This window comes from Microcaecilia unicolor, chromosome 11, assembly GCF_901765095.1.
Source record: "Microcaecilia unicolor chromosome 11, aMicUni1.1, whole genome shotgun sequence".
Taxonomy (NCBI): Eukaryota; Metazoa; Chordata; class Amphibia; order Gymnophiona; family Siphonopidae; genus Microcaecilia; species Microcaecilia unicolor.
In genome coordinates this window covers 128,471,168-128,615,346 of record NC_044041.1, presented here as the reverse complement: position 1 = coordinate 128,615,346, position 144,179 = coordinate 128,471,168, and the positions used below count along the sequence as shown (strand labels likewise).

The 144,179-nt window shown below is 46.0% G+C and overlaps 1 protein-coding gene across 4 annotated transcripts; it reads left to right on the top strand.

Annotated features, from left to right (window-relative positions):
* The first annotated feature begins 26,436 nt into the window (after positions 1–26,436).
* SLC29A2 (solute carrier family 29 member 2) lies at positions 26,437–141,581 on the top strand. 4 transcript variants are annotated; one of them, XM_030218410.1, is made up of 13 exons: positions 26,437–26,492; positions 39,758–39,827; positions 56,154–56,235; positions 79,299–79,462; positions 83,304–83,443; positions 84,341–84,475; positions 85,459–85,556; positions 122,854–122,932; positions 130,601–130,701; positions 138,579–138,684; positions 138,917–139,002; positions 139,212–139,414; positions 139,840–141,581. In XM_030218410.1, the coding sequence occupies exons 2-13, from the start codon at positions 39,799–39,801 to the stop codon at positions 139,949–139,951; spliced, it is 1,335 nt and encodes a 444-aa protein (XP_030074270.1). In that variant the 5' UTR covers positions 26,437–26,492; positions 39,758–39,798; the 3' UTR covers positions 139,952–141,581. The 4 variants fall into 4 exon arrangements, with proteins under 4 accessions (XP_030074270.1, XP_030074268.1, XP_030074269.1 ...); XM_030218408.1 differs by lacking the exon at positions 26,437–26,492 and adding an exon at positions 27,052–27,174; XM_030218409.1 differs by lacking the exon at positions 26,437–26,492 and adding an exon at positions 28,979–29,302.
* Positions 141,582–144,179: the final 2,598 nt, after the last annotated feature.

The window sequence follows — 144,179 nt, the reverse complement described above, 5'->3', positions numbered from 1 at the left end:
CGGGGGGGGGGGGGGGGGGCTGGAGGTCCGGTGGACCTCTGGTCCCCCCGACGATCCCACCCCTTCCATGTTCAAGGAGAGCTGGAGATCAGGAGGGTCTCCAGCGCCCCCCCCCCCCCAAAATGTTGTGGCCGCCAGCCAAACCAAGCCCTCTCTCACCCTCCCACCCAGTGACGGGGAGGGGGGGGGGGTGCTGGAGGTCCGGTGGACCTCCAGCCCACCCCAACTCCTGCCCCCAGCGTTCTTTCAATCCCTGGTGGTCCGTGGTGGGTGACAACCCCCCTCCCGGCCCCCCTACCTTTCGTTGGAGGAGGGACGCAGCATGCCTGCCTCCCTCCTCTTCCAGTCGACGCCGCTTCAAAATGGCGGCACCCAGCCCCGCCCATTGCATCCTGGGATACTTTGGGCGGGGCTACAGACCATGTAAGGGTGGCAGGGTGGGAAAGGGTTTGGTTTGGCCAGCGGCCACGACATTTTGTGGGGGTTTGGGGGGGGGGCTGGAGACCATGGAAAGGGTGGAATCGTCGGGGGGACCGGAGGTCCACCGGACCTCTAGCCCCCCTCCCCGTCGCTGGGTGGGAGACCATTTGGCCAGCGATGGCCACGACATTTTCTGGGGGTTTGGGGGGGGGGCTGGAGACCCACCGGACCTCCAGTCCCCGTTGTTCGGGCCTTGGCAGGCTGTTTGACAGGTTTGGGCTTTTGACAGCCCAGACCTGTCAAACAAGTGCGGGAGGATTGTGCTGAGCACATGCTCAGGCGCAATTCTCCCGCACTTCAACATGATAATCAAAGATAATAGTGCTGCTTAGATTTGCATGCATTATCTTTGATCATCGATGCAGAAAAGCCCTGTGCTGTCCCGGCGCTATTTTTAGGGCGCTGTTTGGAACAGCGCGGGGCTTTTGATCATCTGGGCCTATTTGTGCTCCAATTGCATGCTTTACAATTTAAAAAAAAAACATTTTGAGGCTAAACATGCATGCAGTGATCTTGAGAAATGGTGCTCTGTATATGCAGTTGAAAAACATGGTTTCCCTTGCTCAGTTCTGTGCAGCAAGCAATATGAACAAATACTGTACAAGCACAGAACTGAGCAAGGGAAACCATATTTATCAACTGCATATACAGAAAGAGAACCAAGCACTCGAGTTGTCTTCTCCAGTCAATAACAGTACCGTATGAAGCAGAAACCAAGTCAGCAGAACTGCAATTCTGGAAACCGTCCAGATCTAAGAATGAGAGTAAGAATAAAGAAAGTGCTGTAAATATAAATGAACAAACAGGAATATACTAGGTGTACATACGGTACTGCATAATACTGTGTACAAGAATCATACCATGGTTTCATTTCTGCAAAAGCATGGCCTTAGATCAAAAATGGATCCCTGGCAGGAAAAGCAGGCTCTCAGGTCACACCATAGGAGCCAACTTTTCAAAATGATTGGGGGTGCTGAATTTTTTTTTTTTTTTTTTTTTACAGGTGATGCATTTCCCCCCTCTCCTCATCTCCTCTCCTCCAAGTTCCACGCCCCCCTCCCTCTCCGCAGAGTTCCAGGCCCCCCCTCCCTCTCGTTAGAGTGCCAGTCCCAACCCCAGTCCGACCTCTTCTCCCACAACAGTCCTCCGTCCACTCCTCGCCTTCCTGCCACCCAGAATTTAAAACTCATATTTCTTACCTCGGGTCCCAGCAGCAGCAGTGAAAGGCGAGCAGTCTCGGCGCTTCAGCCTTCCCTTCTCTCTCAGCTCTGGTCCCGCCCTCATTTCCTGTTTCTGCAAGGGGAAGGATTATGGTCCAAGGAGGATTAACTTTTTGTGTGATCACTTAGAGCTCCTGGATATTTGGAGAGTTCACTGTGCTTTTGACAGTGACTTCACATTTTACTCTCAGATGCACACTGTTTATGCCTGGCTGGACTATTTTCTGCTGGCCAACTGTTTTTTTCTCCCCAGATGAGAGATGTTACCATCCTTAACCCTGTGATTTCAGGCATACCAGTAGCACAAGGTCATGGAGGATGGCACCCCATTTGTACCATGATCCTGATTTTCAGGGTACTCCTGAGAGCTAAATGGCTAGAGTACCAACAACATAATTATACCCCTGATGTTGGGGCAGTGCTCTTTTGGAATGCCTCCAAAGCAGTCCTGTGAGGCCAGATTGTGGCCTATACTTCTCACAAAAAAGTGAGAAAGAGCCTTGCTTACTCTGCCCCAGGAGCTTTGTGCATTGCAAAGAGGGCACATTTGGCGCCTGGACCCCGCTACTTGGCATAAAATGAGGGATCTTAGACGGCAGATTCTACACCAGCAGGCTGAACAGACACGATTTCCAGCATTATAGGCTCCACAAATTGAGGGGGGGGGGGGGGTGCAGAGAAGCTGCTAGGTAACTTACTTCGTCCTCCCAAAAAGAAGCAGGTGATTACAAAAATCAAAGAACCTGGGGGCCATGCATAGTCTCAAGCCCGAAAACCAAACAGCAGTAGCAATCCAAGAAAGGACAAACACAGCAAGTTTATTCAAATGTCAATGTTAATGGAAACAGAACCCACCAGATAGTCCAGCAGTTTGTTTGGTTTTACAAAATTTGGATGGTAGGCAGGACTTGGATGGGGAAGCTTTGTCCACTTTTTTTTTTTTTTAAGGATCTTATGCCCCAGCTGGGGGAAGACCAGCTCTGGGCTTTGAAAGAGTTTCTGGTGTCCATTAAGCAATTGCAACTTACGAAGGCCCCTGGCCCCAATGGGTTTGGTCCCTAATACTAGTGTATTCTTCAGGACCTGGTGGTAGGCCTATGTGTAATGTCTTGGCTCTTGATAGCAATCAGGTTTGGGATAATGTGGAAAATATCACAGAATTATATTGGTGGGTTTCAAGGCACCGGGACACCACAACAATTCACTACACACCTATACGAGGAGAAAAAAAACCTCAGTAAAGTGACCCCACCTACAGTGCTTCTAGAGTGTAGGCACAGCACACCATGATAGGAAAAAAACTCCACTTTCTTCTCAGTGTAGGAATGTTATCACTCTTGGTCCCATTGTAAATGAAGCCCACTACCATTCACAGGAAAGGCCAAAGGCGGTAAGGACTGGGCAGCGGAAGCAAACACTCCACGGTAATACTTCAAACCTTCGCGTTCTTCTCAGCTTCTCAATCTAGCCCTCCGTCAATTGTAGTAACATAGTAGATGACAGCAGAAAAAGACCTGCACGGTCCATCCAGTCTGACCAACAAGATAAATTCATATGTGCTACTTTACTCCCAGATGCCCAACAGGGAGCCCCTGTTTCGCTATGAGCTGCGTCAGGGGACTCACATTAGGAATCTCAATCCCAATCTCCTGTGTTCTGGCTGTTTGCAACCACCAGTGGGTAACCCTGAGGTTTTCTTCCTCCACGCATGTGTGTAGTGAATTGTTGTGGTATCCCGCTGCCTTGAAACCACCAATATAATTCTGTGAGATTTTCTTGTAATTAAACCCTTTAGCTTGAGTGTTATTTTTGGGATAATGTGGCCCACGTTGTGCTGCTCCCTACTGCCATGTAAAGACCTGGACCTGGTGGCCTCCTATAGACCTATTTCCCTCCTGAATCAAGATGTGAAGATCCTGGCCACCACTCTGGCACAGTGCCTAAACACCTACTTACCAACCTTAATTTATCCTGGCCAAGTGGGTTTTGTTCCTGGCCACTGTGCATCCATGAGCTTATTGAAAGTTTTGGCAGCGTTGCATAACAACCGGAGAAATAGAGGAACTTCTGTGCTAGTGGCACTTGATATTGAAAAGACTTTTAATAGCATATCCTGGGAGTACCTGTTCTGGACACTAGGCCTGAGTGGCAGGTTTGTGGGGTGGGTACAGACCCTCTACACCCAGCCATGTGCCTGCCTGATGGTGAATGAGGACCTTCCCCCCCCCCCCCATTTGATTTACAGCAGGGCACTGGTCAGGGGTGCCCCCTCTCCCCTCTCATTTCTTTTAGCTATAGTGCCTCTGGCCATTAAAATCCATTCTGCGGCGTTATGCTTGAGGGAAGGGAGTGTAAGCTCAATTTGTTTGCCGATGACATTTTGTACCTAGACACCTAGATCATGAATTGGCTATAGTTAGACTTTGGCTGCATATCCGGGCACTAAGTCAATTGTACCAAATCAGAAATATTGTTGCTGGCAGGGGGTCCCAAGTGCACCTTGGCAGAGGGCTCTTGCTATACTGCTTACATCAGCACCTATGTAAAATTTGGGCATTTACTTGTGCCAATCCAGTGATCTTATATAGAGCCAACGTCACACGCTATTTGGAAACAATAGAGAAACTCTGCCAGAAATGGCATGACCTCCCTCTTTCTTAACTGGGCAGGGTGGTGCTGGTGAAAATGGTTATGGTACCCAAGCTCTTGTACCTGTTGCAGACCATGCCCTCTGATTGACACGCAAGGATGATAAGTAGTAGTAGTAGTAGAATTGACATGTCCAAACTCATACAAGATAAAGCCTAAGGTGAGCATAATGTTTCTGATATTTGATCATATAATGTGGCTGTTCAGGTGAGTGCATGAGGCCATTACTAGGTCAGAGAAAGTTTTCTCCCTCAGTTGGGTTCTCGGGTGGGGTACACCCTTTGGATCAATTTGTTTCATGTGTAACATGGGGTTAGGGAAAGAAGAAAAAAACAAAGTGGTAAAATGGGGATTTACTTGTGCTGGTGAACATTCCGCCAGTCAGCAATGTAGCTTAGAATTTTGAGAAGGGTTTTGGAATGGGAAGCTAAGGAGGGGTTACCTGGGAGACGGGGCTGGCTGGCAGTTGCAGAGAGGTTCTGACAACTGAAGAGAGTGGATGTGCTGTTTGATGTGGGACAGGCAGTGTGGAATTGAGTTTGGCTGGTAGTGAAAGTATTGAGGTGAGAGTGATAGTAAAAGTGAGATTGAGAAAGTGAGATTTGGGAATCTTGTGTAAATGTGGAGTGAATGTTGGACAGTCTGAGAGAGAGGAGGTGTACTTGGTGATGTGGAGAACTGTATGGTGTTTGAGAGTTTTTAATTTGAGAGATTTTATAGTGAAATTGGTTAAGGCTTAGTGGGAAGGTTACAGGTTAAAAGAGAAGATTTTTAGGGTGTTTTAGTGGGAATTTGGGGGTTTTGGGGGTTAAGGGGCTAATTATAAGGGAAACAGGGGAAGGGTCTAGAAAGGATTGTTTAGGAAATAGTGTATTTAAGCAAGAGTTAAACATATAGGGATAGGGGTTAAGTAGGGGGTAAGTTGTGGGTTAATAGGGTCACAGCTTAGTTTTAAATTGAAGGGAATGTGGAAGGAGGATGTGTGTGTTGTAAATAAATGGTGAAAAGAAGAATACTGCCAAACACACCTGTGTTAGTGCTAGTTAGGGAATAAAAAAAGTTTAGGTAGAGAAGGAAAGGATCTGACAGAGAGGGAATCTGAAATTATTTTTTTTATTTCTTCAGCTAGAAGGCTACAGTGGAAAAAAAAACCATTTGCTTCCCTGAAGTGCAGAATCCTTATTGACTTAAACAGAGTAGATAGGGTCTTGCTTCCATTTACTTTAAATTTAAGGAAAGGTTTAGGAAGAAGAGTCATGTACACATTCTTCTGAAGACGACTGCAAGGGCCCCGACGCAAGAAAGATTTCACTGCACGTTTGGGTGAAAAGAAGTCTGAAGCATCAGCAGCTAAGTGACTGTGGGGGGAAAAACGGGACTGGGGTAAAGGATAAGGGAAAAGTGAGAGAGACTTACCTGGGAAGGGAAAAGGAAAAGAGAAAGAAAATAAATAAAGCACTTACCTGTTCCTGTAAAAGTGAGTGGAGACGTCTCCTGAAAAACATAAAAGTTGACACAAAGTATCAAATTCAGAAAGAAAGTTAACCAAAGGGGCATTAAGAAGAGTTTAAAAGGGAAACAGAACTAAGGAAAAAGAAATGTAATACTTATCTGACTTCTTTAATCTGATGCAGAGGTGTGAACTTCTGGAAAGAAAAGAAAGTATTTGTTTTAGTTAACTGTTGGGTTTGTTGTACAAATTTTAATTGCATTGAAATTACTTTGTCTATTTCACTGAAAAAGGGATACTAATAAATGTTACTTTGTTATTGATAAAAAAAACCTGTTGCTGTCTGGGTTTGTACGCTCAAGCAAGCAAGTATCCTGAAATTTAGTTTCATTTCCTCATTGAGTCCGAGTGGCTGAGTGACGTGGTTAGTTATTGTACCCACTCCTCATTCTTGGTGTCAGGTGTTCCGACCAGGCTGGCACGACTACAACCATCAGGCTGTTGGAACACCGTCATCTTATACATCACACTCAAGAGTGTGGGGGTGGGTAACACATGGACAGGCTGGCAGGGCTCCACTTTTACAGTCAAAGGTCCAGTTCCTTCTGCCACTGCATAGGGCATGGAGGTTCTATCAGGGAAAGAGCTCAGAAGCCTCCCTCCTTTCTCAATTTGGAGGGTAACACAAATTTCCCAGTGGGCTTGCGGCCCATTGGCAGTTCGAAGGTGGGTGTCTAGGGGTTGCAGTGTCTCTGTCCAGAAAGTTGAGGTTGGGAGATGGTTCTTTCCCATTTTTTCCCCAACTACGGGACCACTAGCATCTCCCTCACACTTATTTTTTCTCCTATTCCCAAATACGGCATTCTTGGGAGTCCGTCTCACCACTGTAAAGAGGAATGGGACTTCGGGCCCTTGGATAAAATCCTTAATCGGATGCCACCTAGTTCCTTTTGGATGGGTTACACAGGATGTGGGATCTTTGGGGGACAGATATAGGTCAATCCTACTCCGAGCAACATTTTCTGGAGCTTTTTTGTTATCCTGACTGACTTTACTAAATATGTCGCTTTATAGGAAATCCAATACAAAATCCTTCATAGAGCATATCTAACCAGGGGAGGGGGGTGGGGGGGCAGAGTCTTGGTCTCTGGGTGGATGGGATGTGTTGTAAGTGCAAGCATGCCCTGGGTACCCTGCTACATGTTTTTCCTGAGTGTGATTTGATGGCACCAGGCCTTGCCAGTGTTGGCACATGTTGTTCAGTGCACACCAGAGTAGGAATATGGATCTTTGCTTCTGCAGTCACAGGATGATTTGCTGGCACAGGGCTTGTCTGTTCCTCAGAGACACTTTTTATATTTATTATTACATTTGTGCCCCCCACTTTCCCACAGAAGCCGGTACAATGCGGCTTACATAGTTAACAGACTTACAATTATTAGATTCATTAAGAATATAATGCGCGTCTCCTAATTAAGAAGTTAATTCTCACTTATTGGGTGTCTGAAGAACCACAGCCATTACAGCACTGGCTAGCCAACCTGAAGAACTTAACTTTTTTTGAAATTCAGACATACCAACATGCCACCCCTATAGCTCTTGCAACTCCAAGGGCTTATACAATTTTTGCAATACCAACAATACTGTGTTGCGTATGTGAACAGTCCAGCACTTTTACTCTGGTCCAGTACAGCTTTACTTATCTCCTTCAATGAAACCAGAAAAAAAGTTGCAAGTTCTGTATGCTTGCAGTAAAGATAAGAAATAGGCATGAAATTTTCAGTGACTGCAGAAGAATGAGCTAAACTTTTACTCCTCCTCAGTCCTTGCGTTAAAGCCCCAGCTTTAGAAAACCCTGTGCTCAGCCTTCTGTTCTTCTATGTACTTTTCTGCATCTGCATTGAATACCTTCGGTACCATGGGATTACAATGGGCTGTGTGCTGATGTCTATTCCAGGGCCATAGCCAGTAATAGTACTAGGCACCTCTACTTTTCCCTCGGGCCCACCCAGCAACCAGATGCAGCATTCTGCAGCTGGCAGGGTATATCATCAAGCCCAAGGAGGTTAGATAAAAACAAGAGACAGGATGACGTCAAAAAGTTGAAGCCAATTAGGTTAGTCTCTGTTTCCCCTTCCCTGCACAGCTGTCATTTTGCGTACACTCAAAACAAAGCAAGCAAACCTATAAGCTGCTGCATACACGTTGTCATTCTTTATTGTTGGTAGCATTTTTATTTAATCTCACTTATATTTTCAAACATGCTGGCTTGTGCAGCATACAGATGTACACAGAAGTTGAAACTCAAAAGAGTAAAACCTTTCTTCCCAAGGGCCACCTTTCGAAACCTGGTACAATCCCTGCTACTAAGTCACCTGGACTATTGTAACTCACTCTACGCTGGCTGTAAAGAACAGACCATCAAGAAACTCCAGACGGCCCAGAATACCACAGCCAGACTCATATTTGGAAAAACAAAATATGAAAGTGCAAAATCCCTAAGAAAGAACTTACACTGGCTTGCACTGAAAGAACGAACCACATTCAAGATATGCACAATTGTTCATAAAATCATTCATGGAGATGCCCCGACCCACATGTTAGACCTAGTGGACCTTGCACCCAGAAATGCTAAACGATCTTCCCACACCTTTCCCAACCTACACTTCCCCAGCTGTAAAGGGATCAAGTACAAACTAACACATGCGCCCAGCTTTTCCTACATGAGTACAAAGATGTGGAATGCACTACCAACTCACCTGAAAACGATCAACGAATTAAATAGCTTCCACAAAGCTTTGAAAACCTCTCTCTTTAACAAAGCCTACCACGAGTACTCTAATTACTTGAACACAACCCTTACACTCCTTTATTCAGAATGTCTCAATGTACAGCTGCATAACCAGATCCTCTTGCCTTCTTTTATCTCTTTGCAACACCAATTGTATGTCTTCCCTGCTATGGCGATGCCATAACAGATCTTAAGCCACATTGAGCCTGCAAATAGGTGGGAAAATGTAGGATAGAAGTGCAATAAATAAATAATGGAATAACTTCTCATAAGTAGAGTAGTAATTTGCTATAAATTGTACTCACTCATTTGGAGGGGCTGGTTATAGGGACACTCTGGCACCTTCACACTACTAGTCCAAATGTTACTCCTACCTCACTTGGATTACTGTAACGTTCTATTTCTTTCCTACCTCACTTGGATTACTGTAACATTCTATTTCTTGGTATTAAATGTCAATATTAGAAAAAACTGCAAATCATACAGAACACAGCTGCTAGACTAATATACAGATTAAATAGATAATACTAATGTTTCAACTTACCTAAACAAATTGCATTGGCTTCCCCTAGCAGAAAGACTCAGGTTCAAAGCTGCTTGTTTAGTTTTTAAAATGCTACAGGGTTTCATCTCTGAAATGCTAAGACCGCTTCGCTAGGTCTGGTCCAGTCTAACAGATTGAAACAACAACCGCTGCTAGCATCACCATTCCAAAAGACAATTAGACAATGAGCTCCTTTTATTTATCGACCAGATAGAAGAGGTTTCAGTTTTGGCACAGTATAAGTCATCACAAGAACAAAATATAAGTAAATCAATTGACTGCAGCAGGGGCTTATAGTCCATTTATGTCAACTAAGAGATCTGAATGAACCAAATATTTATTTTTACTATTTTGACTTATAAAACCACTTGTTCCTGAAACACGCTCAAAACAGAATAATCCATTTGTGCATCTAAAATGTAAGTACAAATGAGATGAGGTGAAGATGCGATTCCCATGTGCTCCAATAAAAGGAGAGTTTAATTTTACTTCCATTTATTTTCAATATATGCCATCTTTGTAACATCAGGCTTCCCAAGGCAGATTACAACAACTGTTAAGATGAACTCACCAGGAAACAGGATATCCTCACTGAAATGTGGCCATATTACTGTAATGTATAGAACAGTTAAGAAAAATGAGCACAAAATAACTGCTGTTCCTACCAGCTACAATAATTTTTAAGCTGTTTTAGAGATATTCAATTTTTATTTCATGATATTTATATCTTGGTATGGGAAGCTGTCACAAATTAAAAACGTGTCAAATAAGTAAAATAAAATGTTAAAAAAACAAACAAACCTTTTTCTCCTCCACCTTTTAAGGCACTGCCTATCCAACTGGAACAGCTTTAGACTTTTTACAGATGGCCCATGCACAGGCAGTCCCTTATTTTTAATAATGTTTTTGGTACTTGTTTTGGATGAACCGGTGTGTCTGCAATCTCCGCCTACTGGCTTCAGCCCATATAATGAACTAGATAGGTACATCCCATCTCCTGTTTTTATCCAACCTCCTTGCTCAATACCCACCAGCTGAAGAAATCTGGAGCCTGCCCGATCAGCTAAAGCACAATTATCAGTGGCTCATTTGCATGCGATTTTCTTCATGCATGCCCATTCCTTTCCGAATTGCTAAGGGATCAGTAAGGGAAGGGCTTTTTCCGTTCAGTTAGTGCATCAGTTAGTCCACTGCAGTGCCCCCTAGGGTGCCTGGTTGGTATCCTGGCATGTCAGGGGGACCAGTGCACATCGAATGCTGGCTCCTCCGACGACCAAATGACTTGGATTTGGTCATTTTTGAGATGGACGTCCTTGGTTTCCATTATCGCCGAAAACCGGGGACGACCATCTCTAAGGTCGACTATCTTAACATTTATGTTGACCATCTCTAAAGGTCAACCAAAATGTTGAGATTTGGGCGTCCCCAACCGTATTATCGAAATGAAAGATGGCCGCCCATCTTGTTTCTATAATACGGGTTTCCCCGCCCCTTCACGGGGACGTCCTACTATTACTACTACACATTTCTAAAGCGCTACTAGGGTTACGCAGCGCTGTACAGTTTAACAGAGAAGGACAGTCCCTGCTCAAGGAGCTTACAATCTAAAGGACAAATGTACAGTCAGTCAAATAGGGCAGTCAAATTGGGGCAGTCTAGATTTCCTGAATAGAGGTATAAAGATTAGGTGCCAAAGGCTACATTGAAGAGGTGGGCTTTGAGCAAGGATTTGAAGATGGGCAGGGAGGGGGCTTGGGCGCCCCGTTCGATTATGCCCCTCCACATTACTTTGGCCCCTCAGTGTGTTTGGTTCAGATGCATATGGTCAACTTTCATGAGTAAGTGAAACACGTGCCTATCATTAGGTTTCTTAAGAGATGGCAAACTCTCAAATCTAAAAAGACCAGGATAAAGAAATTTATACCTTTAGCTCTACTATTTCTGTGGGTGAAATTATAGCTAAGTTTATTACTGCTATATTGATAAATTAAGGCCCTGTCCCTGGAGTGACCTGACCCCCTCAACATATGTAAATTTTGCAAGTATTATCAATTTTTTCCCAATCTGTAATTTATGCAGCTGTTTGGTTAGTAAGGCAATATAAAGGACATTACAGTGATCAATTAGGGAGAGAATAAGGCAGAAAATACCACCTTTTCAAAGGCTTCTCGGTCCAAGAACAAACACTGGACGGATCACTTCATTTCGCTCTGCATATAAACCTCTAAGAAAAGAGACTATCCTTCAAAATGATGATCCCTTACTGCCTTAGGCCTGATCCATGTTCCCTCACGGCAAAATAGTATCATCCCATGGGTTAATGGAAACAATCATCAGCTCTGTGTTTACATTAAGGTTCTTATTCCCTAATCACCCTAATACTAGCCATAAACAGAGCATCAACAGTTCCATCACCCTAGCCCTCTTTGGGGCCAATGCAGAAAGCTACTGTGAGCAGAAGTGCATGTTTGCTGCAAGGTGTATATGCATGGTACTGGGTGAAGAATGCAGAAAGGGATGCAAAGCAAGAGTTAACTTGTGAGGTAGCCACGAGCACACAGTATATTTTAAAAAATGCATTGTAATAAGATCATTAGGTATTCCACACAGTACACAGAATTAAAGATGAGATTTAATATGAACACAACATGAAAAATTAATCGTCAGGTTCAAGACAATGTAGAAGGGTTTAGGAAAGGATCTTATGCTTGTTGTATGAATTTACTGCCAGTTTTTGTTTCTCCCTGTAACTCTAGCAATGTTAAAAGGTAGAATGGAAGTAACAGCGATGTCACTGTGCACATGTCCAAAGAAAATCAAAATACCAGCACACATCTATGCATGTGGTTCTGTAGGAGTGGACGACTGTCATGTAGCAACTACTGGACTGCCAAGACAACCTACTGCCAAGACAACCTCAGCCCTTGTGCATAACACTTATGAACTTTTGCCTTACCTGTGGCATGCTCCACCTTTGAATAACTACTGGACTTTTGTGTACTTTTGCATTGTGGACTTTTGTACTAGCAGGATTTTCTATTTGTACCAGAACCCCAGCTTTTAGATAATGGGCCTACTAAAACATGTGTAGTTTGGATTTTTACTAGTAGTACTTATTCGTTAACCAGCAGCCAGATAACAAGTTGTAGTAGTCAGCAATTTAGGTTTGTAAGGGAAGGCAGCGGGCTCTGCCAATGCAGTCTCGTGATTTATGCATAGAGGCTGTATTGTGTGAATGTGCTGGAACACTACAATAAGTTACATTTTCTTGCAAAGTAACAATTTCTATGAAAGCTATGAAACTGACGTATCTTTTCTCTGTGAGAACTACAGAATTACTAATGTATTGCGCATGTGCATGTACTGCGCATGTGTATGTGTGACGTATGGTGTGTTTTATGCGCATGATCACTAATTTGTATAAGACCGAATGTCAGATGACGCTCAGGAGGCAGTATCCTGAGACTGAACTCAGTACTGTTCATTGCTAGCAATAAAGGTGTCCTGCTTTCGGAATCATTTGCCTCTTGTCTCCTGATTCACTTAGCCGAGGGCCTGTTTCAGTTCTAAGCATAAATGTCAGCCTCCCAAAAGTGTTATGTGCAAGAAATGTTGGCAAGGCTAATATTTATGTACAAGACATACTGGCACTTTTTTTGGTTACGTGTACAGTGAAGCCACCCTACCTCAAAACCTTTGTGCGCACGTGTCCGGCAGGCTTTCCCTGATTAGCACACAAGGCCTGTACACTTTGAGTTTATATTTCATTGGCTTACTGCATTGCTGTGGAATATTTGCTCGCTACCTTGCGGTAGAAACCAAGCGCTCAGCCATCAGCACGTGGCTCTTCTGCATTGCTTTCTGCATCAACCTCTCTATGAGGGAGGTAAAATGGCATGGGATGCAACACTAAAGACAACTGCATATACATAGGCTCATTGCCACCTTAAATACAGTGAAATATTAGGTTTTTTTCTATGCCAAACAGAGGGTTACAGATGAAAGGTTAAAAAAAAAAAAAGAAGAAACTTAGAGAAAAAGATTCAAATGATCGGTCTCAAATCACACGCATCTCTGGCATTTGAAGTTCAAAGTCAAGAGGGCTAGATGTGAAGTAGTCTGGAAAAGGCAGGCCTGACTTCTGCAAAGGTTGCCATGACAACCAGAAGTGCTCCATCTTCACCAACAGGCTGTTGCCTATGTGAGGAAAAAGATAGTGATAGGAGTACACTACCATCCACATGGCCAGGATGAACAGACTGATGAAGAATGTTATCAAATTATGGAGGCTAACAAACTGGGTAAGACAATAATAGTGGATGATTACAATTACCCTAGTAGTGACTAGGTAAATTAACATCAGGGCATGCTAGGGAGGTTAAATTCCTTGACAAAAATCAAGGACTGCTTTATGGAAGAAGAGAGGGAACAATTCTAGACCTAGTCCTTAATAGAGCACATGATCTAGTACAGGAGATAAAGGTGATGGGGCCACTTGATAACTGTGATCCATGATCAGATTTGAGATAATCTCTGGAGTAAGTAGACACAGGAAATCCAATATATTAGCATTTAACTTTCAAAAAGGAGACTATGATAAAATACCATCCTGGAAGCCCAGACCAGATATATTCCATGTATTAAAAAAGGATGGAAGGAAGGCAGGCCAAATAACAGCCGGCATGGTTAAAAAGTGAGATAATAGAGCTAAAAGAAAATCCTGCAGAAAATGGGAGAAGGATCCAACTAAAAATAATGGGAAACAGCGTAAGGAATGGCAAGTCAAATGTAAAAAGGGACTTTGAAAAGAAGATTGTACTGGAGGCAGAAACACATAGTAAAAACTTTTTTAGGTAGAGTAGAAGCAAGAAGCCAGTAAAAGAATCAAATGGACCACTAGCTGACCAAGGGGACGCTATAGCAGAGAGATAAATTAATTCTTTGCTTCGGTTTTCACGGACGATGATTTTAGGAGAGGTACCTGTGCCAGAAATGATATTCAATGCTGATAAGTCAGAGAAACTAAAACAAATCTTTGTAAACCTAGAAGATATAATGGGGCAATTTGATAAACTGAAGAGTAGCAAATTGCCTGGCGTGGATGGTATACATTCCAGAGTACTGAGAATTGAAAAATGAACTTGCAGAGCTATTGTTAGTAATATATAATTTATCTTTAAAATCAAGCATGGTATTAGAAGATTAGAGAGAGTGGCCAATGTAACACCAATTTTTAAAAAAGGTTCCAGAGGTGATCTAGGAAACTATAGACCAATAAAGCCTGATGGTGCCAGGCAAAAAGGTAGAGACTATTATAAAAAAGAACATACACATAAGTATGGATTAATGAGACAAAGCCAACATGAGAGTCTGATATGTACTGAGGGGGAGAGGGATCTTGGGGTGATAGTATCCGAGGATATGAAGGCAATGAAACAGTGTGACAAGGCGGTGGCCGTAGCGAGAAGGTTGCTAGGCTGTATAGAGAGAGGTGTGACCAGCAGAAGAAAGGAAGTGTTGATGCCCCTGTACAAGTCGTTGGTGAGGCCCCACCTGGAGTATTGTGTCCAGTTTTGGACGCCTTACCTTGCTAAGGATGTAAAAAAATTGAAGCAGTGCAAAGAAAAGCTATGAGATTGGTATGGGATTTGCGTTCCAAGACATATGAGGAGAGACTTGCTGACCTGAACATGTATACCCTGGAGGAAAGGAGGAACAGGGGTGATATGATACAGACGTTCAAATATTTGAAAGGTATTAATCCGCAAACAAATCTTTTCCAGAGATGGGAAGGCAGTAGAACGAGAGGACATGAAATGAGATTGAAGGGGGGCAGACTCAAAAAAGATGTCAGGAAGTATTTTTTCACAGAGAGAGTGGTGGATGCTTCGAATGCTCTCCCGCGGGAGGTGGTGGAGATGAAAACGGTAACGGAATTCAAACATGCGTGGGATATACATAAAGGAATCCTGTGCAGAAGGAATGGATCCTCAGGAGCTTAGCCGAAATTGTGTGGCGGAGCTGGTGGGGGGAAGAGGGGTTGGTGGTTGGGAGGCGAGGATAGTGGTAGGCAGACTTATACGGTCTGTGCTAGAGCCAGTGGTGGGAGGCGGGACTGGTGGTTGGGAGGCGGGGAATAGTACTGGGCAGACTTATACAGTCTGTACCAGAGCCAGGGAGGCGGGGCAGACTTATACGGTCTGTGCCCTGAAAAAGACAAGTACAAATCAAATCAAGGTAAGGTATACACATACGAGTTTATCTTGTTGGGCAGACTGGATGGACTGTGCGGGTCTTTTTCTGCCGTCATCTACTATGTTACTATGTTATGTATTTAGTAAAGGGAAATCTTGCCAATCTACTACATTTCTTTGAAGGGGTGAATGAACATGTGGATAAAGGTTAGCTGGCCAATACTGTGTATCTGGAATTTCAAGTACCTCATGAAAGACTCCTAAGGAAATTAGAAAGTCATGGGATGGGAGGTAGTGTCCTATTGTGGATTAAAAACTGGTTAAAGGAATAGGGTTAAATGGTCAGTACTCTCAATGGAGAAGGGTAGATAGTGGGATTCCCCAGGGGTCTGTGCTGGGACCATGCTTTTTAACAATATTTATAAATGATCTAGAGTGGGAATAACTATTGAGGTAATTAAATTTGCTGATACAGTTATTCAAAGTTGTTAAATCGCAAGAGGATTGTGAAAAATTGCAAGAGGACCTTATGAGACTGGGAGACAGGGCATCCAAATGGCAAATGACAATTAATGTGAGTAAGTGCAAAGCGATGCATGTGGGAAAGAGGAATCCAAATTATAGCTACATGCATTGGAGCAGACTCTGTGGGTGCTTGAACACCCCCAATATTGAGAAAATTCCTTGTATGTGTCCAGGGAGGGGTCATTTCCATTGGGCTTAGCACCCCCAATAATTTTGAAAAGTTGGCTCCTATGGCTACATGATGCAAGGTTCCACATGGAGTCACCGTCCAGGAAAAGGATCTAGGTGTCATCGTTGATGATATGTTGAAACCCTCTGGTCAGTTAGTAGCAGCAGCTAAGAAAGCAAACAGAATGTTAGGAAAGGAAGGGAAAACAAAATTGAGAATATTATAATGCCTTTATATCACTCCATGGTGCAACCGCACCTTGAACACTGTGTGCAGTGCTGGTCACCACATCTCAAAAACGATATAGTTGAATTAAAAAAAGGTACAGAGAAGGGTGATAAAAATGATAAAGAGGATGGGGGACTAAAGCTGCTAGGGCTTTTCAGCTTGGAGAAAAGATGGCCGAGGGGAGATATGATAGAGGCCTATAAAATATTGAGTGGATTGGAATGGATAGACATGAAACACTTGTTTACTGTTTTTAAAATCACAAGGATTAGAGGGCACATAATGAAACATAGAAACAGGATAGCAGATAAGGGCCAAAAGGCCCATCCAGTCTGCCCATCCTCAGTAACCACCAACTCTTTCTTTCCAAGGGATCTCACATGCCTGTCCCACACTTTCTTAAACTCTGACACAGTCCCCATCTCCACAACCTCCACCAGAAGGCCATTCCATGCATTCACCACCCTTTCTGTGAGAGTATTTTCTTAGATTCCTCCTAAGCCTACTTCCTCTTAACTTCTTCGTATGCCAGAGCTTTTCTTCATTTGAAAAAGGCTCACCTCCTGTGCATTAATGCCACTGAGGTATTTAAATGTCTCATATCCTCTCTCTCCCGTCTCTTTTCCAGCATATACATGTTGAAGTCCCTAAGCCTGCCCCCTATATGTTTTATGACCAGGACCATTTACCAATTTCGTAGCCGCCCTCTGGACCAACTCCTTCCAGTTTATATCCTTCTGTAGATGCAGTCTCCAACATTGCACACGGTACTCTAAATGGGGCCTCACCAGAGAATTATACAAGGGCACTATCACCTCTTTTTTCCTGCTGGTCATCCCTCTCCTTATGCAGCCAAGCATCCTTCTGGCTTTGACCATCGCTTTTTCTACCTGTTAAGAGATCTTAAGGTCAGCTAAACGCGCTGTGATTGGTGGAGAGAGACCTGGAGGGGGGCATAATCGAAAGGGACGTCCAAATAGTTTTTTTATTTGGACGTCCTCGCAGAAGAACATCCATCACAAAAAATTGCTCATCAGGGCCGTCCTTTTTTGTATCTTTCAGTGAAGGACGTCCATGTTAGACATCCTCGCACATCCCGATGCCGGCAGTGGTAATTTGCTGCAACTCTCACCCCCCATCGCCCCCAGAGCTGCGCATTCCCGGGGAGGAGGGTCTGCACGGTCAGCCGCAATCCACCCCCTTCTTCCGAGAGTGGGGCAGCAGGGAACACCGGCTGTACCGGCGGCTGCAGCTTGCACGCCGGCCCGCGGCTCTAACAAGTGCTCGTCAGGGCCATCCTTTTTTTTTTTTTTAATGTTTCAGTGAAGGACGTCCATGTTAGGCGCTTTAGAAGGACGGCCCTGACGAGCACTTGGCCTTTTTTTTCCCCGATTTTTTGTTGTTGTTACATTTATAGAAGTTTTTAGAGGCTGAACAGCCCCAACGAGAGGTACAGACCTCCCGTTAGATTTTCCATGGTCTGGCAATCGGAAAACGGTAGTGCATCTCATTACAATACGATTTCTACACATTATAATACTATTTTGCTCATCTGCATTCCGTTTTCGTTAGCTGCTACCGTGATCGGAAAATGGCTCGGAGAAGCATTTAGAGCATGCCATGGTTTACTACTTGCTCGTTAATGGCTCATTAAGTTTAGTGCATCTGGCCCTCAGAGTCCCCAGAAAATTCTTTGATCTACAAACAATTATCACCTCATAGAAAAGGCATAACAGGGTCTTTACATAGGTAACAGGGTGTGAACCAGACACAGGGTCACCCACCAGGTCCCAGGGAACCATGGGATGCTTAAAAAGACTGGAAGCGGTGCAAAGAAAAGCTACAAAAATGGTATGGGATTTGCGTTGCCAACCGTACGAGGAGAGACTTGCTGACCTGAACATGTATACCTTAGAAAAAAGGAGAAACAGAGGTGACATGATACAGACGTTCAAATATTTGAAAGGTATTAATCCGCAAATAAACCTTTTTCAGAGACGGGAAGGTGGTAGAACTAGAAGATATGAACTGAGGTTGAAGGGGGGGGGGGGGGGGGGGGAGACTCAGGACTAATATCAGGAAGTATTTTTTCACAGAGAGGGTGGTGGACATATGCCCTCCCTCAGGAGGTGGTGGAGAGGAAAACGGTAATGGAATTCAAACATGTGTGGGATATACACAAAGGAATCCTGTTTAGAAGGAATTGTTCCACGGAATCTTAGTGGAGGATTGGGTGGCGACACCGGAAATTGGGAAACAAAACGGGAGCTGGGCAGACTTCTGCGGACTATGCCATGATTGCGACTGAATAGATAGGGATGGGTTGGAGTGTAAATTTTAAGGGGCTTCGATGTTAGCTTCAGAACTTAGTACAAGAACAGTACTGGACAGACTTCTATGGTCTGTGCCCTGAGAAAGGCAAGGAAAAATCAAACTCGGGTATACATATAAAGTATCACATACCATGTAAAATGAGTTTATCTTGTTGAGCAGATTGGATGGACCGTACTGGTCTTTATCTGTCGTCATTTACTATGTTACACAGAGTTTAAAAAAAAAAAAAAACCCTCAGCAGTAGAAGAAAATAAAGCAGAGGGAGCAGGAATAATAAAGCTAGTACAGCAGCCAAACAAATTCAGCAGGACAAAAATACCTGCCTATAATATGTAGAGCACTGCACACATCCCGCAGCGCTATAGAAATGATTAGTAGTAAGGAATTCATCCCTCTGGATGGTGCTGCTGGAGAAGATAAGGGCTGAGAAGAACAACCCCTAACAATGCAACCGTGAAAGAAACCAGCCGCTCTAAAAATGGTGGCGTTTCCCTCCGAAACTGAAACTGCAGCTGTCAGAGCTCCTTCAGCGGCATTTCAAAGGGAACCACCAAATCGGCAGAGCGAGAAGTCAACTAAAAGCTGCCGAAATTAACCTTTTTTTGTTTTTTTTATAAACGACCCTGAAGTGCCCCAGACTCTCTGCCCTAGCAGAGACCGGTTCCCCCACCCCTAAACGCCAACACTCTTCCTGCAAGGAAAGACAGTCAGCCAGCAGCGAACCCAAGAAAAAGGGAAGGCTGCTGAAGGGAGCCAAAAAAGAGCTGCTTTGCTGGGTTTTTTCCCCCAATGCAGAATCAGTGTGGTTGTCTCTCCTGGCTCTCAGGACACCCTTCCCATGAAGGGGGCTGAGGCAGTGTAAATTAAACTTCAGTCACTCTGAGGTAGCAGCACTAAATCAAACATTTGGGAGGACTTTTTTTTTTCACTCCCAAACTAGAAAGGCGGCTGCCTCTCCCAAGCTCAGACTCTTCCCCTGAAGAGTCTGAGCCAATGCAGAACCCACAAAGTGAGCCAGCCAAAAGCAGGGAGGACTGGGGGGGGGGGGGGACCCTGCCGTCTGGGAGTAACACCCCCGAGGTAACCCCAGGCCCCCACGGACCACTACCTTATCTAGGTTCCCTATAGCAGGTGCACAGAGAAAGATGGAGTTTTCTCTTTTTTTGTTTTATTTTTACACAGAAAGAAAAGGGAAGAAAGAAGAGAGACTGACAGGGCTCACCACCTTCCACCTGCTGGAGAGTGAGAATACTGGAATCTTCTATCTGGCAAGGGCTCTTATTGGCTAGCTTAGATGAGTCAGAAGTCTCAGACTCCACCTGCTGGAAGGCGTTCACAATCCATCACTGGGCTGGTCTGGAGGGATGCTAAGGAATAATTATATTCTTACCTAATAATTTTCTTTCCTTTAATCATACCAGACCAGTCCAGACTAATGGGTTGTGTCCATCTACCAGCGGATGGAGACAGAGAAAATAGTTCCAAGTAAATTGCCCCTTTAAGAGTATCGTGCAGCCTGGATTGTTCAGTATTTCGAATAGCCAAGCAATGGTGCTCTGAAGTCTAGAAGAAAACACAGTTAATACCAAACACGCAAACTCTTGGAGCCAATATGCAGAACCTCACTGTTCTTGCTTGGCCAAAGGCAACTGCAACCTCCCCTCACAGTAAAGTAAGCAGGAGGGAATGGTCCATACTGAGCTTGATCAAGTACATAGAGATCTACCCCTGAATCCGGGGAAAGAACTCCGTGATGCCAAGTAACAGGAGTCATACAGAGCTGGCACAACAACAAGTGGCAGGAGATTGAATAGAGAAGATGAAGTAGGCAGTGCTGTAGGACATCCCAGCGTATTGAAGCGTCGTGGAACAGCCAGGGATACCTAAAGGAAACAACACTCTGACAGACATTAGCCAGGGAGGGCATCTAGACTGGTCTGGTATGATTAAAGGAAAGAAAATTCAGGTAAGAACATAATTTTTCCTTCCTTGTCATCTATACCAGACCAGTCCAGACTAATGGGATGTAGCAAAGTGGTTTCCCAAAAGGGGGGGGGGGGGGGGGGAGAAAGAAGAATGCAGAAGGTTGAAAAATCAACAAAGCTATAAACTGATCAGCAGAAAAGGATTCAAATATCCGAACCACCAGACTACCAAAATGGATCAGAGTTAAGACACTAGAAAAGGAACTGAAGCAGTAGATGCAAAACAAACATCCTGAGCAAAAGAAAAATTACATACCCCTGTCCCGAGAGTAGTAAAAGAAGCAGCAAAGGATACTCATGCCAAAGGACCCCCCTTGGAAGGAAGGCAATAGTCGTATCCGAGCAACAAGGAGAAGAACTGTCTCTCCTAGACCAGGATCCACTTCTCCGAACCCTGGCAGGATAAAGACTAACTCCCAAACCTGCCGGTCTGCCTTGAGTCCAAGATGGTCGGATGAAACGACCCTAACAAGTACTAGGAGTACGCAACCCCAAACAGTTTGCCACACTTCATAGAAGAAAGGAAGCAAGGCCCAGGAACCACCCAGACCCGCGCCTAGTGAGAGAATCAAACTCCACAGAACAAGAAGAGACTCCAGAGTCGAGAGAACCAACTAACTGGAACGCTAGTCTCTCCAGAACCATGAAGAAAAAGGGCAGCAGCATACCAGGGTACAACCATAGAAAGAGTACTTCTCAACCAGCTCACTTTGGACTTAGGGATGAAAGAAGAGCCAAGAGAACAAAAGGAGACAAAATGAAAGAGAGTCAAGAGCCACACTGTGGAGAAAATCAAAATACGAAAGCGCGAAACCCCTACAAGAAAAACTACATTGGCTCCCACTTAAAGAACGCATCACGTTTAAACTTTGTACCCTAGTTCATAAAATCATCCATGGTGACGCCCCAGCCTACATGTCAGACCTAATAGAACTACCACCCAGGAACGCAAAAAAAATCCTTAATCTTCAACCTCCCAAGTGTAAAGGTCTGAAATACAAATTAATGCACGCATCTACGTTTTCCTATATGAGCACGCAGCTCTGGAACGCGTTGCCATGCAACCTGAAAACGGTCTATGAATTGACCAATTTCCGTAAACTATTGAAAACCTCTCTCTTCGACAAGATATATCACAAAGATCAGCACGTGTAACTGTATAACCTTTATCCAGAAATGTCTTATAACGTCTTTTGCTTTAACACTCATGTATTTCACCACCATGTAACCCAAAACCCTCTGTAAAACCAAATGTATATTCTCTTCTATTTCCAGTATCCATGATGAATTGTAAGCCACATTGAGCCTGCAAAGAGGTGGGATAATGTGGGATACAAATGCAATAAATACATAAAAATAAATAAAAGACCCCCCAGGTGCCAAGAGGCCACAAAAGGAGCAGAGACGAATTCAAACTCCAGCAATGGAGAAGCTTATTGCCAGCCACCACGAGGCTACGGCAAGAAAAGGTGCCACGGGAATGGTAGCTAACAGGAGACAAGACAGCCTTGTCTAGCAGTCTAAACTGCGGTATGCCACAGCTGCTGAGAAGTTACTTTATCCAATCCGCAGAAAAAAGCTGGGGTTGACCGACAAGGCAAAGGTGAAAATATGCTCCACAGTCAGAGACTGAACTATGCTCAAGGGACAGAAAAGAAGCTGCGCTCATCAGGCAGAGTAGGATCCGTGCTCAACGAGAACAAACAGATTTGCACTCAAAGCACACAAACTGAGCCACGCACCACGGGCAGAGAAAGAGTTGCACACCTCTGGCAAAGACAGAAATGCACTGAACAAGCAGAATAACAGAGGATGAGCAGTGCCCCACTGAAAGAGCTGGATGTTAGAGGTACATGGGGAACTGAAGCTGCGGTATCGATGGAACTGTGTATAAAACGCAGACAAGGAGCTGCTTTCCACAAGCAAATAAGGAGCTGCGCTCTGGATGCCAGCAAGGAACTGCGCTTCAGACACCAGCAAGGAGCAGCGCTCCACACGCCAGCAAGGAGCTATGCTTCCTATGCAGACATGAAGCTGTGTAGCATCTGCAGTCACAGAGCTGTGCTCCACTTCACCCAATTTGCAGAGAAGAGTTGTGCTAAACATACAGAGATGGAGATACACTCAACAGGCAGTGGAGCTGCGCTCTGCACGCAGACAGGGAGTTGCATTCCATACGCAGACAAGGATCTGCATTCAACAGGCAGACACAGGACTGTGCCCCACACTGAGACTTGCAGAGAAAGAACTACACTCAACATGTGACAATAGAGCTGCGTTCAACATGCAGAGATGAACGGTTGCAGAATAAGCAGTGAAGGAACTTCACTCAACATGCCATGATAGAGCTGTCCTCAACATACAGCGATGGAGCTAAAGCCAACCTGGAACTGTGCCCAGAATGCAGTGATGGCGCCGTGCCCAACATGGAACAGTGGAACTGCATGGAAAAATGAAGCTGTGCTCAACATGCAGCGATGGAGCTGCGCTCAACATGCAGCGACGGAGCCGCGCTCAACGTGCAGCGATGGAGCCGCACGTTAGGAAGCCACACTCAACATGCAGTGACGGAGCCGCGCTCATCGTGCAGCGACGGAGCCGCGCTCAACAATCAAAATGTATAGATGGAGTCCAGGGGAACAGCCAGAGAAGAAGGTGCTACCAGGAGGCCAACAGGAAAGGAGAACAACTTGTGGAAATGCAGACCTGGCGCTGCACTCCCCTGGCCCAGAGGGACTAAAACTACAAGAAGAGAAAGACCCGTGCCCCCAAGAGACACTCTCGGCCCTCAAGTGGTCTGTGAGCCACAATGACCGCCCTCCTTGCAACCGATACGGAGCAGCAGTCAACATAGAGAAAGAACTCCCGCCAAGAGGGAGGTAAGCATCACGGAGCTGGAACCCTCAGACCATAGGGAGCAAAATGCAGCCATAAGGCAGTGAGGAAGAAACAACTCTCGCCAGGCCAGGAACAAAGAAGAAGCTGGCCACTAACACCAAAAGGCCAGCTGCCATCACTACCTTCTCCGGCAATGAGTTCCAGAGTCTAACTACGCACTGAGTAAAGAAAAACTTTCTCCGATTTGTTTTAAACCTACCACATTCTAATTTCATCACTTTCATTAACACTATTAAATATTTCATGACCATGTAACCCAAAATCCTTCTGTAAAACCAAATGTATATCCTCTTCTCATTTCCAGTATCCTTGATGTATTGTAAGCCACATTGAGCCTGCAAAGAGGTGGGAAAACGTGGGATACAAATGCAACAAATAAACTGAGGAAAAACCAGCTAAGGGACAGTCAAACTCCAGACTCAGAACAGATCCACTTTTCTGCAGGGAAGTGAATCTGTTCTGGGTCTGGAGTTTGACTCTCAATAGATCTGCTCAGCAGGAAAGAACTGCGTCCCTTACAGAAAAAGGAAGGAGTGCCAAATGTACTAGGAGAGAGGCGCCTGAAACTAGAAAATGCAAAATCTGCCTGTGCCAGGCTAAAACTCCTGCCTGAAAGCAAGGGAAGCAAGGAAGAGCTGTGGCAAACTAGTCCTAAAAAGGCACATTCCCGTAAAGAGACACTGAACTGAGTCCAAGCAAAAGACTGGCAAGAATGGCGCTCCCAAGGGTACTCAGAAGAGGGATTTGAGCTAGCAGTTGCACTCCAAGGGCAACTCAGACCCTGAAGACAAACCAGAACAGACAGGAGGGATCCACGGGGCCAAGAGAACCAGAACCTCCCTACAGAAGGGAGGAAAAACTGCTGTCAAAACAAGAATCAAATAGCAGGGGCGTCTCAAGCAAGATGCCAGAAGCAGCAGAGACCAGACGGTCTGAAAAAGAACTGACCAACAGCCGCATAAGGCTGACAGGAATGAAAAAATAGCCCTGGACTAAAAAGACTGAGCCTGCAGCCAAACAGAGCCAGCGAGAGACTTCCCCCACTTTGGAAATGGCAGACTAAGACCTCTGAACCGCAAAGGTACAAGTTCCAGCAACGGGGTCGCTCTCTGAACCAGCCGTCGTCTAGGACCGTGAAGAGGAGAAAAACAACTGAGTTTCGTGATCCAGAAATGAGCCGTGCCCCACAAAAAAAAATCAAAGCAATTGGCCACCAGCTCAGAAGGATCCAAGATTAGAATCGGACGCCAGCCAGTGAAACTCAAAGAAACTACACAAGCGGCCCCCTAGAATACATTGCCAAAGGCGGGAAAATAAATCAGGTAACAGGTTACTCCATGCCACAATCAACCATCACCCTGCTAGAAAGACAGTCCGGGGAGGTAGGGGAGGGAACCAGGGTCACTGGATATCACCCTAGCTGGCAGATGAGGAACTCAGGACCACTGAGTATCATCTAAAACTAGCCCCAACACGGCTACCAGCATACCCCTGGCTCCATTGTCACCAGAAGAATCTGGGACAGGAGCTACCAGCCAGCAATCCAGAGCAGCTGCACGATCTGTCCACCATCCGCTAGGAGACAGCGAAAATACTGAACATTCCAGGCTGCACGATACCCTTAAGGGCGGTTTACTTGGAACTATTTTCTCTGTCTCCTTCCGCTGGTAGATGGACACAACCCATTAGTCTGGACTGGTCTGGTATAGATGACAAGGAAGGAATGAGTTCTTGCAAAGCCTCATGCAGTGGAAAGGCCTTCAGAGGCCTGAGGGTACTGGCCATCTTGGGATTTGCTGCTGCTGTGAGCTGCACATCAGAGACTGAGATATTTAAAGCCTGTAGGGCCATAGTAATTAAGGGTGGGAGTTCCTCCTTATAGAATACTAGAACCACAGTGGGATCATCTGGCTCATCCACAATCAGCTCACCCTCCTCAAGGTCCTCTAACCTCCTTGAAGAGAGAGAAGCAGACAAATTGCCCTCCAATGGAGCTGGCGATAAAGAAGCCAGTGATCCCCCACCCAAAATGGACTCTAACCGAGGTCACTTGGGCTCCTCTACATCCTGAGGAGGCGAAGGGGCCCAGGAGCAGCCAGGGGGCTGCAAGCCACTCCAGATACAGACTGTACCCATTTTAAAAGAATGAGCTGCTGTTGCCTAAGTCAGAGGAAAAAAGGGGAATCTGGTTTGTCGCCCCCTGCAAGGGAAAGCCGACCTGAACCCAATTGGCTCCCTGTAATTCAGCTCTCATCACCATGGTGTCAGCTGCTGTGGGCACATCCAAAATGGCCGCAGAAACCGCAGCAGCACTGGGAGACGACGGGCACGCATCCTAGACGTGGGAAACACTCCCGCTCAAATCTGGCACCACACTAAAAGACTCTGAGGATGAATACCCGTTTCGGCAGCCCCCCCCCCGTTGCTGTTCACCGCTTACTGCAATGGGAACAGTGCTTAACAACTTCTAACACCAGTAGAGGGCCCGCAGGGATCAGGAAAATTCCCTCCCACCCACTCACCCAGCCAAAAGAAGAGAAGGGCACACTCATCCTGAGCAGTGTTGCCAGGTGGGCGGTTTTACCGCCCAATTGGGCGGTTTTCCGCGACCCGCCGCAGGAAATTTTTGCCCGCGGCGGGTTGCGGTTTTTTGGGCTTGTTTTGTGTCTTTTGGGCGTTTTTTTGAGCTTTTTTTTTTTTTTGGCCGCAGGGGCGGGGTTAGTGACGTTTTGGGCGGGGCCAATGACAGCGGGGGTGGGGTGATGACGGCGGGGGCAGGGGTGTCAGGGGCAGGGTTTGAGTTTGAGCGGGTTTTGGGCTGGATTTGGGCGGGAAAAAAATTTTCCACCTGGCAACCCTGAGGTGATGTCCCAGGAAGCAGTGCTGCAAAAAGAGCCTCACAGCTCACTCTCTTTAACAGCCCAAGAATAAGCAAAGGCACTTTATTAATTTTGAATTATTAATTTAGAAGAATACATACTTCATAAATGGGTCTCTGCCAGACCCTCTAATGTATTTTGTACATGTAAGGGTTCAATCTAATTTTCCTTGAAGAATAATGTTATATTACTTGGAACCACATTTAATTTGTGTTCACTTGACTGCATTTTTCACTACATCAAAATATAGAAAGCTTCATGCAAGCAAGGCAGAAGAAAAGTCCATTTTTCTCTTTTAAGTCACTCCATAGTACAACTGCTTTAAGAGAACACATCTGTATCAATAGAACTTCCTAAAACGAATTCCTTAATCCGAAACTGGAGGAACAGTAACTAACTGGCTTTAGATATGATGCCCCCCCCCCCCAGTCTGCCCTTAATCACACCTCCAACTCTATGAGTACATTTTATGCATAAAATTATTTGTAAAGTAGTAGTAGAACCGGTGCAAACTAAACATTGTAAAAAGGAAGACAATAACTCCCTGTGCATTATTTAACACTCACCGCTCTGGTGGCAAAAACCACAGTTAAACAGCACTACCCAACAAGTACTCGTTTCAGTAATTCAGTGTAACCACCACACTTCCAGTTCAGCACTCTACTGTTCTTTGAGAACAGAACGCCCGCCCCCGCCGCAAGTCGCCTCACTACAGAGCTCTCCTCTCTGACGTTATTTCCTTATTGTTTTAAGCATTTTAAGCGCGTACTTGGCGGGAAACTTCAAACTGAGACTCTGCAACAGAGGAGGAAAGCGGCTGGATTGTTGGTGGGTAATCTCAGATACATTTGAGTTTGGGGGTGGAGGGAGAGTTGCCGGCCAGATAGTGGACAGTCAGGGAGAGATGGCAGAGACCACGGGGGAGGTGAGACTGGTCCGCACCTTGGGGGACGGTGTAGAAAAAATGAAAATGTAAAAGTGTTTTGATGGAATCCGGGAAGATCCCGAGGATGCCGCTGTATCCGTTTTTTACCTCTTGCCCGCACCTTGGTCCCCGAATGCGTGTGAGGAGGTGCTTCGCCCGTGAGGGCAGCAAAATATGCGTGTGACTTGGTATTTTTGAGAGTAGGTAGTTACAGCAGCCAACGTTTCAAAATGATTGGGGTGCTAAGCATGATGGAAATTAGTTACCCCTCGCTAGACATAGTCAAGGAGTGTGTTCAAATCAATACGAAGGAGGTGGTGTGTGCTCAAGCACCCACAAAGCTGGCCCCTATCTAGGCGGTGTCTAAGTAGTTGGTTGGGGGGGAGGGACAGCAAAAACCAGCTGCAGTCTAAACCAGTCCTGACAGCCCCAACATTTATCTGCAAATACGCTTAAAAAATGGGGGGGGGGGGGCAAGTCACAACCCTCTATTGCCCCAGGTACCTGTATATACTATGTAAACAGCTTTAAATGTAGTTGCAAAACCCACAGAAAGGCGCCAAGACTATCAGTCCCCCATTTCCTTCCCGCCCAAACAAAGCCGCCCTTACCCTTGTAAGCCTAACGCTAGCTAAGAGCAGGCGTTGAGGTGTTTGAAGAGTCAATTTCCCACTAATTTCTTTTTCTTTAAAAGCTGCAGGTTTTTAATTTGAAAGGAGAAGGAAGCCTGTGCAAGCCTCTAAGCAGTGGTAGTGAGAGACGACTGTATGCTAGTCGAGTAGCGAAACTGAAACGAGACATTGGCGCCTGTTTTCTGGGCTTACATTATAAGCTTTTCAGGTGAAGCAAATTTTCACCCCTTAAATAATAGTGTATTGTATATCAATTATCTCAAAATTTATTTATTGCTATAGTGCATGCATCTGGCAAGTATTTTAACATATGTATCATTCTCCACAATGCTATATGTTATTAGGAGTATAATTACTAATAAATCTTATAGCCTCCTAATCCATTGTTGTTCACATCTTCTATTATACAAAAACATAATTCTTAATATCAATAGTCCATGTGGAGCAATGAAAGGAAAAATCCCCGTTGTGCTGTGTTATATTTGTCCACAACTCTCCTTCACAATCCAAACATGATAATGTTCAGTTCTGTAAGATCAAATATAACACAGCACAACGGGGATTTTTCCTTTTGTATAATAGAAGATGTGAACAACAATGGATTAGGAGGATATAAGATTTATTAGTAATTATACTCCTAATAACATAGTTTCTATAGCATTGTGGAGAATGATACATATGTTAAAATACTTGCCAGATGCATGCACTATAGCAATAAATAAATTTTGATAATAATTGATGAATAATACACTATTCTGTTTAAGGGGTATATATAGTCTGAAGAATAGTACCTAGTAATTATCCCTTAATACTTTTTCAATTTCAAATAGAAGCAAATTTTCAACGTGAAAAACTTATATTTAAATACGCGCAGAGAACAGTGCCTATATGTGCATTGTTTGGAGGGGGGGGGGGGTGGTAATTGCTGCCTGCCTGACGGCGACGCATGCCTACAAGAGCTGCTTGTGCTTACGCAGATCTATTGAGCGCTTGCACCACCGAGCTTGCTCCTCCTCCTGGCATTTATATCATTTTTCATCTCTTTACAGTTGTTGATCATTGGAGAGCAGTCTTTGTAGCTCCTGTGGTACTGATCGGGTGCTGTTCCAGATAGTGCCAAATTCAGAACATCGGCCGTGTTTATTTTATGAGAAAATACAGTACATGCAAAGTTAGAGTAGGTGTAAACTGGGGGAAGGAATTTCATGGGCTGGTGCAAAGCGACGAGAGAGTGGGAGACGGTTCAGTCTCCATCCCACTCAGCTTCACAGACTGAGCCATTAGCTGCACGGTGCGGTTTCATGGTGTTTTCTGCTTTCCCATACAAACGAGATCGGCTTGGAGATCCAGCGCATGGAAAGGGTCGAATTGGTATAGGGATCCAGAAGCCTAGACCAAGGTCAGTCTCTGTCCTTTCATCTCTCCGATTCTTACCCTTCAAGTCACATTGATCCAGCCGTCTTTATATCCCTGAGGTTGAGACGGGAGGGGAAGCAGTTACGTCTGATAACCCAGTCTAATGATCCCTGCCCCTTCAAAGGTTGGATCCTGAATCTTTTCTGCGCTGTTGTGAGCAGAAAGATAGATAATGCTTCTTTTTTCTTAAGGAAATCGACTGTCTCTGCATCCTTGCAATAAGGCTAAAATTAGATTGGATCAGTTTCTCCAGCTTGACCCTGGTAAGATAACAACCTTAACCCATGCCTTTTCCTCGTCCTTGAGGTTGGAGAGGATGTGAATTTTTTTTTAAGTTCAGGAATATGACACAAATAACTTTAATAAAGAGAGGAGGGGAAATACAGTTCTGTTTCTTGAAAAATGCTTGAATGTGCCTTCACCGCTCCCCTTTGCTTATTTGTAGAGCTGAGTTCCTGTGTGTTTCTTGCCACGTGTGTACCTCCTCACCATGTGGCAGATCCACAAGCGCTTCAGAGAGGGTGTAAGAATTCCCAACAGCTTGCCTTTGCTTTGTTGTACCCTGGAAGTACATTATGGGGCATATTTTCAAAGTACTTAGACTTACAAAGTTCCATAGGTTACTATATATGTATCTTTGTAAGTCTAAGTGCTTTGAAAAATGTCTCTATATGATTGTGTTCTGTGTGGGTTTTTTTCCAGTTCAAATCTTTTTATTGAATATTTATTGTAAAAAACCCCATATAAGATATAACAAAACAATCATGTAGCATAATAAGCAAGTAAAGCACTAACCTCCAGATATTCAGCTAGATGCTAACAACGCTGATCCCAGATAGTCAATGCTGAGCTGAATGGGGCAACCGCCATTGAATATTCGGTCTCAGATGTGGCCATGGGAACTTAACCGGTTAAATTGATATAAGTTCCTAGCAGTTCAGAGATAACCTGCTTATCTCATGCAGAATATTAGAGCTTAGCCAGTTAAGCGCTATTTAACCAGCCAGGAACCGTTCCTGTCCAGTTAAATAGCACTGAATATTGGGGCCCTTCCTTAGCGTCCCTCCAGACCGGCCCAGAATGTGACTGATGGGTTGTGCATGCTTTCCAGCAGGTGGAGACTGAGAAAAAAGTGTGATTCTAACGAGCCAATAAGAGCCCTTGCCAGCTAGAGAAAGATCCAATAATCTCTCTCCAGCAGGTGGAAGGTGGTGAGTCCTTCAGTCTCTGGCCCAGCTGCATCAACCATACGTAAAAAAATTACAAACGTTAAAGTCCGAACTGAATTTAAAACAACGAACAATGCACACAAAAAACAAGTCGCACAAGTTTGGTGCGGATTTAAAAAGTACAATGTATCAATGATTTGTAATTCTGGTCGGTAATCGGCCCTTAAATCATGCACAGAGCAGCCAAGCGTTATGCTGGCTGCTCTGCGCATGCCACGAACTGTCAGAACAACAACAACAAAACCCCCACAAACACGTGGCTCCCTGCTGCTTCACTGAAAAAATAAACATACCTTAAAAAAGGATCAGGAGGGGGCAAAGGCGCTCGTCAGAAGCGTCCTGTATGGACGGCCTTGCCCCCCCCCCCCACCCCCCAGATCGCCGCTGTTCCCCGCTTCCGCCCTTCACTAAATTAAAAGCTGAAAATAAAAAGCTAAACTTTAGCCGCGCCGGGCCCCCCTCCCTTCCTGTGTTGATCTTCTTCTTTTCCCAACAGTGCTCCGCCCCCCCCCCCCCCCCCCGAGTTCGTCGCCGCCGTTCCCCCCCTCCAAAGGACCCCCCTCCGCCTTACCGGCCGTGCAGCGCCTCTCACCTTTGTGTGAAGGCGCTGCACGAGATGAAACAACGGATCGTCGCTCCCTTCTGCCTCCACCGATGTCTCTCTCCTTCTTCCTGTGCCCGCCCTCCTCTGACGTAGTTGCTGGATGTTGTGGGGAGATGAAAAATGTCAGACATTGGAAAGAGTGTGGAGGGGGAGACAGATGCTGGATATAGGGAGAAGAGGAGGAGGAGAGAGAGGACAGATTTTGGATGGAAAGGAGGAGAGAGGTGGTAGACTTTGGATGTAAGGAGAAGATGAGGGCCAGATGCTGGATGAGGGGGAGAGAGGTGGCAGACACTGGATATAGGTGGGAGAGTAGGGATACACTGGATGAGGGAGAGAGAGGGGACAGATGCTGGATGGAATTGGGGAGAGAGAGGAGCCAGATGCTGGATGGAGGGGGAGAAAAAGAGGAGAGACTGGATGGAAGTGAGAGGTCAGATGGTGGGGGGGGGGGGGGGGGGGCGGGGACAAACGGATGGAAAGGGGGGGAGAGAGGGGGGCAGACAGTGGTGAGAGTTAAAAAGACAGTGAGGAAAGTAGAAACAAGAGGCTGGGGCCAACACATCTAGAAAAAGTAAATGGCCAGACAACAAAGGCAGAAAAAAAAATGAAGTTTATTTTTAGTTTAGGAGAAAGTAGTGTGATAGCTGTGTTAATAAATACAGAAAATGGAAATAAGGTGATATCTTGGACTAATTTTAATGTTTGGAGACCAAACCCTCTTTTCTCATGTTAGAACAGAATACCATAATAGCAGTATACTGTCCTGACCTGAAGAAAGAGGTTTGGGCCTCTGAAAGCTAATTGAAAAATGTATTTAGTCCAATAAAATATCATATTTTCCATTTTTTGTTTGTATTTGTTAACTTATACTATAGTGATTAGAATATGTCAAATATTGAAATTTGCATCTGCTATAATTATTTTATACTGTGTGAGGGTCTTTGCGTGAAGTACAGCTCCATCTCGGCGGATGGAGAGCATAGCTGGGTATCTTGCTGCATGATACGGACCCATCTCTAGATTCAGAAAACAGATCCATTTCAGGACGTAGGGCCCAGATCCAGATCATGTTATGATCCTTGGTTCCGAAACGGACTGCTAGATGCAATACCATCTCTGGATCTGCGGCGACAGTACTGTCGCCGCATGGTGAAGTCAATTCCAGCTCTGCAGGTAGAGTACAGATCTTTCCCTGAGGGTAGGGCTTAGCGCTTCCTCTGAATGTGAGGCTTGGCTTCCATTTCTGGTTATCGATTTGCCCACATCTCGATTTTCAGCACTCGTATCCATTTTTTTTCTCTGGAGACCCTGGTGTTTTCATTCCGGAAGAAGGACACTTATACGTTCTGCTTGGATGTTTATGAGGTTGTTATCTGTGCGCTTTTTGAGTTTGTGGCATTTGGTACTGTCATGATTGGTTCGCCACCAGTTCACCAGATCTACTCCATCGGGCGATAGCGTTTGCTTGTATCCAGCCTAAAACTCTGGGTTCCGGTACTCCACCTTTTGTGTTTTCCCCTGCATTATCATCTAGAGGTTCAACTGTGGATGATTTCTGGGGTTCTGTGTACAGTTTTTCCCTAATTGCTTCAGCTCTGGCTGTTCTCGTTTCCAGCAGTAGTGGCCTGATTTCTTTATTGCTGTTGCCACTCTCTTGGCCCAACAATCTTGTGGCTACTTTACCTTTGCTGTTGGTCATTCGTACTGGAGGTCACAGTAGTCTGCCTGTCTTTCTGTCCCTGCCGTTACCTTTTGTGGATGAGCTGGTCACCTCATGTATGTTTTGGCCTTCAGTGTTCGTGGGAGATATATAGTCTCGCCCTCATGGGGGTCCCTGTTTTGTTACATCCCATTTATCTGGACTGGTCTGGTATGGATGAAAAGGTAGGAAAGTTTGTCTTACTTGATGATTTTCTTTCCTTTAGACCTACTACTACTACTTATCATTTCTATAGCGCTACTAGACGTACGCAGTGCTGTACACTTGAACATGAAGAGACAGTCCCTGCTAGACAGACAAGTCCAGAGAACCTCCCTGTTTTGTGGTGGTTCTTAATATTCTTTACAGCTAATTTCACCACTTCTGTAGCAGGGATGTTATCTGACTCCTGATTCAGTCAACAGTCAGTTGGTCAGCAAGATATATGCCACCTCCTTTGAGCTGCCACCAGATTGACTCGGTGAATATTGAGATTTCTTCCTAATCTGACCTTTGGTTCATGAACACCACTGCTTGGCTATGCAACATGCTGAACATTCTATGCGGCACAATACCCTTTAGGGGTGAATTACTTTCTCTTTTCTTTCTCTCTATCCTTCTGCTAGTAGATGTACGTAACCCATTCGTTCTGGACTGGTCTGGTAGGACTAAAGGAAAGAAAATTATCAGGTAAGACATAATTTTTCCTTTTTCTTGATATGATGGCTATTTCCTTTAACATCAAACATATAAATGACAAGTGACCGACTCACCCGCAAATGCGCAGTAGAGACTTCCCTCTCTGTCCCGCCCTCACGTCAAGACGTGATGACATCAGAGGGCGGAACAGAGAGAGAAACAGACGCTGCTACTGGAGCCCGGAGACGAAGCAACATCACTGGTGCGCCCCCCCCCCCCCCTCCGTATCGGGCCCCCTGCACTGACATGACAGCGCCTCTCACCTCTGTGTGGAAGCGCTGCAGTTTGATCCCAACAGATGGGGAGTCGCAGTCGGGGAAACGCACCATTTCCAGTTGGCTAGCAGATTGCATTTCCTTCACTTATGCCCAAGCTGGGCTGAATCTTGAGGGTCATGTCACGGCTCATAGTGTTAGAGCCATGGCAGCGTCTGTGGCCCACTTGAAGTCAGCCACTATAGAACAGATTTGCAAGGCTGCGACGTGGTTATCAATCCACACATTCACATCTCACTACTGCCTTCAGCAGGATACCCGACGCGACAGTCGGTTCGGGCAGTCGGTGCTGCAGAATCTGTTCGGGGTTTAGAATCCAACTCCACCCCCCTAGGCCCATTTTTATTCTGTTCCAGGCTGCACTTCGTTAGATGTTTCTGCTTTAGGTCAATCTCAGTTATGTCCTTGCCGTTGCGAGGCCCAATTGACCTTCTTTGCTGTTTTGAGTGAGCCTGGGTGCTAGGGATACCCCATCAGTGAGAACAAACAGCCTGCTTGTCCTCTGTGAAAGCGAAGATACATACCTGTAGCAGGTATTCTCTGAGGACAGCAGGCTGATTGTTCTCACAAACCCGCCCACCTCCCCTTTGGAGTTGTTGTTTGTTCTTTATTTGCCTTTTGATGTAACTGAGTGGGGACTCTTGCGCGATAGGCGGAAAGACGGCCGCGCATGCGCGGTGTACGCACCCTGCACGCAGGAAGGCTGTGGAAGACTTTTGTCTATTTTTGCTGGGAAAAATTGCTGATCCTGGGCCGTCGTGGATGTCAACCCATCAGTGAGAACAATCAGCCTGCTGTCCTCTGAGAATACCTGCTACAGGTATGTATCTTCGCTTTTTTCCTTCTGGAAGAACATCTAGAACTATCATCTCAATTAACATAGAACCTTCATTTGACGTTATTTTTCTCGGATCTCTACATCCCACTTTAAATGTACTAAATTCCTGGATACTTTATTTGATATTTTATCAATTACCATTCAACAACTTAAAAGCAATTGGAAGGACATATCTTTAAATCCAGTGTTTTGGTGGAATACAGTATGCTTATGTACTGAGAGGTGCCCAGCTCTACCACTGGCTGCCTTTCAGGTGCTGTGGAGAACTTGCAGCTCATCTGCATATCCTTTATATCCTTCTCCGGGGTGACTCCCAGGTCCACTCCAACACACTCAGGGCCTCCGCTGTAGGTGCCCAGCGCTCCCACCAGGTGCTGTGGAGGACTTGCAGCCCTTCTGCATATCCTCACAGCTGTATCCAGGGTGACTCCCAGGTCCACCTCAATCTTCCCAGGGCCCTCGCTCCAGTGCCCCGAGTTTCCTGGTGCTTTTTGGCTAGGATCAGGCGACCCTCGGGAGGAATGCTGGCTTCAGCCTAACCCCTGGTAAGCCTTTCCTCGGCTGAGAAGTGCCCAGCTGTACCACCGGCTGCCTTTCAGGTGCTGTGGAGGACTTTCAGCTCATCTGCAAATCCTTTACAGCCTTCTCCAGGGTTACTCCCAGGTCCACTCTGACCCACTCAGGGCCTCTTTACATTTATTTTTCTCCCAGTTACTACTTATGGCTCCAGTACACTTTTTCTTCTTGGTACTGTCCCTTCCTAATCTGTTTCTCCATCTGCAACCACTGTACACTGCAGGAACACATTGTCTACCCTCTGTATTCATCATCTCACCATCTCTCTTTTTTTCCTCTTCCTTTTTCTTAGCTCTCAACCTTCAACATTTCCTTCCCTCCATTCATCCATCTCCTTTCTATCTGAGTACATTTCACCTTCGTCGCTGTCGTCATACCTCTCCTACTCTTCTCCGTACTCTCTTGCTCCTTAACTTCTTCGCTGGGAACATTAATCCCAATCCTGGTCCTCCACATCAGCTCTCATCCTATTTGTGCAGGTCACACCATGATATCTTCATTCTAATTTCTGTTCCTCTCCTCCCCTCTTCTTCCCTGCCTTTCTCTTGTGCTCTGTGGAATGCCCGCTCTGTCTGTAACAAACTTTCCTACATCCATGACCTCTTTATCTCTCGTACTCTCCATCTGCTTGCTCTAACTGAAACTTGGCTTTAACCTGAAGACTCTGCTTCAGTCACGGCCCTATGCCATGGAGGTTCTTTTCTCCCATACTCCTCACCCGGTTGGCCGCAGAGGTGGTGTTGGGCTACTACTTTCACCCTCTTGTAGATTTGAACCTCTTCTTCCACCTCAGTCTCACTGTTTTTCTTCCTTCGAAGTCCACTCCATCTGTCTATTTGCTCCTCTGCCTCTCCGAGTAACAGTCATTTATCGACCCCATGATAAGTCCCTTTCTTCCTTTCTCACTGACTTTGATGCTTGACTTTCCTTCTTTCTTCAACCTTCATTTCCTTCCCTCATTCTTGGGGATTTTAACATTCATGCTAATGATCCCTCTGACTCTTCTATGCTTCTCAGTTTCTTGCTTTTTAACATCCTCTTTCAATCTTCAACTGCGCTCCACTACCCCCACTCACCAGAATGGCCACTGTCTTGATCTTATCCTCTTCTCAAACTGCTCACTCTCCAGTTTCTGTGCCTCAGCTCTTCCCTTCTCTGACCATCATCTGATAACTTTCACACTTAAACACCCTCCTCCCCAGTCCCATCTAATCTTAACCAGTACATTTAGGAATCTTCAGGTTATTGACCCTTCTACTCTGGGAAAATGTGGGATACAAATAATTTATTTTATTTATTTATCACCCCATCTCCCTTCTCCCTTTCCTATCCAAAATACTTGAATGTGCTGTTCACCGCCGTTGCCTTGACTTTCTTTCATCTCAATCAATTCATGATCTGCTTCAATCTGGCTTTTGCCCCTTCGTTCGACTGAAACAGCGTTTGCTAAAGTCTACAATGATCTGTTCCTGGCCAGATCCAAAGGTCTCTATTCTGTCCTCATCCTTCTCGATCTATCTGCTTCTTTTGACACTGTTGATCACCGCCTACTCCTTGATACGCTGTCCTCACTTAGATTTCAGGGCTCTGTTCTTTCCTGGTTTTCTTCTTATCTCTCCAAGCGTACCTTTAGTTTACACTCTAGTGGATCCTCCTCTACTTCTATCCCACTGTCAGTTGGTGTACCTCAGGGGTCCTGGGACCTTTTCTTTTCTCCATCTATACTCCTTCCCTTGGTACTCTGATCTCATCCCATGGTTTTCAGTATCATCTTTACGCTGATGACTCCCAGATCTACCTCTCCACACCAGATATCTCAGCTGACATCCAGGCCAAAGTATCAGCCTGCCGGTCTGACATTGCTGCCTGGATGTCTCAGTGCCATCTGAAACTAAACATGACCAAGACTGAGCGTCTCATCTTTCCCCCTAAACCAGCCTCTCCTCCTGCCCCATTCTCTGTTTCTGTGGATAACACTCTCATCCTTCCTGTCTCATCAGTTCGTAACCTTGGGGTCGTCTTCGACTCCTCCCTCTCCTTCTCTGCACATATTCAGCAGACTGCTAAAATCTGTCGTTTCTTTCTCTGTAATATCACCAAAATTCGCCCTTTCCTTTCTGAGCACACTACCAGAACCCTCATCCACACTCTTATTGTAGCAACTTGCTTCTGACAGGTCTCCCACTTAGCCATCTCTCTCCTCTTCAATCTGTTCAAAACTCTGCTGCACGACTAATATTCTGCCAGTGTCGTTATGCTCATATTAGCCCTCTCCTCAAGTCACTTCACTGGCTTCCTATCCGTTTCCGCATACAGTTCAAACTCCTCTTATTGACCTATAAGTGCATTCACTCTGCAGCTCCTCAGTACCTCTCCACTCTCATCTCTCCCTACATTCCTCCCCGGGAACTCCGTTCACTGGGTAAATCTCTCTTATCTGCACCCTTCTCCTCCACTGCTAACTCCAGACTCCGTTCCTTTTATCTTGCTGCACCATATGCCTGGAACAGACTTCCTTAGCCGGTATGTCAAGCTCCGTCTCTGACCGTCTTCAAATCTAAGCTAAAAGCCCACCTTTTTTGATGCTGCTTTTAACTCCTAACCCTTATTCACTTGTTCAGAACACTTATTTTATCATCCTCACTTTAATATTCCCTTATCTCGTTTGTCCTGTTTGTCTGTCCTAATTAGATTTTAAGCTCTGTCGAGCAGGGACTGTCTCTTCATGTTCAAGTGTACAGCGCTGTGTACGTCTAGTAGCGCTATAGAAATAAGTAGTAGTAGTATGCTTAGCTTATAAATATGAAAGGAAAGCATCTGCAAAAACAAGAAAACATCTCACTGTAATGAAAATATGGAAACCTGTGGATGAATGTCTTAAATCCCTACATAAAATGACTGATCAATATTTCTCAACTGTTAAATATTCATAATTATTATTTAAATTCTTGTTGTCCAACACTCTTAATAGGTTACTCTTCTGTGAAGTACATTACATCAAAGTTAATATTAGAATATTCTTTCATATATTAAGGAGCAAAAATCTGGAACAATACTCAGATTAGACAAATATCAATTTATTTCACCTTTCAAAAAGCTTCAAGACTTATCTATTCCCAACCTTAGTTCATTATTTTAATATTAATATTTGGAGAAAAGTATTATCCATGTATAACTTTTGTATCGTAATCTGCTTTGAATCCCAGTAGACCAGTGGTTCCCAAACCTGGTCCTGGAGGCACCCTAGTCAGTTAGGTTTTCAGTATATCCACAGTGAGTACTCATGAGAGAGATTTGCATGCAGTGGATGCAAATCTTTCTCATGAATATTCATTGTATGTATCCTGACAACTTGGCTGGCTGGGGTGCCTCCAGGAACAGATATTGGAACCATTGCAGTCGATATAAGGTGCGTTATAAATAATAGAATAGCGTTAATAATAACTCTAGTCCTTGACATTCCATTTGTATATGATCTTTTCTTTTTGTTGGACTCACTTGGAGTCTGCTCATTTACTTTAGTTTCTTAAGTATTGATTTTGTTCTTAAATCTGTGAATAGTGTATTCATAATGTACAATATTAGATATACAATCATTTTTAAAAATTTGTCAATTATGTAAAATGTTTGAACTAAAAAAAAAAGGATACATATTACACACAAAGGACATACAGGGGCATAGCCAGCTCTATGATTTGAGGGGAGCCCAGAGGTGGACTGGGAGGCGGCATCACATTCTCTCCCTCCTGTGGTGTGCCAAAAGTAATACTTTTGCTGGCGGGAATGCTGAAGTCCTGCCAGCCAAATCTTGTCCTTGCACTGCTGCAGTACAAAAGTTTTGTGGTCTGACGCTGGGACTCCCCCGAGCATGCTTTAGTTCTTGCGCAGAATGAGTATGCATGAGAAGTTCAGTGTTGGCGGCAGCAGCATGAGAAGGAGAGCAGCTTGGCAACAAATTTCTTTGGCTGACGGGGCTCGGCATCCCCACCAGCTGTTTGGAGGGAGTTCAAAGTGGAAAGGGGGCAGGCAGGCCCCCAAAGCACCCTGTGGCTACGCCGCTGAAGGATAACTTCATCTAGGTTGTCTGAGTTGGAAAACAGACATTTAGGTCCATGCCTACGGTTTACTGTCCTTGCACAGCACCTATAGAGTAATTAACTGGCAGTGTCTGATGGAGCTTTCAGGCACTGAGAATTTGTTCTCACCTCTGTAGCATGTTTGTTACGACATTCCTTCCCTGATGCTGACAGACAGACCACCGATAGCCTATGCCATGGGCAGGCAGGTTGGCTTAGAGAAACAGAGAGGTGTGTGTGAAATAGGTGAGAGGGACCTGTGGTAAGGTTTGAAGGACAAGGACTGGTGATGGGTATAAATTCTTCTCTGGGATACAGAATCAGTAGGGAAAAATCGGACAAGTCCATTTGGAAACTAAGGGCACCTGGTCTGTCTCCAGTGGATTTCTAGCACTGTGGGGTTATTTGTAGTGACGCCTCGCTTTCTGTTTTTTTTCAGAAGAAAATTTGCAGGTGCTCCGAACAACATAAAGATACAGCATGGCCAACAAAGATGTGCCCAAAGACATGTAAGTCTTTTCCCTCAAGGGTGTCTAACTCCAGTTTTTGAGACGCACAAACTGTTTTATGTATGTATGTATTTATTTATTTTAGAACATTCCTAATGAATATGCATGAGGGAAATGCGCATGTGGACATGCCTTCTGTGTATTCATTAGAGATGCCCTGGAAACCAGGCCAGTTTGGGCTCACTGTGGTTTGAAGTTGAACACCTCTGTTGGCCTTTCACTGAACCTTATGTTCCTCCATTCCACCCCCATCATTGTTCCCTCTAAGCCAAGGGCATGAGCAATTGCTCATACATTTTAGGAGCGTTGTGCATTGCAAATACTGGTGCTCAAAAATTGTTGGTTTTTAAAACTTGTTGCTCAATATAAAAAAATATATATTTGCACATACCAGGCCACTCCTTTGGAGGAAACATTGCCCCTCACCCCCATTCTTGTATGCTATTCATCTCTGTAATTTTTGGTGTAGTTCTGTCTCACGCTAATTTTGTCTCCTAGAGCAGCAAGCATATGGGGGTGGCACCGCAATACTGGCAAAGGCATCCCTTTGAACTGCTATCTATAGCAGACTTTTCAGCATCCACACACGTGCATGCATAAGGCCTGCTGCATTCCAAGGAGACGGGACCGCAAAAGGTGTTGCACCTGTGTGCAGATGCTGAATGCTGCGGGCAAGGTTCTGATGCAGGGGCAGCAGAGAGGAGAAGAGGGGGGGGGGGATGGTGGACACTTGGGGGGGGGGAGAAAGGAGAGACACTGGATGTGAGGTGGGGAGAAGGAGTGAAATGCTGGACAGTGGAGGGGGGGATAATAAAGAGGAGGTGCTAGAGACCTGGTGAGGGGCCCTGTTTGGGAAGGAAATGGATGGGAGATGCTGGATTACTGGCCGTGTGGGTCAAGTCAAGGGTATGGCTGATAGTTTGCCTAGGGTGGCAGATATTCTTGGGCCAGGCCTGTCTCCATATGTTTGTCTGTCTCCCTCTCTCTTACCCTCTGTTTCTCTTTATTGATCTTCCTGTAAGTTGTATTCTATTTACTAGAAATGCTGTCTGTATGAAGTAATGTGCATGGAGTGAAAGGAGGAGAAAGATTCTAGAATAAGGCATAAAGGTAAAAGCTAAACTAGTAGCTAATTTATCTCTTAAACATAAACAAGAATTAAAAACAGGAAGCTTCCAGCTGCTGGTAGGTTTGGCTGCCCCAGTAAGAGCTCAGGAAAAGGTCCTCTTTACATATAAGGTGACCTAGAAGGGAAAGAGGCTACGTTCTGGCTGGGGGAAGGGGGTTTGGAACAGGCTGTGTGCCTTACAAGACCAGTCTTTCCAGCTTGGGTGTGACAGGAAAACATCAGTCAGTAGGATTTTCCAAAAATATCCCATAAAACTGAAGGAGCTTATGTGTGTATTATCACCAGTGCCCCAGTTAGTGTTTAATAACCACCTCATGAGTAGGACTTGGGTGGCAATAATGTCACACGTGTAGATATACAAGGCCCTACCACAGAACAGGACAGCCCAGGCTGTAATGAATCACTCTAGTTTCTCAGAAGTCACAACTCTTCAAATGTTAGTATGTATTCAGCAGGGTCTCTTATGTAAAATATACTGAACTGTGCTTCTTAAGAGATTCTCTGCTTCGTCTCTATGTGAGATGAGAGACTGAAGATGTGGACTTCTTCGTTACAAAGAATTCTCGTTTTCACAAATGCCTTCTGTAATCTCTATTGTTTAAAGCAGGCAGGGCTATGTCTTCCAGAATACAGAGAGAGCTGATCCCCTCACAGCTCTATTTAACTTATCACTTGAAATGGGAGAGGCTCCAAGAGGCTGGAACAGAGCAGATGCAACACAGAATGTTCCTTAGCATCCTTCCAGACTTGTCCAGATGCTTAGGTTATACACTCCTACCAGTCAGTAGTGGTAAAGATGGTAAGTTTTGTGCAGTCTGAAAGGCCTGGTGGGGGGGGGGGGCTACAGACCCATTATCTCACAAAGGAAAAAAAAAAACCTGCAAAGAAGCACCTTCTCTCCTTCATGGACTGTTGTGCTTTGGGCTGTTTGGAGATAGAGGTTGAGGTCTGTGAGGGCCTCTCTAACACCAGGGGTTTTACACCTGAGTGGCTGGATCCCTCCTCACCCCTTATCTGCTTACTTGCCTTCACAGGGCCAGGGTGGGTGTGAGGGTCGCAGTGTGCCTTGGCTTCCCTTCCTAAGATACAGGAAGGGGAACCTTGAGAGAGAGACCCAAGCAGAGTATTACTTGTTGCTACTGGTTGTCCTGGTGCACCAACAGGTGTTGGATTCTCTTTCGCTGCTGAAGTGCTCAGGCAGGGAGTGAGTATCTGTAGTATCCCACAGTGTGAAGCCATGAGCTCTGAAATAGCTCAGTGATGGTTGTGCAAGCAAATTCCATGGTCTAGATGAGCCCAGGGCTCAGTGCCAATTATGCAGGGCAATCAGGGCTGGGCCAGCAGAAGTGGATATAGCAGCGGTTCAAGAGAGTTGCGGGGAGACAAGAGAAGATGTATGCTGGGCAGTTGCTTAACATGTCAGCAGCCCTGGCTTTGGCAAGAACCACCACCATCTTGGCACTGGTCTCTCCTTTTGAACAGGTGCTGCTTTTGGAGGCCATGGCTCCTCTTCTGAGTCCAACAGAGGATGTAGGCAAGGGAGAACTCCCAAGAGTGCGGTTTCTGTCAGATTTTATTTTGTCTGTATATAAGGCATTTTGTTTAAAACAAGCAGGAGATTCATTGACTAGTGTAGGAGGAGGCCTGGGGAGGTCCCAGCACTTCCAAACACCAGAAACTAGACTGGACAGAGGATCTGGTAGAGGAAGGGTTGATCTCAGAGGATCTGTCCCTTGATGAGGAGCCTCAGGACAAAGAATGGTGAGAGGACCAGTTGAGGGATGACTAGCTGGAGGACCCAGTTGAGGAAGACTCCACTGTCATTCATATTTTTCACAGGGGTCAGCTTCAGGAGCTCATCTCACAGGTATCATCTGTGTTAAATTTTGATAAGGAATCCCAGGAAGGTGAACCTGTATGGTGGATCCACTACTGAAAGTTAATTTCTGCATTACTATAAAGCTCATTGCAGCTAGAATTAAAGCGGTAGTGCACTGTAAAAATATAAAAAAAAGTAATGAATGTGAGCACAGTGATGTCTAAAGACATTTGTATAAACAAAGCACAGTAAAAGATATTTACAACAAGCACGATTAGTGCACTATCGGAGGTTGGGGGCAGTCTATGATTATAAACAGTCACAATTGCAGAGGCTTGATAAAAGCATGACATTAAGTGCCTGCGTGACAAAATGAGACGTCCCCGCATTGAGCCTGCCATGAGTGGGAAAGCGCGGGGTACAAATGTAACAAAAAAAATAAAATACTGCTGACAGAGTAATTTTTGCTCCTCCTATATTTAGTTGTGCATCAGACATTAAGAGTAAGGTGGAGCACAGCCATTTTCTCTATTTTTTTGGATTGATATCCTAGAAATAAGCAGTGGAGTTTCCTCAAGTTCATCTTAATAATGGCTTATGGACTTTCCTTTTAGGAAGCTATCTAAACCTTTTTAAACCCCGCTAAGCTAACTGCTTTTACTACATTCTCTGGCAGTGAAGTCCAGAGTTTAATTACACGTTGAGTCAAGAAATATTTTTTCCAATTCATTTAAAATTTTTTAATTTGTAGCTTCATTATGTGCCCCCTAGTACTAGTATTTTTGGAAAGAGTAAACAAGTGATTTTTTTTTTGTTTTGTTACATTTGTATCCCGCGCTTTCCCACTCATGGCAGGCTCAATGCGGCTTACATGGGGCAATGGAGGGTTAAGTGACTTGCCCAGAGTCACAAGGAGCTGCCTGCACGTCTAACTGTTCTACTCCACTCATTATTTTATAGACCTCTATCATATCTCCCCTTAGCCTTTTCTTGAAGCTGAAGAGCCCTTGCCGCTTTAGCCTTTCCTCATAGGAAGGTCATCCCATCCCCGTTATCATTTTCATCAAACTTCTCTGCACCTTTTTCTAATTCCACTTTATCTTTTTTGAGATGCGGTGACTAGAATTGCATGTAGATGTGGTCGCACCAAGACAGTATAATGTCCTCATTTTTGTTTTCCATTCCTTCCCTAATAATACCTAACATTCTATTTGCTTTCTTAGTCGCTGCCACACACTGAGCAGAGGGTTTCAACATATCAACGATGATGCCTAGACTCCTAATGTGGAACCTTGCATTCCTCTTTCCCACATGCTCACTTTGCACTTGCTCACATTAAACGTCATTTGCCATTTGGATGCCCAGTCTTGTAAAGTCCTCTTGTAAATTTTTCTCAATCCACTTTTGATTTAACAACTTTGTGTCAGCAAATTTAATTACCTCACTAGTTCCTCTCATCTCTAGATAAGTTATAAATATGTTAGAAAGCAGCGGTCCCAGCACAGACCCCTGGGGAACCCCACTATCTATAAAATTGTCTTTCTTCTTTTTCATTCACTACTATGCAACTCTTATTTGTTTTACAAGTTGTAGTGTACCCTCAGAAACCAAGGCATCCGCCAAGGTCTGACCATCAAGGCATTGTTATCTATATAAGATTATTATGCCTGAGATCTTGTCTCTTTCATAGGGTACACAAACTCACAAATCTAGTTGTATCGTGACTAGTTATATTGTGACTGATTATTCAAACAACATTATTGAGACTAAGCAACTTCATCAATCTCAAGTGTAGCTTGAAAACTTAGCTTTTCTTAAGTTGACTCAATACCCCAAATTTACGATTGCATTTTGGTGACTTTCAATTTCATTCTCAACGGGGCCCAGATCGTTTCACTCACTTAAGGCTTCATCAGGAACCACTCATATTCAAAATTGGAATGGGGGTATACATCTGAAAGCAAACAAAACTTTAGTCCCAACCTGTTCAAAAACAACACAATATAAATATCCTACTAATAACACATGAAAAATACAGAGAATACAAACAAATGAAAAGAGAAAATAAAAGAGAGAAAGACCCACCCAACCTTGGCACAGTAATTACCAGCTAATTCAATTCCTTAGGGGGTTAGTGTACTCAACCTGCTTCAAAAATGACTGTCCATAATGCACATGAGGAATAGAAAATGAGAACTTACTCTCTTACAGAACCCCTCAAAATACTAAATGCTCAAAGGCAAAAGACAATTGAAACCACGCTCACATAATGCTCAACTGCTAAAAAAGCACAGAGGCACAATAAGCAAAAGTGCTCTTAAAGTGTCTATAACGCTAAACTTGTATTAATTAGAAAGCGATACCAAACTCATACATTAAAGGCACCCTTGTAGATAGCGTTCAAAGGTCTCCACACTTTAAAACCGAAGACAACTAACAGCAAATGCACCAAAAATCTTTCGAATTGAACACTGGAGTTGGAAAACTAAAGAATACTCACAGGGTTTCTTTGCTTCTGAACACCTATTGATTACGAATGCTCAAACGCTCAGACACACCCTCAATACATACACTCATGCTAGAGGCATCATCACGATGTTAACGTGACCACGCTGCAACACAAAGCATACGGAAAAAAATAAGGAAGAAGTCATTGTGAAAACCCCTTATCTCAGGAAGACAAAGAAACAGCTAGAAACACTTGCAAGTTATATTTGCTTCTAAACACCTTATAGTTATAGATACACGGATACTTGCTTCGTCCATCGCTCGTGCCGATGACGTCATCACGTTACGGACGTCATCGCACTACACCTCAACACGCAGTGGAGAAATTGGAAATGTTGCAACACAAAGCATACAGGAAACAATAAGGAAGAAGTCATTGTGGAAACCCCTTACCTTAAAGAAACAGCTAAAAACGCTTGCGAGTTAACTTTACTTCTAAGCACCTTATAGTTATAGATACAAGGACACTTGCTTCGTCCATCGCTCGCGCCGATGACATCATCACGTTACAGACGTCATCACGCTACACCTCAATACACAGTGGAGAAATTGGAAATGGACACAGATGAAAAATTGAGTTATAAAAATATCTTTGACAATAAATAGTATTGCTCAAAGCTTCCAAAATTGTAAAAAAATTGTAAGAAAATACAGTATCACAGACTGTACTGGGCAACATCAAAGTGCATCAATACCTAATCACATACATAATATAATGCCAAGATGGTGATCATACTTACAGCATATAGCTGAAAGAACCATGCAAGATAGTGCATGATGTAAAACCTGAAAACTGTAAGTATATGTCCAATGCAATTTTCTACATAGAATGCAGAGACAACAACATGCTGTAAAAATATTGCCAAAGTATAAAACACTCATGGAATATTAATATAGTGTCCATTTAGTAGAAGGCATTCCATTCAATTGAGCTGTTAAGGCCATGAGGCTCCATGGTGTTTAATACAAAAATCCATCTGCATTCCCTTCTTTGAAGCAAAAGCTTACGATTACCCCCACAGGGAAGTGGTTCCACTCTATCTATGGTACAGCAACGTAGTTCTTCAAATGTGTATGTGAAAGTTATACAATGTTCAACTGTTGGTTCTTTTAAGACTGATCTTCGAAGATTAGATTTATGTTCAGATAATCTAGTTCATTTTTCAATTCTGTCGGTACTCTGGATCATCAGGTCCTGGCGATTTGCTACTCTTCAATTTGTCAAATTGCACCATTACATCCTCCAGGATTATAGAGAATTCATAGTTTCTCTGACTCGTCAGCTTTTGAATACCATTTCTGGCACCGCTCCCAAATTTTCCTCGGTGAAAACCAAAGCAAAGAATTCATTTAATCTCTCCACTATGGCTTTGTCTTCCCTTTTATTCCTTGGTCATCTAACGGTCCAACTGATGCTTTTGCCGGCTTCTTGCTTATGTGCTTTTGCCTCAAAAGCAATCTTTTTTTTTTTTTTTTTTTCAAAGTCCCTCTTTGCCTTTCTTATCAGGGCTTTGCATTTGTCTTGCCATTCCTTATGCTGTTTCTTATTATTTTTAGTTGGATCCTTCTTCCATTTTCTGAAGGATTTTCTTTTACCTCTAATAGCTTCCTTCATCTCACTTTTTAACCATGCCAGCTGTCGTTTGGTCTTCCTTCCTCCGTTTTTAATACATGGAATATATTTGGCCTGAGCTTCCAGGGCAACATTTTTGAACAGCATCCACACCTGCTATAAATTTTTGGTTTTCACAGCTGCTCCTCTAAGTGTTTTTTTTTTCACTGTTCTTCTCATTTTATCATAGTCTTCTTTTTGAAAGTTGAATGCTAATGTATTGCATTTCCTGTGTGTACTTTAAAGTTGATATCAAATCTGATCATATTATGATCACTGTTATCAAGCGGCCCCAGCACCATTACCTCCTGCACCAGATCATGCGCTCCACTAAGGGCTAGGTCTAGAATTTTTTGCTCCTCTTGTTTGCTCCTATACAATCTGCTCCATAAAGCAGTCCTTGATTTCTTCAAGGAATTTTACCTCTCTAGCATGCTTTGATATTTACTCAGTCAATATTAGGGTGATTGAAATCGCCCATTATTATTGTGTTATCCAGTTTGTTAGCCTCCATAAATTCTTGATAACATTTCTACATCTGTCTTTTCATCCTGGCCAGATAGATGGTAGTACACTCCTATCGCTATCCTTTTCCCCTTTACACATGAAATTTCAATCCTTAGGGATTCCAAGATGTATTTTGTTTCCTGCAGAATTTTCATTCTATTTGATTCAAGGCCCTCCTTAACACACAATGCTACCCCTCCACCAATTCGATCTACCCTATCACTACGATATAATTTGTACCCTGGTATGACAGTGTCTCACTGGTTATCCTTTTTTCACCAGGTCTCAGAGATGCCTGTTATAACTAGTTTTTCATTTAGTTCAATATATTCTAACTCTCCCATCTTATTTGAGGCTTCTGGCAATTGCATGTCCATCTCAATAGCAGACTATGGACTTTTCCTCCAGGAATTTGTCCAAACCATGCTAACCGCTTTTACCACATCCTCCTGCAAAGAGTTCCAGAGCTTAACTATACGTTGAGTGAAAAAAATATTTTCTCCTATTTGTTTTAAAATTATTTCCATGTAACTTCCTTGAGTGTCCCTTAGTCTTTTTGTACTTTTGGAACGAGTAAAAAAATCGATTTACTTCTACTCGTTCTACACCACTCAGGATTTTCTAGACCTCAATCATATTTCCCCTCATCCATCTCTTTTTTTTTTTTTTTTCCAAGCTGTAGAGCCCTAATCTCTTTAGCCTTTCCTCATACGAGAGCAGTTCATCCCCTTTATCGTTTTGGTCGCTCTTCTTTGAACTTTTTCTAATTCTGCTCCATTATATGCAGATCTCTTTCATGCATATTCATTGTGGATATCCTGGAATCTGAGGGGTACTCCAGGACCGGACTTGGGAAACACTGGTATAGACAGTCCACCTAGCTTTTTGTTTCTTTTGATCCCAACAGGATGGGGGTTGCCATCGGGAAATCACAATTTCCAGCTGGCTGGCAGATTGCATATCTTTTACTTATGCCCAAGCTGGGCTGACTTTTGAGGGTCATGTCAAGGCTCACAATGTAAGAGACATGGCAGTGTCAGTAACCCACTTGAGATCAGACTGTACTGAAGAGGTTTACAAAGCTGCAACATGGTCTTCAGTCCACACATTCACACCCCATTATTGCCTTGAGCAAGATATCTGACACAGCAATCAGTTTGGACAAACAGTTCTGCAGAATTTGTTTGGGGTCTAGAATCCAACTCCACCCTCCTAGCCCTGTTTTATTCTGTTCCAGGCTGCACTCTCACAACCAGCATATGTTGACCTTTTTGACCTTGTTGTTGCAAGTTCCTATTGACTTAAAAGTTGTTGTCCATGAGCCTAGTAGCTAGAGATTCCCACATGTGAGAATTGATTGGCCTGCTTGTCTTTGGAAAAAGCGAAGATACTTCCAGTTCTCGAAGGACAGCAGGCCACTTATTCTCACGTACCTTCCCAACTCCCCTTGAAGTTGTCTTATATAGCTATGTGATTGTATTGCTGGTCCCCCACTCGTGAGTCAGGCATTAAGGCACCCATGTTGTGTGTGGTGGGAGTGCTTCCTCAAGCTCTTTAATTTACAGTATGCTAGGCAGCATTACCGCATTGGGCACTGTGGATGATGTTGCTCACCTGTGAGAATAAGTGGCCTGCTGTCCTCTGAGAATACTTGCTACAGGTAAGTATCGTTGTTTTTTTGTAAGATGGCCTAGACAGGGCATCCCTTAAGATGCAGGTGGTGGCATTGGTCTGTTTCTGGGTGATGGGTAGAGCATTGGCACTGCATCCATATGGTTAGATTCTTGAAAGGCATAAAGTTTTATTTGTCCTCCACACTGGCCCTTGGTTCCATCTTGGGATCTGAATCTGGTTCTCTTGGCCTTGGTGCAGTCTCCATTTGAGCCTTAAAGGTGCTGTTTCTAGTGGCTATCTCTTTCACAGGAGGATTTCTGAATTGCAGGTCTTGTCATGTAAAGAGCCCTTCCTTCTCTTTTCTAAAGAGAAGGTTGTTCTCCATACAGCTTCATTTCAGGGTGATTTCTGCCTTTCATGTAAACCAGAGCATTGAGTTGCTGGTCGGTGGAGGAAAGAGGAGACGGAGAACAACAGAGGTTGTGCTGGTTGGATGTTAGAAGTGTATTACATTCGTAGGACAGAGGAATTTCCCTGCCCAGATCATTTATTTGTATTGTTTTAGAGGTCAGATGTGTGGGGTAAGGCAACATTCAAAGTAACCATAACTAGAAGTATTAAAAAGACTATTGAGTCAGCCTATATTCTCAAAGAGTAACCAGTGTTGGAGTCCCTGAAAGTGCACTCAACCAGGAGGCAGGTGGCCTCTTGGGCATAGTAGCTTTATTCCTCCACAGGACATCTGTAGAGTGGTGCTCTGGTCATCTTCATATTTCTTTGTAAAACACTATTGAGTATATGTTCAGCCCAAGCAGTCTTTTTGGTGTTAGGATATTATCAGCAGGGCTGAGGAAGACCCACTTATAAGGTGCTCTGGTACTTCCCAAGAATCTGGAACAGTCTGGAGGGATGCCAAGGAAAGACAAATTAGATCTTAATTTTCTTTTCTTTGGTCTCTCCAGACTGGTCTAGAACCTGTCTGGTTAAGAAGTGGATATTGCATGGACTTTGATAGTGGTGGAACAGTGGAGTAGTGTATTTGGTGGTGAGAAGATTGTCTGTTTTTGTTTGTTTGTTTTTCCTTGGGTTTTGCTCTGTTGCCATTTGTATGCCCCATTAAAAAAAAAGTGACTGAAGTATATTTGCCTCTATTCAGTATATTTGGACGTTAAAGATGAGCACTATCGATGGGAGAAGGTGCAGGTTTGGTGGTTTAAGTTGTTATCCGTTTGCTTTAAGAGATACAGGGCCGGATTACATAGTAACATAGTAGATGAAGGCAGAAAAAGACCTGCACTGTCCATCCAGTCTGTCCAACAAGATAAACTCATATGTGCTACGTTTTGTGTATACCTTACCTTGATTTGTATCTGCCATTTTCAGGGCACAGACCGTAGAAATCTTGCCCAGCACTAGCCCTGCCTCCCCCACCGGCTCTATAAATGACGCTCAAAAATGGGTGCCAGAAAAGATCAGCGCTAAGTGCTATTCTATAAATGTCCAAATTTCGGCACCCAGTCTCGGGCGCCATATATAGAATCTGGAGGACACTAATTGATTTGAGATTGCACTAGTGCTATACGATTCAAATCAATTTGCCAATTCGTTTTGGATGAATCAATTTGGGGAAAAATAGGAAATTCCCCACCTCCCTCCCACTGTCACCCAAGCTGCTGCTTCCCTAGAGCAGCAGCAGTAGTGACAAAAGAAGGTAAACTTACCATGGGACCAGACTCCATATTGGTGCAGGCTGCTGGCTCTGCCGCAGAACAGGAAGTGACATCGGGGGGCAGGAGTCCAGCCCCGCGATGTTTAACTTCTTTTGCTGACGCTGCTGCTCTAGAGAAGCAACAGCAGCGGCAGGGTTGTCAGAGTGGGAGGCAGAACAGAGAGGCAGGCGCTGGATTGGGGAGAACAGAGATGGAACAGTGACTGGATAGAAGAGGTGAGGATAGATAGAGCAGAGGCTGGATGGAAGGAGGAGAGGAGGAGGGCAGACGATGGATGAAAGTTGGAGAGAGGAGGAGGACAGACGCTGGATGGAAGGAAGAGGAGAGTACAAGAAAAAATGGAGATGTTGGTCCTGGGGGACAGGAGAGAAGGAGGAAAAAGAGTAGACATTGAATATGAGGGGGGATGGGGCATACAGTTGCGATACTGGACTTAGGGAGGGGGGATAGGGACACAGATGATTGTTGCTGGACAGGGCAAGAATAAAGATACAAGGGCAGCTCAGAGCGGAAGCTCTGGACGAGTGGCACCGAAAGTGAAAAAAAAGAAAAAAAGAAATAGCATCTGTCCTCCCCAGGAGTGATCAGTAGCTCGGGGGAGGGGGGGTAGAGCTCATGTTCCTGCAGCTGCCGGAGCCTGTCGGCTAGGGCTGCATGAGGCACGAGGGAGCGGACTGACCCGAGTCGGGGAGCGAGGCTGCACACCGTTGGAGGAGAACACGTGGCTTGCTGGAAGGCCGCAGTGGCGGGTAAGGAGCCGCGCCTTCCACCTCGGAGGCTGTGTCTGGTGTGCAGAGGTGTTGGGACTGCCGCCGCTACGGCTGAAGTATCGGTGCTTGAACAGCCTTGCCCTGGCTTTGAATGTACGGCAGGCCCGCGGGGGGGGCGGCCTGATCTTCCCAGTGGTGTCAAGTGTGGGGAGAAGAAGAGGCAAAGAGTGGAGGAGGGAGTGCAGGCCTGGGTTGAGGAGTGGCAGAAAGAGCCGCCATGGGTGGCTAAGGAAGGTTTGCTCGAGATCCATCAGAATCACCAGGGAAGGAGCCCGGGGCGGCGACCAGCAGAAACTTAAGCCTGGACGGTGTGCTCAGACCAGATCTTCTCTGACTGTAAAGAATTTGGTATAGTGTGAAGGATAGAGCGTCACGGAGCTCCGTCGGGGCATGGTTTAGAGCGAGTGAATCCTATAGAATTAAGTGACATCCCAAAGTCTGCAGCGAAGGAGAAATATCCCTGAGGAATGCCACCAAAGAAGGGATTGGAGCGTTTCCGTTTTTTAGTTGAGCAAGGCAAGAAAGCGTCGGCGGAGTCAGCGAGGCCAGAGCAGAGTGGAGTAAAGATGGGGGTGAGTCCGGCGGTGGCCGTGGAGGATTATGCTGAGGAGGGCCCTGAGGCTGGTGCAATCGCGAAGGCGGAGGTAGTGGCATGGTTTCAGGACCTGAAGGCCGATCTGGCGGGGGGGGGGGGGGCGACGTTTGCGATTTGGGAACGCGTGTCAGTGAGATGGAGGAGGGGATAGAGTCTTTCAAGCAGGATATGGGGAAACTGCATAAAGTGGTGAATGCGGATTTACGGGAATTACAACTCCAGGAGCAGGTGGAGAACCTGGAGAATAGGTCGCGCTGCAATAACCTGCGATTTAAGGGAATTCCTGAATTGGACATCTTTAGCGATTGTGAAGCAGTGATTCAAAAATTATGTGGATTCATTTTGAATTCTGAGGATGGAGGACAATTGCCGGACCTTAACATTCAGAGAGCGCATAGAGTGGCTGATCCGCAGCGGGGAAACTCGTCAGAGGGATATTGTGGTGTACTTTGCTGATTTCCCCATGAAGAAGAAATTGACCAAAGCAAGGCAGAAAAAAGAAATTGTTTGGAAAAAGTGTAAGGTTGGAGTGTTTCAAGATTTGGCTTGGGACTACATTGCAAAAGCGTCTACCAGATTGTTGTGGTAAAGAAGGCAGATTAGGACATCCAAGCTCCCCCAGAGCCTTCTAGACCTCTGCCAATGTCTGCACTTTCTTTGATTTACCTGCCACTGTGATCAGCAAGCCGAACGGAAATGACCACTTGTAATGGAACCCTCCAGCTTACAAATATTTTGTCATGTCCCGCATCTCTCTTCACTTCTCCAGGGCAGATCGTGCCAAATCTTGAAATACCGCAATCTCTGAAATTCATTGTGTTGACATGCCCTGCAGGATTTTCTTGTTGGCCCCATAGTCATAAAAACAGGCTATGATGTCCTGTGGCGCAATCTCCTAAGTAATGCCTCACATCTGTATCACCACAGTTTTACAGTCCTGGTGACCTCTGGTACGCCATCAAACGCAGGTTGCTCCTACCTGACCTATTTTCAAGGTCCCCTAGCATATCCAACATCACTTGTTGTGCTCCTGAGTATGCTCCGACTGTGCAGCATGGAGATCCCCCTCCATACTCGCAACGTGGTGTTCAGTTGTTCCAGCCTGCCTCCGATCTCTTTGACATCCCCTATCAGCTCAGCCATTGCCGCCTGCATGCTGCTTCTAACTGCCTTCATCTTATTGCGCAGCTGTTTAAACCAGTGCACTATATCCTACTCGATCACCTTGCCGTCACTCCACACGTGCAGGATCTTCATTGTTGCAATCGGAGTGTGCCAACACCATCTTTAGCCAGCACCCCGCTCGATTGAGAAATGCCGAGTGTTCTCCCTGGAAGCTTGAAATTGGAACTTCTCCAGCCGTTTTCGGGCAGCCATGTACCCGAAAGTCCAGAGGAAGATAAATGACAAATCTTTCCAACTAAATGAGGGAGGTAAACTGTCAAAATTATTAGCAGCTCCAACAGAGCTAAGCCACTAAACGGCCATAACCATTCGAAGATCTCACGTCCTACTGAATTTTATTTTCTATTTATTGATAGTAGCCTTAAAGAACTGAATCAAACTGAATTGAATCGAAAAATCGATTCATATGAGTGGAGAGAATCGAATTGAGAACTTTTGGGCAAATCGGAGAGCAGTAGGCTGCACACCACAGTTATAAGTTTGCTCAGAAATCTGAAGTTCTTAGTCTCCATCTACTGGTAAAAGTGCATAACCCCAAGTGTTTGGACCAGTCTGGAGGGTTTAATGGAAAGAAAATCAGCAGGTAAGATCTAAAATCGCCTTAGGAATTATTAGGCAAGGAATAGAAAATGAAACAAAGAATGTTATAATGACACTATTGTGAGACCACACCCTGAGTATTTTGTGCAATTCTGGTTGTCACATTTCAAAAAAAAAGATATAGCAGAATTAGAAAAGGTACAAAGAAGGGTAATCAAAATGAGTAAGGGGATGGATCAACTCGTATGGGAAAGACTAAAGCGATAGAGCTCTTCAGCTTGGGGAAAAGACAGCTAAGGGGAGATTATCATAGAGGTCTACAAAATCCTGAGTGCAGCAGAACTGGCTAAACATGAATCAATTGTTTATTCTTTCAAAAAGTACAAAGGTTAGGGAATGCACTATGAAGTTACATAGTAGCACATTTAAAACAGGAGAACATTATTTTTTGACTCAAAGCATAGGTAAGCTCTGGAACGTGTTGCTGGAGGATGTGGTAAAAGCTGGTTTTCCTAAAAAAAAAAAAAAGGATTTGGACAAGTTCCTGGAGGAAAAGTCCATAAAACATTATTAAGGCAGAACTGGTGAAAGTCACTGATTTATCTCTGGGTTTAGGTAGCATAAAATCTTGCTACTTCTGGGACTCTGCCAGATACTTGAGACCTGGATTGGTCCCGAACCCATACGTCTAGCTCCTTCTCTTCCTGTTTTTAAATCTATGCTGGCTCCTAACCACTACTCATTTGCCCTCCTCCTCTTTACCCATTAATTCCCTTGCCCGTTCTATGTCTTGTCCATCTGTTCTACCTAGATTGTAAGCTTTTTGAGCAGGGACTGTCTCTCTATGTCAATTGTTTAGCGCTGCGTGCGTCTGGTAGCGCTATACAAATGCTAGTAGTAGTAGTAATCACTACTGGAAACAGGATATTAGACTTGATGGTCTGAACTAGTATGGGCAATAACATAATAAAGGGTCATCGGTTTGGTATACCGCCTTTCTGTGGTATAATCAAAGCGGTTTACATATATACAAGCAAAAACGCCCATTTCGGAACAAATGAAACTGGCCCTAGGAAGGCTATCGTCTAAGCGTTTTCTCGTCTCTCTCCTGCCCTCCACTCCATGTGCAGCGATCAATGGATCCTCCCTTCCATGTCTAGCAATTCTCCCCTGCCCTCCCATCTCATCCATGTCCAGCGATTCTCCTCTCACCTCCCATCCATACCTCGGGTCGCAGCAGTGGCAGGCTCGGCTCGCGTTGCTTCCCTTGCCTTCCCTCTGTGTCCCGCCCTCCTCTGACGTCATTTCATCTTTCCACGAGGGCAGGACACTGAGGGAAGGGAACGCTGGAGGCGAGCTGACATAAGCTCATTTGCATACGGTCACAAACCCAACCAGCCATCCAGGGACGCAGGTGAACAAATTATTATATAGAGAGATTATAGGCAGGCACTTTTTGTGTCCCTAGTGATCTCACAATCTAAGTTTTTGTACCTGGAGCAATGGAGGGTTCACAAGTAGAAAGAGGATATATGATTCAAACATTCTGTGCCTGTTATTCAAAGCCCTAGATAATAGCTACCTGTATCTAGAAAAATGTATTATTTGGGCATGTCTGCTGGATTTCATTCAACAGCACTAGCCATGCAGTGGCACTTTCATTGCCGTGGCCTCCATGCTATCCAGGAATGGAGCAAAGGTGGAACCAGAAGATATCCAGATAGCAGCAATAGTCAGTCAGTTAACGAGATAACCATCTGGATACATTTAGGACAGCAAAAAGGGTGTCCTAACTGTACCAAGTTAGCTCATAGCAGACTGAATATCACTGCTATCCGGAGAGTGGTGCTGATTACCATTGAATCCGGATATTCAGTGCCAGGTGCTATTTGGATACCAGAATAGAATATCCAGTTGTTTTTTGTTTTTTATAGCTATTGCAGTTGGCATTTAAAAAAAACAAAAAATACTGAGGTTTTGTTATCTAGCGGCCTTTAGTATAGTAGCAGAAGGAAGCATCTTCTGTAGGATAGGAAACCGAAGTACTGGGTGGGGGGGGGGGGGGGGCTAAATTGAAGTGCAGGATGTTAAAAAGGAAGGTGAGGGTGATGGACACCTGAAACAGAATTTCAGTAGAGCTTACCGGAACCAAAACAATAAAGAATTCAAGGATGAATTGGAGAAACACTGGGGTATTTCAGGCAGAAGAAAAGAAATGTGAAGGAAGACCTGTGACAGCATATTAGTTAGACTAGGTGAACCAAGTGGCATTTTTCAGCTGACCACCTCTCTTTTCTTCTTTCTCTTGCCTCCTTAGGTATTTCCTGGTCAAAATAATATTCTTCATCCTTGGCCTGGGAACATTATTGCCGTGGAATTTCTTCATCACTGCTTTTGAGGTAAGTGGTTAACATAATAACATAGTCAGTGTAGGCAGATAAAGACCTACACAGTCCATCCAGTCTACCCAACAAGGTAGGTTCCACTTCTTCATGATTACACACTGATATACTTAATTTCTGTCTCTCCTTGCACATTTTGGGGCACAGAATGTAGGAGTCTGCCCAGCACCAGTCCTACTTCTTAAACACTAGAGTTCCCGTCGAAGCCCACTCCAGCCTTGATCCTGATCTGTCTTTGCTGTTTACAGGACCCAGACCATAGAAGTCTGCCCAGCTTTGGTCTTGCTTCCTAAACTCTGAAGGTGCTGTAAAAGCTCACTTCAACTATGAGGTCATTTAAGTTTTGTTTTAATTGGATTTCATCCTTTTTCTATATAGTGATCCACTTTGTTTATCCCACACATTCTTGAATTCTGTCACTGTTTTTGTCTTCACAACCTCCCCAGGCCCTGACTTACTACTGCAACCTCGTAGCTCCAAGCTGAGTACCCCTTTCCCTGTGCTACAGCTTTATGGCTCCTTTGTACATAGGAATTTATGTGCTGTGAATATTTTTTCTATTAACTGCTGTTCCAGAAAAGGCCACTGGTTTCTGGTATTCGAACCTGTAGTAAACTTGTTTGGTGCAGCAGCTGCTTAGGTTCCTCCTCTTTCTACTTAGCTGACATTCTCGCCATCCCTCCAAGTGACAAAGCAGAAAATGTGCAGCATTTAAGCACTAGAAAGTATTAGTGAACTATTCCTGTTTCTTAATGTCTGTATCTACTGATAAACTGGACAGACTGGCAGCTTTTCCAGTACTTCTTGTGGGAAGTGCCATTCCCAGTCTCAGAAGTTCATAGAATTAACTGGAAGGAAATTTTGTTTCACTCCCACGTGAGTCTGTTCTGATGGGAAGTAGTGCAGCTGTACCTCACAGGGTAGGGGGGTCAAATTAGGGTTACCATACTTGTCCCGCCCCCACCACCCCACCCCACCCCCTGTCATCGCCTAACCCCTTTCCTGCCCCCCTCCCCCCAGGGGTGTCCTATCATCCCCTCCTCTTACCTTACTGTACTGCCCTGGTAATCTAGTGACCTCTTCGGGGCAGGAAAGAGCCCCTGCAGACATTTTTTTTGCTGACTCTGGTCCTGGTGCCGATTCAAAATGGCCGCCGAGAGTGACCTTGCAAGACTTCTGCAGAAGTCTCACGAGGCCCCTTCAACTCCTGGCGTCCATTTTGAATCTGTGCCAGGACTGGAGTCAGCAAGAAACAGTCTGCAGGTGCTTCGGGCAGGAAAGAGGGGGCTCTTTCCTGTCCTGAAGAGGTCACTAGACCACCAGGACAGTACAGTAAGGGGAGGGGAAGATAGGACACCACTAGGTCCACCCGTCAGCCTACCCATTTGTCCGCAAATCCGGACAAACCGGCAGGCTGGCAAAACCCACCCGGTTGCCCAGCCTTGTCCTCAAAAAGAGGATATGTCGGGGTAAAACCAGACATATGGTAACCCTAGGTCAAATCAGAGCACCACCTTGCATCAAATTTACATATATAACTTTTGTATAAAAATATATTGATATGGGGTCAATATTCAAAGTGAGTTAATCAGTTAAAATAGCTTCTTATCCAGTTAATTCACGGTGCCTGGGCTTGAGGGAATATTCAGTGGCACATACCTGAATAGTACTGCTGAATATCCTCTCACTGCTAAAGCTGAAACTGGCTTTTGTACCGGGCAGTTGGGGGGCAGAACTGGGGCGGAGTTGGCACAACCTGATAAATGCCTTATTTATCTCTTAACCAGTTAAGTTAACCGGCCAAATAGGTCCATATAAATAGCAGTCCAGTCTTTGTCCAGTTTAACCAGTTAAGGGCTAAATATTGGTGCTTATCCAGTTAAAAGGAGGCCGGCGACGTAATTACGAAGCAGCCGAACCTAATATGGCGGCTGCCTCGTGTGTTAGCCCCCGGCTTGAATCTGGCCCGCTTCCGGCTTTCCCGCTCTCTCAGGTGACGCAGAGGGAAGACCCCCCAGCGTCATTGGCGGGGAGACCGGAAGTGGGCGGGACCTCAGCGGGCGGGCTCCGTGCGCTGTTTAAATGCTTGCCGACGAGACGGAGAGAGTCTCTCGGCGGCTAGCAGGCAGCGCACGGGTTTTCGGCGGATATCAGGCAGGGTTTCGTGGCGCAACTACGCATTCGGAAAGAAAACTTCGGCAGCGTGAGTAGAACTTCGAACTTCGTCTCCTATGCAGCCCCGATAGTTCCCGTTCCAAGGAGCTTGCGTTGCTTGCAAGCTCTGCTCGATTTTACGCGTCTTCGTCCGCCCGACGCACAGCTACCTACCCAATGCCCTGAGCCCAGCGGAAGCAATACAGGCTTTCTTTGGTTTTCTCCATCCGCTTCGCGCGCTGAGCCGCCGTTCCTCACTCAATCTGAGGGTGAGTTTCCTTTCTCACTCAAGCTGCCGGGGTGGGGGGTGGGGGCTCTGCATTTCCTCTCTCCTTTCTCCCGGGCTACTCCCGTGTGGCTTTTGCGCTCTTTTAAATGGCGAGCGATGTTGATGCAAATATTATTTCCTGCCCTAGCTGCTGCGTCTTTCAAGCCCTTGTGGCGGCGCCCGCTTAAATTCAGCGTGTAGGCCTTCATGCGGTGTTGCAGTGGGCGTGTTTGGTCTTCCTGACCACGTATCGATAGCTAGAATTAGAACGCGAGCGCATAGCCCCTTTAGGTAGTGGGGTGGTAGCAAACAAGGGGATACTATTATGTAATCCTGGAATTAGTAAACGCCCAGCAGCGCCCTGGCCCTAGTTGGGTTGGTGTTAGGCATTTGCCCTCCGCCCTTTCCCGCTCTTGGCAGGCTTGGTGCGTGTTACCGAGGCGGGTGCTTGTCTGCGCCTGGGGCTGTGGAGGGTTGGGTGACTTGCTCGGAGACTCGTGGATCTCTCTGGGGGTGGGGGCCGGACTCGGTTCCCCTGGAACAGAGTCTCCCCCCCCCCCCCCCCCCAGGCCACTCCCCCGCTGCAGGAACCACACATGAATTCTACAGGGCAATGGAGTTTAGCGGTAGAGCACCGGAAGGGTAAGCCAGTCAATGCGGCCATATAGGATCCCGGAGCAAACTCCTTTGACGCGCACGCTTTTCGTTCTGTGTTTTCTTTCTTGCGCGGTAGTACTGTCTAAGGGCGTATTCACTGTGTAGCTTATCCCGAGATAAATGGTTCACATGGTTACAGTTCCGCGCTCCCATCTCCCGTTTCAGTATGCGTTGGGTTTTCTTGCGTGCGGCGCAGCTGCCTAGGGGTTAGTACATTGCCTGTCAAGCCAAAAGGGGGTTGGAAGGTTGTCCGGTGCAATGGGTTGAGTTTTCTTTTCTTTTCAGGCAGTTTCTCACGTGATCGACATGCCTCGCCGAGCGCAAGCTGTACAGTCACCGCCACGCCAACCAGAAGTGGAACAACCTGAGACTGCCCCTGCGTCTCCGCGCATGTCAATGAGACGCCGGAGACGTCCTGAAAGATACATCGATTCGGTCGACCTGCCTCTTCCTCGTGCACCAGTGGCCTCAGCTATGGAGACCGGCGGCCGACAGCAAGCTGTTTCCCTGCATAATACGTCAGGTCAACAGCTACCATCAGAGGAGCCAACGCTGCCTGATCTGCCTAGCACGAGCAGCACAGCACAGGCCTCAACGACGCTACAATGTCACGCATCCCCGAGCCGGCAGGCAAGAGGCACACAGAGAAGAAGATGGTCCTTCTCGAGCGGGTCTCGGCGCATGGATCGCGCCCAGACCCCGCGTCAGCATCATGATTCAAGATCCTGCCGATCAAGGAGCGACCCCAGACGTCGCAGATCAGCCGAATGTCCTGGTAGTCATCAATCCCATCCTCGTCACGAGCAGAGCAGATGCCCATCATGCGACGGCTATCGACACCACTGCAGATACCGCTCAACACATGACCGTCACAAGCCTCCTTTCTGTCAGCAGAGGGATCTCTCCAGATCACCGCCCGTGTGCCCGGGCCCTATGGGTCCCTCACCTCACCACGGACGCCAGCTGGCAACCACCCAGCCTGGGGGTTGCGACGCTGTGTATGGACCCTCGGCCTCACCACATTATGCGCCCATGAACGGAGACACGCGTCGAGGACGAGCTGGCGTCATGCGCACACCAGTTCAAGAGGTAGCAGAGACATTGGGTAGCCACCATGTGGCTCCTGGGGGGACTCCCAGGGACCGTACCTTATCAGAAGAAAGCAGCAACCACCCTCCGGCATCAAAGAAGCACCGGGCGAGCAAACAGAGGAAGAAAGGTAAGAAAAGCAGGCGATCTTGGTCGCTCCAGCTCCTCATCATCTTCCGACTCCTCCTCCTCTTCTTCTTCGTCCTCCTCCTCTTCGTCCTCTATATTTCCCAGTAGGGACGAAAATGTACCACCCCAGACAATTGCGCCTGCATTCAATTACGGGGCCCCCTCGGAGCGTCTATGGCAGAGAGTTCCAAAGTCCCTCCGGAAGAAGGTAATGCGTCGGAGGTACTTTGACATCTTCAAGCTGGCTGAGGGCAGGCGCCGGCGCCATGCCAAGAAGCGCGCAAAAAAGGGTGACCTGTTACCAGACCACAACAGGGAGTTCCCGCGGAACCTTGCGTGCTGGGTAATATCCTTTGCACACATGATGAGTATCGTGGGCAGGAGATAGCCCGAACAAATTGACCCTATGCTCTGTTACCTGGAAACAGTCCTGACCATCTACCGGGAGCACAAGGGATATGCCTGGCTAGCTTACGACGAGCATTTTAGAGACAAAATGGAAGCAAACCCTAAGATGTTGTGGGATACGGACGATGGCAGCTTGTGGCTGCGAAACGTTCTCACAAGAACCAATAGCGCATCCAAGCGCGCTTATTGGCAGAAGGCACCCCTGTCGGGGAACAGACACGGGAGGCCTACCTCGCTCTCCCGAGAGGTCTGCTGGAAGTACAACAAAGGCACCTGCAACATCCATGACTGCAAATTCAAGCACCTGTGTGCCACCAGTTAAGTTAACCGGCCAAATAGGTCCATATAAATAGCAGTCCAGTCTTTGTCCGGTTTAACCAGTTAAGGGCTAAATATTGGTGCTTATCCAGTTAACTGCTTGCTGGCTGCACGTACCTGGATAATCTGGTACTCAGACATGGCCCGGCATTGAATATCTGGGCATAAGTTTGGTGGCAGTGGTCAGCAATTAAAAAAAAAAAACCAAAACCACACTGATCACCACCAGCTGAATATTACTCCCATAAATTTAACATTCCAGTTTTTTAAACTGGGCCAGACTAGATCAGCTCAGTCCCCTCTTTGTAGAATTCTACAGTAAATCTCACTCCCTAGGAGAGCAGTTGGAAGACAGTGGTAATTTATTAAAACGCTAACAGTGTACAGTACAGAACTGCAAGAATGCCAGTTTCAGCTACTCCATAGGGCATATTTCACGCAGTCTCGGACGTTCTGGCAGGAATTGCTACTAACTACACCACAGTGTCTTAAATATCATACAGAGGATGATAACTTTATTTTATTTTATTTATTTATCATTTTACTTAATTACATTAACATTTATCATATAAATGTAAGGAAGTACAGAAATTAATATAAAAAGGAAAACATTTTCTCTCAATATATATTTACATAATTGTCCACAATTGGAAGATCCAAGATCAGGAAAACAATCTTAAAGAAAATAAGAAAAACTCAAAATGGTTAATCTTACACTTCACATTTTCTGAGGGAGGAAGGTTAATCGTTTATTGCAGCCGGTACAGTGGTAACTGAAGGAAGTTGCTGCAGAGGATTCTTCATCTGTTTCCACAAACTCTTATAATTTCTTAGGTTCAAACAAATAAGTAATAAGGAAATAAAACACTTACAAGGGAATCGCGCTAGGAAGGTCCCACCTAGGGCAATGATTCCTGGCTTAAAAGCCAAGACCTCACACCTCCCAGTCTGCGATTCCCTTGATGTGTCAGGAAATATATGCATCTTTGAACCCAAAAAACTATCAACCATGTATCGGAAATACAATTTCAAAAACATTGTTCCTATCTAAATCAAAGACGAAAGTCACTAATAATAACTCTATCTATAACTTCTGAATTTTCCAAAATGTCAGTTAAACTTACATCTCTTTTCTCTGATAAAGAAGATTTTAAAGGAAATATAATTTTAGTCACCAAAAGGTGGCTATCAGAAGGTATTAGCAAAGTATCAGAGAAATATTTCTTCAAGAATTCAGTAGCTGATATATAGGATATTATAGGTAAATTTATCATTCTCAAGTTATTTTCCCTTAATTGGTTCTCCCGAAATTCCAATTTTTACAAGAAAGATAACTATTCTTCATTACCAAATTATCTGATTTTCATAGAGAAGCCATTTCCGTAATCAAAGTCTCTATTATATATCTTGGACTTCCACTTTGTTAGATAAGTATTAATATAAATTCTTTAACTCACATAGTGAGATAGGACCCGAAGTGGTGAACTGGATTAGGAACTGGTTGAAGGACAGACGCCAGAGGGTGGTGGTGAATGGAATTCACTGGAGGAGCGAAAGGTGAGTAGTGGAGTGCCTCAAGGATTGGTGCTGGGGCCGATTCTGTTCAATATATTTGTGAGTGACATAGCTGAAGAGTTAGAAGGTAAAGTTTGCCTATTTGCGGATGATACTAAGATCTGTAACAGAGTGGATACCCCGGAGGGAGTGGAAAACATGAAAAAGGACCTACGGAAGCTAGAAGAATGGTCTAAGGTTTGGCAATTAAAATTCAATGCGAAGAAATGCAAAGTTATGCACTTAGGGAGTAGAAATCCACGGGAGACATGTGTTAGGCGGGGAGAGTCTGATAGGTACGGATGGGGAGAGGGATCTTGGGGTGATAGTATCTGAGGATTTGAAGCGACGAAACAGTGTGACAAGGCGGTGGCCCTAGCTAGAAGGTTGTTAGGCTGTATAGAGAGAGGTGTGACCAGCAGAAGAAAGGGGGTGTTGATGCCCCTATATAAGTCGTTGGTGAGGCCCCACCTGGAGTATTGTGTTCAGTTCTGGAGGCCGTATCTTGTTAAGGATGTAAAAAGAATTGAAGCGGTGCAAAGAAAAACTACGAGAATGGTATGGGATTTGCGTTACAAGACGTATGAGGAGAGACTTGCGGACCTGAACATGTATACTCTAGAGGAAAGGAGAAACAGGGGTGATATGATACAGACGTTCAAATATTTGAAAGGTATTAATCTGCAAACTAACATTTTCCAGAGATGCGAAGGCAGTAGAACGAGAGGACATGAAATGAGATTGAAGGGGGGCAGACTCAAGAAAAATGTCAGGAAGTATTTTTTCACGGAGAGAGTAGTGGATGCTAGGAATGCCCTCCCGCGGGAGGTGGTAGAATCGAAAACGGTAACGGAATTCAAACATGCGTGGGATAAACATAAAGGAATCCTGCTCAGAAGGAATGGATCCTAAGGAGCTTAGACAAGATTGGGTGGCAAAGCCGGTGGCGGGAGACAGAGATGGTGTTGGGCAGACTTATACGGTCTGTGCCAGTGCCGGTGGTGGGAGGCGGGACTGGTGGTTTGGAGGTGGGGATAGTGCTGGGCAGACTTATACGGTCTGTACCAGAACCAGTGGTGGGAGGCGGGGCTGGTGGTTGGGAGGTGAGGATAGTGCTGGGCAGACTTATACGGTCTGTGCCCGGAAAAGGACAGGTACAAATCAAGGTAAGGTATACACAAAAAGTAGCACATGTGAGTTTATCTTGTTGGGCAGTCTGGATGGACCGTGCAGGTCTTTTTCTGCCGTCATCTACTATGTTACTATTTTAAACATCTGAAGAAGAGTTATTCACATTCTGCTGCAGTTCCTATAGTACGTCCATTATGACATTATTGGCTTCACCAAGTCCAATTTTTCCACAGAAACCACTCCAGATATCTTCGGAGGGAGGAGCTCACTCTCCAATCCCCCAGTTGGTTTATTATCCGAGTCAATGCTGCGCCAGGACCTCCTCGGGTCACATGAAAATCCTAACCCACTTCGGGCGTTTCCATTATTGACCTCCATAGCGAAGCATTACTATTTCCGGGTCTTGGAGGGGTCGTGCCAACAGGGGGACTCAAAGTCACTCCCTCCACTGAGATTCGGCAATAAAGCCTTGCTGTTCCCCGAAGCAAGAACCGATATCCCCGACGTTATGACCCCGAATCTCTCCAAAATAGACTGAGAAGTGGTGGGAACCCCAGCCATGTTCGAGGAGGACAGCACCACGGCTTTGCCTTTTCTCTTCCCCATTCTCTGGGGAGTGCGCCCTCTTCTTCAGGCATTCTGGTGTAAAACGGGAACTCAACTAGCGTACATCCTCCTTCAACGCCATCTTGGATCCTCCAGGATGATAACTTTTTTCACGCATTATGGGGTGTTCAGAAACACAATCATATTGGGCAGAGATTCTCCAGTTTTGGAATCAGGTGCTGGTTGTAGAATAGTGCCAAACCCATTGGGGATCCTTGTAAGTAACATGGATACATTGGGAACTCAAGGCCTGGGGAATAGAAGGTTTACTAATAAGGCCACTATTGTGGGTAAAAAAATGTGGAGGAGTGGCCTAGTGGTTAGGGTGGTGGACTTTGGTCCTGGGGAGCTGAGGAACTGAGTTTGATTCCCGGCACAGGCAGCTCCTTGTGACTCTGGGCAACTCACTTAACCCTCCATTGCCTGCCGCATTGAACCTGCCATGAGCGGGAAAGCGTGGGGTACAAATGTAATAAAAATAAAAATCTTTCCTCAGCGACCCTCCAGACCGGTCAAGACGCTTGGGTTATGCACGCCTACCAGCAGAGGGAGACTGAGAACACTAAAAATTAAACCAGTATAAGCTAGCAGCCAGTAAATCTCAGTCTCCAGCAGAGGGTAGACATGCAACCTGAGCAGTCAGTCTGGTCTGGTAGGATTAGATTTTCTTAACTAATACTCTGTACTTGGAATTATTTTTGGTTGAGTGCTTCAAGAAAAGCGGGTCCAGTGGGATTCACTTTTCTCTGTGGAATTTAGCCGGTGTGTGGCTTATTCCCCGGCTGGCCTTTGGTTAGGCAGCCATGTGCTTCGGCTCCTGTAGTGACAGGAAACTTGAGAGCCATTGTTGCAGGAATTGATGCATGAATTACCCCTATTGTTAGCAGAATCTGTGGTACTTCAGGAGTCAAACAGCACACACCAGAATGAGGGAGAAATCTTCTTTATTTGCCAGCAAACAAAGTAGGACATCAGCATTAAGTCTCTTCTTCTCTTTCTCAGCTCTCTGTGTCTTTGTGGCTTCTGTCTCAGCTCCTTCTCTTCTGTCTGTTCCTTCCTTCAGCTCTCCTTCTCTTTTGTCTGTTCCCTCTGACGTAAGCTGCTTCTGCTCCCACCTATATACCGTTCTATCTCCCTCCTAGCCCCCCTTACTCTCCAGATGGTAAACAATAGATTAATTACCTTGTCTCAACCAATCATCTCTATACATATGTTCAAAATATCAGTTACATAGGTTCCAGACATATCCTAAACTGACCTATGACCTGGGGCCTCTCACACTAGACATTGTGGCTCCCATCTCTTACATTTTCATTATGATTACTTTCTCAGCTATAGCTTAAACTGAGTTCATTTAGGGGCTAAGGGACATTCTCATATTCCTAGTCAACTTCATACTAACTGCTAACTGAACTCTGGCATTCATTAAGGGGTCAAGGGCCAGTCTTACTTAATAGCATACAGATATAGTCTGTTATTACTTTCAGGACCATTCCTATACTTAGCTAATCAATCAAGGAGAAGAGAGTTGACTTCTCTGACCTCTTTCACCTATTAGCTTCACACACTGAACTAGCTAGGACTGTGGCTAAGTCAAACCATATGCTGACCTTTTCACTGCAGTCCTACTCAGAACGTAAGGCAAAGAGTTGAACAAACATTCTACACAGAATAAAACATATTCTAAAATAAGCATCCTTATAAGACATATTCTAAAATACACAGAAATCAGAATTCCTTATAACAAAATCTACATATCAAGAATTATTTAAACAGCATTCAGCCTACTTTTAAACTACAGTATGTCTGGCTCATGCCTTGTTTATAATAGTATACATATGTGCTAGCATTAGCAATCCATCACTCACAAGGGGTCAAAGAAAGTTTCTGTCTCTGACCTTTCTAACCTTTAGCTTAGCCAAAGCTAGACTTTCTAAGTAATTAAATCCAGCTGGCATTCCTTCACTTGCAGGGTGAAAAGTTGAATTCAAACACCAAGCTTTTAAACCCCAGATTTTTTAACAGAATTAACAATTAATATGATTTCTTATATATATATATAATTATGCCCATGCCGCCTCACCATAGCTTCTGGCAGTTTATAGCTTTGAAATCCTCTTTCTGAACTTTCTGCCTGTTGCCTCGGCTCCTGCTATGGCAGGAACCATGAGTGCTTAGTCCTTGTCAGCTCTTAGCAACTGGGCTTTTGTTGTGAGTGTAAAAAAGAAAAAGAAACCGTGTTTGGCTGCTTGGCAGTGCTTGACTGTGTTGTGTGGGAAGCTGACAGAGAGGCCTGGGGATTTTGAGCAACTTTGAGAGAGCTGGGACGTTAGGGTGTACTGCTTTAATTTCGCGATGTCGGCGGGAAAGCCGTCGCGCTGCCGTTCTTGTGCGTGAAGGGGGATAGACGCGCAAGGAGCTCAATGCAGGTTCTGTGGGGAGCCTAAACAGCCTGATTCTTCGCCTCCGGTACTAGCTGCAGAGGGTTCAGGTAGTGGTAAAGGTTTGCCCGGGTCTGATTTGTCCTCTGGGCCCGTAGCGGCGGTTCCCGCCAAAATCGGTTCCGATTTTGGCGGGAACCGCCGCCATCTTGGATTCGGGCGCCACGGGGGTGGCTGCTCGCCCACTGTTGGAAGGTCCGGGGCAGAGTGCTTCCAGGCCTCTGGAAGGTGCGGGGGCCATGGGGTTTCCGCTGGATTTTATTTGGGCCATGTTTCACGCCTGGCAGTCAGGCCCTAATCAGTTAGAGCCTCTGAAGGGAGCAGGGCCTCTGGTTGCTAAGCGACAGCATTTAGATTGGTCTGAAGAGCCAGATTTGTTTTCCTTGCCTCCCTCAGACGACGAGGGTAGTCTGCTGGGGGATGAGATCCTAGGGGACAAGGTTTCTGAGGAGGGAGGGGCCTTTGCCAGGTGAAGACCCCTCGGTGGTGCGCATTTTCCCTAGGGATGAGCTTCCTGAGCTGTTTGAGCAGGTAGTGTCCACGCTTAGGGTTGATTCGCCTGAGCCGGTGGTAGCGGACGCTAAGCAGCTTGACCCTTTAATTAAGGGAATTCGGCGGGCAGCACGTACTTTTCCCATGAATTCAGATCTCAGAGATATGATCGTCCAGGAGTGGTCCTCCCCAGATTCTCCTTGTAGGGTGAGCAGAGCTGTGGTGCGACTGTACCCTATTCTGCAAGGGGTTAAGGACTCCTTTAAGTTGCTGACAGTGGATGTGGTGGTGACCGCGGTTACCAAGGCTACGGCTATTCCGGTTGATGGGGGGGGGGGCTGCTCTCAGAGATCCGCAGGATAGGAGATTAGAGTCTTTCATTCGGTGCAATTTTGATCTCTCGGCATTGTCACTTCAGGCCGCTCTGTGCGGGGGCCTAGTAGCCAGGGCGTGTTTCCGTTGGGCTGAAAGTCTTTTGGATGGCCCGGCCTTAGATAGAGCTTCCTTGGTGCAAGAGCTAGCCAAGTTAGAATGGGCTCTTCCTTTTTGGCAGATTCTAGTTATTTTTTTTTTATATTTTATTTATTATTATTTCAATAAATCACAAGTAAATTTACTTGACAGAAAAAAGCAGCTAAAGAATACTAATTTACAAGAAAAATTTTCTTCCAAATAGAACAAAGAAAAACATCTCCTTTTTAGATGCTTTAAAGTCCACAAAAGGGGAGTTCAAGAGAATAACTGGAGATATAAGGAAAAGAAATTAAACATTTCAAATAAATTATAATCAAAAACAAGAATTCAGCGTTACAGGCTAGGTATATATTCACTTATAGAGTTCTCTTAGATGTTAAAAAGGAACTTAATTGGGAAGGGTCAAAATACACATATTTAACATTCTGATAGTTAACCAAACATTTACATGGATATTTTAAATAAAACGTTGCTCCTAATTGGAGCGTCTCCTGTTTTAACTGCAGGAACTTTTGCCTACGCTTCTGCGTGTCCCTCGACAAGTCAGGAAATATTCGAGTTTGTAATCCTCTAAAAGTTTTCTCTTTCTTTAGGAAAAATTTCTTTAATATCCATGACTTGTCTGAGGTCAACGCAACCGTGGCAAGTAAAGTTGAAGCAGTAAATTTTTCACTATCTGAACTTTCTAATAATGCAGAGACATCTATTGCCTGAGTGTTTGAAAGTTCTTCTTTTTTACCCGGGATGTAAAAAACCTGGGAGATAGGAGGGAATTGATCTTCACCAATTTCAAGGACTTCTTTAAAATAATTTCTGAGCATTTCCCGCGGAGAAACCAGAGGCTGTAAAGGAAAATTTATAAAACGTAAATTATTATTTTTAAGAGTATTTTCAAGAAACTCCGATTTTCTCCTTAGGTTTACCAAGTCTTTAACAGTTGTTGTTTGTACAGTTTGTATCTGTTGGATTTCTTTTTCAAGATTTTCAGTTTGTGAAGCCACAGAGTTAATTTTAGTTTCTACTTCCTTCAATTTCCCATCCATTAAGGCAATTTCTTCTGACATTTTTTTTGTCTGAGGGCATAATGCCCTACCTAGTTCAACAATTAGATGCCAAAGATTATCTAAAGTTACTTCAGTTGGTTTTTTAAAAGGAAAAATCTCTTCTGTTGCAATGTGTATCAGGCTTACATTCCCATTTGTTCCTACCGTCTCCTCAGCAGGTCTTCTCTCTAAGGGAGCAGTTAAGGTGGGAGTTAATATACTTCCCAAACCTTCCGTCGAGGATAGTAAAGCCTCCCGTTGCCCTCCGCTACCTGACTCTCCGGTCTTCGCGGTCGGGTATGCGCTCATCGGAGAACTGCTACCAATTGGTTGAGGAGGCGGGTCTCTACCGTCCGGGCTCAGCGAAACTTCCAGCCCTGCGTTCACTCCACTTTCTCCAGCTAGTGTGTGAGCGAGCGGGCCGCCCGTCGACGTCGAAACCATGCCTGCAGCTCTCTGTAAAAATGGCTCAATCGAGCTTGTAGAGGGTAAATTCCTCGGCTGCTGGGAGGCAGTCGCCGCAGCACGTCCCCTCCTTTTCGGCATATCCACAATATTATTAAGGTAAGAGAGAGGCAAAAAACGCGTCCGTCTTATTCGGCAGCCATCTTGAACTCGGCAGATTCTAGTTATGATCTGCTGAGAGCTTCTGCTAAGAATATGGCATTGGCGGTTGGAGCTCATCGGGCTCTTTGGTTTCGTGGTTGGACGGTGGATGCGGCGTCTAAGTCCAAGTTATGTTCTCTCCCCTTCAAGGGGACCTTGCTGTTTGGAGAAGAGTTGGATAAATTGGTTCGATTTTTTTCAGCGTACTCAGCCCTTTCGCGGAGGTCGGCAAGGAGGCTGAGACACGCTGGGGGGAGGTCTATCCTCCGGGCGTGCTTCACAATGAAGGTGTGCAGGTCCAGCCTCTGGTAAGGGTAGGGGCTCGTTTGAGTCAATTCTATCAGATGTGGACCCATATCATGTCAGATCAGTGGGTACTCGAGGTGGTGCGAGACGGGTTCGTGCTAGAATTCGAGACTTTCCTTCCAGATTTTTTCCTTGCCTCTCCGTGCCGCTCTCGGGTCGAGGCCAGGGCGATTCATCAGACGCTTCGTCGGCTGATAGATCTGGGGGCGGTCGTTCTCGTGCCGGTTTCAGAAAGGGGGGACAGGTTGTTCGATTTATTTTGTGGTCCCCAAAAAGGAAGGTTCCTCTCGGCCTATTCTAGATCTCAAAAGGGTCAACGAGGCTTTGAAAGGTCCCTCCTTTCGCATGGAAACTTTGCACTCGGTCATAGTAGCGGTGCAGAAGGGGGAGTTTCTCACATCTTTGGATCTGTCAGAAGCCTATCTTCATATTCCCATTCGGGCGGTGCATCATCAGTTTCTCCGTTTTGCGGTTCTGGGACAGCATTTTCAATTCTGTGCGCTGCTGTTCGGTCTGGCTACGGCACCTCGTACCTTTTCCAAGGTGGTCGTGGCAGCGGCTTTGAGGAAACAGGGAGTGTTGGTACACCCGTATCTCGACGATTGGCTCATTCGCGCCAAGTCCCTTCAGGAGAGTGTGGATGCGACGGCGAAGGTGGTAGCTTTCTTGGAGTCGCTTGGCTGGGTGGTGAACTTGGTCAAGAGTCACCTGGAACCAACTCAGTCCCTGGAATATCTGGGGGTGTGCTTCGATACGGCGAAGGGCCGGGTGTTTTTACCGGCAGTTCGAATTGCCAAGATGCAGTTATTGATTCGCCAGTTTTGTGCCAAACGGTTCCCGTCTGCTCACTCTTACCTTCAGATTTTGGGACTCATGGCGGCATCGATAGAGGTAGTGCCCTGGGCCAGGGCTCATATGAGGCGGCTGCAGGCGGCACTGTTGGAGCAGTGGTCACCTCAGACTCAGAGCTTGGAGAAAAGACTGCGCTTGCCGGATCTGGTTCGTCTCAGCCTGCGATGGTGGCTTCACACGCCGAATCTGGAAAAAGGCATGCCCTTGGATCCTCCAGAGTGGACGGTGCTGACGACGGATGCCAGTCTAGCAGGTTGGGGGGCGCATTGTCTCGGAGAGGTAGCTCAGGGTCGCTGGTCGGAGGAGGAGGCCTTGTGGTCCATAAATCGGTTGGAAACTCGGGCGATAAGGTTGGCACTGCAGTCTCTTCAGTATCTTCTCGAAGGCAAGGCAGTTTGAGTACTGTCCGACAGTGCCACGGCGGTGGCGTACGTAAATCATCAGGGGGTACCAATAGTCGAGAGGTGTCAGAGGAGACGGCGGAGTTAATGCGTTGGGCAGAACTTCATCTTCAGAGTCTCTCGGCAAGTCATGTAGCCGGAGTAGACAACGTCAGTGCGGATTTTCTGAGCAGGCACACGTTGGATCCAGGAGAATGGTCGCTACATCCTCCATTGTTTCGTCGCCTAGTGAAGGAGTGGGGTCTGCCGTTGTTAGATCTCATGGCCTCGTCAGACAATGCTCAAGTACCCAGGATTTTCAGCCGGCATTGAGGTCCGAGGGGATCGATGCTCTGGTGCTCGCGTGGCCCCCTCACCAGCTGTTGTACATGTTTCCTCCTTGGCCCTTGATAGGACGGATAGCTCAAAGAATAGAGCGGTACGCCGGGACAGTAATTCTTGTGGCTCCAAATTGGCCTCGTCGGCCTTGGTTTGCCGATCTAGTACGTCTGGCGATAGGCGGGCCACTCGCGCTGGCGGAGTCGGTAGGTGTTGGTGCAAGGTCCGATCGTGATGCCAGACCCGTCTCCGTTCTCGCTTACGGCCTGGCTCTTCAAAAGGGACAGGCTGAAGAAGAAAGGTTTTTCAACTAAGGTATTTGATACTATGTTGCAGTCCCATAAACGTTCCACGTCCTTTGCTTATGTTAGGGTGTGGCGGATCTTTGAAGGTTGGTGTAACGATCGTTCTTGTTCGCCTTGGACCGCTTCCATTCCGGAGGTGTTAGAGTTTTTACAGGATGGTGTAGACAGAGGTCTTGCTCTTTCCTCTTTGAAGGTGCAGATTGCGGCTCTGTCCTGTTTTCGGGGAAGGATACGGGGAGTCTCCTTTGCGTCTTCCCTGGATGTGGTTCGGTTTTTACGTGCTGTAAAGCTGATTCGTCCTCGGCGGCCGGTTGTACCGCTGTGGGATTTGAACTTGGTGTTGGAAGTCTTGTAGGGCCTCCCTTTGAGCCTTTGGGGTCGAGTACTCTTAAAGATCTTACTTTGAAGTCGGTGTTTTTGGTGGCTATTACTTTGGCGCGGTGAGTTTCGGAGTTGCAGGCTTTGTCTTGTCATGCGCCTTTCCTGGCTTTCTCGAAGGAAAAGGTCTCTTTGAAGCCTGTTCCATCGTTTTTACCCAAGGTAGTGTCGTCTTTCCACGTAAATCAGGACATTTCTTTGCTAGTGCTGGGAGATAAGTTGGGAGATGCGTCTCAGCGCCGTTTAGCCAAGCTGGATGTTCGGCAAGTCTTGAGGCTTTATTTATCCAGGACTCGGGAGTTTCGGTCTTCAGATAGGTTGTTTGTGTTGTACGGCGGTCCAAAGAAGGGAGCTGCAGCTTCTAAGGCAACTATTTCCAGATGGTTGAAGGAGGCGGTTTCCTCAGCATATTTGATCAAGGGACGTAGACCAACTGAAGGCACATTCGACCAGGGGAGTAGCTTCCTCCTGGGCGGAGAGTGGTCTGGTTCTGCCTCAAGATATTTGCAGGGCGGCGGTCTGGTCCTCGTTGCATTCGTTTGTGAAACATTATAGACTGGATGTGCAGGCTAGGGAGGATGCCAGTTTTGGTGCGGCAGTGTTGACTTCTGGGATGCAAGGTTCCCGCCCTTAGGAGTTGTACTGCTTTGGTACTTCCCAAGCGTCTTGACCGGTCTGGAGGGTCGCTGAGGAAGGTGAAATTAGGTCTTACCTGCTAATTTTCTTTCCTTTAGACCCTCCAGACCGGTCAAGAACCCTCCCGCTGTGTACATGTTTCTTTGTGGTGAGTATGATTGGCAGAGTTCTGGTGTTCTTATGGTCTATGTTGCTATGGCTGAAAGGTATCTAAATTTCAAATCTTGCTATACATATATTTCCTCTGTATTTCAGAGAGGGACCGTAGCGCTGTGGCGTTCGGTCAGTTGAAGCACGTTTCATGTTTTTTGTTTCTGAGTACAGGGTTCTTTGACCTTTTGGGGTTGTAATTGTTTATTGGTTTCATTTGTTTTCTGCTTTGTTAAGGATTTACTGGCTGCTTGGGGGTTGGCTGCTAGCTTATACTGGTTTAAGTTTTAGTAGTCTCCCTCTGCTGATAGGCGTGCATAACCCAAGCGTCTTGACCGGTCTGGAGGGTCTAGAGGAAAGAACATTAGCAGGTAAGACCTAATTTCACTTGGCATCAATACCGCCATCCTTTTGGTATTAAAGAAACAAATTACACACAGTATTATTGATGGAATTGTAACAAGCTAAACATACTTTCAAGAGAAGAAAAGCTTTCTCTGAGGACAAGCAGGCCGTTTTCAGGTCTGCCCGGTCGGGTCTCTTCTTCTTTTGTGCCTTTTCCCCTTTTTTCAGGCACCATCGTGACTTTTGATTTGGTCGAAGCGATTTTTCCTTCCATGTCCATGAAGACTCCCAGTGGCTTCAAGCATTGTACCCGATGCAACTGAACCATCTCTGGAAAGTACACCCATCCTTGGTGTCTTCAGTGTCTTGGGCCCGACCATAGCCCTACCAGCTGTGTCCTTTGAGACCCCAAGACACTGGGGAGCAGTGAGGTGTTGTGGGTCTCCACTTGTCTTGAGGCCTCCTGCTATGCAGACCCCTTGGGACCATCCATCATCAGACCCGACCCTGAGGTGACGGGAAGATTCAACATCGGCACTAGGGAGCATGGGTGATGTGCATCGGGTGAACGCCAAGAAGCACCGTCACTGATCTCCATCGGCACATGGTGCCAGGAGCTCTAGGGCGCCGAGGAATTCGGCACCCGAGCAGCATCGACGCCAGGAGGACCGCTCCTCCTCCATCCAGTAGATGCCGATGCATGTGTCTCCAAGCAGCCAAGATTCTGCTCCCGCTCCAGTCCCTGCAATTCTGCAGCCTGTGCCCCAGTTGACCCCACAGTCTTTCCCAATGGCGGCGCATCAGGGCCTTGCTCCCTGAGCTTTTGGATGGCCTTATGCAGCGATGTGTGTCTGTATTGGGGGGTGCTTGCGCCTGCCATAACTCCCGCTGCGGCCCTCAGCCCGCTGTACAGCCTCCAATGCCAGTGTTGATTGCCACCCAGGCCAGCACCCCCTCGACGTCAGTGGGGAAGCTTCGCTGGAGACGAGAGTGGTGTCGAGAAACCGACTCCCGAGGACATTGGTCCTCGTGATCGAGGTGGGCCTGGTCTAGGACATGCCTTAGGGAGGTGCTATCTGACACCGAGGAGGAGCGCTCATGGGAATTCAGAAGAGGATCCCAAGTACTTTTCCTCCGATGAGTCCTATGGGATTCCTTCTGAGCTCTACCCTCCACCTGAGAGGAGACTGTTTGTTTCCACCTAAGAGCCTCTCTTATACATCTTTTGTAAGGGAAATGGTTGAGGCCATTCCATTCCCCGAAGAAGTGGAGGATGATCCCAGGGCCAAGATGCTCGAGGTCCTGGACTACACCTCCCCTCCTAAGGGGGCAGTGACGGCTCCTCTCTATGAGGTACTAAAGGCGGTCCTCGTATGGAGCTGGGCATCCCCTCTGTCCCTGTGGTCCCCAAGAAAATTAAAACACAGTATCTGATCCATGGGGAACCTGGCTTTGTGAGGTCTGTTACCTCATGACTCCATGGTGGTGGACTCCACTCTCAGGAGAGCCAGGAGTACTAGGGACTATGCCTCTTGTTTCCCAGGCAGAGAAGCTAGGACCCTGGCTTGCGGAACTCAGTGTGGCAGTTGTAAGACTAGGTCGCAGCACTCCCTCCGGAGCAGGCTGAGCCATTTTGCCAGTTGGTCAAGCAACAGAAGGCGTGTCGCAAGTTCTTGGCCAGGGGCACTTTTGACGTGGCATCCAGGATTTCTGCCCAAGGTATAGCAATGTTCAGGCTCTCATGGCTGTATGTTTCTGACCCTGGAACATTCTGTTCAGCAGAGGTTGGCAGATGCTTCTTGCCAGGGGGATAACCTTTAGGAGAGAAGATTGAGGTCGCTGACCAAATCAAGAAACATACCAATACTGTATCTTCTCTTTCACTCTGGGTGTCTTCTGTAACTGCCAGGAAGTAGTTTGGGAAGTTGTGGAGTGCTTCCTATTACTACTCTAGGCGTAGGTACACTCCTGCGGCCTGCCAAGCCTGCTCATGCTCAGCCCCAGTGAGCTCGTTCTCGTCAACAGCATGTGCCCAAGGCCCCTGCTGCTCCCCAGCAAAAGCAAGGGACAAGCTTTTGACTGGCTCCAGCAGAGCATAGCCACAGTCAAAATGCCAGCCCAGATGACTTGCAGGTTGGGGGGAGGTTAATGTTTTATTTCACCAAAGGTGGCCTCTCATGTCCTTTGACTGGTGGGTTCTTCAGATAGTCTGGCTCGGATACACCAATTTGCTTTCCAAATCTCCAAATTGTCCACCAAGAGCCCATTCTTTCAACTGTCAGCACAAGCAGGTACTTGCAGAGGAACTCTCTGCCCTTCTCAAAGCCCATGCGATCGAACCCTTTCTACCAGGGAAAGAAGGGCAGGGATTTCCCTAGGCACCCTTCTTCCCATGATTCAAAAAAATGATTGGCTGTGCTCTCTGGACTTGAAGGATGCATATACACACATCCCAATACTTCCAGCCCACCGGATATATCTTCGGTTTCGGCTGGGAACACATCACTTTCAGTACCGCACGTTGCCTTTTGGCCTCGTGTCAGGGTCTTTACCAAGTGTCTAGCACTGGGAGTTCATGTGTACCCTTATGTTGGCGATTGGCTGGTGAAGAGCACCTTGGAGGTAGGGGCTCGCGAGTCCATGTGGATGACTATTCAGGTACTAGAACTAATAGGGTTCGTTATCAACTACTAAGTCCCATCTCCATCCTGTTCAACAGTTGGAGTTCATAGGAGCCCTGCTCTACACGAGGGCTGTTCAGGCCTTAGTTTAATACAAAAGCAAAAAAAAAACCCAAACAAATAAAAACATGGAAAAAGACAAGTCCAAGGGGATGTGGGCAGGATTGTGAGAAATTAGAAGCCTGCTATCCTCGGAGAATACCTGCTACAGGTAATTATTTTCACTTTCTCTGAGGACAAGCAGGCTCTGTTATTTTCACAAGTGGGGAATCCCTAGCATCCAGGCTCACCCAAAACAAGAAACATTGGTCAATTGGGCCTCACGACAGCGAGGACTTAAATGCAGATTAACCTGAAACTATATACAAACTCTGAATGAGAGTGTAGCCTGGAACAGAATAAAATGGGCCTAGGAAGGTGGAGTTGGATTCTAGACCCCAAACAGATTCTGCAATACTGACTGCCAAACCGACTGTCATGTTAGGTATCCTGCTCAAGGCAGTAGTGTGATGTGAATGTGTGGACTGAAGACCACGTCACAGCCTTGCAAATTTGTTAATGGAGGCTGACCTCAAGTGGGCTACCGACGTGGCCATGGTTCTGACATTTTGAGCTTTGACATGACCTTCCAAGGCCAGCCCAGCCAAAGCATAAGTAAAGGAAATGCAATCTGCCAGCCAAATTGAAATGGTGCATTTCCTGATGGCAACCCCCATCCTTTTGGGATCAAAAGAAACAAAAAGCTGGGCGGACTGTCTGTGGGGCCTTGTCCGCTTCATGTAATAGGCCAATGCTGTCTTGTAATTCAAGGTGTGCAAGCTGCTTTCGCTAGGATGGGCATGAGGTCGTTGAAAGAATGTTGGCAAGACAATCGACTGATTCAGATGGAACTCCGACACCACCTTTGGAAGGAACTTAGGGTGCGCGTGGAGGATTACTCTGTTGTGATGAAACTTAGTATAAGGTGCATCCACCACTAAGGCCTGAAACTCGCCGACCCTACGAGCTAAAGTAACAGCCACCAAGAAAACGACCTTCCAGGTCAAGTACTTCAGATGACAGGAATTCAGTGGCTCAAAAGGAGCTTTCATCAGCTGTGTGAGAATAATATTTAAAATCCCATGACACTGGTGGAGGTCTGACAGGAGGCTTTCAGAAAAGCAAACTCTCATGAAGCGAACTAAAGGCTGTCCAGAGATAGGCTTACCTTCTACGTGCTGATGATAAGCACTAGGTGCACTAAGGTGAACCCTTACGGAGTTGTCTTGAGACCAGACTCTGATAAATGTAGAAGGTATTCAAACAGGGTCTGTAGGACAAGAAAGGGGATCTATGGCTTTGCTGTCACACCAGACGGCAAGCCTCCTCCATTTAAAAGAATAGCACCACTTAATGGAATCTTTCGTGGAAGCCAGCAAGACTCGGGAGACACCCTCCAAAGGACCCAAGGAAGCAAATTCTAGGCTCTCAACATATCCAGGCCTTGACAGCCAGAGACTGGAGGTTGGGATGTAGAAGCGACCCCTCGTTCTGTGTGATGAGGGTTGGAAAATACTCCAATCTCCACGGTTCTTCGGAAGACAATTCCAGAAGATGTGGCTGGGAAGGCACTCACTCATGTGCACTAGAGCATATCTCACCCTCTAAAAGCTCTGGATTTTTCTTTGGAAAATTTGCCGAGCCAGGTGATGCGGGTTGGCGTCTACCCACTTGTGAGAATAAGAAGCCTGCTATCCGGAGAGTACCTGCTACAGGTAAGTATCTTTGCTTTTTTGCAAGTCTGGGACCGTTCTATTCAGAAGCTACCTCCAACAGCTAGGAATTTTATCTTGAATACCTTGGGAGATCTGACTGATCTGGTTTGCTCTGTGATGGTCCATCCATAAGGTCAATGGTGAGTCTACACAAGGGTGGGACGTGATGGTGGGGGGAGGGGGGCAGGAAGAGATGCATAGTTAGAGGATTGTTTCTAGACCTGAGATTCCCATGCACCTATAAGAGTCAAAACCATGTGGAGTGATTGTATATTTTAATAATTGATCTAAGGGGGTGAGGGTATAAGGTTACGACCAGGTGGGTTACTGGATGATTAGAGAGGGCAAGGATGGAGGTAGAAACATGGTTTTAAAGATTAAATCTTGAAAATTTGTTGTTCATTGAATTGGATTTTTGTATTGGCTTCAAGAAAAAAGAATTGACAATTATTAAAACTTGCTGATCAGTATGATGGGGAATGGAAGTGTGCATATGAGTGCCCATCCTGATCAAGGGGGTTTCCACCTGGAATACTGCTTTTGGTACAATCGGTGAGGCTTGAATTCATAGCTTCCAGAGGAACCAGTCATTAAGGTGCTGAAATTCCTAGCAATGAATTCAAGCCTCACTGTTTGTACCAAAAGCAGTATTCCAACCAGAGACCCCCTGATTAGGATAAGGCATTTGTCTTTGTAAGAACTCTCTAGCTCCTGTTTAGGATCATTCTGCCTAAAAAGTCTACCTACATTTTCATGTTTATTAGAATCTCATGGCAGGATCATTCTTCATTTGCAGACTGAGTTCTTGCTTTTCTGAATCCTCTAAGCGTAACTCGGATGTTTGCCCATATTTTGCCAGGCAAATCACCTAGAATCAGTAGGAAATGTCAGATTTGATGGTTCAGATTGACTTGAGAATTGGTCAATAGTGATTAAACTGACTTCAATGCTGCACAGTACTGCCACCTCACAGGTTCCACTCATCCTGTAGATCCCTGACACCCCAAACTGAGCCACTCCAAAGTTTTCCAGTTAGCACACCTGCTGCCCCCCCCCATACACACACATACATACATACATACACACACACATAAGCTGAGCTGTCTCTAGTACTGCTGTCTGATGGATCCCATGCCTTTTAACTCCTGAGCCAAGCTTCCTCCGGTACTGCTGCCTCATGGGCTTATTCTCCCTGTCCCCCAAGCTGAGTATTCTCTGCCACTGCAACCCTGATTTAATTTAATTGATTGAAAGGCTGTTCAAAGAGAATCAATTGGAAATGATGTTAAATATACTTAGTTATGCCATGATGAAGTAACAAAACAATGCTGACGAATGGTAACATACATACACAATAGCCAAAAACACAACAGCATATTAAACTAAATTTCATATAAACCCTCACCAGCTGCCCAGTATAGTCAGCCCCCAGGGCAAAAATAAGACTAAGCCAGTCTCAAAAGCCAACACATTCCACTAAACCCAATATAAAAAGCGCTGCCTGTCAATAAAAGGGCAGATAGCCCGAGTTACATATTCACACCTTTCTCTCTTTCCTCTGCAGTACTTCCAGTTCCGCCTGGACACTGGCAATACAACGGAGAGCAGCCCTGATGGAAATGGCACCCGTGTGCAGAAAGATGAATTTAACTTCAATAACTGGATGACACTGCTGGCTCAGCTCCCTCTGCTTCTCTTCACCCTTCTCAATTCGTTCCTGTATCAGTGGTGAGGCATGCCGAGCCCTGGGACTAAACCAAGGAATTTTTAAAGTGCCTTTCACACACTTTTCCCTTCTCGCTCACATGTTTGCTTTTACAAGTTGTTTGCCTCTCTTGTCCAGTGTGTGTGTGTGTGTGTCTTTCTCTCTCTCTCTCTCTCTCTCTCTCTCTCGTCTAGCAAACTTGTTTCTATTGCACATCTCAGTCAGTGACCTATTGGATTTGTCAAGCCTGGAACCATCTCTAGGGTATGCTAGATAGCAACATATCGCATCCCTCTCTTCTCTCAGTAGCCACTGCACTGAACTTTGCTTATGGTCTGGCCAGGAACAGACCATATTGCGATTTCTGCACATGGTTTCTTTGGTGGTTATCTTATCATGACTGGGTGACCGATGGAAGTCAGGCAGGGTCCTTGAGCAGAGAGGCATTTTAAATAAAGTCAGATTTAAATTCAGTAACAAAAAAGGAATCGGTCCCATGAAAAAAATATAAATATTGGTTTAAAAACTTGTGAGCAGTTTATAAAACAAAACAATGAAAGTATCGACAAGAGCTGTAATGATGTATAGAGCTTCCTAAGTGAGCTGTATTTGCGGCAATTCTCACTGAAATAAGACTCCGCTGTACTCTTCAGCCTATATTGAATTCTCCTGTTCTCTTTCCGATTCTCTTTACACACCATTAAATAATGGTGGGACAAGTCCCAGGTTTTTTATTAAGCAATATTTATATTTTTCACAGGGTTGATTCCTTTTTGTTGTTGTTGTTACTGTTTTCATTTATCTCTCCTTGGAGGGTTATTTTATTGTTTAAGGATTTAAATTCATGCAGAGCTCAAGCTAGTGGCCCAAGGCAGTGAGTTTAGCACTCTAGGAGACCTGAAATGTTGCAAAGCTTTCAGCTGCAGAAAGGCCCTTCACCTAAGCTAAGTGCTATGACAAATACCTGGAAGGACATCAAGTCTTTGACCACAGAAACTCATAGCTTTCTTCTGAAAGGAAGCTTGTAGCACTTTCACCTTATCCTTTTCCTAAGAATGGTTACCAGAAGAGTAGATCTATTAGATGAGGATTCTAAGAATGCTGAGACATCAAGAGTATCGGGAGTTATAAGAACATGCTGTTCCCCTTCCTCAGCATCTCCCAAAGTCTGCCCGCATTCTAATCCAAAGCCTTGTTCTGTCTCAGATAGACTATTGCAGTGCGGTCTATGCAGGATGCAGAGAATACTTAATCAAAAAAACTACAAACAGCTCAAAATACTACTGCTCGCCTAATCTGCGGCGCATCCAAAAATGACCTTCTACACCACTGCTAAGGCGTCTACACTGACTACCAATAAGAGCAAGAGTAATCTTCAAAATTTACACTTTCGTCTCCCAGATTGTATACGGCATCGCACCAAGTTACATGATGTTGCTAGTGGAACTACCACAGCCAACTCTCAAGGAAAAGCTGAGAGACCCTCATCATCCATCTTCCCAGCTGTAAAGAAGTGGCCCTCACTACAAACTTCCCATATAACCAGATTGTGGAATACATTACCCAAGGTTGCACGAGATGACATCACCTACAAAAGCTTTCGCAAAAAACTAAAATCTTTCCTGTACAAGAAATTCTTGATGATTGATGAAACCTAGCACCTAACGACAGACATCCAAACAAGCCACAACCAGACCATGTTACTGCTTACCCTCTCTAGATAACGTCAACCTGCCGTCTATCTCTTTTCTCTCTCCTCGTGTACCTCTTATCTGGACATATGTGTATCTGACTATTCAAATGTAGCCAACACAGCCTGTATTTGTATACCAGAAAAATTAATGTAAGTCACAAAGAACTGAGTCTTCAACCCGGATGTGTGTGGGATATAAATCCAATAAAGTAAAGGTAATAAAGCCTCAAAACAAATTACAGCATCTACATCAGAAAAACAATTTCAGAAAAATATTTCCTAATCCATTTTTAAGGAGACAGTCAAGTCTTGGGGAAATGTAGAAAACCTAAGGCTTTAGATCATTGAATTTTCCAATACTTCCATCTGGCAATGGAGTACCAGACTGTTTTTTTATGAGCAGTTCCAGATTCCTGATGTATCCAAACTTGATCTTCCAATTTAGTAATTATTTGTTCCATCTGTAAGATCTTACTCTCATGTTTCCCCAATTTAGCAATCATGTCTTTAGAAAAACAAGATATCAACCAGTCCTTTCAAAAGGGAATCCATTCATGATTCAATCTTCCAGATATACACTGACAATGTCAGTAGATTTGGGGCTCACAATTGGAAATAAATCCACCAAAGCAGAAAATGAGATCGCCACCAAAAGAGGGATCTTCATCTCCCTATCAGTGTCAACTGAGTCAAAATTCAGGTGATGACAATTTCTTGGTCTAAGAAATTGTCATCACCTGAATTTTGACTCAGTTGACACTGATAGGGAGATGAAGATCCCTCTTTTGGTGGCGATCTCATTTTCTGCTTTGGTGGATTTATTTCCAATTGTCCATGGTCCAATTTCTTAGACCATGAAAGGGATCCTACATAATCCAGGCAGGGTATGGAACATCCAGGAGAGGGATGAGGAGTTCTTGAAGACATTCCAGAGAATTGAGAGGATTGAAATCACGTTCATACCAGACGTACCTGGAAGAGGCTGCAAATATCTATCCATAGGGCCAATAACAGTTGTTATGGAATATGGAATCTTATCTTGTTCTTCCATTTCCCTATCTTAAAACAGGGTGATAACACGTATTTAAGTTATATATAATTATAGTTAAGATAAATAAAGAAAAATTATTTACATACATACAGTGGTTACGTAGTGAGTATACTATATCTTAAAACAGAATTACAATCTAGGTCTCAACTCTATAATTAGTTACACATTATATTACAAATTACTCACTAGTAACTGTTTAACATTTTAAAATATATTTCTTTATTAATAAATCAATACAATTTTCCTAAAATAAAATCCTTTCCCTTAACCCATAGTTATTAACCAATCCATACACCAATACATTTAAAACCAAACAATTCTCCACAATACTCTTTCAATACACATTCAAATAGCATATATCTGGCAATCTTTTACATCAATGTGTGATCATAGCTCTTTAGTCATGTATTAATCCACTGCTCCAGAGTCTCCCACAAGATTCAGCGTTGCTTCAAATCAGACTCATTGAATCACCAACTTGTAAAATAGTTCTGTCCTTTTTTCCAACAAACCATTGTAACGTTAGTGATAAATCTTGAGTTTTCATCTTGCTAATCTCTTTCCTTCAAGCTGCTGACAGACTCATTTAAGAGAGATTGTTTCGCAAATTTCTTACTCCTTGGTCATGAGGGGTCAGTTACTATTTTGCTTTGTTAGAGAAATATTGGCTGGTTATGGGCTGCACAGGAGTCCTTTAAAGAGTGAAGGCTTTGAACAAGTGGTTCTCAGTCTCCATCTACTGGCAGGAGAGTGTATACCTAGGTGTCTGGACTGGACTGAAGAAACTCAAGGAAAGAACATTAGCTGGCAAGTCATAATTTCTTTTTTTCCTTGTTTCTCTGTGTTTACATGCACAGCTGGGATTTTATGCAGCACTTGTTCAAAGGAAAGAGCAATCAAGATTTTGCTGTCTAGCAATGGCCCTGGTCTGTTAAGCTTTCCAATCTACATGTACCCAATAACCTGAAATGTTAGAAAAATTCTGTCAGTTTTCCTTCAGTTTATTTTTTCTGCCAAAAAGCTTAACAGTGTTTGTTAAATGTATTTTCCTCCTGACCTGTTCTCTGTCATGTATGCATATATACATGTTATTTATTTGTTGTTGTCCGTCTTGTTGCAGGATCTCTGACCGCACACGGATCGTAGGCAGCTTGGTGGGCATTTTGACTCTGTTCATCTTCACTGCGGTCTTGGTGAAAGCTGAAATGAGTCCTCAGACCTTCTTCTCTATCACCATGGTGACCATCTGGCTCATTAATTGTGAGTGAACAACTCCCATAGAAGTAAACAGGGGCAAAAGCAGGATTAGCTTAACCTGGAGCCATCTGGTAACTTCTGTTCCCGAGTCTGGTAGAAGTTTTCTTCAAATGGACCAAATATTTGCAATAACTGTCTATCACTACTGCATTAGCTTTTGTACTATTTATTATGTGAAGATGTTAAGATTTTCTGCCATTAAAAGTAGTAGAAAACAAAGGTCAAGAATGGATGGTGTGCACCTAGGCCTCATCTTCCTGTCCTGAGGAAAACGAGGTCCTTGGACGCACTGGTCCTTGTCCAGTGCTGTTTATACTGGTGGTACTGCAAAATTAATAAAGGGATTTAGATTTAGCTCACACCTTTTTCAGTAGCTCAAGGTGAATTATATTCAGGTATCAAGGAAGAGGACTTCAGTATTTCATGAGATATTTGAAACAAAAAGGAGTGAGAAGTACCAATAAAGCTTTAATAACATAAGTATAGTAAAAGTGATAAAAATCCACCATTAATATCTCACATGGCTGAGTTTCACCTGTAGGCTGCTTCAGAGTTTAGTAATGATGTACAAAACATTCAGCTTTTTTCTTTTACAAAAATCAGTCCAAATAGCATATTGTAATTCTAAGAAAGGACCTCTCATGTACACTTAAAAATGCGTAGGATTGCAGCAATCTGCATTTGAAAGCTTACAATCTTCCTGAGACTATGGCCAAGGCCACAAGAAGTGGCATTGGTGTTTGAACCCTGGCTTTTCTGGTTTCATTCCACTGCTCCTCCATGATGAAATAATTGTGGGGAAAGTATTTGGTTCCCTTATGCTGCTATAAAATGTCTTTTTAATTTTGTGTACGTATTGTAGCCTCTCTTAGTTAAAATAACACTGCTCTCTCCTTTCAGCCTTTGGTGCTGTTCTCCAGGGCAGCCTCTTCGGTCTTCTGGGGCTCCTCCCCCATAACTACAGCAGTCTGTTCCTCAGTGGCCAGGGCATGGCTGGCACCTTTGCCGCTGTTGCAATGCTGTTGTCCTTGGCAAGTGAGTATGAGCCTTTGTGCCGCCTCCTCCTGGCTCAAATCTGTTCAATTTACTGCTTAAAACAAATTGAGGAGGGGCCAGTCCAGCACCTTAGGTGATGAGTGCTGTGCACTGGCATGCAGAAAGTCCCTGGTTTTATCCTCAGGGTTAGCTGGGAAGGGAGGAGGGATTCAAGATAATCCCTTAAGGGTGGCCCAGCAATATATAAAATAAGGGAATAATCCTTCAGTAGTTGCAAATAAACTAATGTCAAATCCCAGCCCTGGTTCTAACTGAGCTGGAAGTAAAGAGGAGCATGAGGATAATGTGGGTACTGTACAGAGAAAATGGAGTGACAAGCTCAGGATGGATTGGTGATAACATTAGGTTTAAATGGGGTAAAGACATACTTGTTCTCTGTCACAAGCCCTTTGGGTAAAAAGAAAGCACAAGAATTGCCATAGTGAGTTAGACCACAGGTCCATCAAGCCCAGTATTCTGTTTCCAACAGTGGCCAATCCAGGTCACAAGTACCTGGCAGAATCCCAAAAAGTAGAAAGATTCAGTGCTACTTACCTTCAGGGATAATCTGTGGCTTTCTCCAGATCTACTTTAATAACAGCTTATGGATGTTTCCTCCAGGAACTTACCCAAACCTAAACCCAGCTACATTAACTGCTTTTACCAATAGTTCCAACAGTGATCTCATATTTGTTTTAAATGTGCTACTATGTAACTTCATAGAGTGTCCCCTAGTCTTTGTACTTTTTGAAAGAGTAATCAATCAATTTGCTTTTACCCGTTCCACTCCACTCAGAATGTTATGGACATCTATCATATCTTCTCTCAGATGTCTCGTCTCTTTAAGCTGAAGAGCCCAAGCTTCTTGAGCCTTTCCTCATATGAGAGCTGTTCCATCTCTTAACTTTTGGGCACCCTTCTCTGTACCGAGATGCAGATAAGAACCCTTTCACCATGGCACTTATTTCTGTTTTATCCTTCAGGTGGTGCAGACAAACGGACATCAGCCCTGGGTTACTTCATAACACCTTGTGTGGGGACTTTCATCTCCATCCTCTGTTACCTGGCTCTTCCACACCTGGTGAGTCGCAGCCCTCTCCTAGTTGGAAAGGAGGGGAAGGAGGAGCAAATGGTTTTAAGATCAGAACAGGGGGGGAGGTGCTGATGTAAAAGAGCTTGCTTTAGAGCTGTGCATTGATGGTTGAGCATATGGCTTCTAAGGTGAATGTAATGCCAATTATTACCTTGCTGATACAGTAAGTTATCCATATGCAAATTTGAAGTATGCAAAACTTGTATGTTAATCAGGGTGAGCACACCAGATGCATTCACACAAGGTTTTGCACTAAAGGTAGCTAGTACTGTGATCATGTCTGAGCAAAACAAAAGTTACACACACCTGCATATGTTCTGGAATGTTTGGAGTGAAGAAGTAGCCTAATGGTTAGTGTAGCAGGCTTTGATCCTGGCAACCTGGGTTTGGTTCCCACTGCAGCTCCTGGTGACCTTGGGCAAATCACTTAACCCTCCACTGCCCCAGAAACAAAAAAACTTAGATTGTGAGCCTTCTAGGGACAGATAAAGTACCTGCATATAATGTGTAAAGCATTGTGTACGTCTAGTAGCACTTTAGAAATGATTAGTAGTACTAGAAGATATATCAGATTAGTAGTAGTAGTACTAGTAGAAAATATATGTGGATAAATATCGGTATCTCAACAGTTTCTTGTGCATAAAATTTTGTGATGCCAATATTCATGCACAGAGCAACATTCCAGCATTTCCTCAGCAACCCTCCAGACCGGTCAAGACGCTTGGGTTATGCATGCCTACCAGCAGAGGGAGACTGAGAAAACTAACTTCAAACTGAGTACATATAACCTGTGCTAGCCCTCTATCTCCAGTATTTTCTCAGTCTCAGCAGAGGGTAGACATGCAGCTGTGCAGCTTGTCCGGTCTGGCAGGATTTAGGTCCATTTTGTGAGACTAGTTTATTTTCAGTTGTTTCTAAGGAGAAGTTGGTGAAAGATCAGTTGATCCCTGTGCCTGGAACTCTGTGGTGTGCAAGGGGTTGGTAGGTCCGGTGGGGCCTACCATTGTCCCCTCTGGGGTGTCACACCCGGGTGGCCGGGTCCCTCCCCCGACTGGCTCTCCCGTTTTGGGCAGCTTTGTGCCTCGGCTGCAGTGTTAATCCTGCAGCCTTGAGTGCCATTCAGATTATAGCAGCAGGGCTCAAATAAAGTTAAAAAAAAAAAAAAAAAAACACCTCGTGTGGAGAGCTGCAGCAGCTGCACTCCGGGGTTTCCGGAGTTGTTCAGCCGGTCTGGGAGAGCTGGGCCAGTGATTCAGCGCCGGTGAGTGTTATTTCTTGATTTTTACTTCGCCGGTAGTAATCAGCTGTTTAAGAGGCGCGAGTATGTCGGGGAAGTTTCTTCGTTGCCGGCTGTGCGCGCGTCGGGGTGTTGAAGCGGCTGGCGGTCCCTGCCGCTTTTGTGGAGAGCCCAAGGCCTCATCTCCCGCGCCTCCGGTGTTAGCAGCGGAGATTCCTTCTGCGGGAGCGCAGGAGGGTGGTGCGGCTCAGTTTGGCGCTTCAACGGCGGTCCCGATTTTGGCGGGAACCGCCGCCATCTTGGATTCGGGTCTTTTGGGTGCTGAGACGGTCGTGGGACCGCAGCCTTTCCCGATTTCGAGTCCCGCTGGGGGGGAAGCCTCGGGCAGCATGGGGTTCCCTCCAGAGTTTGTTTGGAGTTTGTTTCAGGCTTGGAAGGCGGGCCCATCGGGTGCGGAGTCCCTTAGTCCAAGGTTGGGGGGGGCTACCGCTAAAAGACCGCGAGTGGAGTGCTCTGAAGATGTAGAGGTCTTTTCTCCTCCAGACTCGGAGGGTGATTTTAGCCCCCTGGAAGAGGAAGAGGGGTCGGTGGCAGGGCAGGATGGGGACCTGTCTTTGCCGGGGGAGGACCCCTCGGTGGTTAGAATTTTTCACAGGGATGAATTGTCGGAACTCATTGAGCAGGTGTCTGCCACTTTAAGGTTTGATTCTGCGGCAGCTCCCATTGGGGATGGGAAGCAGGTGGATCCTTTGGTTAAGGGGATCAGGCGGGTCTCTCGCTCCTTTCCTATGAATGCGGACTTGAGAGATATGATCTCGCAGGAGTGGCAGTCGCCGGAGGCTCAGTGTAAGGTAGCTCGGGCTATGGCCAAGCTCTATCCCCTTCCTCAGGAGGACAGAGAGTCTCTCAGGCCTCCGACGGTGGATGCCGTGGTTACGGCAGTGACTAAGGCTACTGCTATTCCAGTGGATGGGGGGGCCGCGTTGCGGGACCCTCAGGATAGGAAATTGGAGACCTTCCTAAAGCGGAGTTTTGATCTGTCTGCCTTGGCGCTGCAAGCGTCTGTTTGTGGAGGTCTGGTGGCGCGGGCTTGTTTTCGTTGGGCGGAGAGGCTCCTGGATGGCCCGCAGGCTAATAGGGCTTCTCTGGTTCAAGATCTGGCCAAGTTGGAGATGGGGTCGTCGTTCTTGGCGGATGCACTGTACGATTTGTTGAGGGCATCGGCTAAGAACATGACTTTTGCCGTGGCGGCTCGGCGGGCCCTGTGGTTGCGGGGCTGGGTGGCTGATGCCGCTTCCAAGACTAAACTTTGTTCCCTCCCCTTTAGAGGCTCTTTGCTTTTCGGGGAGGAATTGGATAAATTGGTGAAGGGTCTTGGTGATGCTAAGGCGCCTCGGCTTCCTGAGCTTCGTCCCAAGGTGTCTAAGGGGGCAGCAGGACGGGGGCGTTTTCAGGAGGCTCGGCGGTATCGACCCGGTAGGTCTTCTGGGGGGACTAGGGGTCGGTTTTTCCAGAGAACCCAGTCCTTTCGAGGTGGCCGTCGCGGGGGGCGAGGCTCCTCTTCGGGAGCGTCCGGTACGTCCCGTGTGTCTCAATGATGGTTTGGGGACCCAGCCTCTGGTTCGCGTGGGGGCTCGCTTACGCTTGTTTTACCAGAGGTGGGTCCATATCACGTCAGACCAGTGGGTACTGCAGATAGTGCGAGACGGGTACGCCCTAGAATTCGACAGTCCCCTCTCCGACTTCTTTCTCGTGTCTCCCTGTCTTTCAAGAGGCAAGGCGAGAGCAATAAGGGACACTCTGTCGCGTCTCATCGGTTTAGGGGCGGTGGTACCGGTCCCCAGGTTAGAAAGAGGTACGGGCTGTTACTCCATTTATTTCGTGGTGCCCAAGAAGGAAGAAGGTGCCTTCCGGCCCATTTTAGACCTCAAAAAGGTCAATGCGGCCCTAAAGGTTCCCTCCTTTCGGATGGAGACTTTGCGCTCAGTGATTGTAGCGGTGCAAGAAGGAGAGTTTCTGACGTCTCTGGACCTGACAGAGGCTTACTTACACATTCCCATCCTAGAGGCGCACCAGCGTTTTCTTCGCTTTGTGGTCTTAGGGAGGCATTTTCAGTTTTGTGCACTACCTTTCGGTCTGGCGACTGCGCCTCGCACCTTCTCCAAGGTGATGGTTGTGGTGGCGGCGGCGCTGCGCTTGCAGGGCATTTTGGTGCATCCATATCTGGACGACTGGTTGATTCGGGCCAAATCAAGGTCAGAGAGCGAGGAGGCCACCGGCCGTGTGGTGACCTTCTTGCAGTCGCTCGGTTGGGTGGTCAATCTGGCAAAGTGTCACCTGGTGCCTTCCCAGTCTCTGGAGTATCTGGGAGTTCGCTTCGACACGAAGAAGGGCCGGGTGTTTTTGACAGCTCCTCGCATCTCCAAGCTGCAGGGACAGATCAGGCGGCTCCGAGCACAGAGAGCGCCTTCGGCTCGGGCGTATCTTCAGGTGTTGGGTCTGATGGCAGCAACAATAGAGGTGGTTCCTTGGGCCAGGGCCCATATGAGAGAGTTACAGAGAGCCTTGTTGTCTCGTTGGTCCCCTCAGTCTCAGGACCTGGAGGAGAGGTTCCCTCTGTCGGGGGTTGCCCTTCGCAGCCTTCGCTGGTGGCTACACTCTCCGAATCTGGTGAAAGGAATGCCGCTGGACTCTCCCACTTGGACGGTTCTGACCACGGATGCGAGTCTCTCGGGCTGGGGAGCGCATTGCCTGGGGCAGGTAGCTCAAGGACTTTGGACGGTGGAGGAAGCATCGTGGTCCATCAATCGCCTGGAGACTCGAGCAATTCGGTTGGCTCTTCGGTCCTTTCACAGCCTGATAGAAGGCAAGGCAGTCAGGGTTCTTTCCGACAATGCCACGGCCGTCGCTTATGTAAATCGGCAGGGGGGAACGAAGAGCCAAGCGTTAGCTGTGGAGGCGGCGGAGTTAATGTTGTGGGCAGAAGCTCATCTGCAGAGCATCTCGGCGGGCCACGTGGCAGGGGTGGACAACGTGAGCGCGGATTTCCTAAGCAGACACACGTTAGACCCCGGAGAGTGGTCCCTCCATCCCTCAGTGTTCAATCGACTGGTGTTGGCATGGGGGCGGCCGGTGCTGGATCTCATGGCATCGGCCGACAACGCTCAGGCCCCTCGCTTCTTCAGTCGTCGAAGAGATCCTCGGGCCGAGGGCATCGACGCGTTAGTGCTCCCGTGGCCGACTCAGCAGTTGCTTTATGTATTTCCGCCATGGCCGCTGGTGGGCCGCGTGGTGCAGCGGATCGGGCACCATGCAGGTCTAGTGGTTCTGATTGCGCCCAATTGGCCTCGACGTCCGTGGTACGGAGACCTGGTTCGGTTATTGGTGCAGGATCCCATTCCGTTGGGCTCCAGGGTGAGATTGGTTCAGGGGCCGATCGAGATGGCCGACCCTGCTCCATTCTCGCTTACGGCCTGGCTCTTGAGAGGCTCAGATTAAGGAAGAAAGGTTTTTCAGCCAGGGTAATTGATACCATGCTGCGTTCTCGTAAGAGGTCTACTTCTTTGGCTTATGTGCGGGTGTGGCGCATTTTTGAGAACTGGTGTCAAGAGCGGCAGTATGTTCCTCTACGGGTTTCCATCGCGGAAGTTTTGGAGTTCCTGCAGGACGGTCTGGACAGGGGGCTCTCGCTCTCTTCCCTGAAAGTGCAGGTTTCAGCGTTGTCTTGTTTCCGTGGAAAGATTCAGGGGATTTCCTTGGCGGCTTCGCCGGACGTGGGGCGGTTCTTGAAAGCTGTCAAGTTGCTTCGTCCACCTCGTCGGCCGACGGTTCCGCCTTGGGATTTGAATTTGGTGTTGGAGGCTCTGGTGGGTCCTCCGTTTGAACCGTTGGCGTCCATCTCGTGTAAAGATCTTACGTTAAAGACAGTGTTTCTGGTGGCCATTGCTTCGGCGCGTAGAATTTCGGAGCTACAGGCTTTGTCTTGTAGAGAGCCTTTTCTCTCCTTGGCTAAGGAGAAAGTGACTTTGCGGACAGTTCCTTCGTTTGTTCCTAAGGTGGTATCCTCCTTTCATGTTAATCAGGTGATTTCGTTACCAGTGTTGGGGGATAGGTCGGGTGATCTCTCTCAACGCCGTTTGGCTAAGTTAGATGTTCGACGCATTTTGCGGTCGTATTTGAGCAGAACGCAGGACTTCCGAGCGTCGGATCGTTTGTTCATTTTGTATGGAGGTCCCAGAAAGGGGGAAGCGGCTTCCAAGGCCACTTTGGCTAGATGGTTAAAGGAGACTATTGCCTCGGCGTATTTGTTGAAACGTCGGGCAGTTCCCTCGGTACTGAAGGCACACTCTACTCGGGGGGTAGCCGCCTCTTGGGCGGAAAGTAGTTTTATTCCCCCTCAGGACATTTGTAAGGCGGCGGTGTGGTCGTCCATTCATTCTTTTGTAAAGCATTATAGAATTGATGTGCAGGCAAAAGAGGATGCTCGGTTTGGAGCGGCTGTGTTGTCTTCTGCTTTTCGTGGGTCCCACCCTTAATGTGTCTACTGCTTTGGTACTTCCCAAGCGTCTTGACCGGTCTGGAGGGTTGCTGAGGAAGGTGAAATTAGGCCTTACCTGCTAATTTTCTTTCCTCTAGACCCTCCAGACCGGTCAAGAGCCCACCCTGGTTCGTATCAGAAGTAATTCAGCAAAAGTAATTTTCAACCGGGTCAGTTATCAGAAGTATTTTGAGCCGTGTTCTGCTATGTCTGTTCATTTGATATTCAGTATGGTCGGAGACATTTTCTTTGACTCTAATGTTCTGCAGAGTGGGACGCCTGAGCGTTTCATCTGTTTAAGCACACTGTTGGTGTTTACCTATTAGTTTTCCAGGTACAGGGGTTTTATTAGTTTCGGAGTTACTGTTACAGGGATGTGTTTCTCTGCTTTGCTAACTGTATACTGGAGATAGAGGGCTAGCACAGGTTATATGTACTCAGTTTGAAGTTAGTTTTCTCAGTCTCCCTCTGCTGGTAGGCATGCATAACCCAAGCGTCTTGACCGGTCTGGAGGGTCTAGAGGAAAGAAAATTAGCAGGTAAGGCCTAATTTCACCATGTGCAGATACAATTTCCATTTCGTACCACAGATCAATCCAGAGACTTGCAGGTTATGCCTATCTACCAACATGTAGAGGTAGAGAAAACAGTGCTTTGCCGTAAAGGATACTGTACAACCCGCTTCCCTCTTGGTAGCCAATCTCAGCAGGTGGATAGACAGATGATGTGCAGCTCTGTGTGGTGCTTGCTCCTGTCCTGTTCATCAGGTGCAGTTTATTTATTTATTTATTTATTTAGATTTTGTTCACACCTTTTTCAGTAGTAGCTCAAGGTGAGTTACATTCAGGTACTCTGGGCTCACAATCTAATTTTGTACCTGCGGCAATGGACGATTAAGTGACTTGCCCAAGATCACAAGGAACAGCAGTGGAATTTGAACCAGGCACCTCCAGATGTCAAGACTGGTGCCCTAACCACTAGGCCACTCCTTCATTCCTTGAGCTGAGGGTCTTGGCTGGGGCAAGCCTGTCTTCCAGGGATACACCTAGTGGTATCAGGTTCCCCCCAACTTGTGTACCCTTCTAGCATGCTAGCATTTCCCAGTTTGAAAAAAAAAAGTGAGAAACAAAGAATCTCCTGCCTCTTTAAAAAAAAAAAAACGGACTGTTGCCAGAGAAAAAGACAAGCAGTGCTGCTTTGGGCAGCAAGCTATTTTTGCACCATTTGTTCAGTTGCTCTGCCTCTGCCAACAATTCTCTTCTGAGAGCTTCGTGCCTGTAAGTGCTTCTTTTCATTTTCTTACTACTTTATGGCAGCCTTGAAAGAAACTGTTAGATGCTCCCCGATGTGGGAGCTGGGGAACAGCGACAGGGCTCTGTACTGCCTGTTGCATGGCTTCTTCTAGTCCCCCCTCCCGCAACTGATTTGGCCACAGCTGCTCCTTCAGAGGGGTTCCTCAGAGGGGGCCGTAGGCAGATGTTTTGGCGGGCTCCACGGCCCTTTATTCTGAAAACACACGTCTGCAGCATCCATCTTTGAAGTGTCAGCACACTGTTCCCTGTCAGAAGTTACTAGGACCATCCCATCGGTGGGAAATTTACCTTAGCCACCTTGCAGAGCCTGGATTTCATTACCGATGGGACAGGAAGCTTTGAATACTCCATTTTCATCAGAGTTTGTATTCCTTGTGCACCAGGCATTTTATTAAAAAGACCTCTGGCCTCTCAGCTCTCTTCAGCCCCTCAAGTGAATTTTCCTTAGCAGCAGATGAATCCAGAGACTTGTGGGTTGTGACCATCTACCAGCAGGTGGTGATAGAGAGCGCTGAACTGCAGTGTCTTATAGGATGGAATGCTCCTTGGTCAATATTCTCTATCTCCAGCAGACCGATGGATGGTCTCTCACAAGCTCCTGGTCTCATCTCATCTGATGGTGGCTCCTGTTCCGGGTTTCTCAGTTCAGTAGAGCTTTGGGGTGTGTGGCTGAGCGGTGCCACCTTTATGGGGTACATCTGGTCACCTCAGGTCCCTCCCCCACCCTTCTCCCCTCTCCAGCCCTTCCTCCATTCTCCTTCCTCACTGGAAAAAAAAAATTGGGGGCATAATTCTTTAAAGCCCACAGCCTTGGCTGCAGGAGAGATACTGGTTTGGGCCAGTATAAAGGGCTTAGTGATCGAGAGGATGTGAGTGTGCTTCCAGCAGCACTGAGTTTTTATTTATTTATTTATTTATTTATTTATTTATTTATTTATTTATTTATAATATTTCAAACCTTATTCACAAGATATATCTTGTACAAGAAACACAGAGATATTATCTGAAATAACAAAAAATATTCTAAAGTAAATATTCCTCTTTTCTTAGACCACTAATTTAGAGGTGGGGGTCAGTAAAGTTGAGGAGAACATATATCGTATTAGTTCATAATAGCAATAAGGCCTGGACCCAAACCACGGGCTATTTTACAATTACTTTACTCAACACTAGTCCCGAAAGTCATTTGGTAATTTTCTTTAAAGCAATAAAGGCCCTGGCCCTGAATTCAGCCCCAGGGCCGGATGGCTTAATGGGGGAATACTACAAGATCCTACCGCAGCCCGGACTCGAAGTGTTGGGGAGACACTTGGAACAGACAATTGAAGATAGGGAATTCCCCCCTTATGCGAATGAGGCCCTGATAACATTGATACACAAGTCCGGAAAAGACGAGACACAGCCGGGATCTTACCGGCCTATATCCCTGATAAATGTGGATACAAAAATCTTGGCTCGCATTCTAGCAACACGCCTGGGACACTTACTTCCTGAACTCGTGGGGGAAGAGCAAGTGAGTTTTGTGAGAAACAGACAGGCAGGTACCAATGTCAGACGCTTGCTGTTGGCGATGGCAAAGTGCCAGCAGGACCAGGAACCAGCATTGATACTTAGTCTAGATGCCGAAAAGGCATTCGACAAGGTGGACTGGGGGTACCTGTTCGAGCTGCTGACATATATGGGAATCCAGGGGTGGTTTGCAGATGCAGTGAGGGCATTGTACACGTGTCCCAGGGCAGCAGTTTTGGTAAATGGAGTAAAGGGAACCCCATTTGAGATCCGACAAGGGACCCGGCAGGGTTGCCCACTCTCTCCCCTCCTCTTTGTCCTGGCGATGGAACCCTTGCTGTGCGCTGTACGGGAAGATAGGAAGATTTAAGGGAGTTCCACTAGCGGGAGGATCAGTTAAGGCTCTGGCTTTCGCCGATGATCTTCTGGTGATTACCCAAGATCCTGAAAGGGCAGTCCCCAGGACCTTAGAGGTGATCCAGGACTTTGGGACATTGTCAGGCTACACACTGAATATACAAAAATCTAAAGCCCTGGAAGTGCTTCACGGCGATAACACAAAACAGAGGCTGGCATTACCTATAGACTGGGAGACAGAGGCAGTAAAGTATCTGGGAGTTAGAATACCCCAAGAGCTTCCGCAAGTGTATGATTGGAATGTGAGAAAGCTGATGGATGACACGAGATCTAGCCTGCAGATGTGGCAGGGGCTCCCCCTGTCACTTTCAGGCAGGATAGCCCTCTACAACATGATGATAATACCCCGGTGGTTGTATGTGTTCCAGACGCTGCCCTTATACTTAACCAGGGCAGACGAAAAGAAGCATAACAAGATTCTACAGGCATTCCTATGGGCCAAGAAAAAAACCAAGAATAGCGCTGACTACCCTTCATTTGCCGGTGGAATATGGAGGTATGGGACTGTTAAATTTACGTTACATGACGATAGCAAGTGGCTTGAGACATCTGAACGATTGGCTAAGGCAAACACAATATTTCACCCCCACTCGATTGGAGTTACAAGAGACTGGACAGACTCATATTAGCTACCTGTTCCACCAGGGTAGTAAGGGAGAACCAAACCTGTTGGTCGCGGCGCAGCTTTTGCCAGCTGCGCAGGCAGCGTGGCGCTGGTTGTGTCAACACCACAGATTTTCACCCGGGGTGACTCCATATCTCCCAATCTGCGGCAATCCAGAATTCCCGCCTGGCCAGCACCATGCAGCTTTTACCCGCTGGAAGGACAAAGGACTAGAATACCTACTGCAGGCGATAGACGCAGAGGGCAAAACTAAAACTTGGGCCGAGCTTCAGACACAATACACCTTAAACCCAGCAGATTGGATCCATTATTACCAGCTACAACATTATATCGCCAGTTTCCCGCAGGAGGCCATGGCAGAAGATGTGCAAGAAGAGCTGGGCTCCGCGCTCTTGTTGGGGACACAAAAGAAAGTCCCGTTGACGTACTATCACAGGCATTTAAAGGACATGGCAGAAGAGCCAGATTATGGTACATTAGCATGCCTGTGGAGTGCGGAGCTGGGGACAGAAATACTGGCGACAATGGTAAGGGAGCACCTGCTTGGGTATTGTAAGAATGCGGACCAAGCATACTACCGGGAGCTGCAATTTAAGTTTGTTCTGAGGGCATACATCCCACCCAGGAGAGCATTTCATATGGGACTATCGCCAGACGGAGCATGCCCCAAATGCAAAGCGGACGGGGTGTCGTTAGGACATATGTTTTGGAGATGCCCGCGGGTGGGCAGGTTTTGGAAAGAATTGACTCGACAGATCACAGTGATTTGGGATGTACAATGGACAGTAGAAGCCAAGCTCCTCTTCGGGCAACCACGGCTGGTAGGCCGCCCCCCGAGGGGGTGCCGTCCATTTATTGCCAGATCTATAATGGTGGCGAAGAAAACAATTCTAGTGGCCTGGCTTGAGCCGGAAAGCCCCAAAGTGTCCCAATGGAGAGGACAAATGATCCACCTACTCTGAACGGAAAGAACGAGATTGAGAGGGCAGAAGCCACAGATCATAAAAGCTTTTTGGAACTGCTGGACTCCGTTCTGGCTCACATTAACACCTCATGCCAGGGGGCAAATAATGAATATGTAACATGGACCTTAAACTGAGAGCAAGACTACACGGACTGTGGACTGCACCTGTGAGAGGGGTAGGGGGGAGGGTTGAAGGGGAAGGGGGAGGGGAGGGGATGAGATGGGAGGAGGGAGGAGGGGGGGGAGAAAATGTAAAAAGTTACCAGAGCAGTTCATGTATGATGTTAAACATGTGCACTTATATTAATACAGACGCTGAAACAAATTAGTTGACTGTAATGATAAACTGCCTGTGGGAATTGTTGCTTTGGCATTTCTCTAATAAAAATCATTGAAACATTAAAAAAAAAAAAAAGCAATAAAGCTTTTCAGCTGATCCGGTTCATAGAAAACATATTTGTTACCCACATATCTTATCATACATTTGCAAGAAACTTTCTCCGTTTTTCCTGAGTTGCTCTTGTGACATCCGGATAAATCCAGGTTCGTGCACCCAAGAATTCTTTTAAAGCATTTTTAAAATATAACTTCATTATTGAGTTCAAGTCTTGCTCGAAGACAAAAGAAACCAACAATGTAGAACGAGTGTGGATTTCGGTTAAGGATTGCTCTAGGAATGCAGTCAAATTTTGTAATGAGACTTGTTGCATTTGATTCTCTGGTTTTCTCTTTTCCTCCTCTCTCCTTTTTTGCGGTATTGGAAGGTAGTAGATTTTGTTTATCGGGGGAATATGGTCAGAGGAGTAATTGAGAATATCAGATAAATATTTTTTAAACAATTCAAGAGCACTCAGTTCTACCATTTTAGGAAAATTCAACATTCGCAAATTGAGCCGTCTGTTAAAGTTTTCAAGCTGATCAATTTTGTTATGAATAATAACTTTATCTTTAATCAGACACTCAGTTGTAGTTTTTTTTTTTTTTTTTTTTATTTCAACAATTTTTTTATTGAAAATCCAGCACGTTGAACATATTCCATACATTTTACATTGCAGAATTTTTGCAATATCAGAACATGCTGCATATGAACATAATATTATTCAACATTCAAGGTTTAACATTTTCTCCCTGTTCCACCCAATCTTCCCCCCTCCCTAGTAGTACAGTCACAACTTTAAAGGTTTAGGTAGTAGTAATACTGTATCCCCTCTGGAATGGGTTATTAGCCAAAGATACAATATGGAGATTTTTACTCTATAAGAATCTCCACCATGTTTGCTCAACATCTATTTTAGGCTCGTTAGGCTATATTGCCCCTACCAAGTTGCGTCTGGAGCCTCTTGGCTTATCAAAACTGATATTCTTGACCACATAACGAGTACACATATACCATTCCAATTTGATAACACTCAGTTAGAAAAGGTTATCTGCCATATTATTGTAGTACATCATCCTCAGTGACCTTTCCAGTTTATAGCCCCCTCTCTCTTTTTCCTCAAAGAAAGCATTTGACTCACCAGGCCTTGAAAGTCTAAATGTTCAACTTTTGAAAAAGAACAGACCTTACTTAATAAAACTTTTTCAATTGTAAACCAGTTACTGTGATCTATCATTTATCTTCTATCTGATTACTTATGGTATGTTATGTATTTATTGCAGTTGATTTATCCGAGCCTTATTCCCTCACCGAATTCAACCTTATCAAATGCTGATACATTCAACTCCCTCGCAACTGAACATTATATAATGTAAATTAAGGTACCTTACCCTATGAACTTTCCCCCTTTACCCCCCTCTCCCTTCCCTGTGTCTCCCCCACCCTCCTACCTTATGTTGCCCAACAAATGCGTGTGTTGAGTTATTGAACCAAAGTATGGACCTTATTAATTAATTTGTTCACAACGTATTAAGTATAAGACTCTGTCCTCTCTGAGATAATGTGTTTAGCATAGGTCCCCACAATTTAAGAAATTGCTTTTTGCGGCGGCATGAGCCTTTTGCTTCCCTTGCTTCCCATGTCATCAATAGGTTTACCTGGTTGCGCCAGTGCCAATAGGGGGCTTATCTGATGTCCAGGATTGAAGGATACATTTTTTTGCTATTAAGCAAAGTTTACGACATAACTACTACTACTACTAACATTTCTAAAGCGCTACTAGGGTTACGCAGCGCTGTACAATTTAAACATAGAAGGACAGACCCTGCTCAAAGAGCTTACAATCTAAAAGACAAGAGAACAATCTAAAGACAAGTGTACAATCTAGAGGACAAGTGAACAGTTAATCTGATAGGGTGGATAGATTGGGGCATTCTATATTTCTCAAGCGGTTAGGCGCCGAATGCAGCATTGAAGAGGTGAGTTTTAAGCAGAGATTTGAAGATGGGTAGGGAGGGGGCATGGCGTATGGGTAAAGGAAGATTGTTCCAGGCATAGGGTGAGGCAAGGCAGAATGAGCGGAGCCTGGAGTTGGCAGTGGTGGAGAAGGGCTTTGTCCTGTGAGTGGAGGTTACGGGCGGGAACATAGGGGGAGATGAGGGTGGAGAGGTAGTGAGGAGCCGCAGACTGAGTGCATTTGTAGGTAAGGAGGAGGAGCTTGAATTGTATGCGATATCTGATCGGAAGCCAATGAAGTGATTTGAGGAGAGGGGTGATATGAGTATATCGGTTCTGGCGGAATATAAGACGTGCGGCAGCGTTCTGAACAGATTGAAGGAGGGATAGATGGCTGAGTGGGAGGCCGGTGAGGAGTAAGTTGCAGTAATCAAGGCGAGAGGTAATGAGAGCGTGGACGAGAGTTCTAGTGGTGTGCTGAGAGAGGAAGGCGAATTTTGCTGATGTTGAAGAGGAAGAAGCGACAGGTCTTGGCAGTCTGTTGGATATGTGCAGAGAAGGAGAGGGAGGAGTCGAAGATGACTCCGAGGTTGCGGGCAGATGGGACGGGGAGGATGAGGGTGTTATCAACTGAGATAAAGAGTGGAGGAAGAGGAGAAGTGGGTTTAGGAGGAAAGACGAGGAGCTCGGTCTTGGACATGTTCAGTTTAAGGTGACGGTTGGACATCCATGCCGCAATGTCGGATAAACAGGCCGATACCTTGGCCTGGGTCTCCGCGGTGATGTCAGGTGTGGAGAGGTATAGCTGGGTGTCATCAGCATAAAGATGATACTGAAAACCATGAGACGAGATCAGCGAGCCCAGGGAAGAGGTGTAGATTGAGAAAAGAAGGGGTCCAAGGACAGATCCCTGGGGAACTCCAACAGATAGTGGGATGGGAGTGGAGGAAGATCCATGGGAGTGTACCCTGAAGGTGCGGTGGGAGAGATAAGAGGAGAACCAGGAGAGGACAGAGCCTTGGAACCCAAAAGAGGACAGCGTGGCAAGAAGTAAATCATGATTGACAGTGTCAAACGCGGCGGAAAGATCGAGGAGGATGAGGATGTAGTGACCTCTGGATTTGGCCAGGAGCAGGTCATTGCAAACTTTAGAGAGTGCCGTTTCTGTCGAGTGCAGAGGGCGAAAACCGGATTGAAGTGGATCGAGGATGGCATGAGAGGAGAGAAAATCAAGGCAGCGGCTGTGAACGGCACGCTCAAGTATTTTGGAGAGGAAGGGTAAAAGAGAGATGGGGCGGTAGTTGGAGGGGCAGGTAGGGTCAAGTGAAGGTTTTTTGAGGAGAGGTGTGACAACGGCGTGCTTGAAGGTGTCAGGGACAGTTGCAGTGGAGAGAGAGAGGTTAAGGATGCGACAGATGGAGGGGGTGACAGTATGGGAGATGGTGTTGAGTAGGTTGGTGGGGATGGGATCAGAGGAACAGGTGGTGCATTTCGAGGAGGAAAGAAGGCGGGAAGTTTCATCCTCGGTGATCTCAGGAAAGGAGGAGAAAGAGGCCTGGGTAGGTTGGTTGAGGGAGAGGGTTAAAGGGTGAAGAGGAGGTGGTGGCTTGGTCGTGAACTCAAGGTTGATCTTTTGCACTTTGTCGCGGAAGTAATCGGCCAGTGATTGAGGAGAGAGAGAAGGAGGAGTAGGAGTGGGGGGGCACTTTTAGGAGGGAGTTAAGGGTGGTGAAGAGACGACGAGGGTTGGAGCTGAGAGAATTGGTCAATTGGGTGTAATAGTCCTGTTTTGCACGGAATAGGGAGGAGTGGAAGGAGGATAGCATGAATTTGTAGTGGAGGAAGTCTGAAAGGGTACGAGATTTCCTCCAGAGGCGCTCAGCGGATCGGGTGCAGGAGCGAAGGTAACGAATGCAAGGAGTCAGCCAGGGCTGGGGATTGGTGCGCTTTGTGGGACGGGAGATGGATGGTGCGAGGGTGTCCAAAGCAGAGGAGAGAGCGGTATTGTAAGCGGAGACCGCTTTGTCGACAGTTTCGGAAGACGTGATGGAGGGGAGGAGATAGTAGATGATAAGGTGGAGGGGTCAATATCCTGGAGGTTCCTGGAGGTGGTGGTTAAAGTTGGAGGGGGGGGGGGTGAAGAAGTGTGAATGTGATCAGGTGATGATCGGAGAGAGGAAGAGCTGAGGCGTGGAAATTGGAGGGTGAGCCGGAGGAGGAGAGGACGAGTTCAAGACAATGGCCGTCACGGTGAGTAGGGGTGGTGGAGCACAGCTGGAGGTTGAAGGAGGATGTTAGGGTGAGGAACTTAGAAGCGTGGGGGTCGGATAGGTCATCAGCGTGTACGTTAAAGTCTCCGAGAATGAGGGACGGAGATGAAGGGTCAAGAAAGACGGAGAGCCAAGCATCAAAGTCGGTGAGGAAGGAAGGGAAGGATTTATCAGGGGGGCGGTAAATGACTGCCACTCTGAGTGGTAGCGGGTAGAATAGCCGGATGGAATGGGCTTCAAAGGATGAGAAGCAGTGAGACTGCGGTAGGTGGAGGGGTTGGAAACTACAGGAGGGTGAGAGTAGTAGCCCAACGCCTCCGCCGCGGCCAACTGGGCGGGGCGTGTAGGAGAAGAGAGAGCCTCCATGGCAGAGGGCTGCAACTGAGGCAGAGTCTTCCGGGGAGATCCAGGTTTCGGTTAGGGCGAGCAGTTGAAGGGAGCGAGAGATAAAGAGATCGTGGGTGAGAGACAGTTTGTTGCAGACTGAGTGGGCATTCCACAAGGCGCATGAGAAGGGGAGGGAGGAGGGGGGAAGGAGGGGAATAGAGACGAGATTGGAGACATCCCGGAATCGTTCGCAAGGATAGGACGGGGACAGGTGAGGGGGACCTGGATTAAGGTTAATGTCTCCTGCGGATAGCAGGAGGAGGAACAAGAGAGTGCGGAGGAGGGTGGGGGAGGTCAGGCGACGAAGACGGGGTGTACTTAGGAGTAATGGGGATGGGTTAATGGCAGGAAGGAAGTGCTGAAGGTTGAGAGCCAGGAAGGAGGAGGGGGACAAGAGGGATGGTGAGGGATGGAGGTGAATAGGGTATTGCGGTGGCGGGCAGGGTGGGAGGGCAGCGGGTTCTAATGGTAGACAGTGGGAGTGGGGAGGAAAGAAGATTAGGAAGGGACAGGGCAAGGAAGAGAACATGGACAGGGGCCATAGGTGGTGACTGAGGTGTAACAGGTGACTATGTAGTGACTGAGGTGTTAAGCAGATAGGGCTTGAAAGCTAGGTTTTGGGTTGGCGATTAGGTAAGTCAATGGCTGATAAGCTAGCAGGCAGGTAGGTAAGTCAATGGCTGAGAGGCTCGCAAGCAGGCAGGCAGGTTACTCGATGTGTTAACAGGCAGATGGATTGGAGCAAGCCGGAACAAGCTGGAACAAGCCGGAACAGGCAGGAACAGATGGACAAGCTGGAACAAGCAGGAACAGATGGACTGTGTCAGGATGAGCAGACGGACAAGCTGGGATCAGGAAGACTGGAACGAGCTGGAACACGCTGGAGCAGATGAACTGGAGTAAGCAAGGAGAAGCTGGATCAGGCAGGCTGGAACACACTGGAGCCGATGGACAGGACCAGGCAGGGGGAAGGCTGGATCGGCGGACTGGAACTAGCTGGACACGCTGGATCCGGTGGACTGTGTTTTATCTGCTGTTAGTCCCCTAAATGTTCCTGGGCAGTCCAATATCAATTGCATGGGAGTGCCTACTATTTTATGTGATAGCAATGAAGTCAAAAAAGTCACTATCTTCTTCCAAAACATCTGAACCATTATACATTCCCAAAATACATGGTAGAAAGTATTCTCCATTGCATTGCATTTCAAGCAGGTTGGTGTGTTTATTCTTCCGGATCTAAAAAGTTGAGTTTGTGTAAAATATGCCCTATGTTGCACCCTAAATGCACATTCTCTATAATTTGCTCCACTAATCAATTGAGGGATACCCCTGATATGTGTTTCAATGTCCCAATTGGACAAATCTGTGTTTGTATCCGTCTCCCAACGTTGACGGAGTGAGGACAGCCCCACCCGCGGTGTCAGGGCCCATAATTTCTTTTGGAGGTGTGATATGCTTGGGGCTTCATCTGAGATTTCTTCAAAAAATTGTTTAATTTTCTCCCCTAATTGGAATTTAAGTGCCTCTCAATCCAAGGATTGAACATAATGTTTTATCTGGCCATAACCAAAAACATCTCCCCAGCTACTTTCTTCCTCTGATATAAGCTGTCCTAGAGGTTTAATGTGCCCTTCGTTATCTAATATTGTCTTCAGACATGTGAGTCCTTTACTTGTCCATCGCCTAAAAACCGGGTTCTCCATCCCGGGTATGAACATCGGATTCCCTCTTATGGTCAACATTTCTGATGTGTTTGGTGTGCCCCCCAATTTCTTTCCCAAAGTTCTCCATGCCTCTCGTAGAGGTGTCAAGAGTATACTATTTCTGAAAGACTTTGGTAACGACGTGTTGTTGGCATGTAGCAGAGTATTTAAGTTATAGGGACTAAAATAAGCCTGCTCCAACTCTAAAGGGGAATGTGAGGTCGAGGAGAAGACAATCTCTCACCAGTCTCAATAAACTGGCAAGGTTGTAATATTGTAGGTTAGGGAGGCCCAGACCCCCTTGTTGCCACACCCCCAGCAAGAACCACAGCTTAAGTTTAGCTTTTTTCTTTGCCCAGCAAAACCGCCCCACTATTTGATAAAAATGTTTAATATCTTTCTGAAGCAATCTCAATGGTATAATCTGCATGACATATAGCCACCTAGGCAAAATCACCATTCGGATAAGACAAATACGTCCTATCAGTGGCACTGGCAACATCTTCCATGTTTCTAACTGTTGTTCTGTTTGACGCAACAGTCTCCCGATATTCAGCTTATAGATATCCTCCATCTGAGATGTCAAAAGGATTCCTAGGTATCGAAAAAAAACCATCCGTCCATCTCAGAGGGAAGTCTTCTTTCCATAAAAATTTGGTAATCAATGGGATCGCCAGGGCTTCCGATTTATCTAGGTTTAATTTAAACCCAGAGTAATCGCCGAATTCCGCAAATACTTCCAAAAGGTCTTTAAGTAACAATCTAGGGTTGGTAAGAATTACAAGCAGGTCATCGGCAAATGCCGCCATTTTAAATTCTGTCTTTCCAATCATTACTCCATGAATAGTGCTACAGGAAATTATGTCTCGAATTAAAGGATCTAAATAAAGTGCAAAAAGTAGTGGCGACAATGGGCAGCCCTGTCGAGTCCCCCGAGTGATCTCAAAACTCGCAGAGCACATTCCATTTATCAGGACCCGCACCCGAGGTGTGGCATACAAAGCACGGATTGCTTGCACGAACCAGCCAGTGAATCCATATTTATCTAGAACAGAAAACAGGAAGGGCCATTCCACACGATCAAAAGCCTTTTCGGCATCAAAGCTGATCACTAGTGCTTGTTCCGATGACCCCTTAAGCTGCTCCAATGCTAGTAAGATGCTACGTAGGTTCTTAGTGACGGAGCGACCGTGAACAAATCCCACCTGCGATTCTTGAGTCAGGCGTGGCAAAACCCTTCCCAGTCTATTGGCCAGTATTTTTGCGAACAATTTTACCTCATAGTTTAATAGGGATATAGGTCGATAAAAAGATAACAGCATTCCATCTCTTTTCGGTTTTGGTAATACTATTATTTGGGCTAAATTAAGATTTTCCGGTAGCCCCCCCTTTGCCACCCACTCATTAAACACCCTGGTCAATATGGGCACGACGTGATCTCCCATCAGTTTATAAAATTCAGTTTTAAGCCCATCTGGGCCCGGTGCCTTCCCCAATTTACTTTGGCCAATTGCCCAGGTAACTTCATCACTGCTTATAGTGTAACCCTAAGGGTTAAAATTATAAGAAGTGTTTATTTTGGTTTTAAAACGCTGTTATTGAATGCTGTGGGGATTTAGAATGTGAAGGTTTGTGGCAAATGCTCGAGCCTGGGACAGTGATGTCAGTAGGTTCTGAGAGTTACTGTTAGGCAGTTGGGAGGTAAGGAAAGAGCAGAGCAGACCTATGTTAGCTGTCTGTCTCCAGCTTTAGAAAAAATCTGTTTAAAAACAGATTTGTGAGTGTTTGAAAGGTCATTTATGAGTGTGAAGTGAGTGCCTGATTGTAATTACTTAAATTTTAAAAGAAGCCAACGCGGTTTAAGGGCTTTTAGAGAGTGACTGAGTTTTTGAGTTATCTGAAAGTTTATGGAAACAAAACCAGAACTGACAATAAATCCTGCCAGTGTGCTCAGGTTACTGCTGGGTTGGTAGATCAGGATTTTTGTTTAATAAAGGGGCAATTTCATATATGTAACACATGAGCTGATTGCCCTGGTACACTAACATTAAATCAAAACTGATTGATTTGAGTGCCTTTAAGGGTGAAAACTCATAGGAATTGTGGAAGGCAATTTCTTAAAGAAGATTTGATTTTTCACTGCATTAATGTGATAGTGAATGCGGAAAGAGGTTGGAAGTAATTTTAATGTTAGGAAATTTTATGCTTCCAGCTGTTTAAGGTGGAACTTCACACTCTCTTATTTTTAATTGATTGTGGGAGGGATTAGATTAGGGAAAAATAATTATACATTTTGTTTAGTGGGAAAGGTAGTCAGGGAAGAGACTCAAGTCTTTTGGATATGAGCTATTTGATTAATGTCCTTAGTTAGGGTTTAGGGTTTTTATTGTTGATTTTTAACAGCTTAGGTTAGTAGGTACAGTCCTGGTTTCTGCTCCCTGGCCAGGGATCATCACAGCGTCACAGTCTCATGGTACCCACCACCTGCAGAGAAAAGGAAGAAGAAAAACTAGCTGAACAAAGCTTAGTGAAAGTATCCTTTTAAATCTTGCTAAAGTTAAAGGGAAGGAAGACTATGACATTACCATAACATTTATACTTACCTTGGTCATCTGGAGAAGAATCTGAAAAGAAGAATAAAGACAAAGAATCGATTCTTGACATTGAACCATCATTAAACAGTTTTAATTGCTTGCATTTTTAATTTAGGGGTTAAGGGAATCTGGGGAAAGAAATAAAGAAGCAAATGTTAGAGGTTGCTGTTGGTAAAACTTGTGAATGTTTTTTAAGTAAGTAGGAAATTTACCCATTAGAGAAACTTACACATGGTAGGTGTTAAAATGTTTATGTATATAGAGTCATAGGTGCATTTTTATTACTTGAGCTGAAGTTTTAAATAAAAAAAACCTCAAAAAATCATTTCCATCTCACTCAAATTTTTTTGTATTCCTCGCCCTGTTCCTGAGAAATTTTCTGGGTGCCCGGCCCGACTACACTAGAAAGGCATTCAGATTTACTTGTTTGGAGGTTTATCTCTTCTCCTGAGGGCGTGGTTTACAATAGGATTATTCAAGTGTTTAAGCTCTGCTTGCCTTACCAGGGGAGTCACTATATTCTGCAGATAGGTAGCACTTTGCAAGCCCTGGCTTTCCCCTGCACTGTAAAGTTGTTGGTAGTATTCTTGAAAGGCCTCCCTTATTTCTCGATCTGTGTGTAGTACTTTCCCATCTTTGCCTTTAATAGCCACTACATGTTTTGAGGAATGCTGCGGGGTTATCAATTTAGCCAAAAATTTGCCCCCCTTGTTCCCATGTTTATATAGTTGGTATCGGTAGTATACCTGGGATTTTACTGCCCTCTCATGCAACAGGGAGTTCACTGCTGTCTGAACCGAAATCAGCTCTTTGTGCACTCCAGGTGTGGGGTGTTTGCCAAATTTATTTTTCAAGCTTATTAACAACTTTTCAAAACGCAGTAATTCTCGGTCTCGGTTTTTTTATAGTGGTTAACATAGCTGATAACCTCTCCTCTATTCACCGCTTTTGCTGCTTCCCAGTATGTCATTGCTTCCTTTACCGATTCTTCATTAAAATGCCTATATTCCTCCCATTTAGCTATTAGGAATTCCCGAAATTTTACATCCTTATAAAGATAACTAGGAAATGTCCAACCTCCTGCTCCTTGTAGGTTCCTATCCCCCACCTGCCAAGTCATCCAAACTGTCGCGTGGTCTGAGATCACATTAGGACCAATCACCACTTCATTAATATGTGTAAAAACCGTACGCGAGATCAGCAAATAATCAATCCTGGAGTGGGTTTGGTGGGCCCTTGACTGGTGAGTGTATTCCCTTTCTGTTGGATGTAGTGTACGCCAAACATCTATCAGGTCTAGTGTAGTGCACATGTCCGGTAAGCCCCTAGTGCTAAGTTCCCCCTTTGTCAGAGGTGGGTGAGATTTATCTATCTGCGGGTTCCAGGTCATATTAAAATCACCCCCCAGTATCACAGGAAGTACTTCCATGTTGGTAAGGGTCAGTTGTAGTTTTTAATGAACTTAGTTCTTGTTGGAAAGGTATTTTCTGGCTATCAGTATCTTGCTTGATTTTTTCTAGAGTCAGACAAAAGATCAACTTTAGTCACCAAAGAAGCAGTGTCCGAAGCAGCTTTTGTAATTGTCTGATTCAAATGCTGTAACATTATCCAAATGCTTCCTAGGGTTACCTCTGTGGGAGCTAATAGCTCCTGCTGTAAATCATCTGCAGGCTTCTGGGGTGATGCTCCGTCCAGAGGATTCCTCAGCCCCCCCTTCGGAGGCTTCTGAAAACTCTGTCTCACCTCTGGTGCTTGCAGGACACAGAGGAGGGTTAAGATCTGGCGAGGAAAGAGTTGTTACTAGCCCCAGGGGAGTCGTCGCTCCTCCAGAGGCTCCCACAGCAAGGCTCCTCACCTCCTTCTCCCCTGGCGTGCTCGTAGCAAAACTATCCAGGGTCGACTGGATTAATTGGGTGGTTCCTGCCACGGACGGTAAGCTTTTTACCACCCCTTTCCTTTTTGTATGAGGCATCTTTCAAAGAAAACTGTTATGTTTAAGATAGAAAAGGAAAAAAAATCCAGAGAGCCTCGATGCATGCTAACAGGCAACATCCGCCATCTTGAAACGCCCCCGAGATTCTGCTTCCAGCAGCACTGAGTTTGACAGGCAAGACTCCTGATGGCTGGCTCTCCCAGGGTGAGTGTATCCATACATTTTCTTTCACATTTGGGTCAGTTGCAGCTTTACCTTTGTTTTCTTTACAATGGCTGCCGAAGTAATTAAAAGCTGGTCCCACTGTAGGAAGCAGGGAGCAGCATTGGGCAGTGTCCGGGGGTCTGTGTTCTGGGAGGTCTCAGCTTCCTGAACAGGAGATATGCGGGCTCTTTCCCCTCATGGGGCCAAAAGTGATCCGGCAGCCTTTGTAACAGCAGTGTGATTCGGGAGTAGCGCTGTCATCGGCTCCTTTACCTGGCACTGCTTCAGAGATCCTTACACACGTCAGCCGCTCTGGGGGTTTCTCTGAGACTGGGGTCTTCTGACCCCTCCCCCCCCCCCCCCCCCCCCCCGAATTCATTCTGCTGCTCCATAATACCTATATGTTGCAGAAGTCTGTTAGGGGAACTGATAGTTCCTTTTTAGCTCAGCCTTTGGAGATTTCTAGCTTGTTCCCTGCCTCAGTCTCCACTGATGGACCCTGCCCCGAAGAGGAGACGTTTGCACTCCAGCTCAGAAGTAGGTTCTATTGCTCCCCTGTCTGCCTATCATTCTGAGGGACTCATTTCAGGGCAGCCCCTTTCTGCAAAGATGCAGGAGGAATTGGAGGAGGGGGAGCTATTTACAGAGGTCTCTGAGGTCCCGCCACAGTGTTTGTGTTTTATAAGGAGGAGTTGCCTTCGGGAGCTCTGAGGGGTCTGAACCTTACAGACTTTTCACAAGCTAGAGCAGATGTATGGTGGTATTGTGGAACCCATACTATCCACCATACACTTCACAGAAGTTGGACAGGCAGATGTGCCTTAGTCAAATTGGTAATTCCAATCATTATAGCATCCCTGATTCCTCCTCATAGCAGCTCTTCCTCACGAGTGAAGAGACATGCAATGCCTGGATCTTTTGATGATCGGGTCTATATAGATGCAATTGGAGTTCCAAGAGGGGTACCTGATGAGTTCAAAGCCAGAAACCAGATTGCTGCAGGGTTCGAGTCTGCCTTCTTTTGGTGGGCTACTATTAACAAGAACGTAGACTGGATTAACTATATATACTACAATCAGCAGAGATTTGTCAATTACACCAGAGACGCGGTTCAAGGAATTGCAACACAATTAGATGCCACCAGCAGAATGACGTTAGAAAATCGATTAGTGCTTGACCAGATACTGGCAGCAAATGGCGGCGTGTGCCATAAAATAGGTACACAGTGTTGCACCTTTATCCCCAACAATACAGCTCCAGATGGGTCAATTACCAGAGCTCTGAAAGGTTTAACCTCACTGTCGCAAGAATTGGCAGAGAACTCTGGTGTCGATACATCCTGGACCGGTTGGATGGATAAAGCTTTTGGTAAATGGAAGACATTTATCATTTCTGCAGCCACCACCATAATCATAGTGGTTGCAATTTGAAACCGCAATAACAAAAAAGACAACCGCAGGACAATATGCTCTGTATGAAAATCTCCTTCCCAACACCACAGGGGATAACACGTTGGACTATCTCCCTATGAGATGGACCAATCGCTATGCAAATCCTAGAGACAATGTAGAAATGTCTGCAACAGTATAATCATGTAATAGCACATAGGGATGCAATATAATAGCGTTAAGCCTGATGAAATGATATAATCAGCTCTATGTAATCAATGCGAATGTATACTCAAGATATAATCAGTATATAACCAAAGATTTATTGATTGTTAGCAAGATATATATCTCCATATATGTAAGAGTAAGATTGAACCTGCATATTAATAGGTTCAGAAATATTATTGTTGTAGTTATAGTATGCTACTTGATCGCAGATATGGGTAAGCCCCCCCTAAGAAGAATTGAAATAACCAAAGTAGTGCCTATGTTATAACCTTAATTCAAATAAATCTGACTATACCAGTTTTCAATTAGACTCACTCGATTCTACAATTTTATAGGATACCTTCTGGAATGGATGGTACCATGGTTCCTTAACCCTGGTGTCACCCTATGAGATAGGGTGAAGAGGGGAATGTTAATATGTGTTGTAGCTTGAGACCTATCCACTGGAATGGTGGTGGGCCAAGCTACACAGCTTGGAACAGCTGAAAAGTACTAACTAGGCCTAATAACCTGCTGATGGCCTTATAGCAGAGAGCCTGCAAAAGCAGGCCTGCTTGGTGAGTTTTAAAGAAACCTGGTACAACTTTCAAATTGAGTGTAACACTTAAGATGAGGAAATTAGAGATAAAAATGATAAAAGTTTGGTTCTTAAGATGGAGAATGTCTTAGAGAAAATGGCTTCTGGTATCATAAGATATAAAAACACATGATCTCTGTCATAAGATCAGAAAAGAGGAAGTGAAAGTGTAAAAGTTGAAATTATTAAGCAATCTTTGGGAGGAGGGGCAGGTGGGCACCTGACCGGAGGTCATGACTCATAGATTAAGTAATATTAGAGAAAAAAATCCCTCTCCATAGACTTGTATTGGGACGAAAGACTATAAAAGAGATGAGAATTAGACAGATCTTTGGAACATTCCCCAACGGTTCTCCAAGGGCGAAGCTCTGTGCAATTGAACCTAGAATCTGTCTGATGAATGTACCAAATTGAAGACTTGATTTTGGTAAGAATTAAAAATCTTATTTCTGTAAACTATCTCTGTCTTTATTTCTATTTATTCTTTACTTGTCATTTGTTCTACAAAGTAATCCACACACTAGTGACACTCACTCTCTGAACAAATTTGAGTTGGTTTTTAATAAAATATATGTGGGAACATAAATGGCCAAAGATCTACTTAGATCCTAATAGACAGAAAGCTGTGGTCATGGGAATTAGATTTGAACTGAGCCTTCTGATGCCTCCCCAACGCCGATACCCCTGGGAAGGGGTGTCACAGGAATTCAGGGAGGCGTTCAAACAGATTGTAGAAGCACAAACCCTCTGTACACCTCCGTGTGGAAGGATCCCACGGGGGTCTATAGAGGGGTAGATTAAAAACACTTTATACCTAAGGCACAAAAGGTTTTTAATCTGCTAATCTTAAAATGGTGAGAACTAGAAGACTGCTTCAGTCTTTTCCAGTTCATGAGGCTATGTAGGAAGTCATTTCTACTCAGTGGATCACCCCATACATTGTCCTTCAATTGGTGACAGCTATGTCACGTCTTTACCCCATTTCCATGCCTGAGCTTGAAAAGCTATGTTTGCCTAAAATGGATTTGTTAGTGGCAGCAGTCACCAAAAGGCCACACTGTCTGTGGTGAGTTAAAATTTTACTTATTGTTCCAGAGTTGGTTAAATGCTGTTCCTAGTGTGGGAGCCAGTGAACAGTATCAGGGCAATGCACCATGTGTGTTAGGGTTCTCATATTCTTAGATACCTTTCTTTTCGAGAACTTTGAGTCCCCTCAGTTTTTTCACAGTTAGTAGTAGTAGTACTTAAACACCCTGAAAGTTTTCCTCACTTCTTCTGTGACACTTTCTTTTTTCTTACTAGAACTCTATATACCTTTAGAAAGGCGTTTACTTAGTCAGGCTTAGTGCTTTTGGCTCCATGTTTCTGGAAATGTTACATATGGTTATTTTCTGAGGCTAGTGCACTGGTCTCCATGGTAACCATGAAACCTCAGTGCTGCCATGGGGGCATTTTTCTCTGGGTGCAGGGTTAACAACAAAATAGTTTTATTCTGGAAGGTGGCTGGCTTTCAACCTGGAGGCACAGGTTCCAGACTGGTTTGTGCATCATATTAGAAGCTGTGGAACTCAGCTCTGTTTCAAATCGGGCATATTTGACTTCAGTCTCCCTTTTTGCTTGCCTTGATGGTAAACCTGGAGGACGTAATGGGGCAGTTCAGCAAACTGAAGAGTAGCAAATCTCCTGGACTGGATGGTATTCATCCTAGAGTACTGATGGAACTGAAAAATGAGCTTGCGGAGCTACTGCTAGTGATATGCAACTTATCCTTAAAATTGAGCGTGGTACCGGAAGATTGGGGGGTGGCCAATGTAATGCCGATTTTTTAAAAAAAAGGCTCCAGGGGAGATCCGGGAAATTATAGACCGGTAAGTCTGATGTCAGTGCCGGGGAAAATGGTAGAGGCTATTATTAAAAACAAAATTACAGAGCACATCTGAGGACATGGATTACTGAGACCGAGTCAGCACGGCTTTTGTGTGGGGAAATCTTGCCTGACCAATTTACTTCAGTTCTTTGAAGGAGTAAACAAACATGTGGACAAAGGGGAACCGGTTGATATTGTGTATCTGGATTTCCAAAAGGCGTTTGACAAGGTACCTCATGAAAGGCTACAGAGGAAATTGGAGGGTCATGGGATAGGAGGAAATGTCCTATTGTGGATTAAAAACTGGTTGAAGGTAGGAAACAGAGAGTGGGGTTAAATGGGCAGTATTCACAATGGAGAAGGGTAGTTAGTGGGGTTCCTCAGGGGTCTGTGCTGGGACCGCTGCTTTTTAATATATTTATAAATGATTTAGAGATGGGAGTAACTAACGAGGTAATTAAATTTGCTGATGACACAAAGTTATTCAAAATTGTTAAATCGCGACAGGATTGTGAAAAATTACAAGAGGACCTTACGAGACTGGGAGACTGGGCGGCTAAATGGCAGATGACGTTTAATGTGAGCAAGTGCAAGGTGATGCATGTGGGAAAAAAGAACCCGAATTATAGCTACGTCATGCAAGGTTCCACGTTAGGAGTTACGGACCAAGAAAGGGATCTGGGTGTCGTCGTCGTCGATAATACACTGAAACCTTCTGCTCAGTGTGCTGCTGCGGCTAGGAAAGCGAATAGAATGTTGGGTATTATTAGGAAAGGTATGGAAAACAGTTGTGAGGATGTTATAATGCTGTTGTATCGCTCCATGGTGCGACCGCACCTTGAGTATTGTGTTCAATTCTGGTCGCCGCATCTCAAGAAAGATATAGTAGAATTGGAAAAGGTGCAGAGAAGGGCGACTAAAATGATAGCAGGGATGGGACGACTTCCCTATGAAGAAAGATTAAGGAGGCTAGGGCTATTCAGCTTGGAGAAGAGACGGCTGAGGGGAGACATGATAGAGGTATATAAAATATTGAGTGGAGTGGAACAGGTGGATGTGAAGCATCTGTTCACGCTTTCCAAAAATACTAGGACTAGGGGACATGCGATGAAACTACAGTGTAGTAAATTTAAAACAAATCGGAGAAAAGTTTTCTTCACCCAACGTATAATTAAACTCTGGAATTCGTTGCCAGAGAAAGTGGTGAAGGTGGTTAGCTTAGCAGAGTTTAAAAAGGGGTTGGACGGTTTCCTCAAGGTCAGACACTTCCGAATGGAAACTTTAAGATCCGTGATCGCGTTGGTTCAGCCAGGGGAGTGTATCTTTCTGGATGAGACATATATTTTCATATTCCAATTTGGCCTCTCTATCCACGCTTCCTTTGTTTCTCTGACCTTGGTGGGGGAGGGGGCATTTTCAGTTTCGGGCAATGCCCTTTGGTCTAGCCATGGCCCCATGGACTTCTCCAAAGTGATGGTAGTAGTGGTGGCATTTCTATGGTGCAAAGGAATTTGTGTACATCCGTATCTGGACGATTGACTGATGAGGGCGTCTTCCTTGCAAGAGAGTGTTCAGGTGACAGCCAGGATAGTCGATCTTCTTTAATCAATAGGGTGGGTGGTCATCTCTAGGAGTCATTTGTCTCCCTCTTAGTGCCTTGAATATCTCAGGGTCGTATTCAATACCTGGGCAGGGAGGGTACTCCCGGATTTGTGGCAACAAATATGTGACCCAGGCTTCCAGTTTGTTCTGCTCCCTGTCCCTGAGGCTTGGGATTATATGCAGGTGATGTGCATCATGACATCGATGTTGGATGTTTTTCCCTGGGTGAGATTTCACATGTGGCTACTTCAACTGTCGCTACTCAGTCATTGGTCTCCCACATCTTTCGACTACCTTCTCCGGCTTCCTTGGACATCCCAAGCAAAGTTAAGTCTAGTGCCTGCATCGGGAGAACCTGAGAAAAGCTGTCTCCCTGTCGACGCCAGATTGGATGGTGGTGAACCTGAGAAAAGCCATCTCCCTGTCGACGCCAGATTAGATGGTGGTGACCACTGATGTCAGCTTCTGTGGTTTGAGAGCTCATTGCCAGAGTCAAATGGCCCAAGATGTGTGGATTTGGGTAGAGGCGCCGTGGTTGATCCCACTTCTTGGTGCTAAGAGCCATCAGGAATGCCTTGCAGGTGTTCTCTTCCCTCCTGCAGGCAAGGCCATCTGTGTCCTTTCTGACAAAATAACAGCAGTAGCCTATGTCAACAGGCAAGGGGGCATGAAGAGTGCTCCCGTAGCCCAGGAAGCGCTTCTCCCCTGCCAGTGGGCAAAGAATCCTCTGTCCTTGCTCTCAGCAGTGCACATTGTGTGCATGATGTTCAGGCATATTTCCTCAGCAGGAGTCTCTTGGACCTAGGGGTATGGGCACTCAAGTAGTGTTTCTTCTGATCTCATCCAGATGGGATGTTCCCAACCTGGACCTGATTGCTACAAAGAGCAACGCAAAAGCCCCCAGGTTCTTCAGCAGATGGAAGGAGTGCAGCTCAGAAGCCATAGATGCTGTTACCCAGCCTTAGCCTGCCAACTCTTTCCTGTATGTCTTTCCCCTGGGGCTGATGATAGGCAAGCTCTGAAGAGGATATCCCTTCATTGAGACCCAATGTTTCTGGTGGTGCCAGATTGGCCCACAAAACCATGGTATGCGAATATAATCCAGCTGCATTTTGGCAGCCCCATTTGGTTGCCATCCCAGGGGAGTCTCTTGTTGCAAGGCCCAGTTCAGATGGTCCTCCCTCCTTTGGTCTTATGGCCTAGCTCTTGAGAGGTTGAGATTAAGAAGAAAGTTTATTGGGAGAATGTCATTTCTGCACTTCTTCAAGCCAGGAAGTGGTTGACTTCATTGGTTTTATGTGAGAGTCTGGAGGACTTTTGAATCTGGATGTGTGTCCAGGGCCTTTCAGCCATTTAAGGCCTGTTTCACACATTTTGGCTTTCTTGCAGGAGAACCTCAAGAAAGGCTCATCCTTAAGCACATTTAGGGAAGTTTGCATGCTTTCAGTGCTGCATTCAGAAGTCTTTCCTAGTGGCACTTCCGGACTTTGTCCCTTTTTTTGAAGGGGAGTTGACCACTTGTACCTTCCCAGATAGAATTGTCTTCCACACCTTTCAGAGGCCTCCTTTCGAGCCTTTTAATAGACTCACCCTCAAGGATCTCACACTTCAAGCGATCTTTTTGGTAGCAATTATTTCAGCTATAGGAAGGTGTCAGAGTTACAGGCACTGTCATGCTAAGACCCATGCTTCTGTTTTTCTGAAGCTGGAGTCACCATCAGATCAGAACAGTTCATCTTTTCTTTCTAAGGTGATTTCAGCCTTCCATCTCAATCGGCCAATTTCTCTCCCTTCTTTTCATAGGGAAGATTATCCAGAGGAGTTTCGTTTACTCTGGTGTTTGGACATCCACAGGATTCTGATCAAATACCTAGAGGTCACCAGCAATTTCTGGCATTCTTTTTGTCTTATTTTCTGGCCATAGAAAGGGTGAGCAGGTTTTGAAAGCTACTATTGCTTGATGGCTCAGGGACGCCATTTCCTTGGCATACATCTTAGCTGGTAGGAGTCCTCCTTTAACACATTTTATAAGGACTCATGCTACTTCCTTTGTGGAGTCCCAATCAATTTTCCATTGATGAAATTTGCAGATCTGCGACTTGGTCTTCGGCTCACACATTTCTAAAGCATTACTGATTGGACATTTTGGCTGGGGAAATGCGGCCTTTGGTGCTTCAGTGGTCTCTGCCGAGATTTCCATATCCCGCCCCACCTGAGAACTGCTTTTTTATATTTCACAAGTGTCTGGATTGATCTGTGAGATGAAATGGAAGGAAGATTAGTTTTTACCTGATAATTTTCTTTCCTTTAATCCCAACAGATCAATACAGAGACTCTGTATTGGTCTGTCTGTTAGAGTATGTATATATGTTCTTTCTCATGTGAGCTTTTAGTTTGATTTGTTTGCAGACACAGTTTCAGATACTACAAGAAGAGAGAGACTGTATTTCTAATACTGAAGGTGAAGCCCACTGGAAGGTGGTTTGCACTGATTGTTTCTACAAGGTTCTTTGCTTCCAAATTGTTGGCAGGAGATTCTCTTCTCCCTGGTTTTCCGTACTGCTTTGTTATTGAAAATACTGAAAGGAAACCAGCTGCACAGTATCTTTTATGGAAGAGCTCTGTCGTTCTCTCTATCTCTACCTGCTGGTAAGATGGACATAACCTGCAGATCTCTGGATTGATGTATTGAAACTAAAGAAAAGAAAATTATCAGGTAAGAGCTATTTTTTTTCCATTTTCTGCTCAGACTTGTTTCAGAACCATCACCTTCCCTGTTCTGTCCTAAAAAGTTGCAGGTATTGTTATGTTTGCAGCAAAAAGAAGAAACTAATACTAGCAGACCCTACTGAAGAAAGAGCTAATCCTTCTACACCTCCTCAGACCTGGTGCTCAGTTTCTTACATTGTCTGCATACTTCTCTGAATTGGGGCCGAATAGCTAATAGCCTCATCATCATTCATTTTTTAATGGTTTTGTGCAGGATCAGCTTCTGCACAAACCCTTTTTTTTTTTTTTTTTTGCAGCATGCATCCAGAAACATTTGTGCAAACTGTGTTAATTGTGCTCTACCACGTGTGCCAGCTTTGTACATCACCCCTAGATCTGAATTGGAGATTATCTGGTCAGTCACTTTGCTTGTGTTTGAGACTGGGGGGGCGTAGGGGCAGGGAGGTGAATGATCTGGAGTTCAAAACAACTGTTTTCTCAGCAATCCTCCAGACCGTTCAAGATGCTTGGGTTATGCACTCCTACCAGCAGAGGGAGACTGAGAACACTAAAACTTCTTATACAAGTAGCCTGTGCAGACCTTCTACTAACCAGTATTTTCTCAGTCTCAGCAGAGGGTAGATGTGTGCAGCCTGTGCAGTGTACTCAGTCTGGTAGGCCCGTTTGGGGTTTCTAGGTTGGGTTGTAATTGTTAGAGAACCCACACTTGGATTTCTATTACAGGTTGTAAGTCCTAAGGGGCTTCTTATTCCCTGTGGGGTGTCACACCCGGGTGGCCAGGTCCCTCCCCCTGTGCTGTTCCTCTGGAGGACTGCTTAACCTCGGCTACAGACCTCGTTCTGTACCCTTGAGGCGTTTAGGCATCAGCAACGAGGTTTAAAAAAAAAACGTTTTTAAAAGGCGGCTCATTTTGGCCGTTCTTGTGGCAGTCCAGAGATAAAACGTCTTCAAGGGCGTTCTTGCCATAGGCGGTTTTGCCTATTAGTCTGTCAGAGCACAAAGCAACTGTTTGTTTTCATTGTGTTCGCGGCCATTATGTGTAAGCTGGCGAGGTGTCGGTTTTGCGCGAAGCGCAGCATCGAAGTGAAAGGTGGCCAATGTAAATTTTGTGGGAAGCCTAAGTTGTCAGCGCTCTTGCCCCCCGTGCTTTCCCCTGAGTCGGCGGAGGTGTTGGGCGGCGATTTGACTGCACATTCTGGGCCGGCAACAGTGAGGCCGGTTTTGGCGGGAAACACGGCCATTTTGGCTGCACATCCCGGGTCGGCCTCGGCGGAGCTGTTTTTTGCAGGAGGTGCGGCCCTTTTGGCCGCGCATTCCGTACCGGCGCCGGGGGACCCTTGTGTGGCGGGAAGCGCGCCTAGTTTAGCCGCGGATCACGCGATGGACCTGTCGCCTCGGGAGCGACGGGGGTCCGTCGCGGAGACTGCGGGAAGTGTTGTTGGGGCTTCAGCAGCGTCGGGGGGGGGGGGGTCTGGTTTTCCCCCTGAGTTTGTTTGGTCTCTGTATAATGCCTGGAGAGCTGGCCCCTCTCAGGCTGTTTGTTCCCCGGAGGCTGCTAGCTCAGTGGGAGTTAAGCGCCCGCGGGTGGATATTTCAGAGCCTATTGTTACGCTCTGCTACACTTCTCCAGGATGGGTTGGTTTCTGTTTCCTAACCTAGCAGCCGTCATCCGGGTTGGATCATGGACAGCAGCCATCTTGGCTAGCTCAGGAGGGGGGCAGCCATCTTGGAGTAACGAGGTCAGGAAGGAAGTCCATATTTGGATGTAGGCACCTCTGCTGATGGGGGCAGCCATCTTGGAACAGCTGCTCATGGTTGAGCCTAATTCCTGCTCTATTTAAAGCCCTGTTTCCAGTCCTTCCATGCTTCGGCTTCTATTCGCTTAGAGGTTGTGGTCTTCATCTGTTCCAGTGTTTTCCTGTGTTCCTGACCTTGGATTGTTTACTGACCACGCGTTGTGTTGCTGCCTGCCCAGACTTTCGGATTGCTCTCTGTTTTGCTGCTTCACTGACTCTTTGTTCCTGGACTGTGTCTGCCTGCCTGCCAGCCTGGTCAGCGGTTGTGCAAGCCCGCCGGTTCCAGAAGTCCTGGTGGCCGCCTGCACCTGGGGGCTCAACTCCCAGGGAACGGTGGTCGCTCCCCAGGTGAAGCTAGGGGTTGTCTGGCTGCCTGATCGAGTGCGGTGCCACTTCATCTTTGACGTGCTCAGTCGGGGCACAAGGGCTCACATTCACCAGGTCATAACACCTATGGAGATACTTTCTCTGACTGGGTCGGAGGTTTGGAGTGACCCAGGAGAGGAGGATCTCTTAGATGAGTCTGAGGATCAGGATGGGCTAAGGCCTGGGGAATATTCTTCAGTGGTTCGCATTTTTCATAAGGAGGAGTTGTTAGAGCTCATTGATCAGGTGATCGCTACTTTGAAGTTTGCTCCGGCGGCCACTCCCTCTGCGGAGGGACCACAGGTAGATCCCTTGGTTAAGGGGATTCGGAGAGCCTCCCATTCCTTTCCCATGAATTCAAACATTAGAGACATGGTTTTTCTGGAATGGTCTGTGCCGGAGGCTGCTTGTAAGGTGTCTAGGGCTATGGCGCGGCTGTATCCCTTGCCTCCGGAAGATTTGGTCCTGCTGAAATCACCTACTGTGGATGCGGTGGTTACTAAGGCTACGGCCATTCCGGTGGATGGCGGTACAGCCTTATGGGATCCTCAGGATAGGAAGCTAGAGTCCTTTCTGAAGCGCAGTGGAGGAGTGGCCTAGTGGTTAGGGTGGTGGCCTTTGGTCCTGGGGAACTGAGGAACTGAGTTCGATTCCCACTTCAGGCCCAGGCAGCTCCTTGTGACTCTGGGCAAGTCACTTAACCCTCCATTGCCCCAGGTACAAATAAGTACCTGTATACAATATGTAAGCCGCATTGAGCCTGCCATGAGTGGAAAAGCGCGGGGTACAAATGTGATAAAAAATAAAAATTTGTCGGCTTTGGCCTTGCAAGCCTCGGTGTGTGGGGGCTTGGTAGCCAGAGCTTGTTTCCGTTGGGCGGAGAAGCTCTTGGATGAGCCTGCGTTAGATAGGATTGGTTTGGTTCAGGACCTGGCCAAATTGGAGATGGGGTCTTCATTTTTGGTGGACACCCTTTATGATTTGCTAAGGGCTTTGGCTAAGAATATGGCTCTGGCGGTGATGGCTCGCAGGGCTCTTTGGCTTAGGGGCTGGGTGGCAGATGCGGCCTCCAAAGCAAAGTTGTGTTTTCTACCTTTCAAGGGTTCTATGTTGTTTGGAGAGGACTTGGATAAACTGATGAGTGGTCTTGGGGATACCAAGGTCTCACGGTTGCCGGAGTTACAGCCTAAGGCGACTAGTCGAGGTGGTTCGGCTAGAGGTCGGTTTAAGGACGTGAGGCGGTACAGGCCGGGCAGATTTGTATCTCCTTCTAAAAGCCGGTTTTTCCAGCGGACGCAGTCCTTTCGAGGTGGTCGTCGAGGAGGTCAGGACTCCTCCGGAGGTGCCGGAAATGGTAATAAGTCCTCCTTATGAAGGTGTGCGGGTCCAGCCTCTGGTGAAGGTCGGAGCGCGACTTCGTCTGTTTTATCAGGGGTGGACCCAAATTACTTCAGATCAGTGGGTGCTGGAGGTCATTCGCGACGGTTATGCCCTCAAGTTCGAGCACCCAGTGCCGGATCTGTTTCTTCCCTCTCCTTGTCACTCTCGAGTCAAGTATAAAGGCTATTCAAGAGACTCTGGGTCGCTTAATCCAGTTGGGAGCTGTGGTACCCATTCCTCGGCACGAGCAAGAAATGGGTTGTTGTTCCATTTACTTTGTGGTGCCGAAGGAGGACCAGTTTCAACCCATTTTAGATCTCAAGAGGGTCAATGGGGCGCTCAAGGTGCCATCCTTCCACATGGAGACTCTGCGCTCGGTCATAGTGGCTGTTCGTCAGGGAGAATTTCTCACGTCACTGGATCTCACGGAAGTGTATCTGCACGTGCCGATTCAAGAGGCTCATCAGCGTTTCCTCCGTTTTGCTGTTTTAGGGAGGCACTTTCAGTTCTGTGCTCTGCCTTTTGGTCTGGCAACGGCTCCACGCACCTTCTCCAAGATAATGGTGGTGGTAGCAGCGGCTTTGCGGAGGCAGGGAATTCTGGTGCATCTGTATCTGGACGACTGATTGATCCGGGCGAAGTCTCGGGCTCACAGTGTGGCGGCGACGGCTCAGGTGGTCGCGTTTCTGGAATCGCTCGGATGGGTAGTGAATGTAGTCAAAAGTCAGTTGATCCCATCGCAGAGTCTGGAGTTCTTGGGAGTGCGGTTCGACATGGCAGTGAGTCGTGTTTTTCTGCCGGATTCTCGGATCGCCTCTCTTCAGCAGCAGATCCGGCTGTTAATGTCCATTCAGAGTCCAACGGTTCGAATGTACCTTCGGGTTCTGGGCCTCATGGCAGCGACAATAGAGGTAGTACCATGGGCCAGGACGCATATGCGTCAGCTTCAGGCGGCTCTGTTGTCCCGGTGGTCTCCTCAGGTACACAGTTTGGAGTTGTGATTGCCATTGAGGGGGGCTCCTCGGCACAGTCTCCAGTGGTGGCTGTGCTCGGCCCATCTGAAAAAGGACATGCAGTTGGAACCTCCTCAGTGGGTGATTCTGGTAAAGGATGCCAGTCTGCTGGGCTGGGGAGCTCAGTGTCTCGGTCGGTCCGCGCAGGGGCGGTGGTCAACGGAGGAAGCTCAGTGGTCTATCAACCGGTTGGAGACAAGGGCGATTCGGTTAGCTCTGTTGGCGTTTCGCTCAAGTGTGGTGGGAAAGGCAGTAAGAGTCATGTCCGACAACGCGACAGCGGTAGCGTATGTCAACCAGCAGGGCGGTACAAAGAGTCCGCAGTTGGCAATCGAGACGGCTCTGCTCATGAGTTGGGTAGAAAGGCATCTAGTGCAGATTTCGGTGGTGCACATGGCCAGGGTGGACAACGTGAATGCGGATTTTCTAAGCAGACACATGTTGGACCCCGGAGAATGGTCTTTGCACTGGTCGGTGTTCGACCAGATAGTTCTAAAGTGGGGAATGCCAGTAGTGGATCTCATGGCGTCGGCACAGAATGCTCAGGTTCCTCGGTATTTCAGTCGGCGTCGGGATCCGCAAGCGGAAGGGATCGATGCGTTGGTCCTTCTGTGGCCTCAGCGGGTGTTGCTGTACGTGTTTCCCCCGTGGCCCTTGATAGGTCGAGTCCTATAGAGGGTAGAATGTCATGCGGGTTCGGTGTTGTTGGTGGCTCCAAATTGGCTGCGTCGGCGTGTGTCCCTTCCACAGCTTCTGTGTCGTGCATTTTAGATTTCTTGCAGGATGATTTTGAGAAGGGCCTTTAATTGTCATCTTTGAAGGTGCAGTTGGCTGCTTTGGCGTGTTTTCGGGGTAAGGTGCAGGGCAGGTCGGTTGCGTGTTCCCCGGATGTGGTCCATTGTTTGAGGGGGGTGAAGTTGCTTCGTCCTCCTTAGCGGCCAGTAGGTCCTCAGTGGGATCTTAATATCGTTCTTGACTCTTTGGCGGGTTCTCCTTTTGAGCCCTTGGAGTCTTGTTCGATAAAAGACCTTACTATGAAGGTGGTCTTTTAGGTAGCTATATCGTCGGCTCGCCGGATTTCAGAGCTCCAAGCTCTTTCATGTAGGCCTCCGTTTCTGTGGTTTTCTAAGGAAAAGGTTTCGCTGCGTCCAGTGCCTTCGTTTTTGCCTAAGGTGGTATCCTCCTTTCATAATCAGGTGATTTCGTTGCCAGTCTTGGGGGACCGGACGGGGGATGCTTCTCAGCGTCGTTTGGCGAAATTGGATGTGGACAGTGCTGAAGGTTTACTTGCGCAGGTCGGAGGAATTCAGGTCTTCAGACAGGTTATTTGTCCTTCATGGGGGGCCCAAGAAGGGAGCAGCTGCTTCTAAGGCATCTATAGCTCGGTGGTTGAAGGATGCCATCTCTTCGGCTTACATATTGCATGGCCGTACGGTGCCGGTGGGGCTCAAGGCACATTCCACTAGGGGGGGTGGCGGCTTCTTGGGCAGAGAGTACTTTTGTTCCACCGGTGGACATTTGTAGAGCAGCGGTGTGGTCCTCCCTGCATTCTTTTGTCAAACATTACAGAGTGGATGTACAGGCAAGGGAGGATGCCAGTTTTAGAGCTGCAGTCCTGTCCTCTGGGCTTCACAGGTCCCACCCTTAGATGTATTTACTGTCCCAAGCGCCTTGAACGTCTGGAGGATAGCTGAGGAAAGTGAAATTAGGCCTTACCTGCTAATTTTCTTTCCTCTAGATCCTCCAGACCGTTCAAGAGCCCACGCAGTGTATCGGACAGTTTAGTATGATATTTTCTTTAGTCTTCAGTTGCTGATATTTCTAGTAGCTCCTGTGATTTGGGTCGGAGTTTTACTAAGAGCAATTTATGGTACCGTTTGTACCCATCTGCAGTTGAATTCCCCCGTCTTAAGGGGAGAAGATCTGAGTGTGGATTCAGTGGTTTTGTTTAGGTGGAGGTGTTTTGTCCCTCTGCTTTGTTACTGTTTTACTGGTTAGTAGAAGGTCTGCACAGGCTACTTGTATAAGAAGTTTTAGTGTTCTCAGTCTCCCTCTGCTGGTAGGAGTGCATAACCCAAGCGTCTTGAACGGTCTGGAGGATCTAGAAGAAAGAAAATTAGCAGGTAAGGCCTAATTCCACCTTCATCACCTTGACACCCCCCCAAACCACTCCCAGAAATAAATCATGAGATGTCGAGGTCATCCTCCTTGGTGCTTATTTAACTATGTCTTCTATCTTTCCTCTTTCCCCCATCCTTGTGTCTCTCTTTCCTGTCTCTCCCTTCCCTCCCCTGGACACACTAATTTCCTCTAGGAATTTGCACGCTTTTATTTGAACCGGAGCAGTGCACAAAGCTATGAACTGGAGACGAGGGCAGAGCTCCTGCTGCCAGGTTAGTATGAGGGTAGAGCTCCTGCTGCCAGGTCTGTTTGATAGTGGCTGGTGACCCTCTACCCCACCTTGTCTCATGTCTGATGGGATTTATTAAAACTTTGCAACTCTGAGGCTGGCTCAGCGCATTGCCATGTGAAAGGACCTGGCTTTGGTTCACAATTCGGGGCTTCCACTTTCAGGCTGGCCAAGGCTAGGAATATAAAGGAATCATGCAACAGCTAGTGGCTGGATTTGGGGGCCCATGATTGCAGGTTCCTGAAGAGGTCTTAGTGTGTGGCCTCTGACTAAAGAAACTGCTGGGGCCCCCCAAAACACCTCCAAAATTGAAAATGTATCTATCCCCTCCCCCTTTCCTTTCCACTATTTGCAAGTATTGGCTTTCAGAGGCCTCGGTGGCTAAAGCATATCATCTCACCCAGCTCCAGTAGGAACATTTTAGTCCAATCATGGATTTCTGACAACCTCATTCTGCATAATGGGATCTGCAACATTAATTTCAGTAGGTAGACTGAGGCAGGTCAATAGTCAAAGTGAATGAGCAGTGCTGCTGAATATCAGCACTAACTGGCCTTTTATAAAGTGGGCCTGGATCAGGGAGGAACTAGCAGCTATGTGGGTGTCTGTAATATTCAATGCTGGTGCCTGCATAGCTAAGAGACCAAATAAAACCTTATTAATAGTAGCTCTAACTTTGGTTGCTTAGCTATGTGGGTTTCGGCACTGAATATCAGCCGGCACCCACATAGCTTCCGAGTAACAGCCGAAGTTGTTGGATGTGCTCCTCTCCTCCATCTGAGATCAGGCCCCTCCACTGAGATCAGCTCTCCCCCCTTTCCCATTACCTATTTTACATCCCTGGTGGTCCAGTGGGGATATCTTCAGCAGGAGCAAATCCTAATCGCTCTTGGCCCTAGAAGCTCCATGGGCTAAAATGGCTGTTGCAAACCCTAGCAGTAGTCTTTGTGTACTACCATATAGAAGGCTAACCTGTAGTAGTAATCCTGTAAGACTACTGCTAGGGCTCACAGCAGCCATTATAGCCTATGGAGCTGCTAGGGGCAGGAGCGCTTGGGGATCACTCCTGCCCTGGATACCCCAACTGGACCACTAGGAATGTAAGGTAAGCACCAAAGGGGTAGGGAATGATTTCTGGGTTTCAAGGGGTGAGGTCAGAAACAGTGGCACATGTGAGTCCCAGCCCATATTCAGTCAGGACCTGCATAAGTATTTTATTTGGATCCTGCCTGAATATTGGGGAGATCCACATATTTGAGTGGCAAGCAGCAGCCCAGTCAGACCTGAACATTCAGTGCTGGTGCCTGGCATTGAATATTGGGGCCTAATTTAGCTGGCGATGGTAAATGTTTAAAAACATGCTGACTGCTGCTGGCTGAATTTTGTATGGGTGAATTACAAATTTTGTACTTCTTTTGGGATGCGAGTTCAAAACTAGGACTGGCCTAAAATGTGCCAACTGCAAGTGGGTAGGTTGGCAGTTATGAGTAGAGAATGACAGCGGTAAATCTGCGGTAACGGCAACACTGTTTAAAAAAAAAATTCCCGCAGATGCAGGAACAAAACCTTTTACCGCCCCTTGTGAATGGTAAAAAGCCTTGTTCCCGTGGTTAAAAAAAAAATTCCTCTCTTCCTCGCGGGTGTCACCGCTTAACTTTCCTGCAGTTAGCCAGCAGCATCAGCAATTCACACAGGCCAGCTCCATGGCCTTCCTCCTGTCAGGTCCTGCCCTCTACTGCAACTTCCTGCTTAGCGTCAAACAGGAAGTTGCAGGGTGGCACTTGGCAGGAGGAAGGCCACGGAGCTGGCCTTGGTAAATCACTGCCAGCTGGCTGCAGGAAAGGCAGTGTGCTTACTTGCCTTACTGGCGCTGCCAGCGGCCCAAACATTGAAGAAGGACAGCGGTGCAGGGAGCCGGAAGGGAGTGAATAGGAAAGAGCTGGAGGTTAGATTGAGAACTGGAGACGGCTGAAGCCCATGAGTCAGTAGTCTCCTTTCCCTCTTCGCGCAGCTGTCATCCCCATTCACCCAAACGAAGCAAGCCTATGAGCTGCTCTGTCCACGTCATTCTTTATTGTTGGTAGCATTTTTTATTTTTAATTGAACTTTAAACATAATACAACAGGACATAGAAACCAACAAACGTCACAATCCCAAACCTTCACATGAAGATTTTATTTATTTATTAGGATTTATTTACCGCCTTTTTGAAGGAATTCACTCAAGGCGGTGTACAGTAAGAATAGATCAAACATGAGCAGTAAAAATATTCGATCAACAATACAAAGTATGGCATGGTATACTACTACCACTACTACTACAAAAAGTAACAAAACGGAATACTCCCTGCATCATGCAGTACATGTCTTTGTCTCCGAAAATTGCAAATATTATCTACAAACATTGGAACATCTTAACAACACATAATATATTTGCAGAACAAAAATGTATGGTGTCCTACTCGAGAAGAGCAAATTTAGCTGATATATTATGTCATTCTGATATCTGGACAAATAGAAAGTCAGTTCTCGTAGGTCACTTTAAATGTAATAAATGCATTATGTGTGATGTTATGGAGGAGGTGGACCAATTCTGGGACCCAATTAGAGATCAATGGATTCCTTTGAAGAACTCTACTGATTGTACTTCAAGAGGGGTGATTTACATGATTACGTGCCCTTGTGGTTATAGATATATTGGTCAGACAAAACGCATGTTTAAAATTCGATTGAGTGAACATAAACATAGTATTTAAGTCGGCAAAACACATATGCCTTTAGCTAAACATTGTATGGAGATGAAGCACTCCTTTGAGCAACTTAGATGTATAATTATTGAGCAAGTTATTAACAACGGGAGATGGGGTGATATTTCAAGAGTATTACATCAAAAAGAACAGAGGTGGATTTATCGATTACAAACTGTCAGCCCTAATGGGCTGAATGGTCCGATGGAGTGGGCTGCCTTTTACTGATTGGTTTAGGGCAGAGGAGGGACTGAATGATGTCAGTGGTAGGAGGAGTCTCCCTCAGGGCGTCTTATAAAAACATCCGCCATTTTGTGTCTGCATTGATAAGAAGAGAAATGTATTGTGCTTTCTTATTTTTTCTCCTGATGAAGTGAGCGAAACAGTGGGAGTCCTAATTCTGTCGAGAAATAAGAAAGATTGGGAGTAATAATGTGGATATCAATAAGTTACAGCCATGGATGGATTTAAAGAGAATAGAAGTAGCGACTGAGCTTTTGGAAAAATCTGAGATGGCAAAGCTAAGTGCACGTATAGAACTGTTCAACCTGGCTGACGTTTTTGCATTTTTTGTAATGTTTTGATGTAGAATTACATTTTTTTTCTTCTTCTTTTTTAAGTCCTATTGTAGAGTTTCATAGGTCAGATTGAGGATTTGATGAGCATTTGAACTGTGAACTTATAAAATTGGTTCTTTTCCATGAGCCTGAACATTGCAGACTTTTCTCTCATGATTAGAAGTAGATAGGAGAGTTTTTCTCTGCGGTGTTGGGTAGGTGGTGGTAGCCGATGATTAATGTCAGTTAGTGGTGTCCTAATAAGAAAAAAGCAAAAACGTCAGCCAGGTTGAACAGTTCTATACGTGCACTTAGCTTTGCCATCTCAGATTTTTCCAAAAGCTCAGTCGCTACTTCTATTCTCTTTAAATCCATCCATGGCTGTAACTTATTGATATCCACATTATTACTCCCAATCTTTCTTATTTCTCGACAGAATTAGGACTCCCACTGTTTCGCTCACTTCATCAGGAGAAAAAGTAAGCAAAAGGTACCTTCTCTACTTCAGGTCCAAAGCAAGGTTCATTTTGTATACCTTATGTCTAAGCTCACTGCTATTCACAAGAATAGGCTAACACAATCTGACCTTTTTTCGGCCTAGGAATTTGTTCAGGGCCCTTAGGTCTAGGATGGGACGCATCCCCCCTGTTTTCTTTTGCACAAGGAAGTACCTGGAATAGAATCCCAGCCCTTCTTGCCCTGGTGGATCAGGTTCGACCGCATGGGCCTCTAGAAGGGCGGAGAGTTCCTCTGAAAGTACCTGCTTGTGCTGGGAGCTGAAAGACTGAGCTCCCAGTGGGCAATTTGGAGGTCTGAATTCCAGATTGAGAGTTTATCCTAACCGGACTATTTGAGGAACCCATCGGTCGGAGGTTATAAGAGGCCACCTTTGGTGAAAAAATATCAACCTCCCTCGACCGGCAAGCCGTCCAGCACGTACACTTTTTCTGAGGCTATGCTGCACTGGAGCCAGTCAAAAGCCTGTCCCTTGCTTTTGCTGGGGAGCCCTAGGGGCCTTAGGCGCACGCCGTTGACGGGAACGAGCATGCTGGGACTGAGCCTGGAGAGGCTGCCGAGAAGCAGGAGTGTACCTAAGCCTATTATAGGAATAGGGAGCACTCCTCCTCCCTACAAAAACCTCCTAGACGAGGAGGTGGTAGCAGAAGACACCAGGTGGGAGAGAGAATCCATAGCATCATGGTGCTTTTTGATCTGATTGACCATGTCCTCTACTTTTTCTCCAAAAAATTATCCCCCCTGCAAGGAACATCTGCCATTCGCTGCTGGGTCTTCTGATCCAGGTCAGAGACACGCATCCATGAGAGTCTGCGCATCACTATATATCTTGAGCAGCTACTCGGGATGCCACATCAAAAGTGTCATAAGTCCCCCTGGCCATGACTTTTCGACACGCCTTCTGCTGCCTGACTACCTGGTGAAAAGGTTTGGCAAGCTCCGGAGGAAGTGCTTCAACCAAACTGGACAGTTGCCTCACTGAGGTCCGCAAGTGGATGCTCGTGTAGAGCTGGTATGTTTGGATCTTGGCGGCGAGCATTGCAGTCTGATACGTTTTCCTCCCAAAAGAATCCAAGGTCCTAGACTCTCTGCCTGGGGGCGCCGAGGCATAGTCTCTAGTACTCTTGGCTTTTCTGAGAGCAGAGTCCACCACCATGGAATCATGAGGAAGTTGGGCCTTCACCATTACAGCTCTCCATGGGCTCTGTACTGGGACTCAGATTTTTTGGGGACCACTGGATTAGAAAAAGGGAACAACCAATTTCGCATAAGTACTTCCCTGAGCGTATTATGCAAGGGAGCCATTGCATCCTCAGTAGGGGGAGAAGGATAATCCAAGACCTCGAGCATCTCGGCCCTGGGTTCATCCACAACCTCCATAGGGAGTGGAATGTCCTTCGACATTTCCCGAACAAAAAATGAGAAAGAAAGACTCTCAGATGGAGACATTCTTCTTTCAATTGGTGGAGTAGGATCAGAGGGAACCCCATATGACTCTTCCTCCAAAAAGTATCTGGGGTCTTCCTCCTCTTCCCACGAGCTCTCTTCATCGGTATCGGACAAAAGCTAAGAGCAGCCCGAACCCGAGCCTTTCTCAACGTCGAGGATTGATGACCTCGTGGGGGGGGTGTCGAGAAATTGACTCCTGTCTGGACTCAGGCGAAGCTTCCTCCACTGACATAGAGGGGGAGTCGACCCGGGTGGCGGCCGATACCGCAAGCGGTACCGAGGACGGGGACCTCACCACAGGCGATGGCCCAGGTGCCGCTTCCGCAGTCGGTACAGAAGGCACAAGCACCCTCGACACAGAAGCAGACTGGCGCAGCAACCGTTCCAGAAGCTCTGGAAGAAGAGCCCTGATGCGCTCGTCGAGAGCTTCCATCGGAAAAGGATGGGGGGCCGGTGGAGGAGTCGGTGGTAGAATCTGAGGGCATCAAGAGCTGATACCAGGCTGCCAGATGACCGACGCATCGGCACTTCCTGTATGGAGGGTGAGCGCTTCTCGGGTGCCGACTCTCAGCTCCCCGGAGCTCTCGGTACCGTGCATGGAAGGAGGATGATGACGGTGCTTCTTAGCCTTCACTCGACGCCTGTCATCGAGACTCCTCGGTACCAAAGATGAGGACGTGGAATCCTGACGCCTCCTCGGGGCCGGGTCCGACAAAGGTCTGTCCCGGGGGGCCTGCATAGCAGTAGGCCTCGAGATAGGTGGAGACCTACTCGATGCCTCACTGCTCCCAGCGTGATGCGGTCATTTGGCAGCCATTACCTGCGCTCTCAATGTCGATGCTTCCCTCGACGTCGACATCGAAGGACCGGACCAATTCGCAAAGAGCTTCTTGCGTTGAGCCTCCCGAGACACTTTGGTCCGTTTCTTCATTAAAGAGCACAGCTTACATGCAGCTGGCAAACGCTCGGGTCCAAGGCACTTGGAGACACCACGCGTGAGGGTCAGTACCTGAGATGGTCTGGTTGCAGCAAGTACAATGCTTGAAGCTGCTGGGAGTCCTGGATGACATGGATGGAAAAACAGTGGCTGCGAAATTAAGACTCGATTGTGCCAAATAAAAAGGCACAAAAAAGGGAAAAATTACCCGGCCGAGCAGCCTAAAGGTGGCCGCGAAGAAAAACTAATAAAATAAGGAAAAAACTTATATATATATATATATATATATATATAATTTGTTGAAAAAACTACAACAGTGAAGGTGAAAAAAGGGGAGCGGTAAACGCTGAAAAAAGGTCTCCTGAGGCGAAAAAAGAACAAGAGAAAAATCGTGTCACTCTAGATGTGGATCAAAGAAAAATGAAGAGGGCACGCTCGCGTCGCAGGTGGGAAGCCGTTTGCGCATGTGCAGAGTGTTCGGCCCGCGCTAAGGAGCGTTCTGGAAACCTCTTTGTTTTTGCTGTGCAAATTTTTTTCCTGGTTTCCTGGGCCGTCGCGGACGACGACCCAGTTGTGAGTATAATCCAGCCTGCTTGTCCTTGGAGAAAAACGTGATACACATGCATTGTTGGTAGCTTTTTATTTGATCTCACTTACATTTTCAAGCGTGCTGGCTTGTGCAGCATAAGGATTTACAAAGAGGAAGTATTGGTTTTCATCTGTTAGAGTAGTAATTAGTTCTGAATTGTAAATAATTGTGTCATTTGGAAGGGCTGGTTATAGGGACTCCCTGTATTCATGCAGAAATGTTTTCACCTAGTAAAAATCGTTTAATTGAGTTGAGACCTGAGAGCTTTTAACATTTTTTTTTCTGTGCGTACATCAAAAGAAGAAGATGTAATGTGGGAACTTTCTCCTTTTGTTTTGTGTAATGCAGTGAGGTATTAAATAACGAGAGAATGTCCAGAAGTTCTGTCCAGAGTCAGTCTAAATGCAGCAACATTTTCCAGTTTGAGGCTTGAGCAGATGGGAGTCAGAGCTCGCCAGGACAGAGACAGAGCTCACAGGATGGGGCGGGGACAGACTTTGTCCCTGTGTCATTCTCTAGTTATGAGCTTTTCAGTTGCCTTCACCCCTCCTTCTCCAACACATGCAGTGGATATCCTGCTCCTTGGGATCTAGATGATTGGCGACCTGTCTCAACGGACCTTCATCTGCCCTCACTTCCGTGTTCCATCTTTCCTGGCTGGTAGAAAAGAACAAAGTCACAGGTGCCATGGGATGACTCTCATATTTACAATTCAGAAGGTGCTGTTGATGTACACAGCACAGTAAAAGCGATTTGTCTCAGACTTACAGCAGGCAGAGTGGGGGGTCTCCAGCCCCTCATTACCCCCTCTTAATCACTGTTTTCTTCCTCCTTACCTACCCCACCTTTTTATGCAGATGAGAAGAACGGCATGCCAAACGGTATCTTGGATAGCAAAGAGGAAAGCAGGCCGGTAAAGGAGCCACGGAAAGCTTCCGTCTTCACAGTGATGAGAAAGGTGCAGATCTGTGCCACTAACAAAGCTTTCCTCTGCACCTTGGGGGTGGGGGGATGGACAGCAGACAAGCCAAAGGAGCGTAAACCTTTAAACCTTTCTGTTTCCCTACACAACCTAAAATTCAATCCTAGGCACTCTGAAATGGGGAGTATGATCAAAATAGGATGCTGGGGCAAAGTAAAACTGGCTGCTTCTCAAGGGAGATTTTTGAAAATTAGTCACAAAGATCCAGAATCCACAGGCACTTCCCATTTGTAGGCTTCGTGTGGTGACCTATATGCCTTTTCTGTGTAGAGATTTGAAAATGCCATTTTTACTTGTACTTCCCATCCCCTAACCTAAACTCTCCCCAAGGAATGCCAAATTTGAAGTTGAATCCTGCACATACTTGAACCTGGGTATGTTCTGGGCAGTTTTCACAGGAAAATTGGCTCTTTGAAATTTGCCCTCCTAGGTGTTAATTTTACACATCTGTGTCAAAATTGGGAAAAGGCACTTATTTATAAAGGTACAATTTACAGTAGGTGCCTATGTACCTTTTATAAAATAGACACCCTGAACTATCCCTATTAACGCACAAATCCTTGTGCACAAATTTGTGTAGGTATAAATGTATGCCTGTGCATACATATTTATGTTTCAACAATTTTTATTGATGATTCGACAAAGTAAGCATCCAACAAGCTCAGTATACAATGAATTGAAAAAAAAAATAAACAATAGGAGCAAGAGCAGGCAATAACCACATCATCAAAATTTTTAACACTTTCTCCTCCCCCCAGTTAAACTTTCAACAATTTGTATTGATGTTTCAGGAGTTGAATCACATCCTACCAATTTCAGACAAGCAAAATTAATAGCAAACCTTAACCATAAGGACCAACATCAATTAAAGGGAGACTGTTTACCAAATCTAACCCTCCCCCCTCACCCACTACTCATCCTACCCAAAAGAATAAACCTATAATGTACGAGACCCCAAACCTCCTGCACAAGCCTATTTTGGAAAAACTTTAATTGAACCCCCCTCCTAAGTCTCTCCTGCCTGTGTATACATATTTATGAAGTTCACGTGTACATTAGAACTGTCTGGAAATGTCTACACACAGGAGGGTCATTCTGTAAAATGGGTGCTAATATTTGTGTCAGCATCTAAATGATTAAAATACATGCACATGTGTAAATGCTGAAAAATCTGCCTATCACTGTTCTGTAAATATGCGCATATATTATAGTGTAGTGTATATTTGACAAGTAGCTGTACAGATGGGTGGGACTCATACCACATTGTAACCTATAGAATATTGTGGGTATGTGTGTATCTCCATCATTTAGGCATGAGCTCTTGTATGGCTGGTGTAAGTGCTTTTCTCCGAGGACAGGCAGGCTGCTTGTTCTCACGACTGGGTCTACGTCCACGGCGGCCTCCACCAACGGGACTTTTCAAAGCAAAAATATCTCAAAGCTTTGAGAGAACCTTCTGGCGCCCGTCGCGCAAGAGTCCTGTTTGGTTTCCTTTCTTTCCACGGTGAAGAGAGGCAGTGTTTTTTGTCTCTTCGGACCCCTCAGAGAACCTTCAGCCGGTTTTTTGCGGAGCTTTTCTCCGGTTTATTTCTGTTCCCCTTCTTCCGTTGCCTTTTACAAAAAGAAAAAAAAAATCCTTCTATTTCTTTAGTTTTGCCCTTTCAAAGTTTCCTTTCGCTTCTGCCGCGGCTTCTCTTTTTTGTGCTCTCCCTTTTGACACAATCGCGAATTTTGATCACGCCGCCGCTATTTTAACGTCCATGTCATCGAGGACTCCCAGCGGCTTCAAGAAGTGTACTCGGTGCAACTGGACAATCTCGAGTACCGACCCCCACGCGTGGTGTCTTCAGTGCCTTGGGCCCGACCATCGCCCAGATGCATGTAAGTTGTGTCTTAGCTTGAAAAAGCAGACACAGGCGTTGAGACAAGCTCTTCGGGATCGTCTTTTTGGAGCTTTGTCCGGTTCCTCGGCGTCGACATCGACATAGGTACCGAGATCATCGTCGATATCAGCACCGGGGATGGGATCGACTTCAGGAGTGCAGGTAATGGCTGTCCAGAGACCACCACACGCTGGGAGCAGTGAGCCGTCGAGTGGGTCTCCACCTGTCTCAAAGACTCCTGCTGTGCAGGCCCACCGGGACTGACCACTCTTGGACCCGACCCCGAGGAGGCGTGTGGATTCCACGTCCTCCTCGTTGGTACCGAGGAGTATCGATGACGTGCATCGAGCGAAGGCGAAGAAGCATCGTCATCGATCTCCTTCCAAGCACGGTACTGGGAGCTCCGGGGCATCGAAGGATTCGGCACTCGTGAAGCGCCAACACCGGGAGGACCGCTCACCCTCCATTCAAGAAGTGTCGGTCTTTGGGCAGCCTGATACCGCCTCCTCAACCTCCGCAGGTTCTGCCGCCGATTCCTGCACCAACCGCACAGCCTTGCTCGACAGCAACTCTGGACGAGCGCATCCGAGCCATTCTTCCACGTCTTCTGGAAGGGTTGCTGCGTCAGTCTGCTCCGGTACCGGGGTGCTTGCGTCCTCCATACCGTCGATGGAAGCAGCAGCTGGCTCTCCGCCTGTGGTGAGGTCTCCGGTGCCGCCTGCAGCATCAGCCTTAGCTGCCACCCAGGTCAACTCCCCGTTGACATCGCTGGAGGGAGCTTCATCGCCGGCGGCATGGGAGTCAACTTCTCGACATCACAATCGAGGACATGGTTCCTCGGCGTCGAGACGGGCCTGGTTTCGGACTGCAGTTAAGGAACTCTTGTCAGACTGATGAGGATGCCTCTTGGGATGAAGGGCAAGATCCCAGGTATTTCTCTTCTGAGGAGTCTTGTGGTCTTCCCCCTGATCCTACTCCTTCTCCAGAAAGAAAGCTTTCTTCCCTGGAGAGTCCTTCTCTCTCTTCATTTGTCCGGGAAATGTCTGTGGTTATTCCTTTCCCTGTGGTATCAGAGGGTGAGCCCAGGACTGAGATGCTCGAGGTCCTTGACTACCCTTCGCCACCTAAGGAGCCATCCACGGTTCCTTTGCATAATGTGCTCAAAGAGACACTTCTGCGGAACTTGATGAAACCACTAAGTAATCCCACCATTCCCAAGAAAGCTTGAGTTCCAATATCGGATTCACGGAGAACCTGAGCTGTTGAAGTCGCAGTTACAACTCTATGGTTGTGGATTCCGCTCTCAAGAGAGCCAGGAGTTGTAGAGACTTTGCCTCAGCGCCCCCGGGGAGAGAATCTAGAACCCTGGACTCTTTTGGGAGAAAGGCGTATCAGGCCTCTATGCTTGTGGCCAAAATTCAGTCTTACCAGCTCTACACAAGCATTCACTTGAGAAACACGGTGAAGCAACTGGCGGACTTGGTTGATAAGCTCCCTCCAGAGCAGGCCAAGCCTTTTCAGGAGGTGGTCAGGTAGCAGAAGGCGTGCCGTAAATTCCTGTCCAGGGGTGCTTACGATGCTTTTGATGTTGCATCCAGAACTGCTGCCCAAGGTATAGTGATGCGCAGACTCTCATGGCTGCGTGCCTCTGACCTGGACAATCGAGTTCAGCAGCGGATTGCGGATGTTCCTTGCCAGGGGATAATATTTTTGGTGAGAAAGTCGAACAAGTGGTTGATCAGATCACCCAGCGGGAAACCGCTATGGACAATCTCTCCCGCCTGGCGTCGTCTGCTACTACCTCATCAGGTAGACAATTTTTCCATGGAAGGAAGAATGATCCCTATGCATATAACAAGCGTAGGTACAATCCTCCTTCTCGACAGCCTTCTCAGGCTCATCCCCAGCGCGCTCGTTCTCGTCAACAGCGTGCGCCAAGGCAGGCCCCTGCAGCTCCCCAGCAAAAGCAAGGAACGGGCTTTTCACTGGCTCCAGTTGAGCATAGCCACTGTAAAAGTGTCCATGCCGGACGGCTTGCCAGTCGGAGGGAGGTTAAAATTTTTTCACCAAAGGTGGCCTCTCATAACCTCCGACCGGTGGGTTCTTCAAATTGTCCAGTTAGGATACTCTGTCAATTTGATATCCAAACCTCCAAATTGCCCACCGGGAGCTCAGTCCTTCAGCTTCCAGCACAGGCAGGTACTTGCAGAGGAAATCTCCGCCCTTCTCAGCGCCAATGCGGTCGAGCCCGTTCCACCAGGGCAAGAAGGGCTGGGATTCTATTCCAGGTACTTCCTTGTGCAAAAGAAAACGGGGGGGGGGGGGGGGGGGGGTGCGTCCCATCCTAGACCTAAGGGCCCTGAACAGATTCCTATTCCGAGAAAAGTTCAGGATGGTTTCCCTGGGCACCCTTCTTCCCATGATTCAGGAAAACGATTGGCTATGCTCTCTGGACTTACAGGAGGCTTACACTCGCATCCCGATACGTCCAGCTCACAGGGAGTATCTTTGATTTCGTCTGGGAGTGCAGCACTTCCAGTATTGTGTGCTGCCCTTTGGTCTAGCGTCTGCGCCTCGGGTCTTGACAGAATGCCTGGCAGTAGTTGCAGCGTAGCTGCGCAGACTGGGAGTGCATGTGTTCCTTTATCTCGACGATTGGCTGGTGAAGAACACCTCGGAGGCAGCAGCTCGGCAGTCCATGCAGATAACTATTCACCTGCTGGAGCTACTGAGGTTTGTAATAAATTATCCCAAGTCCCATCTTTTCCCTGTTCAGAAACTGGAATTTATAGGAGCTCTGCTGGATTCACAGATGGCTCGTGCCTATCTTCCAGAAGCGAGAGCAATCTTCTGTCTCTAGTTTCCAGGGCCAGGGCGTCTCAGCAGATCACAGCTCGGCAGATGTTGAGACTTCTAGGCCATATGGCCTCCACAGTCCATGTGACACCCATGGCCCGTCTTCACATGAGATCAGCTCAATGGACCCTAGCTTCCCAGTGGTATCAAGCAGCAGGGGATCTAGAGGATGCAATCCGGCTGTCAGCCGATTTTCAAAATTCCCTTCAGTGGTGGACAGTTCTATCCAATTTGACCTTGGGATGTCCGTTTCAAATTCATCAGCCACAAAAAGTGCTGACAACGGATGCATCCCTCCTGGGGTGGGGAGCTCATGTTGATGGGCTTCACACTCAAGGAGTTTGGTCCCTCCAGGAAAAGGATCTTCAGATCAATCTCCTGGAGTTGCGAGCGGTCTGGAACGCTCTAAAGGCTTTCAGAGATCGGCTGTCCAACCAAATTATCCAAATTCAGACAGACAATCAGGTTGCCACGCATTACATCAACAAGCAGGGGGGCACCGGATCTCGCCCCTTGTATTGGGCAGCCGTCCAGATGTGGCTTTGGGCTCGCCGTTACGGCATGTTTCTCCAAGCCACTTATCTGACAGGCGTAAACAGTCTGGCCGACAGATTGAGCAGGATAATGCAACCTCAACGAGTGGTCGCTCAATGCGGGCGTCGTACGCAAGATCTTCTGAGAGTGGGGCACCCCCTCGGTGGATCTTTTTGCCACTCAGGTCAATCACAAAGTCCCTCATTTTTGTTCAGACTTCAGGCCCACGACAGACTAAGTCAGATGCTTTTCTCCTTCATTGGGGGAAGGGCCTGTTGTACGCATATCCTCCCATACCTCTGGTGGGGAAGACTTTGCTGAAACTCAAGCAGGACCTTGGAACCACGATTCTGATTGCTCCTTTCTGGCCACGTCAAATTTGGTTCCCTCTTCTTCTGGAGTTGTCCTCCGAAGAACCGTGGAGATTGGACTGTTTTCCAAAACTCAGAACGAGGGGGTGCTTCTGCATCCCAACCTCCAGTCTCTGGCTCTCGCGGCCTGGAGGTTGAGAGCGTAGAATTCGCTTCCTTGAGTCTCTCTGAGGGTGTCTCCCGGGTTTTGCTTGCTTCCAGGAAAGATTCCATGAAGAGGTGTTACTTTTTCAAATGGAGGAAGTTTGCCGTCTGGTGTGATAGCAAGGCCCTAGATCCTCGCTCTTGTCCTACACAGACCCTGCTTGAATACCTACATTTGTCAGAGTCTGGTCTCAAGACCAACTCCGTAATAGTTCATCTTATTGCGATTAGTGCTTATCACCGTGTAGAGGGTAAGCCTATCTCTGGACAGCCTTTAGTTGTTTGCTTCATGAGAGGTTTGCTTTTGTCAGAGCCCCCTGTCAAACCTCCACCAGTGTCATGGGATCTCAACGTCGTTCTCACCCAGCTGATTGAGCCTCCTTTTGAGCCACTGAATTCCTGCCATCTGAAGTACTTGACCTGGAAGGTCATTTTCTCAGCTCGTAGAGTCAGTGAGCTTCAAGCCTTGGTAGTGCATGCTCCTTATCTCAAGTTTCATCACAACAGAGTAGTCCTCCGCAAGCACCCTAAGTTCTTGCCAAAAGTGGTGTCGGAGTTCCATCTGAACCAGTCAATTGTCTTGCCAACATTTTTTCCCCATCCTCATACCCGCCCTGCTGAACGTCAGTTACACACCTTGGACTGCAAGAGAGCATTGGCCTTTTACTTGGAGCGGACAAGCCCCTTCAGACAGTCCGCCCAAATGTTTGTTTCTTTTGATCCCAACAGAAGGGGAGTCACAGTCGGGAAACACACCATTTCTAATTGGCTAGCGGATTGCATTTCCTTCACTTTTGCCCAAGCTGGGCTGACTCTTGAGGGTCATGTCACAGCTCTCATAGTGTTAGAGCCATGGCAGCGTCGGTGGCCCACTTGAAGTCAGCCAGTATAGAAGAGATTTGCAAGGCTGCGACGTGGGCATCAATCCACACATTCACATCTCACTACTGCCTTCAGCAGGATACCCGACGCGACAGTCGATTTGGGCAGTCGGTGCTGCAAAATCTATTCGGGGTTTAGGATCCAACTCCACCCCCCTAGGCCCATTTTTATTCTGTTCCAGGCTGCACTCTGTTAGATGTTTCTGGTTTTTAGGTCAATCTCGGTTATGTCCTCGCCGTTGTGAGACCCAATTGACCACTGTTCATTGTTTTGAGTGAGCCTGGGGGCTAGGGATACCCCAGTCGTGAGAACAAGCAATCTGCTTGTCCTCGGAGAAAGTGAAGATACGTACCTGTAGCAGGTATTCTCTGAGGACAGCAGGCTGATTGTTCTCACAAACCTGCCCACCTCCTCTTTGGAGTTTTTCTCCTTTTCTGCTTGGTTTTGGATATAACTAAACAGGACTCTCGCCCGACGGGCGGGAAGATGGCCGCGCATGCGCAGTGCGCACGCCAGAAGGTTCTCTAAAAGCTTTGAGATATTTTTGCTTTGAAAAATTTCATTGGTGGAGGCCGCCGTGAACGTCGACCCAGTCGTGAGAACAATCAGCCTGCTGCTGTCCTCTGAGAATACCTGCTACAGGTATGTATCTTCACTTCATCTGAATTGTGTGCTGTGCTCGTAATTTACCTGATAGGCTAGTATTCTGTAAAGGGATCTATGCTCCTACTTACCTTTATAAAATAGGCATTCAATCCCTCAGATTGTATAACTATAGGCTTGGTTAGACCTGTGTGTGATTTTATAAACATGCTTTACACACAAAAAATCTTCATAAAACGACCCCTTTAATGCAGAAGGAGAGGGTGATGTGAAGGGCAGGGTACAGTGAGTGTTGGGGAAGGTGGGGCTGTTACTGGAGCAGCCAGAGAAAATGTAGATGCAGCAGTCTAGAGGTTGTTCGAGGGACTTGCTCCACTACAGGAGATGAAGTATGCCATATTTATGTTAAATTCTGTACAAAGAGAAATCAATAAAATCCAATTCATAATTAAACAATATAATTGAACAGTCTAAGAAAATTGAAACATCATTAAACAATGCTTGGCACAATGACTGCTGTTTAATATCCACCAGTGAATCCTTTAATTGTGTTCTGTCTCTCCCTCCACATCCTGAGCAGATCTGGTTGTTGGCTTTGTGTATCGTGCTTACCTTCACTGCTACCCTGTCCATGTTTCCCGCCATCACTGCAAGCGTCAGGAGTGACACAGGCGAGCAACGCTGGAGTGAGTATGAGGGGACAGGGCTTCCTCCTCTCCATGTACCAACTGCTTTTTATTTGGTCATCATTGTGGCTGGCCAGTAGGCTTTTGAAAGCCATGATGAAGGGTTTTGGGGTGTGGTATAGCAGAACACCTATTTCTATATTCTGCCTCCTTTTTTTTTTTTCCTCTCTCCCCCTGTTTTTCTCTGTCTCAAGCATCATGATTCACTTTTTGTATTTTCCTCTTTGTGCAGATGACTTCTTTAGCCCTGTCTGCTGCTTCCTTATCTTCAGCGTCTTAGATTGGCTGGGCCGCAGCACCACCACCTATATCCTGTGTGTGAGTTCCACCATGGCAGACAGATTTGACATCTCCTTTTCGCTTTGCCATCACTCCTTAGTCCTCCCTTCTGAATGTTTTCTCTGTATCTGACATCTTTGGGCAGATTCGCCAGCTGAAAAGAGCATGTTTGGAACTGCAAAGAGGAACTGAATTCCAAACTCAGGATGTGTTTTCTTTTTCTGTGTTTTATGTCTTCATTCTGGCAGCCAGGGAAGGACAGCAAGCTGCTGCTGCCACTGTTGGTGTCCCTACGTTTTGTCTTTGTACCCCTGTTTATGCTCTGCAAAATCCCTGACCGACACTACCTCCCAGTTGTCTTCAAGCAGGACATCTGGTTCATCATCTTCATGACCATCTTCTCATTCTCCAATGGCTACTTCGTCTCCCTCACCATGTGCCTGGCGCCCAAGTGAGTACACATCTTCTCCAACCTGATCCCTACCATTCTACTGTAACAGGCCAACCACCACTATCAAGAACTTCCCTTAGGGCACAGGGTTCCATTCCTGGCTGTTGGGGGGTGGGGAACAAAGCCTTGTGTTGGTCTTATGGTACCACCTCATGGTTATTGAGGGCATGGCACTGGAAGGGCTGCAATTTTGGGGAGAAAAATGTATGAAATTGGGGATCTAGTACTGGAGGCATGATGCCACCTTGAGACCGGATGGAAGAGGATTCAGGAAAGAAATCTTGTAAGAAGGATTCCTAATGATAGCCAGATGGGAAGGACTTGAGAGAGAGGCCTCAAAAGACTATTGTTTAATTGTGATTTGACAATGTATCATATTATATATACAGCATATTTCAGTTGTATATTCTCCACTTGTGTTTCAGGAATGTGCTGCCTCACGAGAGCAAAACTACAGGTGTCCTCATGACCTTCTTTCTGGCCCTGGGGCTCTCATGTGGGGCTGGCCTCTCCTTCCTCTTCAAATCCCTCTTATAGCGACTGAGAGCCAGGCCCCCTGTTCCCCACCACAAAATCTGGCATAACACTCCACTTGCCTTCCATGAAACCCACACAGGTCCGAGAGCTGGACACCTTTCTGAAAGGGATTGATGTAAACTTTTCTGGGGCTGGGAGAGGCTATAAAACTGAAGGATGGGCCATTTGCCCTTTTCTGTGCTGGATAATCCACGCTCCTTTGCTAAGGGAACCTGAAAGGATTGAATTCTAAAACAGGACAAACTGGGGTGCGGGTTTCTGAGAGGCTTTGAATATTTAATTTACATTTTAATGCTATTTTGTTAGAAAACATAGAACAAGTGTGTGTGTTGATGGTGTGCAGAGGAATTATTCATCCCCTTTTCCTTCCCTTTACAAGGCAGCTAAAAGAATCCGCTGCAAGAAGCAGGGGGTATCTGTGCGAGAGTGTCTGAACCTTGATTGCAACTGGATGTATGAGGGGGCAGGGTCTGTCCCAGTGTGAATGTGTCGGTGGGTGTGTGAATGTTGTTGAAATTTCCCCACAAGTTCCAATAAAGTTACAAGTCCCAATAAAGGTATATACAGAGAAACATAAATTGTAGAATTTTTTCTTTTTATTCAACTGCCAATGCCATGACAGAGCTATGTAATAATGTTACATAGGAAGCAAGTATACAGAAAAAATCTCATCAAGTACAGGGATGAAGTTGCTTGCTAATACAATTCTCCTCTGGTTTATATACACACTTTTTTCTCTTCTCCTCCTCTCCTTCTTTGCACACAATGCATTATTCTTTATGTGAATCATGAATCTTACAAAAGCCATCTGGCGTCTAGTTTCCTTTCACTCCTTTTTCCCTTATCTGCTAAAGTTACAACCACAAGTTTAGTTCTCTTGCCAATCTCTGTTCTCTGTTAATTCTTTCTTTATGAGTCATGCTCACATGTTCATTCTGCATGCCCTGCACCTTCTGTACAAGGTCAGTTATAATTGTAGCTTGCTTTTCCAGCAACCATTTTCTTTTCTTTCTCTCCATTTTGTATTGCCAATTATATACAAACCCCCCTTGAACACTGTTGACAGTGTTCACAATATTATGCACTAATAGTTTCACTAGCATGTTTGAGCTTGCTTAAGATATAGAATGTCACATTACTCTTTTTCACAAGGCCGTCGTCACTAGGAAACAGTTTCTGTCAAGTGCTGTTTTTTCAATGCAGATACTCTAGCATACAAATTGTGTATTTCTTTTTTCTCAATCAATTCCTGATTGATCTGGGTTATATTTATATTTTGTTTTTGTGAGATCATGGTTGTGGTTGTTACTTTTGTCAATATATTTCCACACATTTTCATACAGCAAGGAATTAGACAAGCCAGTAGCAATAAAACTATTATAAATACAATTGCAAATGTTACAAGACCTTTTAACCATGGGCCCAGTCCTCCAAACCATCCTTTTACTGAGTCCCACCATGAGGTATCCAATATACCTTCATAATCTTTACTTGATAATTTTGCTAAGTCAACAATACGTTTCATTGCATTTCTTACAATTATTGATTGATTTCTAATTACTGAACAACACGAAGTATCATTCACTATGCCGCATACTCCTCCAGATTGGGCCAACATAAAATCAACTGCCATGCGTGTATGCATTGCATATCTCGCTGTATCATCAACTTCCTCTTGAAGTGCTGCTATAGCTATGTCTAATTCATGTGTTACAACATGTAATAGTGATTGTAAACGTCTGATTGACATACCCATTTCAGCTGCGATGGCAGATCCTGCAAATGGAATCCATCCAGTGGCTGACAAGGCATCTAAACGTTTCTTGGTCATAGGATAGGTACTGTTAATATAATCTAATGCTAATTGTAAAGCTTGATCATCTCCTGTTAAAGCACTAAAGGAGGTACTGGAAACATCTCTTTTACGTCGTTTCTGACTATTAGAACTATGTGATGTGGCATTTAATGGAATGATCAGATCAAATAAATTTAGTTGAACAAGAGTGCAGAACTTATAACATGAGGGAAGATAAGTGTACAGGATATTATCACATAACAAATAATCCCCTAACTGTAAAGACTGTAAAGAAGTTAGGTTATGATATAAAGCATAGGTTTGAGAAAAAGGAAAAATATGATTATTTGGTTCTTTAACTGAAGAACAAGCAGTAGGCACAGCAGTAATGGCTTGTATAGAAGAGGCATTAAATTGACATAATGAAAAGAAGAAAGTCAAATTTGTGAGAGTAAGGTTAGTAGAGGTCACATAAGAGGTTGTCAGTGTCCGGTTACAAGTTGTTTTGTTAGCACAGGCTATAGATGTTGCAGTCTGATTTATGACATAGGATCCCTGTAACACAGTCCAATTTCGGGATTGTATGTCATAAGTATAATTACATAAAACATTAGGTATCTTACCCTGAAATGAACTAGAGTTTATCAGACACCAATAGTTCAGTGCAGGAATAGTATGAGCAAACAAAGAAGGCAGGCGTTGAGCAGTAACATTGGTCCAATATTGCCTGTGCTCGTGATCCAGACCCAAATAGCAGGTACCATTACTGAAACAGTTATGAAGACCTTGCAACTTAATCATAGAATAAGGGTGAATATGTGCTGGAATGGTAGTTACAGAAGTGACAAGTGGAGTGCAAATAATACAGTTAGTCAGATTAAGAGTCTTTGAGGCATGTTGAATTCTCTCAACATATGTATTGAATCCATAAGTAAGTCCTACCAGCAAACAGATTACGAAAACCTTCATAATTCTTTTGCACTGATGATGTTACTAACGAATGCCTTCTGGGGGTACAATGGTGGTTTCTATTTGCTCAGGTGGTCCTGGATCAGGAGCCTTGCGTAAATCAGATAGATGTATCCAGGTGGTATGGTCTGACAATCTTGCAGCTGTGTGAGTTAGCTCTTTTATTTCGAATGGTCCCATGTAAATTGGGTCCTTCCAGGTCTTATGTGTGAAGTTCTTTCGAAGGACCTTTTGACCCACTGAAAAAGATGAAGAAAAAGTCATATTAGGAACTTCCTTTGATTTACAAATTGCCATATCTCTGGTCAAATTTATTATTGGATTTATTTGTTTCCAATAATTCGTTATGCCATCATGGCCAGTATCAATTTCTTGTACAGGTATCCCTCTGGGATCTCGTCCTGTATGAAGTTGAAAAGGTGTGATCTGTAATTTTGTACTTGGATGACATCTTAGTTGTAATACAGCCAATGGCAATAAATCTAGCCAAGTATATTTCTTTCTTTCGCCCTGATTCAAAGAGGCCAATAAAATTCTGAGTCTAGTTTTCAGTAGGCCATTATAGCGTTCCACTAGGCCATTAGAAGTAGGACGATAAACAGACACACGTCTATGTAGTATTCCACACAGGTCAGTCATATCCTTAACTAAGGAATTAACAAAATGACTTCCATTATCTGTCACCAATTTCTGTGGGCACCCATGTGCAGGTAGTATGTACTTCAGAAAGGTGTCTATTACTACCTGAGCAGTTTCCTTTGAACACGAAAATGCTTCCACCCATTTTGTAAATGCGTCAACCCACACTAAAAGATACCTTTTACCGGTGTTACCATATCCGTGAAATCCACATGCCATTCTACTCCAGGTCCTGTTGGAATAGGAATGGATCCAGGAGAAATAACTGGTCCTCGATGTACTATATTTTTGGAACAAACTAAACAGTTTAGTACAATTCTCATGGCATAAGAAAGCATATTAGGATGCCAAAATGAGACCTCCATAGCTTTACTCATGTCAGAGGCTGGTAAATGTAATGTCACATGCCAATTATAAAAATTATTTATCAATTCAGCTAAAATCATGAGACATATGATTTATGGAGAAAAGTTAGAACAAGGATGATGTCAGCAAAGTAGGCAGGTGCCTAGAAATGTTCTATAGCAGCACAAAGCATTCTCATTCAAGGTACATTAACAACTTCTTAATCTGAACATTCAGCTAAATTCCTTTACCTTGGAGGGGGCAATATCTCTGGAGTCCCAATTGCCCAAGGTAAAGTAACACAGATATATATTTATCACAAGCATGATGAATTAAACACATTAAGTAGTTTAGTAGACAAACGGCTCCTTGCATAAATCACATTATTAAAACAAAAGTCTGTAATTGTGAGTCTTGTCTGTCTGCCCTGGTTTAGACCGCAAGCTCCTTTGGGCAGGGACTGTCTCTTTTTTTTCTTTC

Coding starts and splice junctions, on each gene's coding strand:
- SLC29A2 (XM_030218410.1), top strand. CDS start 39,799: ATGGCCAACAAAGATGTGCCCAAAGACAT. Junction 85,557..122,853: donor ACCTGGCTCTTCCACACCTG/GTGAGTCGCAGC, acceptor AATTTCCTCTAG/GAATTTGCACGCTTTTATTT. Junction 138,685..138,916: donor CACAGGCGAGCAACGCTGGA/GTGAGTATGAGG, acceptor CTCTTTGTGCAG/ATGACTTCTTTAGCCCTGTC.